This window comes from Balearica regulorum, chromosome 2 (assembly GCF_011004875.1).
Source record: "Balearica regulorum gibbericeps isolate bBalReg1 chromosome 2, bBalReg1.pri, whole genome shotgun sequence".
Taxonomy (NCBI): domain Eukaryota; kingdom Metazoa; phylum Chordata; class Aves; order Gruiformes; family Gruidae; genus Balearica; species Balearica regulorum.
The window spans coordinates 77007518-77151696 of NC_046185.1; the positions used below are offsets into that span (position 1 = coordinate 77007518).

General features: G+C 40.0%; 2 protein-coding genes across 2 annotated transcripts; one reads left to right on the plus strand and one right to left on the minus strand.

Moving 5' to 3' along the window:
• Nucleotides 1-229: 229 nt before the first annotated feature.
• On the plus strand, nucleotides 230-30876 carry ZPBP (zona pellucida binding protein). The gene is made up of 8 exons (XM_075747114.1): nucleotides 230-626; nucleotides 6094-6174; nucleotides 9284-9409; nucleotides 17872-18015; nucleotides 19814-20032; nucleotides 22550-22626; nucleotides 24314-24491; nucleotides 30742-30876. Exons 1-8 carry the CDS (start codon nucleotides 506-508, stop codon nucleotides 30831-30833), a joined length of 1038 nt encoding a protein of 345 aa, XP_075603229.1. The 5' UTR covers nucleotides 230-505; the 3' UTR covers nucleotides 30834-30876.
• An 8918-nt stretch (nucleotides 30877-39794) lies between these two features.
• VWC2 (von Willebrand factor C domain containing 2) lies at nucleotides 39795-100932 on the minus strand. Its single transcript, XM_075747115.1, has 4 exons — nucleotides 100747-100932; nucleotides 98848-99629; nucleotides 92045-92174; nucleotides 39795-40277 (listed from the first exon to the last, which is right to left on the minus strand). Exons 2-4 carry the CDS (start codon nucleotides 99559-99561, stop codon nucleotides 40126-40128), a joined length of 996 nt encoding a protein of 331 aa, XP_075603230.1. The 5' UTR covers nucleotides 99562-99629; nucleotides 100747-100932; the 3' UTR covers nucleotides 39795-40125.
• Between the last annotated feature and the right edge of the window lie 43247 nt (nucleotides 100933-144179).

The following is a 144179-nucleotide window of genomic DNA, read 5'->3' on the forward strand; positions in this document are numbered from 1 at the left end:
AAGAAACACCTGCAGTAAGCATGAAACCAGTGCACTGTACCTTTGGCCACCCCCAGGCGCAATCCGCAGCACCGCCGGCCTGGCTGTTTCAAAGGAGCTGCGGACGTGCCGGTGCGTTAATGGATTGGGATAAATTATGTATAACTCGGCAGCTGGACGGCTGAGGATGGAGCTGCCGCGGCGGCAGATGTTTCCCTGGGGTTTGAGGATGTGAAAGCCTCCCCCCCCCTCCCCTCCTTCGCCAGAGACGCAAGTGCAGAGCTTGGCACTGCGGCTGGGAAAACCCCGCCGCCGATTTCCCCGCGGCGGGTCACGGCAGGGAGGCCCGGAGGGCGGCGAAGCCACCTCCGCCCCCGCGGCTCGCCCTCACCGCGCCGCCCCGGCCCGGGCGCGCCCGGACTCGCCTCGCCTCGCCTGCCCCGCGCGCCTCACCAGGCGGCCGTTGGGGGCGGCTAACGGCTGCCGCGCGCCCCAGAGGTCGGAAGAGACGCTGGGGGCTTCGGCGATGTGGCGTGCGGCGCAGGGTGGGGCGTGGGGCTGCCGCCGGGCAACGGCCGCCGCCGGCCGCCTCCCAGCCCGCCTCCGCCTCCTCCTCCTGCTCGTCCTGCTGCAGGCATCACTCGCAGGTACCGTCCCGGGCGGTGGGCTGGCGCCGCCCGGCGGCAGTCGCTGGGATGCCGCTCGCCTCAGGCCGGCGACAGCCGGGGCATCGGGCAGGTGCCGGGACGGCGGGTCGAGGCACAGGATGCGCCTTCCTCGCAGGGCTTGGCGGCGGCGCCGACACCTCGCGGTGTCCCGTCCCTGCCCTGCCTGGAGCATTGGGCGTGAATTTTACAGTTTTCCGGAGTTCACTCCCTGCCTATGCTGTTGTCATAGAATCATAGAATCACAGAATCATTTAAGTTGGAAAAGACCTTTAAGATCATCAAGTCCAGCCATTAACCTAGCACTGCCAAGTCCACCACTAAACCATGTCCCTAAGCACCACATCTACGTGTCTTTTAAATACCTCCAGGGATGCTGATGCAACCACTTCCTTGGGCAGCCTGTTCCAGTGCTTGACAACCCTTTTGGTGAAGAAGTTTTTCCTAATATCCAACCTAAACCTGACCTGGTGCAACTTGAGGCCATTTCCATCCTATTGTTACTTGGGAGAGGAGACTGACACCCACCTGGCTACAGCCTCCTTTCAGGCAGTTGTAGACAGCAATAAGGTCTCCCCTCAGCCCCCTTCAGGTTAAACAACCCCAGTTCCCTCAGCTGCTCCTCACAAGGCTTGCTGTCATGCATTTATTTACACTGTTCTACAAAAGCAGATGTGTGTGGTGTTACCTATGTCACCCTCTTTACAGCCTGGTAGTTTTAAGTTTGTGTTGATACTGGGGTGGGGGGTGAGGGGGTGGGGATGTTCCTGAAATGACAGAGTCTGCTTCCTGGTGAGGTTTTGAAATTTGACTGCAGTAAATCACTTAGGCTTTCTGATAGTATTAAATTAGATTATTTAATATGTACATCACTGTGCATATGTGCCAGATCTTCTTATTCTGTGATCGACTTTCACCAAATCCTTTAGAGAGCCAAGATCTTTTCCAGGAGCAAGATCAGAGGTGAAGTTCAAAGTTCTTTTCTCTGGCAAAAAAAGGGAAAACCATGTGCAGTATTTCAATATATATTTATTGAAATGTCATAGTATTTCTTCTGTCTTTGGTTTTAGTAGGCATAATAGACATTGTCAACTCCAATTGTTTTGCACTGGGGTGTTATAGTCTGAGTTCAGACTGATGTAAAGAATATGAACCTTTTTCTTTAACGATTTTTCATTTTGGTTTTTGTTTACTAATGCTGACAGTTTTGGCTTATGTGTTTTTCCTTAAGTGAATAATTAAACTTTTTGAGGACAATATGGAGCATGTTTTTTAAAATGTCTTAATTAAATTTGACTTTTCTGAGCCATCTGAAGGAAGTTTCCATCTTGCTGAAAAGATACAACATTTTTAACTTTAGCTTGCTATATGATAACAAAAAAAAAATATCCTTTTTAACTCATGAAATGTGTTAGTGGCGTAATTGTCAGAAAGAAAATATGAAGGCCTACTTGAAAAACATAATATAGTTCATATCTTGCAGGCTTTTTGTCAAAAGGGTTAAACTTAATTGAGCAATTAGAAACTGAAGTTCAGTTTCTCCTATATGACTTTCACATGACTAGTAACAGAAATGGTAATATATCTGCACAGCACTTACCATCAATAGGCAGCTTAGAAATGTCAGCTGTAATTAAAATACTTGGATATAGAAAAACACTTGACTATTAGCATGCTTGAGCAAAAATAACTTATGTAAGTAGCGTTGCTATTTATATGCTCTTTTGGTGCAGAAACCTCTTCACAAAAATTCTCTCAGAACATAATTACTTTGAAAAAACTTTTAACAATTACCATAACTTAAATAAATTTTTTCCTATCACTTCAAAGAATTTTCATTCCTAAATAAATGAATTGAAATTATGTCAACTGAAGATTCTAGTAATACAGTATTTTATTAATTAATAAATTGATTGTTTAATTATTTAAGGCTCATTTTGAACTCTGTTTTCTGCCTCTGCAGTTTTCAGACCAAACTTAATTTTCTGATGAATTATTGTGAAGATGATTAATTTTGCAAATGTAGTGTTCATTCTAAGACTAGAAGATTCCAAATAAAATATTTTATGAAGTAATAGAATATACTTTATGTGAAACATTAAGCAGGTGAATGCATTCCCTTTCAACTCAGTGGGTGTAGGAATGAATGCTCATTCGGTCAGTTCTAACCTCCCTGGATTCCTCCGTTGGGCAGGAAATGGGCAGTGACGCCTCTTTCCCTGGCACCGTTCTAACTTCCTCTGATCAGAGAGGAGCAGCAGGGGTTGTCTGTCTGTGCACGTACAGTCCATCTGCTACTTCTAATCTCGAGTTGAGAGTCTTCCCCCTATAGGCAGAACCCCTCAGAAATACATCAGCTCCGTTTGTCTCAGTGTTTGGGTAGAATTTATACATCTGCCAAGTAGATTTTAAAAGCATCAAACAGGGTGTTAGCATTTTACACTTAAATTTAACTCTCTGCAGGATCTTCGGCCTGTTTCGGTGGCGTAAATGAGCAGTAAAACTTTTGAATTTAACTCCATCAGATTTTAAAGTCGCCTAATGAATCCCAAAGTAACACAGCCACTGTCTATGGCAAATGTACCCTTGAATTTCAGTCTTCAGAAATGGCTCTTTAGGCAGCTGGGAAGTTTGAATCACCCCAGACTTGGAGATGAATTACTTTAAACTTCCATGTGTCTGATAGTGATGTAAAACTATTTTTCTTCAACTCTGTTATTCTGCAAAAGGAACTGTCGCTCACAGTTATGTCACTTGTATTATGCCTCTAAGAAGTACAAGACAGTGAGGAATCAGACTATATATTTCTAGTGCATTGGCCTGCTTAAAAAACTTAATTGGAGGAATTAATTCAGAAATCTCACTTATTTTTCTCAAACATGAGTGAAACTTAGTTTTTCTCACTGCTTGTTAAGTGCAGGTTCAAATTGAAGGGATGGAATAATATATTTAATGACTTTAAAAATGCAGTTTAAGCACTTCCCTTTTCCTTTGCTGGTTTTGTTGCTTTTTCTATGCAACTTAATAATAGAGTGTGAGAATTGGAAGACCATTTTTGCTAGAAACTGCTGCAGGAAGTGCCATTTAAATGCCATGTGATTAGGAGAGCAAATGAATTCAAGTAGGAAACCTGAAAAAAGGCTGGAAAAAAAATTTAAAAACCAGTGTAGAAAGTGAAGGAAAGAGTGTATGAGAGTTGGGATTCATATGGGGACAGAAACATTTACTGACTGAAATGGCTGCTGTGCAAATGAAACATATACGCATGAAGGAACATTTAAGCTGACTTTCTCAAAATCTAGCATGCATTGTCATTGAAGATACCGAAAAAGTAATTCCAGTTGTTTTAGATTATCTACCTTCAGTAAGGAAGGTACTGCTTCCACTGTTTCTAGTTCTTTTTAAATAAACAGTTCAAGAGCTCCACCTTTGGGTTTAAATTATTATTGTAAAAAAATATTACTTTCCTTCTGCATTGATTAAGCAGTGCCTAAACATCCCATAAAGTTATGTGTATCTGCTCATACCTTGTCAGTTTGCAATGCTTAATTTTACTAGGCACATTTGTTCAGCTGCCTTCTCATAAACTTTGAATACCTCCTGTATAAGATTGTTGTTTCCAGTTTTTCTCTCATCAATTTGTTTTTAGTAGATTATGTGTTTCCTTTCCTATTATGATACATAAACCAACCTGACAGTTCATAAAATATTTATGTATCATGTGGACAGATAATAGTGGCAGAAGGAATATTAAAATGGGCTGTTTTTCAGGTAGGATTTATAATTTGCTATAAATTATTACGCTTTTATTAAAATCAAAGCGTATGCTGATTTTTGTCAATGGAGAATCTGATCATGTTCTTTTGGGAGCTGCATTTTAGTGAAAAATTAGTTTTATTTCTGCCAATGCAGCAGAATTCTAAATGACTTAACATAAGTATTCCAGTGAGAAAATTTGAATCCATTTTGTTTTTCACTAAAAACCCTTTCCAATCCTTCCAGGAGGTCTTTAGGGAAAATGAAGTTATTTGGAAAATTTTGCTCCTCAAAGTTGTGTAAGTGGTACACAGTGAAGAAATATTGCAAAGTAAATTAAACTGTTAATCACAGAAATCAATCATATATGAGACTACTCTTATGATTATTTTCTGGCAGGTTTGGGGTTTTTTTTTTTTCAAGCAAGGTTTTATTTCTTCCTACTTTTGAAGTATTTTTAATGACATATTCTGCTTACATTCTGAAATGGCAAGTACAGGCAGTTCTTTTAATTTACCTTTATTATCTTGTTCTGATAGCTGAAGAATCTGCCTTGCTTCTGTTTTCCATAACAATACTGTAGAGAAGTACAATTACCATTTGTATAATAGATGGGGTGAATTGACAATGTCCCACTATTGTTTAAATCAAGATAAATCAAAACAAAGCTAGGACTCAACTCCACTCTCATTGCCCCCAACAAATGGCTTAATCTATAACCAGTTTCCCAGAGTATTTATTGTTGGTTTTAGTTTTTGAATAGTGAACCTAAGTTAGCAACAAGCATTGATCTGGTGCCACGTAACTATTTAGCCCATCTTCATAAAATAATTGCTGCTGCTGCTATGTTCAGTATTTTATTGCTGTCTTTTGTATTTAAGGCTTTCTATTCCTTTGTTATTTACTTTCTTTCCCAGATTCCCTGAAAAAATTAGAAATCACAAGCATACCTTAACTCCCAGTAGCCCATGTTCTTTCTAAACAGGAGGTGGAGACAAAGAACACAAAATGCGGAGAGGTCTGCTGGCTTCAGTTCTGTATGTCTGGAAACTCTGTAGAAAGAAAATCAGAGCTGACTTGTGCTAGAATGCTCACCTGAAAGATACTTCAGTTTTCTTTCAGAAGCCTTGTATGTCTTGCAAAGATTGGCAAACTTTATGAATATGTTTTTAATTTCTATTTAAAATAGAAGAAATACAAATGAAAATAGCCATACAATACCTTCTATTTCAGTTCATGGGGAAATTAAGAAAATCACAGTCATGACAGAACCCAAGCTCATTACTTCAGTAATGGTCCGTATACACATTGATTGACATCCCAACTGAGGGTATTGTTACAATGCAGCTAAATTTTATCCTTATTTTGGACAGTGCCTATCTCCTTTATCCCTATTTTGGACACTCTTAATTTAAAATGGGACAGTTGTTTTGTAAAATGTGAATATATTTAAAACTGAATCTAAACTTAAGTGCTGTTTAGAATAAGGATGTTTTTTCTATATCAGACCTTTGTCAATGGCTTTTGTTGCCTTAATTAGAGACATGCATTGTATAAGTCCTTAGGCAAGTATTAACTTAATATCTGTGTATGAACAAGTCTTTAAAGTGCGTAGATTAACCTAAAGTATGCTGCTTGCTTTTTCAGATAAATTAAATATTTGTATTGATGTAATTGTTTTACTTTTTAACAGTTCAGACCTCAAAGAGATTTTTAAGAAGTGCAGGGCCAAGACACAATAGCTTAAAAATAGTGGGATCTGTCACATTTCCAGGTACATTTCTTTAAACATAATGTAACAAATTTTAGTGACAATATTGCTTTTACCAAGAAAAGGCCCTTCTTTATCATATCCCTTGTTGTTGAATTGTTTTCAATGGTTTTAAGTAGTTTAATTAATTACAATTCTGTACTGACTTCTGTATTCTTATTAGGCTATCCCACAGCATATTTCTGTCACTGGAATTTATTTTTCATAGGTTTTTTTATTCTTACTCATTTTTATGAAACCAAGATCTTTATTTTCTGTAATTGTTATAAAAATAACAGTATTCTATGTGCTCTTCTACCTGGTTGTATGACTTCTTGCACTGAAATGCTGCTTTCTTGCACTGTAGGTATTCCGACTTCATCTTGCCTGTTATGTACACAAAACCTGAGACTTGAAATTTATATTATATTCTACAACAAAAATTAAGAAGATATAAGAATTAATTGCTTTCTAAGTTAAATCCGTCTAACTCCAGAATATAATATCCCTTTGTCTTCTCATTAAATAAAACATTATTTGAAAAGCTGAAAATTAAATTAAAGACCAGGCTGTTCCTCATTGTCATATATTTACTTATGTTGCTTTTTCTCTCAATGCACATTGCTGGCTTGGTTTTGGTAATACTGTTCCCCATAGTTTTCTTCTTGTGTGTTTTCTAATTATAGCTTTACTAGTAGCATATCTAGAAGTGATACTTCTGTTGTTTAGAGGAATGCTAAAAGGTGACATTTTTTACTTTTTTGGATACAAATTCTTAGACATACTAATTTTTGTCCCAAGCTGAAACAATTCTGGTAAATAATTTGTTTTTAAAGGTTTCTCTTTGTAATTTAATACTATTTAGCATTAATGTTAAATAATGGCTCTGAGTGATCTAAATGTTCATCCTATTAGTGTACTTTTTCTCTCTTCTGATTCTGACTCATGTCTGTAAACATGGCCATAACTTGAATGGCACAGGGATGTTTGAAAGTTAGAAAGCAAGATTAAAATGTTCTGTCCCAGTTCTGTTTCTAAACAATTTAGTATTAATAAAGCATGTTTCCACCTTGTCTGGGACAGACCATTGTGAGTGTATTAGACTTGGCTCAAGTGGTCTTTTGAGATGCTGGGCAACATCTCTATTTTGAGAGTTTTTTTTTCACCAAGGTTTGGTTAAATACAATCCTACACTATTAAAATCCTGAACTTGTAAAATACCGGACATAAATGTTCTTTTTTTGGGTCACAAAGATAAATATTTTTATAATGGAGAGAACATGAACAAATAAGAAAAATAGCAAAGAACTTTAATTAGAAGAGTAAGACTTTATTTTGAAGGAAGAATAAGGTTATACCTGGTAGATATTTTTTTAGCTATTATTTTCTATCAGATGCCATTCTGTTATATTATTCCTATAATACAGGTTTACAAAACTGTCATGTAAATTTACAGTGGTGAGACAGAATTTACCATCGCGGCAGGTTATGATAATAATGACACCATAATTTTGTTACTTTTTATTATGGATATGTAGTTTTTTCTAATATTGCTACAAGACAGAACAAAGCGACCTTGAGGAAATAAAAAACCAAAATGTGAAGTGGGAGAGATATGCAATGTACACAATTTTGCCCCAATAAACTATTACTTAAGCCAATTGGTAAGTAAATTTTGAGGAAAAACTATTAAGGATTTGCAATGGAAAAAGACTAATCATATTGGCAGTTGCATTAACATGTAGAATTCATATTAATTTTCATGCTTTGAGGTTAAAAACTGAAACACCACCTGTAAATGACATTTGTTTCCATGATATACTATTTTACAATTGAAAATATATACTTTGCTGTTTTCTGCAATATAAGCTACTGTAAAAAATTGATTATTAGCTGGGATGGACATACCTTCTGATCTTAAGACTATCAAAATTCTGAAGTTATTCTTATGTATTAAGTGTTGTATCTAAGTCTTTATTCTGTTTAAACAACTTAATACTGTAATGTGAATTTAAGGGGCTTTTCATTTTTTTTAATGAAAGCGAACAATTATACTTGGAGAGGAGAGAAAATTGGGTGGCATTACTGCCAGTTGCCACAATGGAAAAGTGAAAACTTTTTCTGACCATTAATCCCTTCCTGCAACAAATACTTAAACTGTTTTCCACTTGCAGGGAATCTGAAATAGTCAATAGTAAGATAACATTGTGGTAATTTGCTTATTTGATTCAGCTTTAATTATTAGTCAGATTCTCGAAATCACAAATGTAGTAGCTATAATGTTTTATACTAATTGTAGCTTGTCAGTTGCATTAGGGTAGCCTGATACAGAGCATGGTATATTCAAGTTTAGACGTCACTAGAGCATAAATATCTAGCGTCACATGCTTCTGAAGAGGACAAATGCTTTGCAGAATGTCACTGGGAACAGAAATAAAACAAATTGTACACACTGAAATCTTGCATATTATGGAAGTTATTATGACTACACCAGTATTTTGAAATTGTAGTTTTTAGAAACAACTGAAGATCTAGAAGCACCTGTATGCTACAAATCGCATAGAAGACGTGCACAACTGCTTTACCATGAGTAAAGGCTAAGTAAATCCTTACCTTACCCAGTTTACTTCCTATCTCATTATATCTGAATTAAACAATAGGCAGCTCACCGTTTAGTGAGCTACAACACTAAACACTTTTTAAGCAAATTCATTGTGCACTGGTAAAAAGTGATTGCTAATAGGATGGAAACAGCAAGCTTCCGAGTCTGAGTATCCTGCAGCCTCACTCTCTCCATGCGTGTGTTGGACACCAACTGGGACAGAATGTTGCCCATGCTTGTGCAGATCTACTAAGTGACATACTCCATTCAGGAGGATGTTACAGTGCACTGTCCTTCTTGTTTACACAACCAGATAAGCCTAGAACTAGAAAGAATTTTCTTAATTTTGTTTTCCGGAGAAAACAACTCTGCTCTCTATTTTGTATTTCATTTTGATGGTAGAGATAACAGAACCAATCTCAAAATTAGAACTCAAGGTCATTGTTGAACCACTGTCTTGAAATTTATATAGCTCACTGCTGGGATACGATTGATATATACTTGATGCTAATGATAATTTTTCTTTTTCAGTTAAAGTTTATGTCAAGCTGAATCACAACAGTCCACGTATTTTATGTCTTACAAATCATCTGCGAAACTTAGAACTGATTGATCCAATATTCCAGTGGAATGGACCAGGTGGTGGTCTTTCTTCAAGTAAGGATTTGTTTTCTTACGTGTCCTCCCGCATTCTCTCCCCTTCCCCCCACTCCCCGCCCAAAGCAACAGGAGGGTTATAAAGGTGGGAATGTAAATGGAGAAGTAACCAAGGATACTTTGCGAGTGTTTGTATGTATATCATATACATTAACTTTCATTTTTCAGAAAGAAAAAGGTGAGATAACCAAACTAAAACACTTTTCAGATCTCTGTAAAGAATGGTGCCATCTCTAAAGAGTACTAGATGGAGCAAAGCATGCTGGATGCAACAGAGGGTGAGGATGACATTCTTTGCTGCACTGAGAGACAGCTGGGAGTCTTCTGGAAGGATAGAATAATAGGATGATGGGCAGTGTGATCTAGCCCAACTGCCTGCTCAATGACAGACTACCTTCAGATATGAAGTTGCTCAGGGCCTTGACCATTTGAGTTGGGGGAATCTCTGTCCTTGGAGTTCTTCTGTCTTTCCTGGGCAACCTGTTCCTCTTTTTTTCTTATTTTCAATCCTAATTTCCCTTATTATAACTTGTCATTGTTGCTGCTTGTCCTTTTGTGGTGCACTTCTGTTGTGGTTAAACTTGGCAGGCAGCTAAAACAACGGTACAGCTGTTTGCTCGCTTCCCCCACCCCCAGTGGAATGGTGGAGAGAACTGGAAAAAAAAGAAAGTGTGAAACTCGTGGGTTGAGATAAGAACAGTTGAATATGACAGAAAGTTAAGATGATGATGATGATGATGATGATGATGATGATAATAATAATAATAATAGTAAATAATATAAATAATCAGTGATGCACAGCACAATTGCTCACCACCCACAGACCACTGGTGCCCAGCTAGTTCCCAAGCCGTGATCTCAGCCCCCAGCCAGCTTCCCCCAAGTTATACAGTGAGCATGAAGTCCCATGGTATGGAATATCCCTTTGGCCAGTTTGGGTCAGCTGTCCTGGCCGTGTCCCCTCCCAGCTTCTTGTGCACCCCCAGCCTCCTCACTGGTGGGACAGAATGAGAAGCTGAAAAGTCCTTAACATGGTGTAAACATTGCCTAGCAACAACCAAAATAGCAGTGTGTTATCAATATTATTCTCATCCTAAATCCAAAACACAGCACTATACCTGCTACTAGGAAGAAAATAAACTCTATCCCAGCTGAAACCTCTTAAAAAGTATAGATTATCCTTCCCTGTATCTCTCCTTAGGTAATGAAGGACTGCAATTCCCTCCTTAGATTTCTTTAGGGTAAAAATCCCAGTTTCTTCTGCCTCTTGTCCTATGCTCCAACTCCCTAATCATCTCAGAAGCCTTCTTGCTGACATGCTTCTGTTTGTTAGTATCTGTCTTGTACTGAGGAGTCAAAACTGAACACAGTGTTCCAGAGTGCCCAAATGAGTGCCGAGTAGGGAGAGAATAATCACTTCTTTGACCTGCTGGATATACTGTTGTTAATGCAGCCCAGTACGCGGTTTGCCTTCACTGCTTCAAAAGTGTGTTTCAAATTCTTATTCAGTTTAAAATCCACCATGACTCACAGATACTTTTTTGCAAGGCTGCTCCAACGTCGTCTGGTCCCCATCCCCTGTCTGCATATGTTGCTGTTCTTATTCTGTCTCAGGTGTAGCACTTTGCATTTATCACTGTTGAACTTAATGACGTTTCTGGCAGACTGACTCTCTAGTCGTGCAAGGTCCCGCTGAATGGCAGCAATGTCCTGTAGTGTATCAGCTCCCCTGCCAATGTGATACCTTTTGCATACTGGACAAGAAGCTGCTCAGTCCTGTGGTGTAGGCCACTGGTAAAGATGTTAAGCAGTTCTGGTGCTTTTATCAGCCCTGAGGAAAGCTCTACATAACTGGCTGCTAGGTAGACCAATCTTCAAAATGGCAATACAGACAGTTTTTCATCCATCTTGTAGCCCACTCATCTAGTCCATATGTCCATAGTTGGGCTACAAGGATATGATGGAGGATCATACTGAAATCCTTGCTAAAGTCTTTCAGTGTATATGACATCTACTGCTTTCCCCTCATCCTCAGAAGCAGTCATTTAATTCCAGAAGACAGTCAGGCTGGTCAGCCATAATTTGCCAAAGTCAAATTGGTGCTGCCTGTTCTCAATCACTGTCTTGGCATTCATGCATCTGCAAATGACTTCCAGCAGTTCTACCATCTTTGCAGGGCCTGAGGTGAGGATGTCTGACCTGTTGTTCCCTGGGTCTTCTTCCTTGCCTATTTTTATGATGGATGTATTTTTTTGGTCTTTCTGGTCGTTGGGGAGCTCATCACCATCAAAACAGACATCAGTCATTAAATAGTCAGCTCTCTCAGCATCCTCAGATATATCTCATTCTGGTCTATAAACTTGTATATGTCCAGCTCACTTAAATAAGTGTCTAACACCCTGTAGCACCTCCTCTAAACTCTAGTAGACACTGGGGCAGAGCTGGAAAGCAGCCCTTGCTAGGAATGAGTGAAACAAAGGTGTCATTGCATACCTTGGTGTTTTCTATGTCATTTGTCGCTAGGTCATTCAACGCTATTCAACCTGGGGCCAACATTTTTATTGCTTTTCCTCAATTGCATGTGTTTCTGCTGGACTTTCACATCCCTTGCCAGTTTCAACTTCTGGTTAATCTGCTCATGGAGAATTTAAACATTTTTTTTCAAAAAGATGTCTCTAATGAAATAATTTTCTAATTTGAAATCATTACATAATCTGCTGGTAGGGCATGAAAACACCAAATCATTGTTTCTGCATAGAGTATGTTGGGCAACTTATGTTATTTGCTCTAAGGATTGCTTAGAGATCATGACTGGATCATCAGCAATATCTTTCCAAGTCTGAGCAGGGAATCTGAGTTCTGCCTTTTGTTTCCTTCTGTGTATGTCTTATTTACCCTTTAGTGTAATTTCATTTTTTAAAAGGACAATAGGCATTGTGATGAATTTATAAACCTGTGTAATCTCATATTTTAGTTTACAATTTTGGTTGTGAACCATTCATCCTTTTATAATGGCAGTGTTTCCAAACCCTATTTGCTTTCGTCTTAGTCTATACTGCTATCACAACTCTGTCCTTGGTCTTATATTTTCAAGTAACTTTTCCTATTACATGATCTGAAATACCATTTATACCATTGTGATTCTTCATTCTTAATCCTCTACATCCCAACCTTCATAGCAGAGCATTTCACATATGTATGACATCTAGCACTACACTGTGTTTTTGCTCTGGATCTCATAACAGACTTCACCCTCAGAAAGAATTTTTAGCGTTCTTTGCCTCAAGGTAGTATAGGTCATTTTGCTGATACTTAAGCCTGTGGGCTATGTAATTTTATGTGAAACTGTTAATCTCCCTTGGGATGGAGATAACATTCTGGATAGCTTGAGTGTCCTACATTGTAACTGATATATTTTGATGCCCAGTCTGTGATGCATGACAGACAGACACGGTATCAGGTATATTGTCATGTGTTTAAGTACTGAGCTTAATCTGATCAGACAGAAGACAACCTCCTCATTCACAATTAACCAACATTGCCTGTTTAACTCCTCTAGCTTCTGCTTACTCGAACTGCAGTTTCAACGGTGTAGAACAGAAATCCATGGAAACCTCAGACTTCTTCCAGTTAACAGGTTTAAATCTCTTTGAGTAGATTGCTTCATAATATCCCAAGTTGCTATGTCAGCCTTGAGCAAAAAAGCTATGGTGGCAGATGTTCTTGGCTCTGTGGCAGCTTCAGGTGTACTAGAATCAGCAGCAGGCAGGCAAAATAATTTCAAGTGAGAGAATAAAACTTGTGTTTTCCTGATATAACTTTCTACAGGGATGAGAGAGGTTTTAGAAAAATTATTTTTAAAAAGTGATAATGAGAGCACTTCAGCTTCAGTCACCACAGTTTTTGGTATATACCACAAAGATACTTCTTAGTGTCCTAGGGCTGTTGTAACATTCAGGGATTTGTTGGGTTTTGGGGTTTTTTTTGACTCAGAGAAAAGAAAGTATAAACAGATGAAAAGGTATTTAAAGTTTCTAGCTCATGAAATGTTTGCTGAGTAAAAGAATTTGATCATTCACCCTCCTTGTAGAACAGGTGTAATCCTCTCTAAGTGATAAAAATCTTCTGGGTTTTAGTGTGACTTGTTAGTCTTCTAATATCTATCACAGCGAATCTCCATAACAGTAGGAAATTCGGATTTGTAAACCTTGCTTGATACACTATTTCAAACTTTTTCAGTGTGGTTGTAGGAAAGAAAAGAATCCTTCCAGTGGAAGTGTAGAATTGTGAATTGAGTTTTAGGAAAGACCATCAAAATACTGCTTTTTGGAATGCTTCAAAATAAATACAATTATTTCAGCATAATATTTGTAGGAACAGAGCCTATCTTTCATTGTACTACCTGTCATAGTTAGAAAAAATCAGATTCTTTCAGGCACACCAGCCCTTGACACACACTCCAAGAAGGTGTTTTGTGCCCCAAAAGTCTGTCTAGCTATATACATCAAACATCATGACAGCAGTAAAAGCTCACAAAGAGCAGTAAACACTTTTCTTTCTGGAGCCATTAAAAAACAGTTCTGTTTTTGGAACAAGCAGCTTTGTTCACAGATAGTTCCTGTCTACTTATGTGCAGTTGAAAGAGTAATAAAAAATTAAGTACTGCACAAAATGTAATTTAAAATCATTACAACTTTAAAATTAGCAAGTCATTTTTCTTCACTTAGCATAGAGACTCTTTTGTGCTAAGATCTGGAAATTGTACTTTGAAGTTTTTAAACAGCTGTTGGGCTGCTTGAGAATAAGAGTTTTTCAAAATACACTTCAAGTGGAGGAAAAAACTTTAAAATAATTGATTCTAATGTTCTGGATCTTAAAGTTTTACTGCATAAAGCAGCATGTTTGATGGTATTCTGAACAGCTAAACAGAACAAAATAGAAAAAGCATTTTGATCTTTATTTCCGAATGCAGACATTGGAATAGGCCTGTTCTAGTTTGGTGAAAATGAACCTAGGAATTTGGATTTATACGAAGTCTACTGCTTTTCATACACGTTGCCACCTGATCCATGCACAGAAGGAATATTTGTGTTGGAAGATTGTGACTATCCTTTCACAGGAGTGAAAAAAGTGCCTACTATAGTTTTATAAAACAAAGCAACTGACAAATTAAATACTGCATTCAGCTGCTCAACTACAAGCTAAACCCGAGATATTCTAAACCCTATGATTGGTATATCAAATAGTTTTTCTGTGGAGAGGGAAGAGAATCAGAAGAAATGACTTATACATGTTTTCTGAGACACTGTCAGAGTCCTGTCTGGACTACAAGACTATGTTTCATTCCTAAGAAACTTTTCAGGTGAACTCAAGTTTATTGTATACCGTGTTAGCTTTTGTTTCTGTATATGTGTAATGCATCACTGAATTTACCTATTCAGACATCTTTAAATACTGCATATTTAAATTTGATCACGCTCAGTAGTTTAATCTGAATATTAGAACTTATGATTTGGATTGATAGCTATTTCTAAATATCTGAAAAATCTGTTTCTGAAAAGTCCATTGGCCTGATTCTGCTGTCATTTACTTTTCTTCTTAATATATAATTTCAGTATGAGATTGGAGGATGGGGAGTAACTGCTTTTGCACTGAAAGAACTGGAAGGAGAATCATTCTGTTGGTTTTAAGTTTAGTAAACAGAGAAACTAAAATATAGGAACACTTAGCTTTAAATATAATTATACAAGGGTATGGAAAGTTAAGAGATTTAGTCTCCATAATGTAATTCTCACAGGAGTAGCTCTGTTTTGCATCCTTCTACTTCCTGAGGATTCTGGAAAATGGTCTAGCTTCCTCTCTTAGCATGAATTTGAAAAGAACTTCTGTTCTGTTTTAAATCATGGCCGTTTTCACTGACTTCAGGGAACCTCTGAATTTGATCACATTACTTTTTTTGTTCATCATGCACGTGAAATTCCTCCTGTGTAATACAGACATATTAATTCATATAATGTAATTCACATCATAAAATGTGACGTGAAATCCTGCTCACTTGTCTTACTGAACCTGCTGCAGAGGAATAAAATGGAAAACATATTAGATTTAAGAAAACGGTGGATAGCTTAATCACTTAAAATTTCATTTTAAAGCTAGCAGTCTGTTTTGTGAACCCAACTTTGACTGAGTAGGCAGTATTCATGCAGATAATTCCATGGAGCAAGGCATTTTAAGTGTGATTTCTTTTATAACACTAGGAAAAAAACCCCAACCTAACAGCACGACATGCTCTTGATTTCATGATGCAAAAGAAGATTCTTTACACACAAACATACCATTAAAATAATGAATGGTTACTATGTAAACATTCTGATATTTTCTGGTATATGAAGCATTCATTATTCAAGGTAGGATAAACTTCTATAATAAACTCAGTGACTCAATACAGCAGAAGAACACTTTTCCATTTCAGCTGATGTACTTTCAAAGAATATTTGTGACCCGATCTCTCCATTGGATTTCCAAGCTTTGTCTTTTGCAGACTTCTTGTCATCTTTGCAGTTCAGTAATGCATTTTATAAGTATAGCAAAGCTGTCTGTGATATATCTTAAAGGTGCTCCAGCTATCAAGTCAACTAACAGTGGTGTTGCTTTTGGCCCACACAGGGCAGTTGCATATGCCAAAGATCAGAACTATAGTTCTTAAATCTATGCTGGTTTTCTGACAATATTAATCTGATAGCTATTCCAGCATATAGTAGTAAATGACATCCTAGTTTATAGATTTAGCATCCTGAGCAGTTCATCATCAGATTAGAAACCTCTTCATCATCCAAAAAATGAAAGACAGTGTGCCATTAATGTGAGAACCTAGGCTGATACAAAATCCCAAATCGTTCTTGTCAATCACTTTCAGTCTTTTTAAAGGTACTCTTTTTAACCAGCACTTGAATGTTTTCTTTTTTAAACACAGTGATGTATATGACAAAATTAAGTTAATTAAAAGATTAAATGGTTTCTTGAGAAACAAAGTTGTCCTACACCCTCTTGCCAAGTATGTGAAAAGATGCACTTCAATCAGACTATTTTGTTCCCAATACCTTTCTGAAAATCACATACCAGGAAAATCAGTGTGCATCTACAGTAACATGTTTGTTTGAATAGGACTGTGGCTTTGAAGTGAATTGCTTGACTGTACCCACTTACCACATTTTGTTTGAATCACAGTCTGGTCTTCAAGAGCACAAACTGGATTCCTTTTGGATGAAGATAATTGGAAAGATTTGCTTCAAGAAATAATGCGTACTCAATCTGCAAAACCAGATTAGAACTGGTCTGAAGTAAAAGCCCTAAGATGTGTGTAGTACAGATCTCATGTCCTTAGCATTGATTTTTTCAGTCTAAAAATATGCTACTTTTGCATGACACTAATTGTCTAAACTTCTATCATTTACATAAAAGGTCTAAATTATTTAGAGTGTTAAAAATATTTAATTTTTTTCATCTGAAAATGGAAACAAAAATCCATTCTCAAAATAATTTATCAGAATATTTTACCTTGAAGTCTATTATAATTGAGTTTAATCCAGTGGTTCCCAAGGTTTTCTTTGACAGCTGCCAGCAAGATGGGCTGCATATTACTATTTGAGAAACCCGTATCTATATTGTTACTGCCTGGGGACTTTTCAAGTCAGGAAAGGAATCATCAACTGTCATCATGTAACCCACAGGCAGACTACATGGGATAACTGTATGGCTCATTATCAGTGCCCAAAGCTGACCTTAAGCAGTGCTTTTCTTTCTCTTTAAAAGCCTAGTTAAAGAACCATGCTTATGTTTTGTCCTTTGAAGTAAGATCCTACTTCCTCCCTGCCTTGAACTAAGGAGTTGCGTTAAGACTTTACAATGCATAGCTTTCCACACAGAAGGATTATTTTGCAACCTTAAACATATATGATTCTCATTTTGGCAAGGCCTGTTATACAATACTTGCTTAACTTGAACTTCCTGTCTTGCCTACTTTGAAGTTTACTGCACGTTAAACGCCACCAGCAGGTAATTCATGAGGCAGTTCCTGAAGACTGAAAGCTTAGTAGTCAGTTTGTCTATATAGAGGTATAAAAAGAGATTATTTGCTCACTTGGTCTTTTTTTTTTCTGGGAGTTTTTTGCTCTTGGAGGTGGTTATTGGAGAGAAGAATAGATGTCTGAGTTCAAATAAACCAAGGTTTGTAGGACTGCTTTGTCAACCAATACTTAAAAACATGGCAGCAATAAGGCATATTTCTGTAATGCTGAACAGAGTGTCACCCAATCAGCTTCAGTTTCCGAGTCCTGTGCCTTCAGCTGAATCCATAATGTTATTATTTTGTTCATGGCTTAACAGAAAATAACCACTTGGACCCTTACTTTCTGTATTTTCTCATAATGACAACTAAATTTATTTCATTTTGTGTTTACTAGAAAATAGTAGTGTGCAAATATCACCAACAGGAACTTTAATATTGAGACACTTCAACCTGAGTGGAGTTTACACTTGTTCCATTGTTTATAAGCTAACAGCAATGCAACTTGATAAAAAACTCGTAATAAAATATCTTATTTATGGTAAGTTATCAATCCAGGTAAGTGTGTTCTTGCCTTGAAAAAGTTTTATTTTTTAAAATGCATGTTGCTATTTTTAAATAAGTAGGGTTATTTAGAATTTAATTTGCAGAGATAAAGACATTCTGTTTCTCTGGGAAATTGTTTTTAATATTAGTTACTACCAGGCAGTTCATTTAATGTCATTTACAGTGCCTTAAATGAAACTGAGTGACTGACTGAGAAACTTATGAATACAGTTCTTTTTAAAAAAGAAACATAAACCATAATGAAATATAACACATTGAATAGGTAGTAATCCTTAATAACATTAAAATAGTATAATTTTAAACTGAATTATTCTTTATGAGCTTAATTTTAGCACTGCTGCATGGATTTATTTCACACACGTTAATGCCTTCATTATTACCTGATTGTGTTTTTTAAGTATGTATCATTTAATGATGTAATATTTGTAGCTTATTCTTTTCTGTTCTGATTACATTGCCTTCTGTCAGCAGGTAACAGTCTTTGATAAAATGAAAGACTGTAAAGGCAAAGTCATTTATTCATTACTAGCTCACCTTTTCTTCTTTAAAGGATACTTTATTCTTGCGGAGATGTAGGCAAGAGCTCCTATTGCCTTCATCAGGAACTATGTTCTTGAATTTAAAATGACAACTGGTCATCATTTAAAAACATGGTAGAGCACAATAACCCAAATTAACCTCTGATTTAAATTAATTTTACTTTGACACAGTAGCATCCATACAGAATAACCATGACTTTTAGCATCTAGCTTGCTTGACAGAGCTGGAAATGAAAAAGTTTCTTTGGGACAGTTTTGATGGAAAAGGTTACAGCTTTCAGTAATACAGAGTTACATCCTTCAATAAGGATCCAATCTGAATGTTAGCATTAAAAAATCAAGTTTCATACATATATACAAAAAATCTGGAATATGCAGCAGCAAGGGAAAGAAAATGGGGGAGGCAAAAGCAAGGATCTAATGAGCTGTCTTAATTGAATACCATATTTTGGATGTTTGCTTTGTCTTTCAGCTGATTCACTTTCTATTCCTTTGTTCTTTCTTCCCTGCCCTCCCATTCTCCTTTCTGTGACCCACACCATGACCCCTGTTCTTCATTCTTTTACTCCTATTTTCTATTTAACATTGTGCTCTGTTGATCTTCTGGGTAAGTAGAGTGGTTATCATGAAATAACTAGAAACACACATTTTATGGTACATTGGTCTTATTTGTAAAAGATGCCCAAGTGTGCATTTAGCTTTGCAGTAAAGGTGAAATAGTTGATCCATCCATAAAAGTAAATTTCATACCTATATGGAAGCTTTTTCAGTTACTTCTGCTCACAGAGAAGGAACTCCTGTTCATCTTATTAGCTGCATCTTCTATTGATTTCTGGGGAAGATGATTCAGTTTTTAAGCCCTTTAAAATAATTTTGTGATAGTTGAATAAAAAAATATATAACATACTACTATAACTGGCCGTAATGTGTGAGATGAAATACGGTATTTTGTATGCCTAACCTTAGCTTTCATAATCCTGATCCCTTTACTGTAATCTCCTAATAGTTTAAAAATTTTAAAATTACAATAATAAAGAGTAAGATTTACCTATGGATATAAATAAGAATGGCTACTATACTATTTTATCATTAAAAATTTGCTGGGGATGCAAAATAGGTTTTGTTTGTAAATTAAGGATTTAAATTGGCATTTTTATTTTCAAATACAAGAATTACTTTTCCTCTTTTTACTTCATATATGTTCCTCATTATCTTCCACATTTTTTCCTGCAGCTTATTCTGATCCTAAAAATTACTATGAGTTCACAGCCCGGTATCACGCAGCCCCTTGCAACAGTTCTGATAATGTTTCTTTTGAGAAAGCTTTGCTTCAGATACTAAACAAACTTGTTGCTGAACATTCTTGTGAGGTTACATTAATTAAGTCAGAATGCCATCATGTAAAAATGCAGAGAGGAGGTTTACAGAATGAAATCTTCTTTACATTTTCAGGTAAAAATCTGCCTTGCTTTTAAAAAATGGTTAGAATGTATGGAACATATTTACTGCTTATATGCATATATTGTAAGGGTTTAATAATAAAGTTTCTTGATTGTAAAAATGCTTCCAAGTATTGCCTGTGAAATTCATGTCAATATGAAAAAGATATTTGATCTGCACAAAAGTGCATGTTTTACATTATTTCAGAAGAGCTTTAGAACTTTTTATAGCTGTGGATAGATCAATATGTTTTTAATTTTGTATCATAAAACGTTATCATGCCCCTTGTTGCACATTAACATAGGAAGGAAGGTGATAGAGTATATTCTGTAACTCCCCAGATTACCTTCATCTAGCCACCTACAACAGGTGTATAAACCACTCCATGGATGTACCGTGGTCTTTATAGACAGCTTCCAAATGACAGACCAACACTGGATGTCTAATTTTCAAGAACTAAAGTTGAATGAAATGAACCTCAGTACTTTACTTTCTTTAAGCAACAACAATAAAAGAGGGAGATTTCAAAATTTTCCATTTCTTTAAAACAAAAGGACCCTAAAGGAGACCTGGGTAACATGAGTTGCCAAAAATACTGAGTTGGCTTTATTTAAAGGAAATCGTTAGGTGCCTTTGGAAGATCTCACCAAATTATGGGATATTTAAGCATTCTTATTGAGTGTTATTATGTATTTTAATAATCATAAAACTGTATATCTGATATTTGATTGTGTTTATACATAAATGAGGTTATGCTTATACATAAATTAAGACCTCACAGTGTCTTAGTTACTTATCCTACTTTGCTGAAGTTTAGTTATTAAAAATATATTTTCACTTTAACATGAATTTGTTTTCATAAAATGTTTCCATTATCAGCTTTTCACTAAAGTCATTAACTATGAAGTCAGGAGTCTCAATGTCATGTTAATCCAAAGGAGGTATTTCTTTTTCTTGAGACTTGTTCTCAGAATATTCTTTCTGAACACTGAAACCATATGAAAAGAAAGTCTGCACTCCTTTATGCTGTGAGTAAGGTCTGAAGGAACCAGTAAAATAGTCCCAGTATATGTTCAGTTCACTTGAAGTACTTTCTGTTATTAAAAGAGATATCTAAAACCTGAAAAAAATGCTATTTGAAATTGTTTAGATGAATGTATGTAAGAACATCTGCAATACTTTCTTGAACTTACTGTTTCTTATTATTTCAGCTCTAAAAAGTCCATTGTTTTCATATATTGTATTAGATTAGTCATTATGTATCAAGACATGCAATTTGAAAAGATGCCTTTCTGAACTAAGTATAACAATTATGCTTCATTTTCCACTTTCCAATTTTAATTTTCTTGAAAAGTAAATATAATTGCTTATAAAACCAATGAAACTATTAGTCAGTTGTATTTCTCTGAAAATTGTACTTGTAGCGGATAGCACTGATGTATCTGAAGAGTCTCGTTATTGATAGTGTAGTCAGTTAAGGTTAATTCTAAGGTTATAGATACTAAATAAATGAGATTTAGCTCTTGTGCAGGCTTTATAGAATATTTGAACATTTGGAGGAGAGATTCTCCAGTTAGAGATTTAGGTAGATGTAAACTTTGATACAACCCAGTGGTAAACTACATGTTCTTAAGTAGCTTGAAGCCTTAGAAAGTACTTTTTGATTTCTAAGTAGCATTTGGTATTTCAGAATTACTTCCGTGGCAGAGCTAGGTAAAGCTTATAATATACAGAGTTTAATTCACATGTTAACAGATAATTTTATTCTTAATATGGCATCTTACTCTATTGTCAGTTCTGGAGAGCAGTCCAGCAGCTTAGTTAACTACTTCCCAGGCCTTCACCATAACATGTTAGTACTAGTCTGTTGATAAGGAATGTGGACCCATGCAAATGGATTACTAAAATGTAACTATGCTTTTTCTTCAGTCCGTACTTGAAGTCTTCCTTCGGTTCTATGTGTCATAGGCATTCCTATGAGCAAGTAAAGGCTTGAATGGGTGAGGCTCAGGAACTGATGTGTTGGTGCAGGGTGGGGGGAACAGGGAAATCTTTAAAAGCTCTAGATACTGCCCTGATTGATTGTTCTTGAGAGAAAACTTGAGTCCATTGCAGAAATAGTCAGGAGTTTGAACTGTCAGGGTTCCTGAGTGACTGTTTTAAAACCTGAGTCTTCATAAAACCAGGCAGTTAATTATAGAGGGAGTATCTTATTTCTTTTAAAAGGATTCACATATTTATAATTCTGATAAGAGTCCAGAATTATACATTTCCTTGCCCTTAGACTTTACAAATAAATGAAAGTTCCCATAAAATATTTAAGTATACTAAAAAATTAGACATAGATATGTAATATCTATAAGAGGACAAGCTCTGTGATTTCTTTAAAACATGGCAAGTCAGACATCTGAAATATGGTAAAAAGTCCTAAATACTTCCATCAGAACTGACTAGAATCTTAAACCAGTAAATAAAACAAAAGTTGATCTCATTGACTTTGTTCTATAAACAGATTGTGTTTTGTTACAGTTGCTTCCTTAGATAGAGAAAAACACAACAAACTATGTCAGCAAAGTGCTTGTGATGCATCTCATAGACTAAACAAGGTACAGTAGATGGAAGAATAAAAAGGCAACTAACAATAAGCTACTCTCACAATAAAGTATAATAACATAAAAAAGAAACATACTTTTTTTTTTGCAAATTAATAAATTGATATAAAAGTTTTAGTAGATATAAAATTTGTATCAGTTTAAATCGCTAATATTCTATTGCCATTGTGGATAAGGTAGATCACACTATCTGTCTATATTAAAGACAGTATATTAAGAGCATGAGAAGTGGTAAGACAATCGGGAAACTTTGAACATGTGCTAACTTATAAATATCAAACATGTCGTTTAGAGATGGGAGTGTCTTTCCATGAATTCAAAGTGATTTTATTATTGATCTGACAGAATTTTAGCTGTTTGAAGGCATTTGGCTGTTACAGTAGAGAACCAGAAAGCAGAGTCTTGCTTACTAGGTTAACTGTTAATTCAGAAATTCTTAAAGGGGAAAGGAGAAAGAGGAAGGGAAGTACAGGAGGAATACCGAGAAATAGCCAGGTATGCAAATCATGTGTTGAGATTCCAGTGGAGGGGTGAGGGAGTCTGAAATAACATCGTACTCATTAAGCAGCTTCCACCCTGTCCACTGAAAAAAACCCTAAATTTGTGGGGAAAGCTCATGATCAAAGTTCATCTTTTTCATACAGACAAGAGGATCAAATTAAGAGAGCATGAATAAATTTGGTTTTGCCAATTTGTGTGTGTACTGAACCTTGCAAACCTATTAAAGGGTTGAGGGTTTTTTTGCTTTTTCTTTTTAGCTTTCTATATATATAATTAATCCCTGTACACAAATGAAGCACTGCCTGGATATGAAGCATTTATACTTTTTTACTGTTAGGCTTTGTCAGATTGTTAGTAAGTCTAATTTTTGTTACATATTTTAGTCAGTTAGAAGTCACATTTTTTTATTTTAACTGCTATGACTTAAAATCTTTAATGTTCCAGTGGAGACTTTATAAAAAATGGTCCAAAATTCCAGAGAAAATAAAGGATTTTAAAAAATAAACATTGCCTTTGGCTAGGGAGATGGAGTAGATGAGATGGACTAGAGCTCCCTTGTATCCTGTCATTTCTGTGATTCTATACCGCTGGTTTTGCATTGATTGAAAGGAACTTTTTCCCTATGTAGGATTGTATTTGTGCAAATCTTTTTGAGTAAGGGAATTAGTCTTCTGTGATTATATTTGACTGATATAATATTAATATTAATATTAACAACAACAACAACAATACCATCCTTATTTAACTTGGCTTCAGGAGATCTTTGGTATTTTATTTTTATTGAACAGAAATAGCTAATAAAGGTGGAAAGTATGTCTGAACTATAAGTGGACCTAAATAACAGACCTATGTAGATGGGAAAGATGCAAGTCTATTGATGTTGGGCTACAGATGTGTAATGCAGACAAAATAGCCATGGATTAGCTTTTAAAGTTATATTTATATAATTCTGAACACTTTAAAAGACATTGCATTAAATGATCAAGGTTCATCTAAATTAGAACTAACATATCCAAGAATATCAGATTGCCTTGCTGTTTCCATTCAGCTGCAATCAAGATTTAGTGGTACATTCTTTAAATCTTAATCCTAGCTCATACTCACATTCTTTTGTCTTTTCTTATATTCTGACCTCTTTCCATCAAAGATTCTGAAAAAATATTATTTGTTTCTAATTTAGGCAAAACACCTTATAGAGAGATTTTTTAAGCAACAAGTGGAAGTTAGCAGGAAAAGTTCTGAACCGTTACCTGAAATATACTACATTGAAGGTACTCTGCAAATGGTATGGGTTGATCTCTGCTATCCAGGGTATGGAATGAATGCCCTAATACATCCAGACTGTCCAGAGTGTTGTGGTAAGTGACAAATTCATTTATCATACAAAGTATTATACTGTTACAATGTTTTCTGCTCTGATTGAACTCAGTATTTTGCTATTTAACTTTATAAAATTGTTATGCTATGCTGTTTTGGGCTGTGATCCTGTCAAACCTGTCATGGTAACCAGTACTAGATCAGGTTACTACTGGGGTATAACTTTTGTAAATTATTGATTTAGATTTTAAGCCCAACTCACAATTTCTATGGACTGATTTAAATTAAAATCAGTCAGATTAAGTTCAGGCCTCTAGATAGCAGTGAGTTTTTTTGGAATTAGCATAGAAAATCTGTAATCTGATAAGGTATGCTTCGAGTGCTGTTTTACAGTGAGACAAATAAGACAATTATTTTTGTTCTTAAATTTTTAAAAGGGGCATAATAATGCAATGCTTTCACCTAATTACAACCTTCAGTGATACATTCCAGATGTGAGTAAAGCAAGAATAATAGATAAAATAATTACTCTGTATAGCTTTGCAAAATAAAGTTAAATTTGTAAATATTTGTGTTCCATTTGGAAGAATAAGCAAAGGGGGGGGGAATGAATTCCGGTAATTTTATTTTTGTCATATTAAAATGAGTGATATTACCTTCCTTAAATGCTGAGGAGTGTTTCAGTGTTTTAAAGAGTGGCTTTGTCAGATTGCATTTCCCCCAAGAAAAGTTTATTCATATGATTCCCAAATATTGAGCCTGAAGTCTCAAGGGAACAATGGAAGACAAGACACACAGAGAATAAATCTGCAGTCAAGCTTTTGACAGAGATGATTCCCTGCAGACTTAGAAATGGTGAAAGAAAACACTGGATTACATATTGAACGACAGTTTACAGAATAGAATACACTTTGAAAAGAAATGATAAGAATATGGAAGAAAACAGAGATAACTCTAAAATTGCGGGACATGGAAAATGTTTCCATATGCGATCATTTTTTTCATTTTGTTGTCTTCATCAGAAGGAACTTAAATGTTTTGGTCCATGTCTTCCGGCAAAAAAATACAAATATCTGGAAAGGATATATATAAATATCAAATTTATTATATTTATTGTAATACAGAATATTGTTGCACATGATTTCAATGAAAGGTACATGAAAATCAAGTTTAGAAAAGCTTGTCTTTTTTAGGATTATTTGTTTTGTACAGACTGCAGTTTTGGTTTGGGCTTTCCCCCAGAATATCTTACTCCATTCCAAACTAATTTGTATTCCTTTTTTCTTCAAAACACAACTTTCATCTTAACTCTGGTGGCTGTTTAATGTAAGTAGTAAAAAATAATACTGTTTTCTTAGCTGCCATGCTTCTTTACCTCCTGCACTAGATAGTCAGAAACACTACATAGCCCTACATCAGTGTCAACCCAAGAAGCTGATCCCTGTTCAGCTGGGATTGTAACAGACAGCTCTTTGGCAGATACAGGGGAAAGCTTTCACATCTGAGGTACCCAAGAATCTGAAACAGTGAGCCCTGAAACTTGAATGATAAGTCCTGATAAGTTGATAAGTTATCAACTGCTTCCCCTAGTTGAGGATGACATTCTGTCAGCATGCTCAAACATACACTCTTTCCCTTAGTTGATCTCTTAGTAAAATCAGTAATTTCCTTTCCCAGAATCCAAAACACCGTATCATATGCAGTAAAACTGAAAGCGTCCTCTGCTTATCATTCTACCTCAAGGCAAGATATGAGCTTCAGTTATTCCTGACAGAATGTCAGGAATGTATCCTGCATAATCTTTAAAACCTCAGAAGACTACATAGACTCCCAAGGAAATATTACTCAGTACTGCACATCTTCACCATTGGAAAGCTTTTTTCTGAGATATTTATGTAATTTCCCTTGGTGTAGTTTATGCCTGTTTCTTCTTGTTCTGTCTCAGTAAATCTGGAAACAATTCTGTTAACTTTATCTTTGAAATAGCTTTTGTATATCCTAGAATACCCTGACTGTTTTCTTTTTCTGATATTATCTTCATTGAATTAAACCACCTCAAGTTCAGTCTTTTTGGTCGTGTTTGATAGACCTCTGCTCAGCCTGATTACTATCCACTATGGGTTCTCTACATTTGTTTTCAATGCCTCAAACCTCATGCAGTAGTTCTCGGGAGACCATGCTAACATGGGAGAATAGTTGTGATTTGCTAAAAGCCCTAGATGTATTACTTAAATAGAAAATAAAATATTTTCCCTATATCTTTTTTAGTGGGGGAGCTTTTTCTTAAACATTCACTTACACATAGAAACATGGTGATAAACATATTTCCATGGAAGTACAGCAAAGTTAAACTTCCTGGGTTATCCAATAGTTTCCTTTGTAGTTGCAGGAACCAGGCTCTGTAATCCAGTTAAAACAGTTTTAAGGTCCATTTGGGAGCACTATTTGGGAGTTTTGGTCTTGTTAGCTACTCTTGTTCTGTAGTTAGACGATCAAACTTTCAATCTAAACTAATTTATGAAAAGTTCATACTCATTTGCCCTGATGGGGAGAACGCCCTTTATCTTAAATAGATTTTTTTTGTCCCCTATTTTATAATTAGAACAAGTCAACTACTTTCTATCTGCTTTTGTAAGAGTTGCTTTTCTTTTGGTCCTAAGAACCTCTCTCTCAAAAGATATTACAGTACCATGCTTCCCCTTTTCACTGTAACTGATCGTGCTCACAGCCCACTTTAATCAAACAAATATACAGGCCTTTCTCATTCTTTTATTTCTTCCCGTCTGTTTAAATCTCGACCCTTATTCACAGCTTTACCCAGTTTTGTTGTCAGCATAGTTCATTGGGCCTTTTTCTGATAATCTTGTTAGTGGAAATATTTAGTAAAGTTTAAGAGCAAGCTCATCAGTAATCCCTTTAGCAATTTCTCTCCAACTATTATTTCCCTTTTAAGCATCATTCAGTACTCTTTTTAAAATTTCATTCTAATCATAATCTTCTGTAGTTTATTACATTTGTATGTGCTGCCATATCAGGTGCTTTCAAATTAATTACATGTTTATCTTCACTGTAAAGAAACATCACATTGTATTACTTTCCATTTACCTGCATGTGTTTCAGCGTTCATTCATAAAATCTTTACAGAGTATAGAAGTCTGATCAGCTGTTCTGTGATTTCTTGAATTCTTTGTTCCTTTTCTGAAAAATTTATAATATATTTCTTACCAGTCATAGCTTAGCACCAGTTGAGGGTATCACTGCAGATACATTGCAAACCTCAGCTTATCATCTGTGTTACCCTTTCATGGGTCAGTTCTATTTTGGAACATGGAAACAGATGTTACTCAGACTTTTTAATTTAGGTACATTAAACTTTGAAGAGTACAACTGTTTCTAGTCTCCCAGTCTTGATAAGGATACAACAGAATGGACAAGGTTATCGAGTAGGCCTAAGAACATGGAGAAATAAAAAAACCCCTATGCATATCCTCTGCAGGTTTCATAAACAAACCTCCTTTATTTTTACTTCTCATACAGCAAAATGGCTGGTTGTTCAGTTACACCTGTTCTCTTTCCTCTATTATTTTTAGAATATCTGGTTTCATGTAGTGTTCTAGTAGTTCTGGTTCCTCTATGCTGTTGTGCGGTGCAGTGTGAACAATGCATCATTTATTTCACACTGCCATCACACAATTTGTGCACTAAGCGTAACCCTTTCACTTACTGCATCATCTGCCAACCTAAATCTCCTGTATTAGAACTTGCATTCATTTTCTTCCCCATACTTCAGTCTCGTGTTCTTTTATATCATACTATAGCCTCATTTGTTCCCCCCCCTCTGCTTTTATATTGAAATGGCAATAAATATAGAGCTATTGTCTCACCTTCTATTCCCATTTTGTAGTCTAAGTCTCTTTCTGAGTTAGTCAATTAAATATGTTAACCTGATTAGTCACTGTGTGCTGTATCTATCTTTAGAGAAATCTTTTTTTGCAGAAAACACTGGTGGTAAAACATATCAAAATCTTATTCACCAGGTACCAGATAAGCCACAGGCAGAACCCTTTACTGAGTGATTTTGTAGAGGTAATGACTTAAAGACACAGAGTTACTGCTGATTAATAATTCCATTTAGTCTTCTGCCTCTGTAAAGCTGTCTTGAACAAACAGACTTGATGAATACAAACATCTTAGAAATTATTTCATATGATTTTTTATCTTAAATTTTAATATTTTTCTGCTTTTAAAACCCTGTGTTATGTTAAATAAAGCACATTATTCCAGGATAAGTTAATTAAATATTTTGCTAACAGCTACATGAGGTATGATCCACCACTAAATTTTACTTAACATAGGCAATTGAGTCACTTCCATGTCACCACAATTTCTAAATATAATTGCTTTATAAATCTATTTTATTTTTTTTTTTTTAAATCAGATGCAACTGTGAGATTAATACAGTACAAAGTGTCATATGTTTCTTAGGGCTTCTCTGGAGAGACAATTTGATATCATACCCTGTACTCGCTTTATAAAATATTTTTTGTCTTGTATTATTATTCTGCAGAGCTTGATTTCTGTGGTATTTTAATAGACTAGATACTGAGTAGTGAGTTCTATTTTTTTTTTCTTCAGTTCTTTCTCACAGTATGGTGATTATTTATATTACTGAAACATAGTAACTTAAAGTTCAAAAGGAAATACATTATTCAAGAGAATAATGGTAGTAAAAATCAGAAGAGAGTGCAAAATACTAGTTAGCTTACAGGATACAAGAACAAATTAAGACATCGTGTTCATTTCAGTTTGTGAGGTGTAAAGTGGCAAGTATATAAAATACACTGCAAAGTCAGAATATTTTGCTAAGATGTTTATACTTTCAAATTGAAGATATACCAATAGGAGTTTTTCATTAGCGAAAAGACTGAAACAAGTTAAGTTTACTGGTTAAAGAAACTTTCCAGCAGCTGGCTAAATAAGCTACAGGTCCCTACTTCAGATTCCTTACTCTTTTTCATGCTTTCTGCTAGATAGCAAACAGATGATGCTTCTGAGAAATAAACTTTTCATCCTATTATAAGAGAAGTCTACCTGAATATTGAAGTGTACTTTGCTCCAAAAAATAAACTGAAAATTCAGAAGAATTTGCTAGAAGTGTGCCTATAATCTTCAATAAAAAAGAGTAGATTTATTCCTCTGGTACACAATATGATTGATTTTCCAGATAGGAAGGTTGGAAAATGCCTTTAGTTACATGTATTTGTAAAGCTTGCTCTTTCCCATAAAGCCATCTTGATCTGACTATACTAATGTACAAAAAAGGCAAGGTTTTGACATCATCTGCAGAGGACTCTCTCTTTTACATTTCATAAGACCTCTAAAACCCTTCTCAGTCAATAGGAGTGGCAAAAAATGCTAGGCAAGCTCATAGCAGCCACTGGGGATCAAGTGAATCCCACCAGCCTCAACAAACGAAGATAAACCAAACCAAATCTGAAAATCCTGCTGAAGGTTTGTGCAGTAGTGATTAAGAAGTCATTATTAAGCCAGGCAAAACCCAATAACCAGGTAAACACCGACTCTGCAAAAGCAAGGAAGGTCTTAATTACCTTTGCATACTGAACATGAATGCTGTTAATTAAAGATCTATCCTAAAGAAAGGCTACTGTTGCCAAATTGAAGTATGATTCAGGATAGTCATAACCAAATAGCTCAAATTCTGCTTTTTTCTGCCAAGATTGTAATGCTGAGTTAGTCTTTTGTGATGAAGTCATTCTGCAGATGACTGCACAGCCTTCATCAAATGGCATAACATGATCCAGCAGGAAAAAAAATGTTTCATTCAGAACACTTGTTCTACATCATACACTGATTTTTCATTTGATGTATTATTTTTGCACTACTTCTTAATAATTATCAGAGCTTAGATTTCAGCTTTATTTTGTCTTATATTACTTATACAAGTAGCTATAGCAGTTTATTTAAAACATTATTGGATACAAGCCATATTAAAATGTAATTGATGAACATACCCCTGTAAGTAGATGGAGTGAAAAGTGATGAAGAGAAAAATAGGGTGTAATAAACAGATGACGTACAAGATATATACAATTTTTTCATCAACTAGCAGAATGCTAAAAAAAAATCTGATTTTCAAATATAGATTTGAAATATATCTATTTTTCAAATAGATGAAGATGCATTCTAAACATTTCAAATGTCAAATTTTTTTTATTAATATCACTTACTTTCTACATTTTTTCTTTTTTTTTTTTTTTTTTTTGTCCATAGTTGTATGCAGCCCAGGATCATACAATCCTAGTAATGGAATTCACTGCCTTCGATGTGACAGCAGTTTGTTATATGGAGCAACAAAGTGCTAACAGCTGAGGGATTTGCACTCTTGCAACAGCTCTTAAGATTTTTAATGTGGTAATATTAATAAATATTTTAAAAATGTGTACAATTTGTTTTGGTTACATCAATAAAATACACATGTTTTTAAGAAATAATGATTCATTAGCATATTGGCAAAATGTTTTAGGTCGTGCCACTTAGGACTACTTAATTTTTAAGGTTTGCTAGGTTAATACTACCAATAGAAACAACTAACTATTTAAATCACTAGAAGAAAATACAAAAGTAGAGGTATTTTGCATACTTAGTCCTGTGCTGATAGACCTCAGCCACTCTCGACCCAGACTGGTGTAAGAGTCTATACTGTACTTTTCATCTCCCAGTCCATTCAGCTGTTGGTTAAGAGCATTACAGTGAACAGCTCTCAGTGAACGTCAGGCACGGAAAGGTCATGAATGTTGCAATGTAGCCTCAAATGCAACTTTCTTTCAAGATGAATTATAATATCACTACTGACTGGTTGGTAACTTCTTCCCAAAGAATGTAAAATTCCACTTGAGTCAGTCATCTGTTCCACTTTTAAAACTACCATGTTGAGCATAACACTTTTGCTCTTACTCGAAGAAAAAAACCAGTAATATAAAATACCACGGTACTTTTTATGACGCTCATCTTCTTCACTTTTCTAAGACTGGAGAGAATTACTAAGTGGTCGGCCTAATGCATTCCTTGTCATTGTCATTCATTAACAGCCTTATTTAAGTTGGTATTCAGCAACAGAAGCCTGGGTTTGTATTTGCAGATCATAACACATGCAAATTGCAAAATTTTTAGTAACTATTACAGAGTTTATACTCTTTTGCCCCTTAGCTCTTTTTTCTATCTATCTAGTTCACATATAAAAATGAGCTATATGTGAAGGCCATTTTTAGCTCTTTGTTGTATCTGGAAAATGGGGTTTGCAGGTGTTTGGTTTTTTGAGCACAAATATGGACCACAGGTTTAAATGTGTATGTCTTCAGGTACTCTGAAAAAACACAACAAAAAGAAATACTGTGCTACATCTAAGCAGTAATTTTTCAATAAGGTGTATTATCTTGAGATACTATACTGTAAGAATCCCACTAATATACTGTTTATGTGACAGAGCCTGAAGCTCCAAATATATTATATTTTGATGTGAAGAACACAAAAAATGAAAACGGTACATTTGAAAGTAAGACTCTATGATTTGTCTTTCCAGTTTGAATGAACTACAGTAACTTCTATATAAAACATATGCAACTAAGGCTTTTGAAAAAAATGGAAAACAAACATCAATAGGATTCAACAGAGTGACAATATTTATTGCTCAAACAGTGGTATAAACTGCATAACTAGCAGAATATATAAAATAGCTCTTTTTATCAAATGCCATTTGAAAATAAATACCTGGGAAAGAGCATGTTAAAAAAAGTTTAGCAGTTAAGAAATTGAAGTCTATTTAACTGTAATCCACAGAATGACTAAAAGCTATCTATTCCTTATTTTTGGGTGGTAATTAGAAATGAACAGACCACTGGTTTGTCATTGCATTGTGCTGAAGCACTGCATGTCCATATGTTATCTCCATAATTTCCCACTCACAACAGTACTAAATTAGTTAGCATTAGTTTGAATTCTTAATGGCTAAAGAGACAGCATAGTATGCAGTATTGTCTTTGTAAAAATACAGACTTTTTGTTATAAAAACATCATACCAAATAATATCAGCACATGGAACTTCCTACAGTATGGATAGCAAATTAATTTGAGAATTACACTCTGAAATGATGCAGCTTTTTAAGGTAATAGCAATGTAGATTAAGCAGCATTTTGACATTTTTATATATTTACCCTCCTGTTCCATATCAGAAACAGAAAGCTCTCGTTGGCAGACCATTTAATCAAAGGCATTTATAGAATTGTATTGATACTTTGAGGAAGAATAATAAAGCTGATGTAGTTTTCATTGGGGTATTATACACACTAGAATATTGACTTTCTTCTCTATGCATACATTTATGGATTTTAGCAGAGTATAGAAACAATACTTTTTGGCCCTCCTGACGATAGATGAAATTCACTTTAATTCACAAAGTTTGCACACCCTTTAAGGCTTACTGGAAAAAGCAAAGTAAGTGGTTACAAAGGTTTGTCTTTAATTCTGCCTACTATGAACAAAAGCACTTTACATGAGTATTTGTGAATGTTCTCATTCACTGAACGCGGTCAAGTACAGATGCTTTATGATAGGTACAATCTGTGGAAGAAATCCTGATCTCAGTTAACAGTATTAACCTGGGCTTCTAAATGTCTCTTTGTTTATGCTGGCTTAGCCAAGGAAAGGATTCTCATTTGTCAATGCTGTATATATACAAATATACATCTCTCATTGATAAAATATTTTAGATTTACTCTCTTGCATGGTTGGAGCCAGAAGAAAGAAATTTGAGCATAAAACCATGGAAAAAAGTTTTATCTCTTTCCCCAAATAATTACATGTTAAACTTGCTTTCATTTCCTCATGCTACATCTGCTATGTGTTTGCTATTTTTCCACGTTGTGTGTGAACTGATGCTTGCGTTCCTATTTTCATCATTTTTCATAAATTCACCTCTTTGCCACAAGGTAAAATCTTTGCAGACAGAAACACTCAGCACACTCCACTTTGGCAGATGGTCCTGCAGGTTGTTCAAAATCTGCAGCAGTGCAGTTCCTGCTGGAACTGGAGTGCTTACTCGTTTGTGTGATATATTCTCTTTTTGCCAAAGAAACATGAAACAGGCTAACTTCTTGAGTTCTACTAAATTGACAAGACTACTGATAAATGTGAGTGGCAAACTCAGCATTTACAGTCGATAGATTATACATATTCAACAAGACTAACTTTCTATGCCATTATTATAGTCTGCCTATTCTTTTCAACGATGGCTTTAATTACGCTGTATATTTCTTAAAAGCAATGATCTTTTTAAAAGCAGGAAACTGTTAAGTGTTACAGAAATAGCATTACTGTTAGCCAATAGTCCCTAATGAACCTAACATGTGCTAATTATGTTTTCCTATTACTGATTAATTAATATTCCATATCAGTATTTCCACATAACCTCAAGAGGTAAACAATAAAAACTTTTGACTTCTCTGTAACTGATAATTGACATAAAAGTTTGGAGTTTTCCTGTATTTGTTTTAAAAGTGTATAAAATCAATGAGGCACATATATGAGCAATTGGAAAACAATACTAGGTTGTATTTATTTTTTCTCTGCTATGGGAGTTGTTTAATGTGACATTTCAAAAGACTGAAAATTTACATTTTCAGTGTGGTTCAGCATAAGTGTTTTTTAAGAGGAAAAAGGATTCTGGGAAGGAGTAGCTGTCTTCTCAAAACTGAACAAGCTATAAACTTTCTGAAGTAGTACTTACTTTTATCAAAAAATGATGAAAAATTTGAATTCTTGGAACGCCAGAAAAATAGTCTGTGATATTCAGTTCAATGCTATCTCCCCAGTTTGTGTTTTGTTTTTAATGCAGGTGTATTTTTGCAGACAGAAAACCCATGGTAACACAGGCTGTGAAGAAAATTCATTGCCTGATAAGGGGAATAAATGGAGCGTTTAGTTGGATTGCATTAGATTCTTAAATAATATGTGCCTTTCAAAGTCTCCTACATATTATGGAGCTATCATAGTTTAGATATTAAAGTTACCATCAAAAGTAATATCAAATACTTTACAATCATGACAGTATGGTTTATATTATAGAACAGAAGAGATTGTTTTCCGAAGTGAGGGAACCTTTCATCATATCTTCTTCTTTCTTATTTGTCGTAAAGACTTTAATTCAATGTCATTTAAACCTGGCTTTCAATTTTACACCTCTGGAGATCATCTACTCCAATACCGTGCTGAATGCAGGTTCAGCTACAGCAGGCTGCTCAGGGCTGTGTCCAGTCAGGCTTCTGGGCAACATCCTCCAGTATTCAGTCATCTTTAGTGTATGAGGGGGTTTTTTTTCATCTCCAACTAGAACTTCCTGCATTTCAATTTGTGCCCAAATAGATTTCTCATTTACTTTTCTTACGGTGTTCTTTCTTTGAAAATTTCCTGTTGTGGTTTTGCCCCAGATGGCAACTGAGCTCCACGTAGCTGCTTGCTCACTACCTCCCCGTGGGATGGGAGAATCAGAAGAGTGCAAGTGAGAAAACTCGTGGGTTGAGATAAAGACAGTTTAACAGGTAAAGCAAAAGCCGCGCACACAAGCAGAGCAAACCAAGGAATTCATTCACCACTTCCCATGGGCAGGCAGGTGTTCAGCCATCTCCAGGACAGCAGGGCTCCATCACGCATAACGGTGAGTTGGGAAGACAAACGCCATCACTCCAAACATCCCCCCCCCTTCCTTCTTTTCCCCAGCTAAATATGCTGAGCATGATGTCATATGGTATGGGATATCCTTTCGGTCAGGTGGGATCAGCTGTCCCAGCTGTGTCCCCTCCCAACTCCTTGTGCACCCCCAGCCTCCTCGCTGGTGGGGTGGGGTGAGGAGCAGCAAAGGCCTTGGCTCTGTGTGAGCACTGCTCAGCAGTAACAAAACATCCCTGTGTTATCATCAACACTGTTTTCAGCACAAATCCAAAACACAGCCCCATACCAGCTACTGTGAAGAAAATCAACTCTATCTATCTCAGCTGAAACCAGTACACTATCTATGAAATATCTGTGTGACATTGCAGTTACGGGGTGTTTTTGAACATTTCTATCATAACGCTCAGCTCCTCTGTCTCATATCTCATAGCTTTCTTCTTTTTCCCCTTTTCCCTTTTAAATTTCGCATAAGTATTTAAGCGAATACCAGCACTTCCATTTTTGTGGTTTAAATGAGTAGTATAAAGAATCCTATTGCACACTAACTATGCAATTTTATAATTACCTGAAACCATCTAGAATATCATCTCTTCAGGCACCTACTTACACAGGTTTGAAGACAAATTCATATATAGCGCACTGCTACAAAAATGGATGAGGCCAAACCAAGAATTAATTTGCCTTGATTTCAACTGGGAAATAAGCAGAAGCAAGTGAAGTAAGAGCAGAAATTTCATATTCATGCCAATACAGCTTCATAAGAACATCTGAGAAGAATATTCATTATCCAAGCAACAGACCTTCAAATACAAAATTATTCATGAGCCATCGGTGTGTCTGGAAATACAGCTTTTATAGACACCACCCACCTGCAAAGCTGAAGAACTCCTCATATGCAGGATGCATAACACTGTTCGCACTGCAGCAAAAACCAGCTGAGTACCTAGGCTCCAGTAGGGAAGCCAATATTGTCTGGAGTTTGGTTCACTGGAAATGATGCAGATGCCTTTTCTCTTATTTTTTTAAGGTTAAATACTAACAGGTACATTACATGAACAAATCATAACATTTAGTACACATGGCCACCACAGCAGTTCTGTTTTTTTGCTTAGAGCTTAAATTAAAGGTGAATGGTTTCCAACTGCATTCCATAATGGCTATTTTTTAACTTTAAATCTTTTAATTTCTACATTTTCATTTTCCGCTGCTATAAAGAGAAAGGAAGATTTCTGTTTTAAGCCTCTGCCATGATGCAGCAGGCAGCAAATCTTGGCTCCCCAGCTCCATTGGCGAAGGCCCACACGCTGCTTGGTGCCGTCACCTGTTGGGAGCTTGACTCTCAGGGTCTTTCGGTGTGTTTGCCTCTGTGCTGGGGTTGCTGATGGTATCACCATGCACTGGCTCTGCCTGGGATGAGGTTATTCTTTGCAGTAAGTGGTATGGTGCCGTGTTTTAGATTTGTGACCAAAACGATGCCGATAACACACCAGTATTTTGGCTATTGCCGAACAGTGTGTGCACAGCAATAAGGTCTTCTTGGCTTCTCAATCACCTCCAGCAAGTAGGCTGGAGGTGCGGAAGAGCTTGGGAAGGGACACAACCAGGCAGGTGACCCGAACCAACCAAAGAGATATTGCATGCCATATGACATCCTGTTCAGCACTAATATGGAGAGGAGCAAGGTTTAGGTAAGGTTTGCTTATCTTTTGCTTGGGAACTGGCTCTCCACCAGTCTGCCCATGGGAGGTGGTGAGTAATTGCCATTGCATCACTCCTTTAGTTTTTTTTTTCTACCACTTCTCTGCCTACTAAAATATTTTTATCTCAATGGGTGAGTTTTCTTGCTTTTACTCCTCCTTTCTTTTCCCCTGTCCCACTGGGAGTGGGCAGTAGCGGAGTAAGTGGCTGCGTGGTGCTTAGCTACCTCCCAGGGGTAACCCTCAGCATGCTGCGTGCCAGCTGTGGTTCTGCAATTGGGCAAGGCTGGCAAGATCTGCCCAAGAAGAGTCACTCGGCCCATTTCCCTTGCTCAGGAGGGATACCCAAAGAGCGCTCGTGTGGTAATACTACAGGCCAAAGTTGGTCAGTGATCTCAAAAAAACACCCCCAAAAAACCTCAAAAGACTTGAAGTTTATTTCTCAAAAAGAAAGATAATTATATCTCAACATCTAATCTCTTTAAGAAACTACCCACAGAGCTGGATGTCAAGATGAATTTGCCCAGGAAATTCCATATGAAATGGGAAGGGACCATCTTATTACTACAGTAAAGATGACATTAATATGCTGGTACCAGGATTGAAAGACGGAAAAATATTTTGGTAAAAATGTGCAATAGAAAATATTTATAAAAGCTACACTAGAAACACACACTAAGATATCCTTTAACTTTGCATTCACTACTTCAATAAAGACATAATTTCCCCAAACAACAGAAATTCAACCCCTGGGAAACAGAACAAGGCTTAACAAGAACCTCCAGTGAAGGAGAAGCTAAGGATGACTAGTCCGAGGTGCGATTTCCAAAAACTTAAACATTATGGCCACACATTGAAAGACACAAATTCTGAGTCTCTCCTAATTGCACTGAAAACATGTGTGTCTCTTAAAGACACTGAGAAGCCGATTTGGAAAGGCAATCCCATGCTGAGTTGCAAGTCCACCTTCTCTCCTCTTACGTCGCACAGCCACTTCCGACACGGGTACTTCCACTGGTCTAAAGGAGATAGCCATGGAAGAGCACTGGCGCTCACGGCGCTTTCTCAGAGCTTGATTTAGGTAAGCAGAAGCCTACGTAGCTGTGAGGCACGGTTCCTACTGATTTAGGAGCTAGCTTTCTGTCATGATTACTGAATCTTGTGAAATGGACAGGTGTACTTAAAATAAAAGTGTTTTTTAGCCAAATCATACCTCCTTTACTCTCAAGTAAGCAGCATCTCACTGTGTTAATAAGAGGTATGCAATGAATGAGGTACTCTTTTTATAAAATGGCAAAATCAAGTATTTATGTTTGTATCTGGAAACTTACAGTCTAGGTACAAATGAGACATGATACACTTCTTCCCCTCTTCCAAGCAAAAAAATAATCTGTATTCAGTGTCACTCTCCACTGCCACCAGCATACTAGTGACAACCCAGGTATAATATTTCCTTTATCCTTGCTAGGAATTCCAGCTACTGGAGAAGGACATTGCCAGTACAATGTTTACATCCATTTCAGGGAAAGTTATAATTTACTTGATTTTTGTGCGATATAAAACTATTCAAATCCAATAATCTGTCTTCCCCTCTCCCATTCTTCTTGTGAGTAGACCAATACCATGCATGACCGCCACAGGACTGTCTGTGCAAGAGACAGTTCCTTGATTTCTGATTCTGTCACTCCTCTTCCTCTCCCTTACCACCACTGGGGGAAGTAATGCCCAGCAACAGACAGGCACATACTCAAAATACAGACGGGAGGTGATAACGGGGAACCGCAAAAGTCCCATGGTCTTCAGAAGTACCAGAAAATCGTACTTTGTATGGATGCAAACCTGGTAACCAGGTTACACCACGGGAGTAAGTAGCAAAGGGTAGGTGGGAATTTAAGCAATAGCCTTCTGCTTTTAGATATTGATTCATTAAGTCTTCCCTCTAGCAAAAGCTTAAAGGTAAGTCCATGTTTAAGTGTTTTCTTGAGCCGTTGCCTTAACAGGTATTCAAAGCAGATGTAGTGTAGGAGTTGGTGATAAACCAAACTAAGACCAAGACGAATCTAAGCAAAGGCTGTTGATGGCTGAAGCAGGGAGATGTGATTCACCTCACCTGTAGTCAGGGTCAGCTTCTGTGCTAGAAACCCTTTGATGGATTCAAAGAGCTGGCTCAAAACCTTTCTCCTTAACACACCGTGTCACAGACCCCGTACAGACTACCAGAAAGAACCAGAAAGTTGAACCAGCACCAGTGAGGTGACAAGAGCAGGGTCTAGGGGATAGTGCAGCTACTAACCAGCTCTCCTGTCCATGGATTTGCAACATGGAGCCACGTCAGTGGAGGCTTGTTTGGGTGCCCCCACCATTCCAAGCTGCGCTTCTTCACATCCACTATATGTTACATTAATGATGCCGTGTGGTTACTTACCATCATTTCCACCAGCTGGGCGATGTGATATTGTTTCTGTCACAGAAGACTTTGTCCTGCTGCGATGTGTTATGTCTGCGCTGAATATTAGGAATTGATTTTGTCTGATCAAATTTTTATAAAGACAGCTATGACAGATCAGTTTCGTATTACCCACTGCTCCAAGTTATCTCAGCTGCGGACCAGTAGATATGCACTAGCGGAATTAAGAGAAGGAGGTGACGCACTTCTACACTACAGCAATATTCATAACTAAGCAGATGTTCTCTGAAAGCATATTCCACTCCACTCTTTTCAAAAGCGAGAACGTCAAAGTTTTGTCATATGCCAGCTCTTTCCTGGCTCACTAAACTGAAGCAAAAAACCCTCCAAAAAACCAAACCAAAAAACTCCCAAGAGAACCCTCATATTATGAAACTAGAACAGAAATGTAATGTTTTAGCCATGGTGCACAACGGGACAGGCAACAATACAATACTTTAATCTGTATTGTCTATATAAAACATTTATTTTTAAGCTCTATAATGGCATTATAGAAATACATAGAATATTTTATAGAGTGTATTTTAGTGTACTCACTGTGAAAATAACACATTTATTAAGACAGGTATTCTTATGTCCAAACGTTTTAAATATATGCACTTCTTTGCCTTGCAGTATTATGTTACTTTGAAAAACAAAATATCAATAATTTATTCTTTGCTCCTCACCAGAATCTTCTCCTTCAGATTTCCCTGGGTCATCTAGGGTGCTCACTGCTGTGAGATATTTTATAAAAACCACAAAAAGTACTTAGATTTGTAGATTTCCTATATTTGTTTGCATTCATGTCTAGTGCACATAGCTTGCCGTTCAATTCTCCAAGTGCCTTCTTCGTAAGTACAGTGACATATAGTGCATTCATCAGTTTTCACCTCCCGGCCTGCTGGAATGACAATCGTTTCTGCGAAGCAGTTTGGGCCTAAAAAAAAAAAGAGAGAGTTGATTATTATTACCCATAGCACACTGTAATCCAGCACAGCTCAGTTGTGGTCTCGAGGATGGGAACCCTAGCACAAAGTGAGTAACGCTGGGCACATTAAACAAGCGTGAACATCACGCACAAGGCATAAAAGCAGCAAAGAGAGCAAGGACCCTGCCCTCCGATGCGGCTGTTTTCAGGATGTTTTTGGTATGGGCTGTCCTGGCCCCCACAACAAATCCCTCCTGCGAAACATGCAACCGTGACGGAGACCTGGGCACAAACTGACGACGCAGATGAATACAGATTTAAGCTAGAGGAAAAGCCAGCTACTGACAATGCAACAGTGCAACTCTAAGCTACTAGAGAGCTGATTATAAATGTCATTACTTTTTCTTCACTGGAAACATACATCGTATTTTGTGCGGTAATCAAAGTACCAGATTAGTTTATTTTCCATTTCACGCGAAAATAGTCCTTTTCCAGTAGAACGGAATAGCTCCAGCCTCTTCTGAATGAAGACATTTTTTGTGTATAAAATGAAATATTCCATCTTATGTAAGTCAGCAAGTCTACAAACACCCCTTTTCATAGCACACCGAAACAGCTTCATTTCCAAGGACGAGGCGGGAGAACGACCCACCAGCACAATGTTCACAAGACAAATCTGGTCCTTTCAAAAGGTGACATCCTCGCATCTCTCTGCCGCAGAAGGCTGCGAGTGCCTACAGTTCTGTTGAAAAACAAGTCTATTTCTGCCTTGAAAATCCACATGCGCTTGTAAAGTGGCATTAAACCCTACCAGTCATCTCCTGCCTGTACACTGTCATGTCCCCAGAGGAACCCGTCCCTCCCACTCACTCAGGACACACAAGAGCAGCTCAGGCAGAGCCTGCCCACTCAACAGCTCTTTGGTACCACCATCCAGCAGGGCAGGATGTGTGGTAGGGGCCGGCATATATTGATCTGATACAGCTGAAACTCTTGAAAGAATAAGGCGCAAAATGCTTATCAACTGCCAACCTGTTTGCCACGCAAGTAAATAAGTCACAGATGAGGTTCGGTCTTCCATTGCCAGGGGTCTACTGTAAGACCTAAAGCAAACAGTACGGCTTCTTCTTATAAGGTGATGTATTTTTTCTAAGTGCTTCCTGTGAAAACCAACGGTGGTGCATGCTGTACATTTTAAAACACGCACCAAATAGTTCACCAAATCAGTTTTAATAGTTATCTCTTTGGATCAGGTCATGTTTTTGTGTACTGACACTGCAGCCTGAGAATTAGTTGCCAAATTGACAACAACAAAGGCCTTTCCTCAATGAAGAGGAAAGAAGAGACCTGCAAGACTTAAAGAAATTTGCTTCACCAAATTGTACCCATTAATCCACTGAATATTTAAGCCAGTATTTTGTTTTAGGACTGACTGCTGATAAAGACCTTCTTCCCTAGTTTTGGGTGGCTTCTGGCCCATTCAAGGCTTTTGATGCAGAGTGGATAGCAAAATAAAGCATATCTCATGTAAAATTACCTGCTGTACTAACTTAATGTTACTGTGGTACATTTGTGTTCACAGCCCCCTCAGTCTGTCCGTGCAAAGTACCACTGGGTTGGACACCGCAGGAAGGAGGACTTTGGGGTGGAAGACAGGCTCCTGGGTCCCACCGCACACTGGGAGGAGCCCCAGCTTTTGACTGAGATAAACCAGCACTATTGACTATGCTGTTCTCGGTGGAACTGTAAAAGATTTCAACTCTAATCTATACAATTCTGTTTCAGTTAAATACAGATTCTTCTTGCACCTAATAAACTTTCATCCCAAGATGGGTTCACCTGCACATTAGGTAAAGATACCCGAGTGTTTTGCAGGCTGGCCTGTAATAGGCCCATGAATTACAAAGTTGTATGATATAAAGAGTTAAAATACTAAAAGCGGAATCTACTTTCCATAGAGACTTTGTATGAATTCTACAAGGCCATTTGAAATTTAAACACTGTGTAAAAAGCACAAGAGAAACAAGAGTGATGTCAGTCCCCTGTGCAGGATTTATTTCATTCTGGGAAAGTAAATGTTACAGGCTATACTTTGTTATCAAAACCAACCAGGGAATGAAGTAAAAACAGTGCAACACACGTAATATAATTCACTAGGATTCAGAATGTAAATGCCTCCATTCACAATTAGCAGCACCTTAATGCCATGAGTGACGAGTCCTTCTTACATCAGAAAGTTATGAAATGTAAAGATACAACAAGTTAGCCTGAAACTGTTAAATTATTTAATATGGGGGGAAAGTCATTGCTTTGGTAAATCTACAGAAGAGCAATAAACATCTACTTGAGAAAGGGACCCTACAAAAACAAATGACAGCAACAAAGTATGTTATAGAGCAAGCTAGACTTTTTTTTAGTATCACGCAACTTTTCTATAGAAAATTGCCTGTTCTCTGGTTCTGCATTTGCACCCGTCATTACTGTAACTGCAAATCCTATATAGTACTTGGACTGGCAATAGTCAACTGGCGTCCTTGCCTCATCTTTTTCTTTGCAATATCGCGTGCACACAATATTGTGGTTAATGTTACAGAAAAGGTCATCGATGAAAAGGCTGAACTGATTATATTACTGCAACACCATGCACATAAATGTCAGTACAATATAGTGTCCAAATACGGGAAAATAATTCTACAGCTCTCCTTTTATCATCTCTCCAAATCCTCAGACTTATTCTAGTGAAAAAAACCTGAGCTTCACCCAAGCCTCATTCAATTTTGAAGCTGTATGAGCTAGGTCTGGCTCTTGGTGTCCTGCGGCTCCCTCCACACCAAGCAGGCGATGCTCATCCCTTTCCTTTTCCTCTGAGGTGCAGTCAGAGAAACCAGACGTACACCTGAGTCCCTGGCAGCCCTTCCCCGGCCCCTGCCAGTCGGATGGACGGAGCTGACGAACCAGCTAACGATCAGATTCTCCGTCTGCCTGAAAGGACAGTGGGGAAACTGAGGAATCGAAGATTTTAAGCAGACAGTGGGGCAAGGAGGTACAGTGGGCACCCAAAGGTTGGTGTTAGACTCAAGAGTGCCATTCTCGCTCTCCCTTAGCGGAGGGAGGCAGAAGCGCACGTCTCCTCCACATTCAGAGTGGATATGCTGCCCTGAAGGCATGGCATTTGCTGAAACTACTGCTTTACTTAAAACTGGACAGTTTATACTGATTTAGCAAGAGTTGCACCTTCCCATCACAAAGGGCGAGATGTTTTGTGAGTTTAAAAAAAAAAAGTTTGCAAAATTACCTGGCTTAGCACATGAAAAGCATTTCCAAGTAAATGGGGGCTGTTCCAACTCCAAAGCGGCAGTGGGCTTTCTGAGTAGATGTTGCTGTTGCAGAAGCAGCGAATCTCTTCTCCTTGGTCTATAAAGCAAGCTGCCTGCTTTCTGAGCTCCTGCTTGGGAGTACCACTACTCTGCCTGACTTTCGCACCTCGTACTCGCTCAGTGCAGAAGTGGCTTGTTTGAGCTTGTTTGAACTATAGCATAAACCTCCTGGGCCCCATCCCCAACTGTATACACTTCTATAGCCCTAAGGAAGTCAGCGGTGCTGCGCATCTTCACAGTAGATGAAGATCTTGCCATATCACTCTTAAATCTGGCAGAAAATTCAATATGACATATTGTACCAATTCCGAGCGCAGCTTGAAATCTACCACGACATCATTTGTTTTCCTAAAGTATACACTGGCACTGTCAGACTCCGTTTGAGCCATACCATGCTGGTATCAGCAGAGATTTCTTTCCTAGGGCTAAGGCACAGTTGCTGCCATCTCAGCGATGTCTTGAAGCAGCAAGTTCAGTGCAAATCCTCAGTTCTCACACTGAGCACCAGATTGGCATGAGGCTTGCGGCTTCCCTGAGCCTGAAACGGTGAATCCTAGCTTCCAAAAGTGATGTTTATACTGGAATCTAAACAACTGGGAAGGCATATTTAGTGGTTAATTCATTGAGAGTTTATAACAGGTGTCTCACGTCTTAAATGCTTAAAAACTAAAAAAGTTTAAGAATATTTTTGGGGTAAATGGGGTATTGTAATTTTTTTCAAAGTCCTTACGCTGGTCCTGTGAAAAGCTTCTGATGACTTATATGTTATGCTTTGGTGTTGACAAGTGCAACAATCTAATTAAAATGCAAATTTTGTTATCTCGGAAGAAACCAGCCGATACCAATTATCAGCAGAGAATGCCCAAGCCACTCACCTACGGAAGCAATAGCACCTGTAACCTTGACAACCTCGCAAGAGGCTCTCTGAAGCTTCTCCTCCTCTCCTTCCACAAAACCACAGCTGTACGCCACAGAGCTGTGCCTATTTCCTCTGCAGCCTGCCCCTGTTTTTGCATGGGCACGTGCTTCCATCAGTTAAAAAATCTAAGATACAGCAATTTGGTAAATCGTGTTTTAATCAACTGTTTTCATCATCTGTTAAACCGAGTTCTGGACAAAGAAATCTGTTCAACTGCAAGTTAATGTGTTTGCCTGGAGAATAAGTCACGGCAAATTTTTGCCAATTAGAATGACAGCAACAACCTCTGTAATAAAACACTTTGATGTAAGACTGCTTTGGGGTCTGGTTTATACTAAACTCCTTAACAGCTGCCCTTTTAATAGCTCCTTGCAGCAGTCAAACAGGTGACTTGCGAGGTACCTGACAGCAGACCTATCTACCCTGACAGTTCTATGGCATTCACCACTGTGGTATTAGAGCACATTGTAAATGATGTAACCTCAACATTTAGCTTAGTCCCTAGTTTTCTTTTTAATTTACTTCCCCCCCCCCCCCCCCCAAATTTCATGGAGAGATTTCCAGTGGTTACAACGTGAAAAGACAGGTTCTACACTTTGTTCTGGAAGTCTTGAGAACCATGACATTATACGAGAAATAGCCGTGCTGGGTGAGATCAGAGATCCACCTGCACCTGCAGCAACCAAAAGGAGATGCATGGGGACGTATGTGGGGACAGAGCAAGCCCCCCCCGCCAGCTTCCAGCATCTTCTGAATCACAGACTTTGTAAATGGCTCCTGTGTGGTGAGTTAATGGAGTTAATGGATGGAGTTAATGTATTTCTTTATGATTAACCTCTCCAACATCCCGTTGAACCCACACAAACAGCGCTTGGTGGCAAGGACGTCCACTCTTGCGCACAGAGTAGAAGAGTTTTCTGTTGTTGTCTGATGGTTTCCATCCGCTACCTAAACTTGATATCGCCAAATCCTCACGGTGGAAGATGCAGTAACAACCACCCCCCCTTTGCCATGTCACTCATGAGCTTATAGACCTGTGTGGTGCTTCCCTTCCTCCCATCACCTCACCTGCAGCCTGAGGAGGCCGGTTCTGCATCCCCACCATCCCTGCTGACCTCCCCAGACCTCTCCCTGTTCTGCTACCTCCTGTTTGGTCTGTGAGGACCAGACCTGTGCACCACCTGCAAGTTGTAGAAACACCATGGACTTGTACAGTTGCACACTGATATTCCCTGTTTTGTTTCCCATTTCCCTCCTACTTCCTGACATTTGCCTTTCTGTTGTGACCACTGATGAAAAAGTTGAGCTGACATTTTCATGACACTATGAATTTTATACCAGATAGATAGAAATCTTATAGAAACAAATGTTTCATTACACTCAAGTCAAATCTGCTGACGCCTTTCTGCATTACAGAAAAGTTTCACTTTCCAGCAATGCTACTTGACAGTCTCCCATGTACAGCAAGAGTGTTCCTGTTGTTCAGTAATTTCAGGAACATGCCAGTGAAAGTGAATCCTTCCCTCCCACCTTTCAGATCTTTATTCTTTCTGATGTTTCGAGACTTCCTCCAGGATCTATTGCAGATGCCAGAGAGACTAATGAAACACCAAGCTGGACGAAGAGATGCAGACAAGCTCCCTGCCTGCATTTCAAGCTGTCTGCTCCTGCGGATGACCTGGGATGCCACAGCATAAAACCAAGGACTCTTCCGCGCCCCAGCTGGAAGTTACACCGAGGAGCTAGGACAGCCAAGAACCGAACCATGGACAATGAGTGGCTGTGCCTACCTCCCAGTGCTCTGGGACACAAAGTCCCTTATGCACCTGCTGAGATACTTGAGATGGGTTTCGAAATGTGCTAATGCAGCATGGCGAGACAAAATAAGGCTGCTCTGCCACGTAGCACCGCAGCAGCAAGATTTCTGAGATGCAGGCATTACCTCCCTCATCCCTCTCAAATCTAATCACTTCCTCCAGAGATGGTATCGGTACCTACTTTGTGCCCTTCCAATCTCTAATCTCTTCTAAAGGGTCTGTATCTCCCTGACTTGATTTTGTTTCCCTCTCATGTGGATATATATATAATACGTCTATCTCCCACGAAACCTCAGCTCGGAAGATAAAGCACAAAAAGCAGCTGGCAAAAGTAGTCTGTGACTAGGATTACAGCAGACTCTCATTCTCTCAGAAAACTAAGTTCATCACCCCTGCTGGTGTCACGATTCTGACTGTTCCCAATCCAGCACAACCTTTTACTCGCCTCAGTACCTTTGGACGCTACTGAACCAAGCCCAAAAGAGAGTTTTCAATTACAGAAGAAGGATTCAGGTAGACTAAATTTTAAGAGCAATTTGGGACCCTGAAGAACCATATACTATTTCTGCACTTTATCAATGCCTTAAGATTCTGGCAGCCAGAGAACCATGGCAAATATCCTAACAGACTTCCAGCAAATGTGTATATATATGACAGGGAGAAGAAAAATAAGGTATTCATCCAATTTGTGATCTTACCTAGCTGCTACGGGAAGCAACAAAAAAGCAGTGTGTGCAATGTGCTACCTTTCATGAAAGCAGTGTTTTGTTCAAGCTAGATAGAGCCTTGGTGCTTCTAAGAATAATAAAACCCCTCCCTCTGTTATAGGGTCATGTTTTGTTAGATGCACAGGGAATGGACAGATTGGAAGAAAATCTGCCAAGGGAAAAAACAATTAAAAATAACATTTTGCTACCTAATTTAGAAGGATGGGTATAGCATCATCTGTTGTGAGTGGACAGACAGAAGAAAGCTCAATGAAGTCCTGTAACTAAATGGGGTGACCATGTCCTCAGCGGCACTGCTGTGACAAAGTGAGTATCAAAGCTCTGGCACTTGCTGTGCCTAAGCGTGCCTGCGTTTTTGCACATCTGTGTGTGCGCGTGCTTTAATGCGGAAGATAAAACAAGCTATAATCTTACTTACAGTTGGGTTTTAATATTCTGCCTATGAGACTCACAAGCCCTGTTTCTGATTAAATTCTGTTGGTTTATTTTTTCATTTATCATGTGTGACAGCACTATTAACATTTTGTTCCAGCCTCAGTCCTAGAAATTGGAGGAGCATCCAAAAACCCCACAGAACACAAAACAAAGCCACCATGGCCACTGGACCAATCGTTTCTGCCACTGCTTCTTCCCAACTCTGATTCCCCATCGCCTTGCACTTTGTGGTGGCGTTAGCATCCCTGGAATGACAACGCCAAATGCTACTGAAGCCAGGGCTGCACAGTTACTTTTGCACAGATAAAAATTGCTTTCAGGAAGGGAACAGTCCATAATCCTGCCATCACCGCTGTCCCCTTGGGTTTTCATGTGTATTCAGCGAGCAGAATTTCAGATATCTGCTTTTTGCATGCCGAACAAAACCAAGCAAAGGAACATTGAACACTACACAATCCAATACTGCATGAGCCAAACAGGCAGCCTCGGAGCATAAAAGGGCCCAATTAAATAGGAGGCTTGAGTGCCATAAAAATAAATTACATCAAACAACTTCCTTTATCAGACAAAATATAGCAAGACTTGAATACACTACTTAAAATGATTTTCAAAAGTCCTACGACTTATAAAGGGATATTGTGTTCCACCCAGAAATGGCGCCAATTAGACATGAGCTGAACATTGTGTGTATCTTACAGAAAATTATATAAACACTTAGAAGCCAGCAAGCCGTGCATCAATTTTGCGCTCAGCTTTCTTGCAGCTCAGTCACCACCCAGACGATTAGGAAATTAGAGACACTGGGTTTGAACGCATCGGGAAAACTCAGTCAAGATGCCTCAGACAACAAAAGCCCTCGGGGGCCGGCGCTGCTCACCTGCGGCCCAGCTCACGGCCGGCCCTGCCTGCCCACACCAGGTTCTCACCGACATGACGCTCGCAGAAAGCACCGGCCAGGCCAGATGGTGAACCAGCCTGGGCTAAAGCTGACACGGAGGAGAGGAGGGTGGTTTCAGTCCAGGCCATGCCCTGCAGCGCAGCACCCTGCAGAGATGGTTGTGATGGAGCGGAGCCCGGCAGCTGCGTGGAAGCGGGGGTATGCAGCGAAAGCATCGGCTGCTTTTTTGGAAACTATTTCTGAAGCCCAGAGAGGGTGGTCACGTCTAAGAAAACAAACTAATAAATAGCTAAATTTCCCCTTGGTTACAGGAGCTGCAGAGGCATTGCCAGGCACCATGGGGACAGATGGACTGACAAAGGTGGCGGGACGTTGTGTGGGCTGCAGTGGGGTGAGCTGCTGCCTGCCCCAGCGCTCGTAGCATGGAAGCTTAAAAGCTCTGCCGCTGAGGTTAACCGGGCTAATCCTTCCCTTTCTTAAGCTGTTTATTCATCCCAGTGACCCTGCTGGGATCGGTGGGGTTACTGGGGGCCTGGTGAAAGACCTGCTTAGCGTTAAGTTGTCTTCTTCGCACCGGGAAACACCAGCTTACTCTTCAGGCTTAGTGAGCCACATGAAATGCCTTTGTTGAAAGATCCTCAACAAGTTATCCTAAAAACTATTATGCGACTTTAAATAGACTGCACTTCCAAAAGCATGCGCTACGGGCCAGTAATTTAATGCCTCAGAGACCTGCTGCAAACACTGAAACTAAAAGCACATTTTAATTAGCCAACACATCGCAGCACTGGTGGAATGTAGTGTCTATCAGGCAGGTTAGTTACGTCGCTGAGAAGTGCACAGTAACTCAGGCAGTAATGCACAGGATTGTATGTGGCCTGAAACACACGCTAAATGCAGGATGCTAATGAAGAAAGAGATTTTGAGAATTATTATGGAAAAATCCCTAAAGGCTTCAACTAAATTGAAAGCTGAAGTGGTACTGAAGTACAGTATAATGCCGCTTTGGCAATGAAGTGGAGTCTAAATCAGTATATTTTTCCAGTCACTATAAAACACAGAGTAGCGAGAATACGGTACGCAAGGATGGCCAGTGGCTACTTACTGCTACAAGGAATTAATCAAACCGACAAAACATTATCGGTGAAGCATCAGCTGTTTTTTCACCCCATTTTAGAATAATACACTGAATGCAGTTAAATTAGCAGTTACCTTTCTTATCGAGAACGATTTATATCAAAATACTGAATGTAGGGTCATTCAATTCCAGAAAGACTGTCACAGCAGACAGTGACAACTCTCCCAATTAAACAGTCCCCTTGCAAAATTAGGTGTTTTGTAAGGGCTGGGTTTGGCTTTTTTGTTGTTATTTTGGCTTTTGTGATCATAACTGATGCTTCGGATTTTTTGGTTTTAGTTATGGCCTTAGGGACTTGCCTACACAGAGAGATTTCCAGCCCCTCATCCAAATTCACTAGAGTTGGTTTGCTCTGGTTAAAGTTGTACAGACATAGCTAACATGTTTCCCTCTGGGTAATCTGCTGCTCAGGTGATACACACACTAACCTAGAAAAAGGCATTTCCACTGAAGGAGCAGCGGTTTGGGGTCTCAGACACCCGTGTAACCCTCTCATACAGACAAGCGGTGAGCAATGTTGTCAGTCGCAGAAAAAAGGAACAGAAGTTGAGATGCTTAAAGGGAATAAAGTTCATGCAGTAACAGAAATACGTGGTCCGTCACATCTGAACTGCTCACCATCATACCCAGAGACTTTGGTCCTGTGGCAGTTTCCGGGCTGCATCTGCGACGTTGTGCTCATTTCATCCATTTCTTTCAGTTACATGACAAAAGGTAAGAACCCAGCTGACACCGAGCCCAGCGCAACTGCTATTTAAAATATAAAAAACCAGTTCCACGAAGGACTTTCTTTAACATATACTGAAGACTGACTACCTTTTCTCCCTCTTCTACCTTTCTTACTTAGAATGTTTCTAAAAATTTGCATCCTAAAAATAGACAAATAGTAGCTTTTATTACAGGGAGAGAAGCGTCAGGGATCTATGCTGAAAACTCAATTATCGGCATGTCATGTATCACTTTAAAATATAACAAATTCTATCAACATCCTTTGCCATGCATTGTTAGCTTCACTGAGTGAAAAAAAAAGCTAAAAAACAGATGTAGTGTATGGGAATGACAACAGAAACTGAAGAACCTGTTCACTCACCAGTCCTAATGAATTATTACTATCTTTAGGTGTGAAAATTTACAAAATGTACAGTTGTAATTGCTGGTTGTTTTAACATGGCACTAATATTATGTGAATATACCTGTAAAGAAGTGAGATGTTAAGTTTTCCTAAGAAAAAATTCTTTATCAACTTTAAGATGCTTCTAAGTTACTCTGCAACTGAGAAAAAAACCATAGTATCTTTATGAGCGAATGAGAGGTTATGCTTTGCCCTCCATGCTGCTAAATCAATAATTCTACCTTTTCTTCCCCTTTAATGATTTTTCCTTGGTGGTTATGAAGCACAGGACTGAGATAGCTTGCTTTGGAAACACTGCATTTTGTACCCGTTCAGGAAGCTGAAGAGAAAATACCAGAAAAATGCTGCTGTGAGAGCACACCCTTCCTGCCCCTGGTACCCTGAGCAGCTCTGCACCCGCGGCCGGCCAGGATGCGACCCGGGGAATGTCTGGCGTCGGTCCCTACTCCAGCACAGTCCTCCCAGACAGCCACAGCCCTGGGAATAAGTCACTCAGCACCCAACTTTGCCACCTAAAACCGAGGGACCCGATCCAAGCCAGGCGTCTGCGGCCCCCGTGTACGGAGGGAAAGGAAGAGGCAGCTCCAGGGGCAAAGTCATTGCACCTCCTTCAGACGGGTGCTGCCACAGGGTTCGCGAGCCTGGTCTGCAGAGTGGCTCCTTCACCAGCACGCAGATGCCCTCCTCGCGTTCCAGCCCAATTTCTGACGTAGGTTCGTACCACTTCTTTACCTTATCGAGGCACAGAATAAAGACTGAGATGCTAAAATAGCATAGCAAGCTGGACATCATAGAAATACTCAGGACCGGAAGGGGTGCACCAAATAATAATTATTCTGTTGATCAGAAACTGTCGACTAGTCAGAGCTGCAAATTTAAGATCCCCTTCCTGAGAAGACCTCAGGTACTCAACTGAGGACCATGTCTAAAGACAGCTGTTTAGAAATGTAACCAGGTACTAAGCAAATCTGAATATATGAAGTTGCAACATGGAAATCCATCACTATCAGAAGTTAATTCCCTCTCATTTCTGTTTGCATCGCCCTTACACAACTCGTGAATCAACAACCAGCTAACAGAGATGCTTTGGAGTAGGAAGAGTAGGAAACCAGTAGAAGGAAGGGTGATCCGTTGCAAAGGCAAAACGTTAGGATGCCACTGGTGTTGGAAGAAACTGAACTAGTGACACTGCAAGCAGGAAGGAAAAAGGCATGAAAGCAGGCAGGGTGACTGGCAAAATGATTTTAAGGCATCATCTCTTTGTGGAGATGGAAAGACAGGTGATTTGAAGTGAGAGACATGAATTACAAAAGATACTGGAACCGGTTTTGTTAAATGCAAAGATTGTGTCTGAGTTCCGCAAATCCTTTCATGTCAGAGAAGTGCAGCAGCACAGAAATTGTGTGTCACTCACAGGGGCAGACATAAAAGGATATGCGCTACCCAAAAGAAATCTTCCACATAATACTGCTCAGCTTCCTAATTTCTGGTGTCTGAATTCAGCACTTATTTTCCCACGTGCTGCAAAGTTAAGACCACCATTTAATATTGCAATGCTCTTTTCCTGTCATGGCATTAGTGCACACTCTTTCCATTACACAGGCATGTGAAATTGGAAAGAGCACAGCGAAGGAGCCAACCGCCCTAGAGCAGCCAGATTGGTATGTACATTAATGCATTTCAGCTGGGTCAGGGTCTAGTGAAGGAAACGTAAGGTGACGATGTTTCCTTCGACACTGCCACTGCACCTTTTGAGGGATATCAATGGATCTGGTTTGCGTATTTATCCATGAACTGTAACATCAGAGGGCAGGGTGCTTTGGCTAGGAAGAGGCAAAAGTTTGTCCCAGTTAGCAGGATACAGACACACCTTCAAAATAAATCGGGGCTCATTTAGAGCCCGCTGGTTTTAGTCAGCGCAAGCTCACAATCTAAGCAGCTGAAATTCACATAATGGAATTGCAATGACATCTGCTCCTCTAAGAAGGAGGAGACGAGATATTCTCAGTCAGCAGCTGAACTACGTAAATGTCCTACCACTAAGCCAAAAGCGCGCGAGGATGCAGGTGCTGCCAACATTACTGAAGCTACGGCGCACAGGAGTAGCCATCAAGCTCCAGCAAAGTTGCTCTGGGAAAAGTAAGAAATCATATCAGGCCTTTTATTGAAGTAACAGTCCAGAAAACTCTGTCCTGGCAAAACTAAATTGGCTTCCAGGGAACAGCCCCCAAGACGGCCAAGCTGGTGTTGGAAGACTGAGCTGCTTCCTAGATCTCATTTCTCTTATTTTTCCCAACACATCAGACCTCTGGAGCAGTTACTGAGGCATGAAGGCTAGTCTTTGTATTTACAGTAATAGAATTATTGTAAACCTATTCTTAAGTATTTCCACATATTATACGTTTCTTGTAAAATTATCTCCAAAGGCAAGTATTATGGAAATAAAAATTCTGGGCGAAAAACAGCTGGTGCTTTTATGTTTATCTGAAAGCTATGTTTGTTTTCTCCTAGGCAAAACCAGAGCCTTAGGAAATTGTAAATGATTCCCAAGACACTTTGAACTGATTTTCATAAAACTCAGATTAGTGCACTGGAAAAAGAGTAGTAAATAAAATGAAAGCAGCAAAACTAAAAATCGCATTTTACTTTTCTAATGAAGTTATTACTCCAAAATGTCCTACGAACAACAGTTAGGCACTTGATTTATAAAGACAAAGTTAGCTATTCCATTTGTCTTTGCGTTATTCTTCTACTCTGCAGTAATAAAAATCATCACTGCTCACCTGCCGCATACACAGCATCAGCATAAGGAAGACCTGGGAAGCTGGTGTGCAATAGAAGTTATTAGTTTACAGAAACCCCCTAGAAGACAAAACTAAATTAAAAGGAGGAGCTCTTAATTACAGAGTGGATCAAAGTGTTGTAAAATACGTGGGATTCAGATATCTAGAAAGGGATTGTTTACCAGAGAAGAACTGATGTCCTAGGGAAGGGTGATATCAGCTGAATAGGAAGAAACCATCAGCTCCTCTGACTCGTTCCCTTTTGCAAGGTGTGGGTTATTCCTCAGGGACTTAACTTGCAAATATACCCTTTGCACTTGATATCAGAAGTTTAAGTAGCACAACATGTACTTGTAAAGTCTACAACCATTAATGGATTTGTAATTTCTTTTCTCATTCTTTATTCCAAGTATGTGTGTAATTTATGCACGTGCCATTGAAATCCGTGTACTAATGTGCATAACAAAATGAGTTCTGTACAGAATCTTTGCAGAACGAAAGCTCTGGATGCGTTTTAAAGAGAGGATGGAGAAGGGTCAGGAGAGGAGGTGTTTTAAGGGGTCTCATTTCCACTAGAAAACGCACGAAGACTGGAGGACAGAAGATCCAGTCCACAAAGAGCAAACAGCTTAAGAGTCATACGATATCCATACTGATTTCCTTCCCTTTTTATTTGTACCTTTTCTTGCTTATTGCATCGTAAACTCTTCAGGGCTGAGGCTGTGTCTTGCAAATTCTTTTTTTGCATAGGAACTTGCAAGTTAGAGCTCCGATCCTAATTTGGAAATTAATTACAACAATTACGATCAACATTTTTCTTTCTATAGGACCATTTGGGGCTTTGCCTGACAGTCCAAATACTAAGTGTTAGTTATGTACTATTTACATTACTAAATTATGAAGTAACAAATCTCATTGAACAGTGAGGAAAAGTTAAAATATAAATGAATTCTCTCACAGGTGTGTTAGAGATGAAGGAAACAAAGAATGGCCCCAGTCAGAAGAGCTTCCAAGGCACTAACACACCCACCCATGCTAACATTCAAAAATTAACAAGGTGGTTCTGCAGTGATTGCGTTGCATACGTATCTGTACCCATCAAACACTAAAAAGCCACTCGTTGTAGTGCTGCGGGAGCTGGCAGATATTTCAGCCTCTCCACAGACTCTGTGATTCTGTAAACCTTCCTCAAATGTCCCCTCCTCTGTGTTTTTTCCACCCTCTCCTCATCAGCCGGCCCCATCCCCTCCAGCGTGTTAGCTGTGCGTCTCTGCACCTTCGCTGTGTCTGCTACAGCCTTCCCCGGGTGCAGAGAGCAGGACCGCACACAGTGCTCGCATGTGGGTGCATCGGTGGGGAAAAATGGCACCCTCTATCTAATGCTCATTATCCTTCTTGATTATGGATGGTATTTCCGAGTATGGGCAATACTCCATTGGCTTTGCTGCCTGCCACCGCACATAAAGCTGGTGATTTCAGAGACCTCTCAGTGACCTCTCCTGAGCCGCAACCACTGCTCCCCAGTATAGCACAGAGGCACTGCCTAGATTATTTACCCTGTGGGCATCACCGTACACTGAACCTTGCCTGTCACCTTTTTGCCTGCTCCATTTTGTGAGCTGCTTTCGGAGATCTTTGCCACTATCCAAAAGAGCTTCGTACGGTCCAGAACCATGGAAATCAACTGCACATTCCCTGTTACCGGTTCACTGATAAGACGTCGATTTCCCCAGGCATCAACACAAGAACGCCTTGGCCACCGTGCTCCTTGCGTTTTGCTTTATTGGACTTTCCATGAATGTACCTAACCTTTTTCAAATCCACTCAGACTCTTGACAGCCAGGGGAAACCATGGCAATAGCTTCCAGCATCGCACTTTGCTATGTACGAAAAAGCACCTGCACCCCTTTGCTTGCTTTGAGCCCTCACCTAATAATTTCATTGAGCTAGACTAGGTCTTTTAATATGAAAGACAGCAGAGGATGAACAGCTGAAGTTCTTGATAATAAGGATTTTCTCCTTTACGATGCCTTCCAGCCAAGGATTTCAAACCATATCTTGGGACTTAAATGCTGTAAGATTAGCCAGAGGTCTATGAATTTGTATTTTGAAGATCTGTTCACTTTCTCAAGCACAAGAATAGCAATGATTTTTAACACATTTTTCCCCCTTATATTTTGGAAAAGGGAAAATCACCTGAATCCTTTAGATGATAGTGACAGTTTTTCTTAAAATTGCAGTACAGAGACACGAACCAATTTCTAAAAACCATTAAATATATTCTTGCTATCTAAGGGCGTGTGGAAATAATGTTTCAGGTATTATTATTTTACAGGCTAACAAGGGATAATTTTATTTCTAAATTGTAATTACAAAAAACCCCAGGATAATTTTTAAGGGAAGACTTGACCATGCTGCTGTGAATAAGACCACCGAAATGCTTTAAAATAGACTAAAGAACTTTGGAATGGAAAGTTTTATATAGAATTTGTATCATTCTGGGCAAATTACATCAAGGAATAAAAGGAGTCTCTTCCCTCAAGCATGAGTGTCAGTTGATTTCTACTGTATTAGGAACACTGCTCCAGGTAAAAACATACCAGCAGCAGGGCAAAATAATCCAGTTGCAAAGATAAGATTCTCTGAGGGAATCATATGCAAACAGAAGCAACGACTCTTCAAAATGCCTTCAATAAAAAATACAGTTAAAAGCATCTTCAATTTTGGCTACTGCTGCAAACACCAGAACTGTCAAAGGATACTGGGACTAAGTCAAAATACCCTAATCATGGTTAAATTATCAGATTGATAAATTTAAATTTCAGATTTTAAGCCGTCTTGGCATGTTGTGGCATTTTTCCCTGGGCACAAAGTATTAGTAAATAAAACAACTCTACACCTGTAATTACGAGAGTCATATTTTAGCTAATTATGGCATATTTATTCATATTAAATAAAACTGGTGACAAGTAATGATTGAATGCAGATACTGACAAGTCAGAAAGGGCCAAACTCTTAAAATAGGATAAAATGTCAGATAAAACAGAAGGCAGCAAGAAAAACTTTGCTTTTTATCCCTTTGGCACTTCCTCTCCTTTGCCTTCACTTCTTTTCAAAGTGGAGCTTTTAAAAGCTGCACTCAGTCACTTATTTTTCCCAATAACTAATCTATCACAAGTTCTCCCTGCACAGGACATTGCCTTTAAAAGACCATTTCTAACACAGGTTTCTGGTTAAAAGCCAGATTCCACTTCCAGACTGTTAAAAAGTGAGAAAAAGCATCTAAAAGAGAGGGCTAGCCTGCCTAGCCATATTTGACTACATTTGATTCCCATCATAGACAGACTTCGTATGGCTTGGTTTCTTATTTGTTTGCCTTCTATTAAAAGAAAGATTTTAAGAAAAACTTCCACCCCCGCCACATTTATTTTTTCCCCTTAAGATGCTCCTCTGCCCTGTGTTCAGTTTTCAAATGTGAGCATTGTGAAAAAATGGCAGGGAGATTGTGCAAGGCATTCAACCATATAGACTTGGGAGAACAGAACACCTTGGCCACATGGCAAGAGAGGAGGAATGGGGATGGTCAAAGAAATTGTGGAAAAACAAGAGAGTGAGGAAACTAAACAAACACGCAAGCAAGGTTCCCACACAGAAATGTGCATGTCTGCACGTTCAGAAAACCAGGCCCAAGGCGTTCGAAAGATTTCAGAAGAGCTCATGAAATATAAATCACACTTAAGAGCACCTTTTCCTCCTCCAGCTAGCAGGGCATGAGCACCTCACATCTAAACAGGTTTTCTCAAATCTACTTCGTTGCCAAGCCTGTCTGCATTGTGGTCCCCAGTGGTGCCCTGGGCACATTACTTTTCTTACTACCCAAGTCCCCCACCTTCCACATATGCCCAAGAAGCGGCATCTTATGTGCAATTTTCCTACCTCTTAATACCTGTGTTTTGAAAAATAAAATTACTATAAACAAAGAGCTCCAAGTTCCTGTTCCATTTATTTTTCGGTCTTCACCTCTAGTCTTTCCGTCTCTTTCTACTCCAGTCAGATTTACCGTATTTTCTTTCTCGCCCTTAACCCCTCCTGATTTCTGAGACAGCCGCAGGACCCCGTCCGTGGTGCAGTAACACTTCGTGCTGCCTGCTCAGGTACAGACAGCAAACCTGACCAGAAATGTGCACCGCATCGCTTCCTCGCAGACCGGCACCGCCAGTACGCCAAGTGTCACACCAATTTTAGGAATACCACATCCTGGAGAGGGATTTGCTTTCTCATCGTGGATGCTGCATTTTATTAGAGGAATGCATATGGCATGAATTCACCTGCACATCTCCTGAACTCCAGCAGAACAGTGATATAAAAGCTAGTCCCAAAATCTTGGCTGTCCCTAACATACTCAGGTAGGTTCAAGGCAGACTCAAAAATATACTGCCACTTTAGTGCTTTCCAACAGCAACATGTAAGTGTGCATCTCAGAGAGAGGATTTTTTTTAGGTCTTTTTTCCTCCAGCACAAACCGAAGAGTCATATTAACACTCTAATGTAAATCTAGGAAACAATATAGTATGTATTGTCTGTTGTTTTTTCAGGAAAGCTTTGGGTTCTTGAAATTTCCATGTTTCTAATTTTGGCTAGACATTGGCTGCATTTGATAGCACTGGGGTAATACAGAATTTGTTCATAATTTTTTTTATCATTAACATTTTCTTTTAAAGGCATATCCAATATATAGCATGTTGAATACCTAAAAAAAAGTTTATTTTTTTCTTCGTTCCCATCCAATATGCTGTGTCATTTCACAATTGTGGGTGTCTCCTGCGCTTTGACTTTCTTCCCTATGGTTATTACAGTTTTTGAGAGTGAGCTACTAATTTAGGCACTAAATGTCTGTTGACCATCCACATTTTTGCTCATGTTTTTGCTGTCTTTGGATAGACTTTTCTAAGTGATCCAAAGCCTAAAGATTCCCCACAGGTTTGTTAAAACTGCACATGCAACTTCCAAACCAAAATATTTATGTCATGTTGCTGAAAATTGCTGAATTCATGCACCTGTGCACACACCCGTATAAACTGAAATATTAACTCCAAAGAAGTTTAGCCAACTGAGGAGGATTGAAATCTGCTCTTCCAGAAAGAATGATGGCAAGGAAAACACAGTGAATAATTACAGGCATTTGGGAATTGCTAATGTATTATATTAGTATATTATAAATATATTTATTTGGACATTCCCTAATTCATGCTTGTAGAGTAATGGTATTTGCACAAATCATAGACCAAGCAGATGATAAAGCATCTTTTAGAGCAGTTTTGCATTAATTGCAGCCTGTGAAGTTTTAAGGAGGAGACAAACAGATACCTGTAATCTTTTAATAGAAATGCTTCAAGTTTCTTTTGGCATCGACTTAACACACATAAGAAAGGAGACTGTAAGATCTGTCAGAGCACAAAGAACACTGCCGGATGAACTCGAGTAAGAACCAAGTTTACCCATCTAAATTTTTTTGGGAACCATCCTCCTGTCTGAAGGATCTCTCCTAAATGGAGCTGCAGGACACAGCTGGGGCTCGCTCCTTCCTTCCAGTATAACCAGCGGATGGGAAAGTTAATTCTCCTGATAATGGAATTAACTCCCTTTGCCTATATCCCAAACTGCCACATACTGCAAAGGTATTACAGAACTGTTGCAGAACTGTCTAAATGTGTGATAAGGATTGCTCCCTGGTGCAGAAAAACTTCAGAACATAGTTAGTAGCAAGTTCTTAGGGCTGGGAAGAGCCTGGCGTGGATACTTTCCTGATTTGGTTTGCAAACGCTTTATTGATGAGCTGTTGAAGGATTTGGAAAGTTCTTTAATCAAAAAAAGATGCTGTTTCAGGCTACTTCCCTTTCAAGGATTTAAAGGAGGAAGGTTTGTGTAGCCAAACTTTTGCTTTTACTGTAAAAAGCAATGAATGATGTGCAAGAGAAGAACTAGGTATGCGAACAGAATGGATTCATTTCCCTCCCCATGGGCTTTTATGGCCCACAGGTTGGGCCAGGGACATCAGTTTTATGCCTCAAGCCTGCAAAACGGGAAGGACTGCTGTGGGTTGGACGGGGGGGCAGACTCAGCCCGAGAGGTGAACCAGGCGCACACAGGAACGGGGGGCTCTGCAGCCTCCCGCAGCAAGCAGCAAAGAGGACTGCCGATGCTTTTTGTTGAGGGGGTCGATAACTTTTAGCAGGAACCAGAAGAAGTCTGCTTTGGTTTCTGAAAGTGAGGCAGTGGCATCAGGACTGATATTTTTTGATACGGGCTTGAAATGAGACTTCACTATCAGGTCCTTCTGGGAGTAAACAGTCAATATCAACTATTTATGCAAAGTTGCAGCCCAGAGAAGCAGTCATCTCACCATTTCTTCTCAAAAATCTGAACTCTGTAGGGGTTTTTATTAAATCTATGAAGTACTCCACCACAAGTTTATATCCGAGAGGGGAAGCAGATTCACAAAAGGGCAAAAAACAAGTGAAAAAGTGAAAATTTTGCTTATCATGGAATCTAAACCAATTTCACCCAAGCATTAATTCTTTAAGAAAAGGTTCATCTTTCATTTGCAATAAAACACTTTCATTGCCAGAATAATACTTCCATTTTCTCCTTGCCAAAACCAAACAAAATGTATGAACAAAGCCACAGGTTACCCTGTATTTCAAGCCCCCAGAAGCCAATGATGTGAGCCACAAAATGGGGTTGGTTACACATCCAAAGCCATGGACTATCCTAGGCTCTACAGGAAGATATTTGACACAAGGAAGCCTACAGCTGCTACGAAAACACACAAAACTTTCTCAACCCGTAACATACTTAAACCACCATAAAGCTGTTACCATATGTCAGTCTATATACAGTATTCTTGTTGCAATGTCACTAGCAGATCTTTATAACATTAAACAACTTCAGAATGTAACTGTGAGTACAAGACCAGAAAGGGTATTTTAAAACATCACCTTCACACATGATCTGATATGCTAAGAAATTTTCTACTGGGGATGATTAAAAATATGTTGAAAATTATTCTGTTTCTACATGGAATATGAGAGAAAAAATATTTCACGTCTGTCTCCTTCTAAGCAGCCCTCCTTTCAAAAATATTTTTTTAAAAACTTAAAGAGAATTTAAGCTTTTTTTGCGTTTGAACATGAAGGCACTTCTGCCTCCCCCTACTTCTTTTACTTCTTTTTCACTTCTTCCTCTTTGCTTTCATTGACCAAGGGAGGTTAACTGTGGGAAGGGAAAAAAAGAAGTAGGAAGTAGTTTTAGTAGCAAAACTTTTAAATCTCAAAAAATAAAAAACCACATTTGCAATAAAACAGGTATTATATGAGAAAGATTTGAAAAAAAACCCCACCAAAAAACCCCAAATGAAACCAACCAACTGTGGATATCTGTTTCTTTCCTACTTAATATTGATAAATTTACAAAGCATCTTCCATGGACCTAACAGTCCAGTTAGTTACTTACATGTGAGCCTATAAGTATAAGCCTATGAAGATTATCTCATCGGATACTGAAATACAGGTGCCTCTAGGGTACAGCAAAGCAGATACAATGACATCAGCAAAACTATACCAATACTTCAGAAACAAAAACCACTCAGGATAGAATTTGGCCAACAAATGGGGACAGATACAGCAGTTGTTACGGTGCTCGCATACCTTCCCAAAGAAAGGGCCCATGGCCATCCAATTGTTTCCTAAATCCCCCTTTTGCGAGCTTGTTCAATGGGAGTGATCCCACTGCAGAACCAGCACCTCTCTGCACCACCTCCGCTCACGCTGCGTGCCTCTCAGCTGAGTCGGCACTGCAGCTTCTGCTGCCACGCAAGACCTGAAGTTCTTACGTGGAATGGCTTTATGCTGTAAAATGACAAAGGGCCGTGAAAAAGGTCACTTTGACAGGAGTTACAGTGATTTCATGTATGTTTAACCACAAGGGGCTGACAGATTGGAAAACCATCATGTCATGCCAAGTGTGAATTCCCTGGTGCTGTAAACTTCCAGAGATCCCTCAAAGGGCACGTTATTTTCCGTGTAGGGTTTTTCTTAGCTGCTTTAACGTTATGAAGGATGAAACCTTTTCCTCTGGGAGCCATTTCGGGTAGCTGTAGCTTACAGCACTGCTGCGCAGCATGCTGTGTCCCAAGGACCCTGTTCCCTAGTCACCCAAAACAGCCTTACACACATGGACCCCATCACCATGCATAGGGGCACCTGTCCCCCCCACGAACCCCAGACACTGGGCTTCTCCTGACAAGACCATGTGGCGCAAGCAGCCTGTCCTCCTGCTGACCATGGCACAACACGGCCAGTGCTGATGATTCAGAAGACCAAATGAGATGCCAGACTTAGGGTGCATCTACACGTTCAGTCAAATAGGACACAGGACAAATGGAGGGAAGGTTTTGGGTTTTTTTTTAATGAGGGTGTGAAGAAGAGGAGAACAGGGCACTCTAAATAACCTGGCTTCCCAAACTCACACCATCAAAGCTTTTACACTTCAATATTATGTTATATATGGCTACGATAATTCAAAACCTGATCCACTGCAAATAGGAACATATAATGCTGCTTGATATAATACTTATATATGTATTTGAAACTTGCATTTGCAAAGAACGTATCAAGTCAATAAAATTCTACCTAGGCTTTGCATTGGTGAGAATATACTGGAGTCACATTCAAATGTGCCACTCAGAAGAGAGATCACCTCCCCCCCAACTTCTGTTCAATAAATAGATTAGTCTTAGATAATACACATAACTCGTATCGTTGTTTCTGTGTTAAAGTGGCACGCACACAGACACACACGCTCAAATTATTATGAAATTTAAAATTACCTATCTGTGCAATACAAAATGAAGCACCTACACACATATATATGGACAGAGGACCGGCATGGAATGCAACTGAAAAGCAAGAATGGTTGCTTAACTATAAATTATATAGAATAGTAACATTTAATGCTCTATCAGAGACCCTAATCATGACACGATGTACGTCTGTATAAAAAATCTTGTTCTGCCACAATTCACTGCCAAGCAAGAAAAAACAGATGAGGGGAGAGAAAGAGATTTCCATTCCCATCATTTTAAAACCAAGGAAGTTCTAAAATCTCTTTTTTCAAGGTCACAAGAAAACTCTGTGGCAAAGCAGAGGTTTGCATGAACATGTTTAGTAGTCTTCACAGCATGTGAAAAATGATCCAGATCCATGGCTGTTATACACCAGATTATCTCCATTGACTTTCAAGTATGAGCTTGAATGACTTGCATTAATAGAGCCCTGCTGAGAATGCAGACCAATACTATTTTGCTGCATAGTTGTTAACTATATGATTTTGAATGAGGGCAAGAATTGAAGTATTTTCTTTTTGAAGGCAAGCTTAAAATTCCAGCATATGACCAGCACCTTTGCAAATGGAAAAGAAGTAAAGCTAACTGTGTCCAGCCTGAGGGAGATAATAAACCTGCTGGGTGCAATGATGCCTAACGGGTACAGGGGGTGCGTGTTTCTGAACAGTCGCAGACACACAGCCTGGCACAGCGGGAAACGTCCGATGCAGAGATACTCGTTTTGCATTATGAGATAATTTCGGGAGCAGGCTTTGAAATGGATCAGGGTGAGACACACAGTGGCCATGTCTGTGTTTAAAAACATTTCTGGAACATCTTCCAGAACGTGAGTCCGCACCAGAGCCAGCCGCAAGCCCTGCAGGGACCCACGTGCGCCGAGGACGTCCTCCAGTCCTTCCCAGGGACCAGCGCCCCTGGAAGGGAAGAGCCAGGCTGGGGCTCACGGTGGGCACCTTGCAAGGCACGGCTGGAGGAATGAGAACTGAAAAATGGGAACGTGCAGGGGCCCCAGAGAGCTCCCCAGGGCAAAGGGGTAGCTGGTAACACAGAGGCCTCACACAGACCGGCTTCTGCATGTCTCTCATCTTTCTGCACAGCCCAGCAGAACAGCACAGGACAGACGCTGGGTACCAGGAGCCTACGAAGCTGTCCTAGTCTCAGGGCGAAGCCTGCAGAAATGAGAGCCACTCGCGGGCCCCTCAGCTCTGCCCACAGCAGCCGCAGACAGGATTCGCAAAGTATTCTTCTAGCATCAGCAGCTGACAAATGTTATCATGTATGTATCTATCTGGGATGTTTGTCTCACTAGTACCTATATGTTTAAAGACAGCAAACCTCTGAGGCCCTGGTTTTATTATTAGAATGATTTTCTGCAAAAATACATACTTTTCTTTTTTTAAAAAAAAAGAACCTCCCTAAAAAAATCACTCCCCTCTCCCCATCAAAGCTTTACACTGCCTGCAGAAATTAAATTAATTAGCACTAGCTTCTACAAAGACAGACAGGAGTTTAGGGGAAAAGCAGTAATCACTCAGGCCCTCATCTCTGGACATGCTGGACCAGACTTGTCTTTGTTTCTCGGTGACTGCTCTCTCGGCAGGTGATGCAAATAGGCACAGATGCCAAATCGTTCTAGCAGCTGACTATAAACAAAAAAAAAATCTTCAGAAAATACGGTTGTTTGAAGGATTTAAAGAGAAAGATGCTTTGAAGGATTAGAAGACAAACAGTAGCAAGTCTGAAATACTGTCACATCCCGTAAGTTGCATGAGTCCAGGTATGGGCAGGGGACTTTTAAACTTGAGGGAAGTTTTACCCAGCTAGAGGTGTAATTAAACATGGCTGGAGAGCGCACTTCAAAAGCACCTCAAGGACTCCTCTTGGCTGTACGAGTTTTTGTCCATCTTGCTCAAAATGTGGAACTTGTCCAATAACTTTCAGGAAAACACAACCGGCGATCAGTCTACTCCTCACACCCAGCTGGTGCTCGTGGGTCTCCTCAATGTGCCGGCTTCTAACTTGCCGAACTGCCGCTGTGTGCTGCATCGTGCTCTCACAACAGAAATACACGCAGTGAAGTCCCTTGCAGTGGGGAAAAAAAACCCTGTACTGAAAGCCAACAACCCTCAGCCTCACGCTCTTCTACTGATACCTAGCTACTTGGTCCTGCTACCACTGCACAGGCTGATGAGAAACCAGAGAAAGGAAGAATCTACCTGTGTCTAGGTCAAAAGACTCTTTATTGAAGACATTTTCAGAGAGCAACAGATTCTTGTAACAAAAGCATACAAAAGATATCCGATGTGAGAACATAGTCCATCAGCTAGAAATCCCATTCTGTCATTTTCAGGAGAATAGATCACTCTGCATGGATGTCTTATTTTTGCAAAATCCGACAGTACTGGTCTGTTCGTTATGGGGCAATTCTGAATTCATTACCAGGAGCAAATTCCAAAATGAGTTAAAAAAAGACAGCAATAAAAGACAAGTTTTGGTTTCAAACCACCAAAACCATTGGGAGCTATGACCAACCCACAGTTACAGTGGCAACAGTATTTAAAACATAGTAACAGGAGAATAGAAATCAACCACAAACCATTCCTGCAATATGATGACAACCCTCCTTTCTCTCCCTCTGATTAGCACTAACTCTGTGTAATAGCCACAGGCTTATTCCATGTCCCCACCTCTTGGTCATGGAGGAGAGAGGAATTGTTGCAATTTGAGCTGTAAAATCCAAATGATGCAATTTTCAGTTGCACAGCAGAATTTTCTTTCTATACAAGATTGACTTGCCACAAGGGTACCTTTTCAAGATGGTCACCAAGATGAAAGTTGAATGCCATAGTTCCAATTTTGTCAATTTTGTTTGTACTTCAGTTACTACCAGTCCACAGGGTGCTGGAAAGTTTTTGTGCCATTTGAAAAAAAAAAAAAAAAAAAAGACTTGCTTGAAATGCATCACATATTTGTTCAGCAGCTACATTCTCAACATTACAAGACAGTACAAGGCAAACTACAGAAGATGCAAGTTTTAGCTGGTGTCACCACAGGACATATCTTCATGAAATATTCTTCTCTAAGCTGCTCAGATCTGCATGCAAAGTGCAATTCCAGCTCCTGGCAAAATCTTGAATTAAGGTGAAATACTAGTGAATAAGTATACTGGATTTGCCTTGGGAATTTAGACAGCTTTGCCACAGTTTTTTGGCTAAAGCACTCGTCAAAGATTGCTGAGGGACATGTTATAACTGAAAAATCCCAAAGGATGGATGCAAGCTGGGCAGATACTTAGTATCCAAAAAGATCACTCAGATATTGAGGCCTTTTTCTTGCAGTTCTTAAGCACTTTGGAAAAAATCCAAAAAATGCTGCTCGAACAGGTCCTGTTCCGTCTGTCGAGGCATCAGTTACCTCGGTTAACTCCACCAGATGTTGCTGGTGATACACTGACTACACAGAGCAGAAAAGCAAACATTCAATAACTTCACTAAGAATCACCTTGAAAGCCATTTTCCTTCACTTCAGTGCTCTTATCAGATGTCCCAATAGAAAACACATTTTCAGAGCTCTGCGGAAAGAGCTCTGCAAAGATCTCAAGAAATTAATTCAGACCTGTTTATAATACTCAGAAAAAGTTGAGTCAGAAAGTCTCTGACACACGGTAGATGGGACTTTACAAAAAACAAAATGGGCAATTTTATTTAGCAGAACAGTACAGCACAAGCCGTACTGAAAACCTTCCAAGGCCATCTATCTAAATTATTGATAAATTGAATATGATCCAAAGAATTGATGGTGCTAACAAAACATCTATACAGTTTCTGGAATGTGTCCAATCATCAGCTCAACATGAAAGTGCAAAAAATCTTTGAACTTACATCATTCTTTATGTTAAAAAGAGATTTCCTGAAATGTTCTAGCATAAAGAACAGGATGGTGCAGAAACATTCATTTGGAGCAAACAGCTGCAGGTTACAACAACAGAGGGAAAAACCTATCAGCTCATCAACATTTACTGAAGACTCACGAACCTGTGGGTCAATGAAAGCTAGCCCAACCTGTCTCACAACAGAGAGGTGCTGCAGAACAAGTGTCTCCATGTCTTTGGTGAGATCTTCTCCCAGCTAACCAAAGATCTCTGCAAGAAAACCCCACTTCTCAAATCACCTCTACACCACAAACTTTGCTTGTGCCTCACCCTACATACCAAGTTAGTCCCAATACTAGTGCTACATGCACACACACATGGCATTCTGCTTGGGCTCTGCAATGATGGAACATGTCTAGTATACCAGAAATTTTGAACATGCAACACAAATTAACCAAAAGTTAATCATGTTGTTAATATATGGGCTCAAAATCTGCAAAGCACTGACAGATCAAAATGCCTTTTTGGTGTGATAATCAATTAGTGCACTTGCAAAGAAAACTGGGAAATCTAAACATTTGGACAAATGCTTGTTGGTGAATATACTCCTTTTCATGTGTATGAATGCACACTGTTCTCCTGTGATCAATTAACACTGCTACAAACTCTCCCTTGCCAAAACAAAATCTGATTCACTCTCCACTCATCCCGCATACAGGAGAAAGAAAGTATCAGCTGGAGACAGCTCCTGAACGCAAGCTGCTCCTGCCAGCACCAACAAGTTATGGATTGATAGCTAATACTAAAAGGAAGACTGGAAATTCAGTGGATCTCAAAATAGCCCAGACCTTTCAAAAGCAGTTTGCACCCTTTATTGCCAAATCACTCACATAATTATTTAGTTCCCCTCTGGTATTTCAAAGTTGTCATCCATGGATATTTATATTAATATTTTCTTTTTTTTTTTAAATTTAAATGAAAACGTGTCTAGCATGTATATTGGTGGGTGCCATAATTAAAAATGTATTCATCACTCCTAGGCTAGGAGGTCATCACTGAGGCCAAACCAGAACCTACAAACAGGTACAAGCCAAAAATCAACCCAAAGGTTTGTCACCTCAGGCTGTAACAACAGTTGAAATTTCTGATTACAACCCAATGACTAAAACAGAGTGGTGGATGATACCTATCTGTTTACAAGCACGGTCTGAAATATATTTATCATGTATTATGGCAGCCTTTCAGTGGCATTTTATGCTCAGGAAAGGTGGGAGATAGAGCAATTAAAGCAACTACAGAGTATGTACCAGCGGACACTACTAATGGGACTAAGGTGCGATCCTGCCATTAGCTTGTTATAAGTAGATGATTTTATACACAACTTATACCCTATCCTTGTCACTGAGATACTGAGATTACACCAAAACTCACTGCAGGAGAAAAGTTTTAAAAATTAAGAATATGCGTATGCACACATATATGTGTGTGTGTACACATGCACGCGTAACTTTATGTTGTATTATATAGTACATTATTATATAATGTACATATAATTATTATAAATTACACTATATGTCTACATTGCAGAAAATGTAAAGAGAAATATTCTTAATATTCTAAATCAGAGATAAAATATATGTATACAGTTAAAATATTAAAATATATTTGGAAATAGAAAACTGAAAATAACCTCTTTTACATCCTTCCAAGATCTGGGTTTGGCATACTACGCTTCTTTAGAAGCAACTGAAATTTTTTCTAACACTAAAGCAGTGTGGAAGTTGCAGGGATATACACGCACTTGAGCTGCCCACTAACCAGCCTGAGGAGAGGAACACCAAACTCTGTGGGCAGGGCGTCCATGCCACCAGCCCTGCATGGTTCACTTTAAAGCCATTATTGCAATAGAGTTCAGCCATGTCAGTGTTCACCTGTCCACGGTGCAAGCTGAATACTTGGTCCTGGTAGTAGACAGCCTTGGTTCATCTGGCATCAAAACTCAGAGCAAAGCAAAGCAGAAAAAGACTTGACAAGTCCTTGTTCTGCAAAATGAAATTTAAAGTTATAGGATTCATCATGACTCGTTGGGGTTTTTTGATATTTTTTTTTTTTTTTGAAAACACTATGCTATCCAGAAAACACCAAACAAGAGCTCAGCCTCCCTTGCAAAATAAAATAAACGAGCACACAAGTGCAGACTTCTTTTTCTAGGTAGGTAGCACAGCCCTCTCTCACTCACCCCGTGTCGGGGACCTCCGTTTCGACAGCATTGTACTGGAGCAAAACCAGGTGCACACGAGAGAACAACAGGAGGACAACTTAGATGAATCTGTTCTTAGTTCTTTAGCTTCTGCTCTTGAACCTTTGCCTAAAAGAGAAACTGCAGCTGTTTTAAGGAGCAGCAAGCCCACCTGGTTCAAGGCAGTATGGTACAGGTTTGACTGAGGGTCAGGACTTTCTGGGGCCGTCAGGCAGCTAGGAGCAGCAGTGGACTCTGAACCCTGCAATGAATAGAGCTGCTTGCTCCTCAAAACTGAAAGAACAGACATACTACTTCAGAGTATTATTACTCTTGTGCTTGTGGGCAATTATTAGAGAGGAGATGATGATATCTGTAATATCACCTGCCCAGAATCATCCCCAAAAGACTATTAGCAGAGTCTGTGGTCATCTTACACTAATTACAAAACATACATTTTAATTCCCTCATCCCTTTCTAAGGAAGTAATCAGAAATTCTAATAATAAAATTAAAGAGAATATATAATAGTGCAATTGTGACAGCATCCCATACAGGAAAACAACAGTTCGTGGTTCCTTGCCTCTGAAAGACTGAAAACTATTCATTGGCATTTAAATCACCTTAACCACAACAGTCACACAGGATTTGAACGTAATAATGCCATTCAAAGAAAACTGCAAGGAAAGAAATAATTACTCATGAGCTTCAACCTTTAATTAATGCTTCCTGTTGTAACAAGAATAAAATATGATTAAAGTGTGCCTGGCCGATGAAATTTCATACGGCATGCTTATTTCTTACAGTAGCTTTCACAAGTTGTAAAACTGAAATCATTAATTTAAATGCTTAAAATATCGACATGATATATTTACTACCAAGTCTTAAAAATAATTGGGTCATTATCATTAAAGCTCCTTAACCGACTCCAACTTGAAAGTGCTTGCAATGGTGAAGATGTGATGTATAAAATGAACGTGGTTTTAATCCCATTTTTAATGCTGTGATCTAAACAACCAAGACATCAAAGACTGCACACTTTCTAACAAAGGATTCTTCAGTTTAATGACATCTAGTTTTCCATTGCACTTTCCCCTTTGTCCCACGCTCTTCAGTCTCCCTGTTTATTTTAAATGATGTTAAACCTGCAGCAAAGACAGACGTGCAATCCTAAACCTAGGGCTGGGGGCACGATTCCTGCAGAAGCAGTCCCCCATCCAGAGCAGCCAGCACCATCCCGCTCAGAGGGTACTTTATTTCCTTTTCAAATAATTGTTAGTTTCAAAGCAGAGGCAAATAAGTCAACATATCCTCTAATTATCAGTAATCCAAAGATGACCTCCAGAGAAAACGAACAACTCTGGTGCGCCAACTCTCTGCTGCCGGTTTTATTCTGATTTCCACCGGAGCTTAACAAAGTTGTCACCGACCGGTCTGATGACACACCTGACTACCACACTGACGCATACTGATCTATAGCCTTTAAACCGCAAGCCGGTTTATAGATGATTTGCTTCTACCCCTCACTGTGTGACGGCAGTTTCCCAGTGCCGCACCACTCCTCGGTAGACACTGTCGGCCGGCTCGGCTCCCCCCGGGCACTGCAGCGGCTCACGCCTACAGCTCCAGCCATATGTGCACACACACTCTGCAGCCCCGTTAAGACTTCTCTCAGGCGTTGGTTTCTCCATTGCCAGTTGTTTCATGCTACACGAGCTGCTGGGACTAAGGTTCACCCTGTTTTTGCTAGGTGGGACACCTGGAAGCCAGAAGAGGAGGTAGCAGCAATCCATGTGTGAAGAGCTGAAGGAAAGGGAGTTCCTGGGCCCAAAACCCACCGCATTGTCATGAGTGAACAGGAGCTTGAAAAGTCCAGAAACCTGCAGGCTGAAGATAGGAAATGGAGAGGCCTGAACATCTTGGAGAAGACCAAGCAGCACCGCAGGGAACCTGAAGCCTTGCTCGAAGGAAGGGTGCAGGGACCTCTCCTCAGTTAAACCTTTCCAAGCCACCCATGTCACCTCAGCTCGGGAGACACAGAAAGACGCTGCTATCTCCCATGGTGCGACACATTCCAAGTCAGCTGTTGACATGCAGGACAACAGCTCGGTAGAGAGTTAAACTCACAGGTGGCAGAGGTGAAAAAGAGACCTTCCAAATAGTTCAATACCTTGGACACCTTCAGCACTCACAGGTACAGAGTTACAGAGCACCTGCACACGCAAAAGATGGTGTGTGCGCAAACTCAGGGTCACTCTCCTCCTTCTCCCATTCTCCTTACGCTTGCACAATTACTTGTTTAAGGTATGAGTTATTCAGAGTAGGGGCTGGCTGCTTTCTCACCGCGCAGCTGTCTTTCCATTACCAACAAACACAAAATAAACCAACTATTTTCTGTAAAGTGAGTGTAATATATACAGTAATGTGGGTAATTCCTTTTTTTTTTTTTCCTATGGTGAAATCCAACTGTTGATATTCACCATGGGTAGCAACAGAGGACCTTGTCCCAGATCAGGATGCTGCTGCAGTGCCTGTGTTTTCTTGGTGTTTTCTCCTTTGGGTTTTGCTTTTTTGTTTGTCTATCCTAATTTCAATCTGTTAGGACTGCATGACCACAAACCACGCAACACAGCCAAATCAGTCCTGGTAACTCAAAGCCCTATCATTTTATCTACATGTCTACATACAGGACAAAGAACTCCTTCCTTGCAGTTATGCTAAATAAAATCTGTCAGACTGTTACAATGGCAACCTGAATTCTGCCGTACTGCACAACTGCGCACAGCAAAAGCCCACAGGAAACATTTATAAGCGTACACACAGCTCAACACCCCCACTGTCTATTTTGAAAACACTATAAATAGGCAATGACCCAAATCTAACTTGGCTACAGTCCAAACCACTGGTGAGTCAGAAGGTTAGCAATTAAAATTATACTAAATAAGAAAACAACCTAAGAGACACTTCATTTGGATGTAAATCCTTATCTAAGAATACCTCTTATACTTTATTTTTTTTTCCAAATAAAACAGGCAGCAAGGCAATATTGATGGCACTAATACATGCCTGAGTACACATACTGTTAATAAACAGATTGGACAAAGAAGTGGAAAGTTCTTAATTTACTTAAGCATTTACACCTTCTTTGTGGCTTAATGAAAGCAATTACAAAAACTGAAGTCAGGGTCAAATAAGCAAGCTTATTAAACTGGAATAAGCACATTAATGAATAATAATTACTTTTAAAGGTGTCCTGAAGGTTCCTTGCCTCGTTCACTGTCCAAGCTTCCAGATTAATGATTGACACTATTTTCTATTTTTTCAGTACTTTCAAACTTCATGTTGGTGCAGGATTACTAATATACTTTACTGAGTTGTCCAATTCATAAATAATAATAATGATCAGATTTTTTTCCCTCCATACTTGATACACACTTTTCAGTGCTAGCCAAATGCCCCATGTTTTGCGGCTATCGAAGGTGGTGTGTCAGGGTGAGAAAACAACTGGGTGTACAGGATAGGCAACTGATAGTTTAGGAATGGACAGTTTGGGGACTATGGCACTGAGAATTGCATTTCTGAAAATAACAGTGTACTTCTTATGACATGCATTTAGACTGTAAACTTGTTAAAGCAGGGATTTACTTTTTATTCTTCATTCACATAATACTTACTACCTAATCTAGTCCTAGCTCCTGGATTTGGGGTCTTTAGTGCTGTTGCCAAGATAAACAAGACCTAGCGACGGCTGCCCCAAGACTGGAAGTCTCTCTAAGCAAGAGACTTTTCTGACCATGTGGTTTGAGGAAGGAGGCATTAAGAAGTCATGATACATCTCTTGATCTGGCCAAGAAAGCTATGCTACAAATCTTTTTTGAGTTACTTATGCAAGCAAATATGAAACCACGCAAAGGCAGCTGGGAGGGAGTCATTTTATCCAAGCAATGAATACATTACCACTGCGAAAAACTTCACGTGAGCTACAGGTGTCACCAGACAGATCAGAAATGCTTGTTTCAGCACTTCCCATTTGAAACAGATGCAATTGCCTTAAAATGAAAGAGGAAGAAAAAAGCAAATAATTCCCCAAATCTCGATTTTTTTTTTCCCCCCAAAGCTTTGACGGTGACAAACAGAACTGGGCATCATGGTCTTCCCTCAAACAACAGAGCGTAGGGACGTCATGGACTCATACTGGATGAGACACCCTTGGGTCCCCATTCCCTGAGGTTCTCACGCTCGGGATGCTTGCCCTAAACACTGAAAATCTGGAAGTCCATGCAGTATATCACACAGAATTTGCATATGATGTTGAACTTAGAGGATACTTTACATGTAGAGCTGCATCTTGCAGCTTCTCCTCCTTCCTCCACTCTCCTCAAAAAAACTCCAACAATTTCCCTGTGATTTTTGTGCTTGCGGAAGACAAAATGGTATCTTTACAACCTGCAGGACTGAAACCTTTTGCCAACAACGAAAAACATCATGTCTGTTTACCTAGGAAAAACAACTCAGAAGTGAAATCATTCACTCTTTCCTTAAGTTCCTCTGCTGCTCACAATTAGTTCCAAGGTCATGAAAAATCTATTACGACTAAAGGCAGTAACTAATCAAAAAAAAACCAAACCAAAAAACCCCCTATGAATTTTCAGCTAATAGTTCTATTTCTTGAATAGCCCAGTGCCTCTACTGACTACAGACTCTACCACCAACTTCCCTTTTTTTTTTAATAAACATTTAGCTGTGCCAAGCCCCCCCTTTGTTTCATACATTTTAGATAAAATTCTCCTGCCAAAGCAACAGAACCATGCTGCGATGAAAGTCACTGTCAGACACATATAAAATCTCAATAAGCTCATCCATAAAATGGCTGCTTAGCTCCTATCCTAGGAGGAAAGTTTTAAGACGCTGATGGATGACTTTGTTGAGGATGATTAAAACAATGAAATAAATCAGGTGCTCGCAGGAGTGCAAGGTGGATTCGGGGAAGAGACACATGCACGCACCACGCAGTTTGCTCCTCTCTGCCTTGGAGGGTTATAGCCGGCCAAGCAGATGCAGGTCTGCGCAGAATATACGGCCACCACGGCTCTGCTTTCCATGCCTCGCACTCCCTCACTCTTTACTTGCCAACATTTGGACTTCACCCTGTGACCAGGTATATCCTTCTCCCCCAAACACAGGTAACAAGAACATACATCAGACTGCAGGTAAGAACACCTCTTGCCTACCTCACTATGGGTACACAACATTTGTCTTCAGCGTGCCATAGTCTAATTCTCCCTCTCCTATCTTCCTTGACTCCTTCTCCACCCTTTCTTCCTCTTCATTCTGTTCTCTCATTTTTCCTCATTCCCATACTGTCCATCTCCTTTACTTAAATCACTTAAGCACTATTTGAACTAAGGTGTTGGCAGAATTAAAGATCAGCTTAGATGATCACGAAATATCTGCAATTATAATTGCTTGAAGCAATTATAATTGCTTAACGGACTGGTGTACCAAATCAAATTTATCAGGAAAGGAAACAATGCTACTTTGTTCCATGTAGCCAAGGTATCCCAGAATTTTTCTGAGTTATCTTCCAAACAAAGGAATGATAAACTTTGTGCTGAAACATTTCAAATTTCAATGATTATACTAGAAAAAGCACCCACATTTTCATTGCAGCACCACAAGAGATGGATTTACTCTCTCTACAAGTCTGTATGTTTACAAACACAGACATAACAATGGCTAGCACACTGTGTTTTACTCATTTATGAAATTCCTCTAGACAGAGGTGGGGAAAAGGAAAAAAAAAAAAGCAAGCTTTACCTTTTGAGTGTTCTCTCCCTTATTACAGTTTTTCAAGACCTCTATATATCAGTTCCTGGGATACAATAATCTTTTGTTTTATCATTCCAGTGCATATAATTTTTATTCCAGTTTGGCATGGCTTTGCTCTGTGTCTCCTCTAATAGGTATAGTTCATGCTAGTGGGAAGATGGCCAGTGACAGAATTCAAGCTGCAAACCTGATAGCTACAGACCTATTTCAATCCCATCAGCAGTCTCAAAGCTCACAGAGAAAATACATAGACTGCACACCTGTTTCTGGTTAAACAAAGAAAATTGGATTTTTATCAGTTTGACTGTCACCTTTTACATAGCACTGTTTTGTCAAGAGCCACTAATGAAAGAGCTTAGCAGCAGATAAAGGATATAGAGCTTTGACTGAATTCACAGATTTATCTGAAACATTTTCCAGCAACAATTATATTACATTCTTTTCATACTGACACAGGAATACAAAGCATGGATAGAGATGTCTTAAAATATATATCTATATTATTGTATATGACTGAGCAGCTTCATTAATAATGATGTCTCTGAAGATTTCGGGTTTGCACACAGTCTTGGTGAAAGTTTAAATACACTGGCTGTCTGTAATCCATATTAATTTTGACTGGCATTTTGAATGGATGCCCTAGGAAAGAATGGAGATTTTTAGCAGTTTGTACGCTAATATATAACCCAAGACTTAACATGTTCATTTCCTTTTTTGTCCATGTCTTGTGTGTGCATGATCACGGATATGGTACTTGCTCCACCAGCGTTCTTCTCCAACACTACTTCTACGTATTACAGATGGACAGTGCAGCTGAACTGCGTTGGAGATGGTTGGGCTGGCTACATACTGTGCTCGTGGAGGTCTGTATACAGACTTAAAATAGACAATGCTAGCTGCATGATGCTGCAGCTTGAAGACCTGGTGGTCTTTCTGAAAAGTCCACCTAACATTTCAGTGGTACCAGAAGAATGAAAGAAACTTCTGAAAAATTGAAAGGAAATTCTGAATCAACACATAGCTTTTAACTGTCCTCTGAGACCATTAAAAGAATGAGTCAAAAAAACGGGATGAACACAAGAGTCCCAATAGCAGAGCAGTAGAAGCAGCTGTCCCCATAAAGCTGGAGATGCAAACCCAAGTCCTCTCCCAGAGCCGCATCTAAGGCTACCCTGGGCAATGCAGCTGCCAGCAGATACCTTTCTGTTCAGCTGAGTTAGAGCTGAATAAACAATGTGCTAAGCACATCATTTCTTTGTGCACATGAACTGCAGGAAACTTGAGTGCCTCAAGCGCACTAACCAGATGGGATAATTAGGCTCAGACAGATCACTGACCTTCCTAACAAAAATACCCCAGAAATGGAGGTTGACTGAGTAAAACTGTGTCATGTTATCAAACTCCCAAATAATCTATGGAAACCCATCTATACTGACTCAGCCAGCAGCTTGGTATTCCTGTGGGTGTATCTCATGAGGGCTGAACTCATTGTGTTTTAGGTATTCTTAAGTATTTCTTGAATTTTCTTTATGGAAAACAGGCACTGAGAGTTCACTGCTGGGAACTACTGAGCTGTCTTTCTATGCAAATGATGAAAGCACATATATATGCATTTATGCTAAGCTATTCCCTCTTTAATTATCACTGAGGCTGGTTTGTCACACTAAAACAATTTTGGGGAAGTTAAGGCTTTGATACAGCACAAAATGCAAATGGCATTTCACCTTCCATAAATGGGAGGCATGACACCCATTTGAATAACACTATTTTATCTGGAATTATAAAGGTAAATATAATCAAATAATCTTATGTTTGAAAATAAGTTCATTATTTTAGAGTTACAAAGGCCACATGAGACACCATGCTGTCCCCAAAATCAGGGAGGTTTCTTTCCTTTCCCCATCATGTCTGTTTTTACTTCCTCGATGTGTACCACAATGTTCAAACCCATGTTGATGAATAATCACATTCACACGAGGCTACTCTGTTATTTTCCAGGCATTGTCATGTCACATAATTTTTTCCCATGCCAATATGCCCTAAACCAGAAAGGATTAGACACAGTGCCAATTATTGGTAAGCACAATCTGCTATGAACAAAGCACACACCACAACCCCAAAGACAAGCAACTCTGGAAGTTCACAGGCAGAAGATAACAGCAACTCCTCAAGAGTCCCATCACTCCCATGGAGATTAGGGCTGGCTCAGTGAGCCACAGTGACTGGCAGCATTTTTTTCCTGTATCCCTGTGGCCTGGCATTCTCAGGCAGCCAAAAAATTTAGTTGATCCAGAAGCTTTCTATGAGCACAGCCTACAAACACATTACATACCCCAATACAGACATGCAGCTCCACTTGGCCATGCACTGGATGCTCTTGCGTGAATGGATCCATCTTGCTGTTTGAGACTTACATCTATATATACTGCTCTCACAAGGAAAAACTAGGCATCAAAAGCTAGTCTTTATTTTAACAAAATACACATATTCCAAAAATCAAAATAACTAAATACTCAAATTCAACTTGCAGCAAGGTCTGCCTTTTACATGCAGTTCTTCTTTGGCTGGGACATTCAAAGGGGATTGAAGGGACCTACGTCAAAGTCTGAGGCAGGGCTTTGGTGAGGAAGTTTTATGTCTCCAACTCCACACAAGATGCACTCACGCACGTGGACACTACCTCCTATATATCCAGCCACCAGTCTGCAAAAAACAGTGAATCGCAACAGAATTGTAACAGTAAGCGCATATCTAACTTCTGCTCCCAACCCTAGCTGAAAATTATTTTAACAGCTATTTAATTGGAACTCTGCTAATGAACTAACCCACAATTTTAAAAAGGAACACAGATATCTCCTTATATAGCAGGCAAGTAAGCAGAGAGGGGAAAACAAAAGAGAATAGATTAAATCAAATCATCTTGTCATTTATCTGGAGGTAAATCAGCAGTTACTCCATTAAAACAAGAGAGGTTACAAGAATGTATGAAATGACTCAGCCAACTATTTAAGGTCAGTATTTTACTCATTTCATGCAAGTCCCAACTGTGCCACAACCACCCGCAGCCTGAATTTAGACAATCCACTACACGGAAAGAGATTTGACCTTAAAATTAACACTGACCTCTAGTGACAATAGGTGGGAATGTACCTTTTTATGGAGCTGCCCAGTTGGGAATGCATCTTCGGGCCACTCCAATTATGGAGCTTGCTCTTGTGTCTCTAATCTATAGCCACCCCCACCGCAAGGAGCATGCAGGCAAGGAGGGACCTCCAACTGCTGTCTATCAGTTACAGTCACGGGTGAATTATGGGTGATACACTATGGTCTGTAAAATTTTATGATTAAATCCAAACCTGTTTTCACTTATTAAAGAGAGGAAAAGGCAACAAAAAGGAAATACAAACACTAGATTTCAAGCCTCATAACAAGCCTGTAACAAATGTACTACAGCATAAGCACAACTAATGACATGACAACTGCCCACAGCTTCAGGCAGTCAACCCAAATGTCATCTTTCACCTCAGGGACTGTAATATCAAGGCAAGCTCTTCTCCTCTAATGCTCTGTAGCAAAAGTAGCCTTGCAGCTCTTGGTAGAGTACTCCTGCAGCTTTCTCTGCAAAATGAGGATGCTATGGTCTGGGTGCCCACAAGAGCAGGTATTTCACCCATGCATCCATTTCAATATAGTACAGATGGAATGATGAGCATGTTACAGCAAGCTGTCAACCACCTTGTCTCAAGAGAGTGGTGAGGAAGCTACAGCTGCTACTCCAGTACACAGCCCACCTGTCTTTGCATGTAGAATCACAGAACAATTTGGGTTGGAAGGGACCTTTAAAGGTCATCTAGTCCAACCCCCCTGCAAAAAGCAGGGACACCTTCAACTAGATAACGTTGCTCAGAGCCCCATCCAACCTGATCTTGAGCACTTCCAATGATAGGGCCTCCACAACCCCTCTGGGCAACCTGTTCCAGTGTTTCATCACCCTCATTGTAAAAAAAAGTCTTCCTTATATCTAGTTTAAATCCACCCTTTTTTAGTTTAAAACCATTACCCCTTGTCCTATCACTACAGGTCCTACTAAAAAGTTTGTCCCCAGTCTCTGGGAGGTGAAGTAAGAGGGTGATGGCCATGGCCTACTGCAGGGAAGTATTTTGAGATAGAGTTTCAAAAGTGGGAAGTGCTTTCACTAGGCATGGTATCTAACAGCCCCTGTAGCATATGTATATATACATATGTGTATACACCCACACACACATAAAGAACATGCTTAGTCAGGAGGGTAGAAATCTGCCAGCAGGACCTCAAAGGGTCAAAACCACCTTTGGAGCCCATCCCAGCCTGGGGTAAATACGAGTGGGTTTTATGTCATCTGAATCTATAAAGTTCCCTTTTGCATTGTCCAGATGATGTAATCCGTGTATTTCATTTACACTAATATGACAGGGGAGATTTTCACTTTCTGTCAACTATTCGTTCCAAATATTTGTCTCTGGTAGCAGTTCTCCAAACCAGAGCCCAGAAGACTTCTCCTGCTCTCCCCAAAACTTGCTTCAAGGACTGTAAAGGTTTCCAGACTGCTCCTCCACCTAGCTGATACCACAGGGATTTTCATGGAAGCATCTTCTGGTGCACAGCCATGTAGCCAGGTGACCGCACAGACAGCAGCACAGCCAGGGGGAGAGCACCAGGGCCCTGAGGGAGCATGAACCACAACAGACCTCAGAGCCAAAGCCAGATCAGTCACACCTAGGCACAAATACAAAGCCATGTATTTCAAGATAATTGACTTGACTCTCCAGTCATTTTAACTGGAAAGAATCAGCTGTCAGAATAATGTTAACTAAGACAACTGAAGATTAAAGACTTGACTGATGTGAAATTAAGAAGTCCTCTCATACTGACAAAGAAATCACTTGCTCGTAATGAAAACTGCGCAGTGGATAAAACTTCTCTGCTGAATGAGCTGCCAGCAAGAAAAATCAAGGAAGTGGTTATTTTTCAGCACCACAGGCATATAAATGGTGCACTCGACAAACGCCTGCTTGCCAGCAAGCCACGCAGCCTTTGGCAGCACACCTGGACCTCGCTTTCCCCAACGCTTGGACCTGACGATTCTCTTCCATGTTTTAGCAGCTTACCTAATCACGGCAAAACATGACAGCCAGGGGAGAAGGAAAACATACCTTATTTAAACAGACTGAAATCAAAACCCAACCTGCAGATTTAATGTTTAGGCTACAAACTAGGAAACGAGACCTCCTTGTGTATTCCAGCTGCATGTATGAGCGCTTAGGGATGTACATGTATAATTAGATTTAAATATCTTTGGAAAAAGAGATATATACGCTAAATAATGGATGCAGAATTGCCTCTAAGTTGTCATTATCACTACCTGGCTTGGACCTCAGCATCAGTATGAACTGGTCTTAAAAACAATCATTTGCTCATGTTAGCAGCTGCCAAACCTCCTCTGATCCGTTCATTAGCAATATATCAGGTTAGCAAGCTGCCATGGCAGAAATATAATTAGCTCTCCATTGTGGGGTGGCACATTCTCTATCGCATTGACATAACAAATAACTCCATAAACTGCTATAATTTATTTGCTTCTGAGCCTTTTTTTTTCTTAATTAGCCCTTCAGTAGATTGTATTAACCGCACATGAACTATAACTACAGAGAGTCCTTTGACCAGTATCAGAAGCCTTAGACAGTATGAATAGCTATTACACAAGCAATTTATGGGTGACCTACCTTTAGGTCATTTAAATAAAGCTTGATAGAATAGCTGAAAGCAGACCATGTCAAAAGGCATCCTCATTAGGTCTCTCCTCCATCATCTGAACATACTGAATAACATCCTATTGTGTCCCAGCACATAACACAACGATTGTGCAATCATTGTGTGGGAAAAGGATTGCTGCTGTTTTAAAGATCTCTTAATTAGGTCTGTCTTCTTGCCTTAACAAGAAGGTACACTTACTTCCACGATGGGTTTGGCTGGGCTGAAGTCAAGATATAGCCTAACTATTTTTCTGCAAAGTGCTTTAAAAAGAGGCAGTTCAAAAAGGAAATTCTAAGATGTGGACAGTAGGAAACAATAATGTTCCATTTCTGCTTATGAAAATGAACTCCTATAAGCAGGTTTCTGCTATGCTTTACAGCATGTTACCCCAAGCAGTTTCACTGTGGCTAGGTTAAGGTATTTTAGTCCTTCTGTCAAAGATACAATCATTATTTTAATCCTACGAAACTGTGATGTCAGCACTATCTTCTACAGTGTGTTCAGGGGTTAATTCCATGGTGCATTAAAGACCTTATTAGGTACAATACCTTTTTATTTTCTTGCTTCTCCCTTGACTTTGTATTGTGAGCACAGGGAAGATTACATTGGTAATCTCCCCCAGTACCACACTTTATCATGTGATTTTTAATTCATGTCCTATCACTACTACAGACCTCGTCTATTCTCACAAGGGAATATTCAGCTTTCTTGCTGCTCTTTGTACTTTTGCAACCTTTTCTTGCTGAGTGCGCAGCAAACATGGAAGATTACACAAATCAGGTGGGAGGAACCAGTCTTTATATAATAGCATACTTCTAATAAATGCAAGCCTTTCTTAATGAAGCCTGACAGGTGTTTACATACAACATTTCACATTGATATTTAACTAAAACCACTTGGCAGAAATCTTAGCAAGAGGTCATCAAAATATCCAAGCAATTTCTTTCACTACCTGACATACGGTTTTGATGAATTTCATTTACCATTGTGCTGTCTTGTTACTTGGCTTCATAAGACATCATTAGCAGTCACTACTCCTTCTTTCTCTTTTGTCTTTAATAGGAGACACTAACTGCATATCTCAAAATTGCCCAGCTTAACCAGTGATTTCCCTTTTGAAATCAAAATGTTTGAGAGGGCTTGAGATCATACTATCAGAAAGAAATAGGAACTATTTTAGAGCATAAGAAGTAATACCTTTACTTTATTCTGGGAAAAGCAATTAACACCACACTCTCGTGGAGCTACCTTTGAGAAAGGAGATACCACTGCAAGCAAGCATTTCAAACACAAGAGGCCCAAAAGCAATTGCTTGGATATAGATCTTTATTCAATGCTATTCACCAAATAGTATTTTGAGTCCTGTTACAACGCACTGTTTGTTCTTTTCTTTTTGCCACTGCTCCATCTGATCAATTCCATTGGAAAAGAAAAAAAAAAATTCTGTCGCATGTTGGGTGAGCATGCAGTGAAGATACATTTATCTTTTCCACAGGTGATAAGCAGTGTGTGACTTGCTGCTTGCAAGCACTTCGAAGAAAGGTGGTCAGTAACCAGCATGCAATAGCAATGTGTTGCAATGCAAGAAGAAATGATGCAGGAGAAAAACACTCATCATCTACAAGACTGTAAGGGAAGTAGGATTTATGTGTGCAACTTTTTAATAGGCCCCCCACCCAAGGGCCACTGGCATAAAACCAAGCAAACAGAGCTGAAGACTCAGCAAAAGAACAGGGCTGATGTTTTTCAGTAGGAAGTCACTCCTCTAATGAAAATTTAACTAGCACGAGTGCTGGCAACCAAAAAACCCCCCCCCAAACCCAACCAAACCCACACATTAGAGGATTTTTCTAAATGAAAATAGCAATCAAATTTTTTGGTTGCCTATCAGCTTTGGAATGCTAATCATTATGGTAACGGTGCTGGTGAAGGTAAGGAATTACTCAAAAACTACTTTTTTTTTTTTTTTTTTTAATCACTGCTGCACAGCTGAACATGCTCAAGGAAGCAAAACTGCATGGATAATTACCCCCATGGAAGCAATCCAAAGGTTCATGAAGTAAAAGCTGCTTCCAACTTAAAGATCAAGGTTTTAAATTAGGAAAGCACTTGAATCTCCAGCTGATAAAGATGTTTGACCTGCTGGGCAAAAGTAATCGTCAGGGACTTAATTCAGGACTCTCACAGCACACAGCGTAGGGGAGTTCCCCAGTGCAGTAGTTTGAAACAGGAAGACGCTATTTAGAGCAACAAGAAAAACGAGCACTGCAATTTTACAATTATTAATAAAAAATACCAGAGGCTTTTAGCCTCTCCCCTGAGAACCCACTGTTCCTCTTCCTTCAGAACCCTTTCCCAAACACAGGCAGAGGCTTACAAGTCAGCCCCTGGTCAAACTCATGCCAGGAAAGGAAACAGGTTTTCCCGTTCTTCATCAGATCTGTACTTCATTTACAAATACAGTTCAAACAGGACGGGAAGAAAACTTCTAAGATTGCTGTGATGCTCATGTAAGACCTAAGACATGTCCCGCAGAATGAGGAGTTACAAGGAGTTAAGGCAGACCTCGCGTTAGCAATCCTGCACTGCGTGGAAAGGCAATCGAGGTTGCAAAGCACAAACCATAGAAGAGCAAAGTGTTAAGAAATGAAGTTTAATGAAATGAGCGAATTCCCTGCTTCCATCAATCAGTAAGTCGCCTGGATCAATTCACATCTTCCTTAATGCCTAAACCTTAACTTCCTCTGAAAAATAAGCAGAGAAAATTACACTGCACTTAGAAGTAAAAGGAGATTTTGAATATATCATCTATCATCAGAGGGATGCACTGCCAATACACTAACATACCACAACACTTAAATATAAGCCTCCATCTCCCCTCAAAGCCAAGTAAACTCTTGGATGCCTCATTTAACATAATGAAATAGCAATGAAAAAACTCAAAAGAATGTAAAGCAAAACATACAAGGTGTATATCTTTCTTCATTGCTCCTTTTAATCACACTGCAAAATACTGATCAACCATGCAGTCCTATCACTGTACTACTGCAGCACCTAGCTAGTACATAGTTTCTATTTACATCCAGGATTATCAGCAAAGAATACGACTGAGAGCTCACGCAGACAGTGACAGTGGCTCAGCTAACACTGGGTAATGCATTAACCTATGGTAACTCAATATGGAGCAAGACAGGGTTTCAGAATCTAAGAGCTCATAATTTAATCAAATAGTATAATATTCTACTGATAGGGAATATTATTCCAAGGATATAGCATACAGTGAGATGCAAACAAGTATTGAAGACCTCAGAATCATACACGCTCCCCAATTCTTTGCCACAATTTCAATTAGTGACATATACAAAATGAAAAAAGACATACCATAGCAGAATGGGGGAGCAAAATTAACACTGGAAATACTTTTTCCACTGAACAGCATAAAGAACAAGACTGGACGTAGGAAAAACTTCAACTCCCTTAATGTAGTTTTCTGAACTTTCTTTTAACAGCAAAGAACAAATGCTGGGGGCAGCGTGTGGAGGAGGAAGGGGGCACAATGTGAGCTCCAGGATTTTATGGTTTTTAACATCTTACCTATCTCCATACATATGTGTAAATAAAACTGCAATATAAACTCAGAAAATTCTCATATGAAGAACTTAAAAAACAAAACAAATAAACAAAACCCCAAAGTAACTGATGACTTCACTTTGAGAAGCATGGGTTAGCTGTTTCACTAGAAAACAAGCAAATCCCCAAACGCATCTCTATGTAAAAGAGAAGCTGTCAGGGAAGACAAATCAAGCAACAGCACACTGTTTAATCCAAGACCCTGGTGCATATTAGCACGAAGGCACTTTCCTGTCTGAAACAGAACCAGCACCCAGGACTACACAGGATGGCAGATACGTGAAACTGCCATGGTGAGCAGCATAAGGTACATCAGACCTCTCCTTTTTTAAAATACATGAAAGTTGCCAGAAAAGTTATTCTTCTCCCCCCATCCACTTCAAACATTTCAGTGTTTCTTTTTTTTTTCCTATCAGCACAGAGAGCATTTTCATCTTTCTGCTCCTGGAACTGAAGCAAAACCTCTTTCAAGAACCCAGGAGCCACGACACACTGAAGCTCTGACTCCACCACGAAGAGCTGGCAGATTCCCACACTCACCTGGGATTGTCACCACTAAACAACTGTTTGGGGCACATCATCACTGACTTTTGCTTCAACCCACAGTAAAGTGACACCCCCTCCAAGCAGTTGCCATGAAAGTGACTGATAAAGCAGAATTTAGCCCTGATATATGAGTTAAGCTTGCAGTATAAGGTACGAGGATTAAAACTGACTCCTGAAGAAACGCTTCTCAAGCTCACTCTAGCAGCCTGTAATGAGAAAACATTGCAAAGTGAGTTCTGGAAAGCTTATAGGATACACTGCTTTTATATTTTAACAAGCTTTTCTACATCCTCCTACTTAAGTGTAAAGTACTACTTTAAATACCAAATACTAGTACAACTTCTTATTGTCCTCGTGTGTCTGAGCAAAGTGACAGATGCTATACACTCAGGGACACTTACTGCTGCCTTTTGACAGCAGAACTCCCAACTGAAAGCATTCTGGCTTCGTGGTGAAAAAAAAATAAAATATATATATATATATACACACAGTATGTATCTACAGTAAATACATATACACTATATGAATAGATTTGTCCTAGTAACTGATTTAGGCTCAGTGTAACTGGACACTTTTTCCACGTCTTCAGACAAATCCTTCTCATCCTCTGGCAGCTTTCTATCATTAGGGGAAAAAAACCCCAAAAATATACCCTGGAAGTCAACGTAACTTGAACACTAAATACCCTTAGAGGAAATAACAACACCTACCATCACTTAGCCAGATCAACATGAAAATACCAAGTCAATACTGGATCCCACATGCGCGCGCATGCACACACATGTATGTGAGTCGGAAACGACAAGCCCTACGGGGTTTGCTCAGCCCAGTTTGCATTGGTGCATCCATGCACACTTGAGCAGGTTCTGATCTACATGGAAAAAATGGTACAAGGAGAAAATTCTGTGATTTCTGCACAGGAAGCACACGTAGCTTGTGTAGCCACCAACTCTCCCAGAGTAGAGATAGAAAATGAGAGATGTGAGCCAAGAGATGTAATGGGGTTAAAGGAATTCCTCGAATTAAGATGACACAGACTGAACTTCCTCTCAACTTCATCAACAGCAGAAACTAACAACAAAAACTACTGCATCTAGTTTACTGACTTCACCTACCAGACTTGGAAGGCACTTTAAATGCCCAGTGCAGCCAAAAAGAAGCAAGTCTGACATTTCTTTGTTTTCAATAAATAGCTGCCAAAATATCTGCTACCGTTTTTCAACCTACCTGCATATTCACTAGGCAATTTTAATCATATACAGCTGTTCATGCAACTTTAATGGTGTTTTCCCCCCTGAAACATTAATTCCCCTTGAAACATTAATATTTCCTGGTTAACAGTCCCATATTCTAAATTACTTTGTGAAATACAGCCTGTTAAAGTGGGAAGTTTGTGCAGAAGGTTTTGCTAAGCGACTCATGGACACAGAAACATGGAACAAATGCTACCCTGCACACACAGGCATTCATACCCATGCCTGAACTAAACACATCAGAAGGGAACAAATTACATTGGCGCATGCTGTATGGGTGGAACTGGGATTAGTTTAAATTATTTCTTGTTCATAGGTTATTATTTTTTAATGTAAATTCCTTTTTTTATCAATCAAATACTGTTTCAATCTTATAAACTAGACTTTACAATCATTTTATGATTCCTATGTTTTACATTTAGAAGAGACCACCACGATCACCTGACGTGATCCCTTCCCTAGTGTAGATTGAAGAACCACTCTCAGGCTTAAAAACTTCTGGGTCTGCTTTGCTATATATAAATTAGCTGCCAAAACATGACTGAAAAAGGTATTTAAAATGAAAATAGAAACAAGAGAGGACAATCAAAAGCACTGTTTATTTAAATTTCACAGCAACTAAATTCCTTATGTTTGAAATAGTCTTGCCTTGACCTCTACCTAGGACAGCATTATGATACTTTCTTCGCTGCTGAAATTGAGGCATATACAGTCAAAGGAATATCGTATTTTATTTAAACACACTGCAGAAGGACATTAAATTTTACAGTTCAGATTCTCCATGGTGCTTGAGCAAAGCTGGGGCTGCAGGGAAGAGCCCGCTGCCAAAGTGCAGCTTCCCTTTATCTGCCAAGATTAAACATCCTCAGCTTTGTTATGGCCAGACAGGTCCCCCAGCCCAACAAACCCTCTCTCCATCTCATTTGAGAGGGACGACAACTCACAGGGGCTACGGTACTGCCTCGACCAGCACCATTTTTTAATAGATTTAAGTCCCACAGTGAGACAAAGTCCCAACTGTCCTGGTTTCAGATGAGATGATAGAGTTAATTTTCTTCATAGTAGCTAGTATGGGGCTGTGTTTTGGATTTGTGCTGAAAACAGCATTGATAATATAGAGATGTTTTCGTTACATAGAGGTGGTTTTGTTATTGCCAAGCAGTGCTTACACAGAGCCAAGGCCTTCTCTGCTTCTCACACCACCCCACCAGCCGGATGGCTGGGGGTGCACAAGGAGCTGGGAGAGGACACAGCTGGGACAGCTGATCCCAACTGACCAAAGGGATATTCCATACCATATGACATCATGATCAGTATATAAGGAGCTTGGGGAAGAGGAAGGAAGGAGGGTGGCGGCGTTCGGAGTGATGGCGTTTGTCTTCCTAAGTCACCGTTAACGCGTGATGGAGCCCTGCTGTCCTGGAGATGGCTGAACACCTGCCTGCCCATGGGAAGTGGTGAATGAATTCTGCTTGTGTGTACAGCTTTTGCTTTACCTATTAAACTGTTTTTGTCTCAACCACAAGTTTTCTCACTTTCACTCTTTCGATTCTCTCCCCCATCCTGCCGGGGTGGGGTGGGGGTTGCATGGGCCTTAGCTGCTGGCTGGGGTTAAAAAACGACAGTCCTGTATGGCACCCTAACGTGGGGCACCAAAAGGACTGTTGTGGTTTAACCCAGCAGGCAGCTGAAACAACCACACAGCTGTTTGCTCACTCCCCCCTCCCAGTGGGATAGGAGAATTGAAAATGGAAAAGGAAAAAAAAACTTTGTGGGTTGAGATAAAGACAATTTAGTAAGACAAAACAACAAATCAAAAAAAGGAAAATAATAATACACAAAACAAGTGATGAACATCACAATTTCTCACCACCCGAAGTCAATGGTCAACAAGACTCCGAGCTGCCCTGCCTCCTGGCCCATCCATCAGTTATATACAGAACATGACGTTGTATGGTATGGAAAATGCTTTGGCCAGTTTGGGTCAGCTGTCCTGGCTGTGTCCTCTCCCAGATGCTTGTGCACCCCCAGCCTTCTTGTTGGCAGGGCAGTATGAGAAGCTGAAAAGTCCCTGACTGCTTGGCAACAATTAATAACATCAGTGTGTGATCAACATTATTCTCATCCTAAATCCAAAACACAGCACTATTATCAGCTGCTAGAAAGAAAATTAACTCTACCCCTGCTGAAACCAGAACATGTACCAACAGTCGCAGAAGGGGGTGGCAGCTCTGCCAGCCTTTAGCAGGTTTTTGCCCCCCTTGAGAGCTCCTTCGCACAGATGGAGGTCACCACCTGCCATTCAGAGGCACTCTCAAGTCACCTCATGCCTAAACATTGTAATTGTAGTAAAGGTACTAAAACGAGGTTCAGTGAGTCAACCTCACAGTACAGGTATACAAAACCATGACCACTTGCCCTCTCTGGCCACATCACGTTAGACCTGCACCATTTCAATCACATGATGCATATTCAACCATAACTACGAACCTAAATATGAAATGAGGTCCTGACTGATCCCACCTAAGGCACCCGGAGTGACTACATCCAGAGTAAAGTCTTCTTACTGCACGGCCAGTGAGAACAGATGAGACATCTCCTGTGGGCGTTACAGCCCTGAGAACACACATGACACCCTGGGCGTCAGCGCTTGCATTTTTGACTGTGCAGCTACGAGCCTTTGCTGACAGAAGTTCAGCTCTCCCTGCTGCAGACACAAAAACAACGCTGATGCACAGACAGATAAATGCTAGGAAGGCACCAGGATCAGCTTCATCTTATTTGGGGCAATCTTTCAGTCATATAATGAAATAAAAATCTCTTGGGGACCTTAGAACAAAATGTTTTTTGGTCTAGCAACCACGCCTCCCCCCCCAGGCTCCATGTGGGCTGCAGGTTTAATCTCATCCTCCTGCAAAGACACCAGCAGGAGCAGGGCCACCCTTCGCTCCATCGACTGCTCCGTGGCTGCACGCTTCAGGCAAAGCGGCATTCAGCTCGGTACGCCTATTAGGGCTCTAATACTGGAAATAGAAGTGGAACAGACAAGCAAGGTAATTTAATCTAGCAAGATAATTCACTTTCAGTATCACCCCCCATCCCCTCCCACTGACCGAAATGAATTAGTGACAAGTGCCCAGCTTTTTCCTAATGGAAAGGGAATTGTATGCCTATTATCTCTACTTTTTATTCCATACGAACTCTAGAAATCTCTGTACCTGATTCTAAGTTTATTGATATTGCTGTGAACAGAGACGGCTTCCACAGAAGTAACTACATTGCTAGTACTATAAAGCAGGATGGAAATCTGAATTGGGCATTTGTTACTTAGTGCAGCTCTCTGAAGTCAGATTTAACTTTCTGGATCTTTTTTCTTGTTGTTGCTGCTGCTGTTGGTTACCAAAAGCGTGAAGCTCAAGAAGAAGAAAGCCTCTCCTCCATTCTCCTCTGTCCCCACCCTGCTTCCTCGCAGGGCATGTATGCAAGGTAAACACAAAACAGCTCCCTTAGCTGTAGTGATTTGAGACATAAAAAGCAGGAAAATTCCCCTCACCCCAAGATTTTCTCACTGAGGTGTCACCTTTTATCCCTTCTATAGACTACTTTTCAGACCGGCTACTTCTTTAAAGCACTCCCTGTCCTCGCCCACAAAGAAGAACATGACATCTTCAGCTATGGAAGTATCTAGGCTCCTTCTTGAAAGTCAGGATGTGATATAGAAGATGATTAAATGCTACACATAAGACTGTTCTTTGCTCTGGAAGTTTTCCATTCACTACTTCTTACATTCAAAGTAAGTCTGTACCTGTACACGCGCGCAGTTGTGTAAGCCCGATGGGCAGTAACCTATCCATCCCTCATCTGAAGGGTTGCCAGCACTTCTGTGGAATCAGGCTGGGGAAGTCAACTACGCCCGCTCCTTCCCACAAGGGATAAGGCACAGTGTCTCACACCTGCCAAGAGACTGAATTAATTCACTTCTAATAACGGCAGGCTTTCGCTAGATCTCCTCCACAATTCTTAATCAGGCTCCAGCGATGGATGTAGTTGCTTTGCTCTGACTCTGTTGGTTCACCGCCAGCAATCCACAGGACAGGCAAGTTGGGAAAGTCTTCTAAGTTATGAAGTGCCAGGAAAGGGATGAGTTGGATTTTGCGCATTTTCAACACATCAGTGTTAGTAAATGTAGAGAACCCAAACTTCACTTCTCACCCCTTCTTGCTCTACCAAGGGCGGGATGCACAGCACGGACAGCAGTCACCCCACTTGGAGGCTTTCCACGGCTCCACCTTTCCCACCACTCAGGTTATGCGGCTAGGCTCCCTGTGCATCACCCAAGCTCTTTTGGGTCACTAACACAATGTCGTTGATGTCATAGCTGCAACAATCAACCCTGAAGCACAACATGATGATTGTTTCCCCAACTCACGTTCACAGCGTGTTTGTTCCAGTAGGCTTGAAAATGAGGGGATGAGGCAGGCTAGGTTTTCCTGCTCAGTAGGTTTTTGCTCCAATCTAATTAAAAACATTCAGCAATTGACTGAAGTTCCTTGCAAACTGCATGTCCCACGATTTAAAACAAGCTCTGAAAGCAAACAGCCTGTTATTTTTTTTTAATGCACTCCCCAGATGGAGACAATTCCTCAGAAATTTCTTTGTGATACTGTACCGAAGCTGCTGAACCAGAAAAGTCGAGCTTCTTCTGAACTATCTTGTTTTTGTTGTTACTGTTAATGGCTTTTTTCCTCATCTAAAAACTAACAAGGAAAGCCACTCTTGGTTCTCTGACATGCAGAGAAGTGACAGTACAGCTCACTGGAAACAGTCAGCTCTGGTCACCTTGGTCTGAAACTGGGTCAGAGATGCCAGTTTGTGGGTATACCAAGGAATATGCAATTAGTATCGGGGATTCAGACGCTGAGGAACAAGACCACCCTTTTCTTGCAGGCAGAACTTGAGTAATTCAGCTTCAGCACTCAGAGAGGGCAGGCTCCTCACAACTAAGGCGCGTTATGTATGACTTTTTTTAAACAGACCCCATTTCTGGGAAACACGTGGGGGGATCTATGCAAACAGCCAAGCCAAGCTCCGCACTGTCATACCACCTTAATCCAAAGGCAAGCCACTGCTGGGAGATGGCCACCGCATGCTTGTGGGAGAACGTGCACGAATGCAAAGTCGATCCAGCTCCAAACACCGTTAACACCGCTGGAGAAATTCAGTGGGAAAGATTACATAGACTTCACACATGATGCTTGTAACTCCATCCCTGACACTGAAAGTAGACCTTTTGCCTGCCAAGAGTCACCTAACCGGGGCAAGTGCTGCAGAGCATGGTGCACACAAAAAGGCTGTGAGCATGTCAGTAGGCTCTTGCCATCGAACAAGTGCTAAAGGATCCTCTGGAGCAGCTAGCTATCATACCACTAGCTCCCAAATTCAGCCTTTTTCAGTAACTGCCCCTAACTGCCTCAGAAAATGCCTGTCCTCATCTCCATAAGCAGAGTGCCCTTAAGCTGTACAGCCGAGAACAAATTCCTTCAGGGTTGTAACAACCAATTAAGGGATGTGAAGCAATTACTTTTATACCCATACAAATGAAACTCCTCCAATGCAATTAACTATCCCTTATCATCAACTGTTGAATTTCTGGAAAGCATGTGCTGTACACTCTCTCCTCCCCTAGCTTTTCCACAATTTTAATCAGTTTGTTTTAGCTAATGTAATGGAACCCACCTATTCTAGAGAAATAATATATGGCTGCAAACTATCTGAATATTTTTAAATGTCTTTTTTAATTTTAAATATAATTTCATTTGAGATTTTGCAGCTTTCATTTCTATTAATAAATTATCATTTCTTCTTTATAAGTGATGAGCTAGTGTGTCATGTAATTTTTTCCTCTAAATAGACCAAGACTTTGATCTAATGCAAGTTCTTGCTGGGAGTAGAGAGACTTTCTGTCTAATTTAGTTACGAAAAATATTCAATTAAACTTGGGATTTTAATTCATTTAGTTATGAAAATTAAATGAGCTCAATAAGGTACATTTGATTTGCCTTAGGAAAGAAAAAAAAAAAAGAATCTTTGAAAGCGGAACAAATAAGAAGGGAGAACAAAAGTAACTTTTACAGCTCACGTTGAAAGGTGGGTAACATGAAGAGCCCGAGTTCTGTTTTGTGTGCCTATGTAAAACATAGCCACAATGAGATCATGCACAATCTATATTCAGAAGGCAGATGAATATCTGGTAGTAACACCCTAATTGTCTCCTGAGTAACAAAAATCCCTGCAGGTCATAATCAAGTCCATCCCAGTCGAGGGCAGAACTGGCTCCTCACCCTGTGAAGACGCCACCCACAGAAAGCTCTTCTCCATCTCCGTTTGGGGAAAACGGAAAATACTGGAATTATTTTTCAGAAGCAAAACAGAGCAACGTGGATCTCTCCAACAGAAGCCCCCTTCTAGTTTTGCAGCTGCCACTTACCATTTTTGCAGATGGGACAGCACTGGTCAGGCTCATACACTGGATCCACGCACTCCGTCTGGGGACAAGCTGAGACAGTGCACAGCACTTCACCATTGGCTTCGCAGCGACACTTCTCACATGGAGAAACCTGGAACACAAACCCAGTCATCTTTTCACTTTCACTTAATGCCCTCCTAAAGAGTGCAATGCCTACTTCCCATTTGCGTTGTTATTTCCTTCACCTCTTTCTCCTCCCCCCTTTAAAAAAATACTTTTTTTTTTGTGGCCTGAATAAAGCAGAGAGTGAAACTGTGCTCCTGCAAAATTACAGAACCGCAGCAGAAAAAACCCCACGGGTTCTGTTCTGAACCCGTGCCCCAAGTGGGAAAGTCAAAGGGATCTTGGGAACAAGAACACTTTAGACTTTTAACACAAACAAAGCAAAAATTTCCCTACCACATTTCTAATGAACTTCCAGCAAATTAAGTTCATAATTTAGATTAAACCTGGTTTAATTCTATTAGAGGTTCAAAAAGAAATTTAGCAAAAAATACTGTATTTAAAGAAGAAAAATTTTGCTAAATGAAATGTGAAAATTCTTTTAATGGAAATCCTTACTGCAATTTTTCCAGCTTTGGAAGCTTTTTGGTAGCAGGAAGTTGCATTTTATTGAAATAAAAAATGAAACATCCTTTGAACTCAAGTATTTCCCACAGGTTAATTGTATTTGGACCATTCTTGTAATACTTGTCACTTTCTGAAAAGAAATTGCAGTTCAAAGAAAGGGGTGAAGCAAAATACAGGTCATTCTTTTTACCTGCTGAAATGTTACTGGTTTTGAAGAACTCCACAGAATACGAGTACCATGAGATAATTACTTGAATGACCTACTTCAATGAAATTAATTCCAAACAAAACAGCATCAAGGCCCTACTTAGGAAAAAATGGACTTTCAAACGTCTGCATTTGCCACATGTACAATTCCAGCTGTCCTCTTCAGTGCTCCTGATCAGGCGCCGCACGCTGCATCGCTGATGTCCTCGTACCACACAAGGAGCTGGAGGTAGAGGGAAGCAAGGGTGCTAAAGAGCACTAAGTGGTATACTGTAAATCTCACAGCTGTACTCCAAAAAACACACTGGCATCCATGCTCAGAGCACAGGATTAAAATGCAGTTGAATGTTATTACCAATGATCCTCTATATCCACAATCTGTGCAGATTCTAGGTTTAGTTAAGGATGAGGTAATTTTTTTTATAGACCCTTTTTAATTCCTGATTCCACTTGATGCCAAACAACCACCTGTTGCATTTATCCAATAAAACCTCAAATCTAAACCAAATTATTCTTTGTGAAGAATCCTCTGGATGTCTAACTTGTAGATCATCTGGTTTCTTATCCCTATTTCTTATGCAGCCCATCACATTTTTCCTCCAATCCATTCTCTGCTTGCTTGCCTCTTTCACATCCTTCTCACTTCCAAAGTTCAAACATGTCGATGCTTGCACAGCATCATCTCCAACTAAATGCTCATCCATGCTTTGCCACTTCTCTTCCCACCCGCCAGGGCTGTTATTTGCTTATGCCCTCACATACCTTTTCACGCCGTCCACTCTGCTTAGAAAGACTAAATAGGGTGTCTTGCTGTGTTGCTTGCTGCTTTTATTACTCTTATTTATTTCAGGCTTCCTTTGCCAGCTACTCACTGCCAGTTTTCTCTTTGCTTTACACTCCACCCATGATAACACCACACCATACATTTATAAAATGCTCCAGGGAGGCTGACAGCCCAGTACTGTAGATTTTTATTGCAGGCTTTGGGACAAAAACTTTGTCCTGTAATTGTTTATAAACTGCCATGTTGACTTGCAGAGCTGGAGCATCATCAGATGAGGATGTTTCTGATCCAGCACTCAAAGTCAAGAGGCACAGGTATTACAGGTAATCACTTGAACTGCATGTAAAATTTTGAGTGTTGGCAAACCTAAGCTCTTATCTCTCTGCAAGTCAATAGTAAGAATCCTTCCCTCTGGAGTTATATCCAGAAACAATGCTTGCTAAGTTACGAAAACTTGCTTTTTGGGGAGGATTGATTTTTTTTTCCCCCAATTAATCCCACTTGATGAATGCTACTAGAACTCCATTCCAAGGATCAGGCTCAACAAGGCAAACCTATAGCTTTCAATTCGTTTCAACATTTTTTGCCATCACTTGAAAAAATGCAAATTTGCCAATGATCACAGTTCAACGAGACCAGTAACTACAACAGATATTCCCTCTCCCAGGATTCCACTTAGTAGCTGTGCCAGCCACTATTAGAAGTGATGTAAAAACTAGAGTATCTGATGACAATCAGGAAACAAGACAGCACACAGATGTTATTCCTAAAATCTCTCATCTGTAAAATTTAAACATATTCTAATTAAGTAGGTTGTTTACTAGAATTCAAAATTTGACAGCAGCCTAAAATTCCCAGAACAAGAAACCATTTAATGAAGCATTGAAAATACCACTGAATGAGAAACAAAACTGATCTAATCTTTATCTAATAATGATGATTCAGAATAATGCGTTTCCATCCTATACAGCACATACACTTGAAGACTACATCTTTCATGAATAGATTACACTGTTAATATGATACTGCAGTCACAAATACTCTTCCCGTGTAACAGATCATGAGATTCCAGGGGAATGACTACAGTACACCTTTAAGAAGTACTGTCATCTCTACAACCCATCAATATGAGTAACGGTAGCAGGGTTAAGGAAGGTCTCCATGTGCTTATTTCTACAAAGCTCTTTTCAGGCATGTAAGTGAACCACAGTGGCTGCTAAAATGGTATTAATGTCAATCTTTATCTGTTCATCTTTGGACTAAACAGTAGTGTATTGCTTTTTATGTATCATCAGAATGTAGCAGGAACTGTAGAAAACCTCCACTTCTTTCCACATCTTAATGGCAGCTTAGTACTTGAAGACATAAGCATCACCAGAGAGAGAGAGAGAATAAGAGTGTGTATAAATAACAACAGCTAAATAAATCAGAATGAAAAGACGCATTTGGTCCTGCATTTCCTTTCCTCTGCTCCTGCAATGTAAGCTCATTCCCTGCAGCTCAGTTCCTAGTGGCAGCCAATGCAATGAGCATCCCACTTGTTCATCTGGGAAACGACCAGCCCAGCAGCACTCACGCTTAGCACATCTGACATAACCAGGCTGGACTGGAAATAATAAGAACTATCAACGTGTCTCTGAAGACTAATGATACCACATCTCTGTGGTCTACAGATGAAGCTATTAACTCTACAGCAGCAGTAGTTCTGCCTATGCAAAAACTGTGGGAAGACAATCAGAGGCACAGAAGTCTTAAGTATTCACCAGGCAACCGTAAAACCTGTAGAAAATAGAGTACAGATGGCAAAATAATTTCTTTAGAATTGTTTAAAGGTAAGTTTATGAGCAGATGTATAAATGGAGTTGCGGATGTTGTAAAAAAGCAAACACACTGTTGTGTAAACAGGTAGATTTCCCACTAGTGGGGCATGAAGAAAACTGTAGCAGGTTTATCCAGCAACTTAGTGTAAATTGTCATAATTAAGAAGTGACGAATCATTTGCATTCATTGAAGTTCTGGTCCAAAGTAATTTGAGCTTTCTCTTCCCCCTTTCCACACGCCAAACTTTAATTAAAAAAACAAAACAAAAACAAAGCAACAAAAAATCTGAATTAAAATATATATAATCTACATTTGGTTTCTTGAGCCTTGAAAACATCTAAGTTTTAAAAAAGGTCAATTATAATCCCAAACTGATTTGCTATTGTGCTGGCATTTTTATTAATATTTCCTTGCCACTTGCACAACTCAGGAGAACGTGAATGGGGTTAGGCTGACCAGAATAAACATATCAACCTTGATTTTACTTCTCTATGCCTTCAAAATACCACAGATGCTTCAAAATCCATTTGGGCTTGTTGACTTCCAGATTTCCAAGTTATTCACAAATAAATACAAATTTTGGTAGCAGAGAAATTCTAAACAATACACACAAAGCAACAACTTTAAAAAAAAACGTAGATGTTTCCCAAACCATATTATACTTCTGAAGAGAATTTATGGTCCTTGTAAGGCTATTACTTTGTAAGTCAGCCTGCATTTTCAAATCCTACTGTAAGACTGAAAAACATCTAGTGGAGCACGTGCTCAGCAATCCCCAGCTCCAGTACAGAATTTTATTCTTGTTGCATTTCACCAAATAGGGCTTCTGCTCCCAGTTCCACTCATATGGATGCTGTGATCCCTCTGCCATCCTGCCTCACGATACCCACAGCAGAGTAGAGTAATGCCGATGGAAACAGCCTTCTGAGATCTCATCCTTCCCCCACAACTGGTACTGTGGTTTGTGTTGACATCCATGTCATTTTTGAAAACAGAAAAACACGTGCATGCACACACACACAAGCAAAGCCTGCAGGAAGGACTGTGAATGAAAGAAGAAATGCATCAGACCTCCCTGGAACACTCAGCTATTGAGTTAGCACTGGCTCTGGTTAGAACAATTTTTTGCCATGCCAAGCCATATATAAATTTTGTGTAAGTAAGCTCCCAAACCTGTATGCATATTTACACATCTATATATAAATATTTGTGCAGATAATGTCACTTAAAAGTTAGGAGGTCACCTTTTTCTTCTTTCAGTGATCTCTGATACCCTTTGCCACAAATAGTAGGTGCAGACGCAGAGAAAAATCAAGTTGCTATCCATTTATAACTCCTTCCCTGACCTTAATCAAGAGACAGCAAATTAATAACTTCTGTAAGGCCATCAACTTTAAACTTGTAAAATGACCTTTGAAATCATGTGCAATTACGTGCATTTGCTATTGTTTCCAGAGAGCAGCAGCAATCTGACTACATCTGTACCTTACCTCATCAGACATCTCCACCGATTGCAGTGGCACAGGCAAACAGCTGCATTTACAGTTTTGTGCTCACAGTATTCGAACCAACGTTGAAGCTCAACTGAAAACCAAAGTCTTCACACATCAAAATAAACAGGCTGCAGTTCCACTGCTTAACTGCGTTGGTAACTTTCCTTGTGCATCCCAAGCAGGCATCCCTTCTCACTCATGTTTCCAAAGCTGGGTAACACAAAGCAGGAAGGGAACTGATGTTTCATTACAGGAAGGTATCAGCACAAGGGCTAAAGGCTGAGTGGGGCTAAAAAGAAAGCTGAAAGCCAAAGTCTTTTCAGCACATTTCTGTAAATGTCACTGTCCAGCATTCCCTTTTTACCAAGGCTGCCAGCGATGTTCCAATGTAACAGGGAGCCCTACAGTTTTATCTGCTCACTACACGCTTAATACAATAAGGTATTCTAGGCTTGCTTTACAGGCATTAATATGACACCACTATATAAAGACAAAAAAATGCAACTCGTTAGAAGAGCATGGGGGAAGCCTTTAAAACCCTGACAGGGAGACCTACAGAGAACATGTGCAAAAGTATCACTGTTTTGGCCACCCCTGAGAATTAACTTCTCCAGAAAAGGAAGGATCTCACAATCCCTCTCCAAAAAGGTCATACCAACTAGCTGTTAAAAGTACCTTCTCCCTTTTAAAGTAGAAAACTGTCACCTCAAAGCTGAATGCAATCCTTGAGGGTGACATAGAAAAAGGGAGGATGATATGATGCTTTCTGTCATGCTTTGAAAAATCACTGATGATCTACACATTACTGCCTGAAGAGAATAAAGGGAAACACTGATTTATTCTGGAAAGAGTAATTCTGCTTCTTCGCTTATTTGTTTATTTTTCAAGAAGTTGAAGAATGTGGAAAGACATTATGAATTGAAGTTAAGTTTCCAAGAACACACAAACACCACAGAGAGCAGAGGTGGCAACTTATTGATAGCTTTCACAAATACATTTTCTTTTTCTTCAACCTGCCAGAACCTTGAACTGGATTTTGTACTCCCCTCAGCATATTCAGCTCAAAAATCTCTGGTGTGTTCAGAAATGGGTTTTGAACCAGCCTGTACCTAACAGTCATTCGCAAGCAAATTCTCAGACCCTGCTCACAGATCTCAGCCACAATAAAATACTAAAGAGAAAAAGGCAAGGTAAGCAACCAGGGAATTGGCCCTAACTCCAAAAACTTTTCAGTGCACTGTAATAAGTTGCATTTTCAATGATAACCTTGCACAGTGGTGCTAAAAAGGCCCTATTCGAAAAGGATTTCCCTAAACATAAAGCTTTTCAAGTCCATTGTTTAGGTATCACTGTAATTCATACCGCAAATCATGCTCCTATTAAAAAGAAGGCCCGCAGTCATTCTCAGAAAGCAAGCGTTGCACAACCTTGGCAGCACAGTTTAAATGGTTAAAAAGGAAAAGAGAAGTGACTGGAGAAAGGCATCATCACAGACTGATTACCAGGAATAGAAGTCAGCCCACAAAACCCTGCTCGATCCCTGCAAGGTAGAAGTTTCACAGTTAACAGTTAAATAAGAAAACAAATGTAATGCTGGAAATTCTCATAAAATCCACATCACCACCAAATACCATCCTTTCAAGGAGCATTTTTTACTGTAAATACCAAAAGAATTGATAAAGATCAGCCCCCTCATTTAAAAATGTTACAGTGTCATAAAGCAAGAAAGGTCATGTTTAAGGGGAATGTTTTACAGCACTGCAGAAGTCGTATCAATACAGAAATGAAAAGGGAGACCCAAAACACCCTCTGAGAAAGCACCCGAAGAACATAACGCCCCTTTAAATGACAGAAGGGCCCACAAAATGACTTTTGGCTTCAGCCCTTACCATGAACTCCTCCAAGGTCTGGTAGGTTTTCCCCCGAAACTCGCAGTAGTTCTTCCTCTCCTTGCACTGCGGGCAGCACTGCGTGGTGTCCACATGGACGCACCGAGGGTGGAGCCTGGGGCACTCGGGCTGAATGCACAGCGGGCCCTCTTCAGTGCAGAGGCAGGGGCAAGCAGAGGGGCCCGGCGCAAACTTCTCCCCGATGGCATAGACGAAGCCGCTCTCGTCCACGCAGCCTTTCCCACGGTAGTCCGGATAGGCGTACTCCTCCGGAGGCTCGGGAGTGACGCTCACAACAGCTTCTGGGAGAGATGAATCTTCAGCCACCTGAGGTTCCTCGGGAGCGGCGTCCCTTTGCTCTTGCACTTGAATGCTCCCGGATTTACTGCTTGTTCCCTGGCTGTTCCAAGCCTGCTTTTGCTTAGTCCAAGACTCCTTGCTCGAGTAGTTCCTGCTTCCTTTGCTCTTCCAGTCCCTGCTGCCCTCCTCCCTCCCGCTCCTGCCGATCTCATTCATTTTCCCCGGGCCTGTCTGGCTGTCCCTTGTTGATGTGTGATCCCTCTTTTCCTGGCTCGCCTTTATCTCCTGTTTGTCTTGAGCCTTGGCCAGTTTTTGTACAGGTATGGTGGAGCTACAGAGGGCAACCATGAGGCAGCAGGTTACGAGAAGAGAACTAGAGAGAGCTCCAATTGCCATTGCAGTAGAGCTGGGCATCACCTACTGCATCCCACAGGGGACACTGCATTCACATCGGAGGGAAGTGCTTCACAGATCCACAGTCCCTAGGACGAGAAGGATTAGGAATACTTCAGCTTCTACACTTCTCCCTCCCCCCCCCACCCCCAGCCCCCCGATGCAACATCTCAAACAATATGCAACCTGTCTTGGTAGTTTATGCAAAAGGCAAACAACAGCCTGGTGCTGCATCCCTCCTCCTCCTCCCCCACTCTGCCAAGTCTTATAAACAGCAGGGCTCTGGACACGGACCGGGCGTCTTCGGCTCCGTGAGAGCACCACGCAGAACTCTGGGGAGTTAGGATTTGCAAAGGCAGGTGCATGCAAAAAAGCAAAACACTTGGGGACTATTTTTCCTTTCAAATGACAACACGTGAAAAGGACAGACACTGATTTAAATGGAGCTCCCCAAAACACAGCAGAGTCCGGAACAGAAATCAGACAATTGAGTCCTATTTGCTGACTGCATGCATGATGATTTCCATTAACCTCTTATTCAGTCTGAAGTGTGTTGCTGTGTTTGGGTTTTTTTCTTAAATACCTACCAGTGAGCACATTTCTTGTAAAGACAACTAAACCCAAGCATATTAAAGCGAGCAGAGCCAAACTGCCTCTCTTCCGAACTACCTAAACAAGCACAGACCACCTCTTTCTCCCCGTGTTTTAAAGGCAAAGCACAGTCGTTAAAGAGTTTCCACAGCAGAGTGGCATTTAACCCACATCTTCCAGGAGTTCAGCAGCACTCCCAGCACCTGTCCTTAAAACACTGCACATTAAATAGGAAAAAAAACCAAAATACGTACACTACTCCGACCACGATAAGGAAAGGCGCTCCAGCCTCCCGCCACGGCACCACCTCCGAGGTACCGCTCCTCAAAGCCATTTAAAAGCCTCCCTCTCTGCCCGCCCGCACCCCCCCGCTCCCCGGCCCCGGCCCTTACCGGCGGCCCGGCGGGGGCGGCAGCACCGCGGGGCAGCGCGCTCCGCCCGCCACGCGCTGCCCGGCCACCGCGGAGGAGGCAGGGCGCCGCGCCGCCTGCCCAAACTTTCCGGCGGGCCGGGCAGCGCCGCCCGACCCCCTCCCGGTGGGGCGGGGGGGAGCCGGGACCAGCCCCTTCCCCAGCCCCGCAGCCTTCCCTGTGGCCCGGCCCGGCGCCTCCCTACCTGCGCCGCAGCCGCGCTCAGCCCCCCCGGCGGCTCGGAGCGGCGAGCGTCCCTCCCCGCCTGGCTCCCATGGCGGGGCCGCGGGCGGCCGGCCGGCCGGCGTCGGCTTGTCGCTGCCCGCCCGCCGCCGCCTCCGCGGACCTGCACAGCCTGCAGCGCAGCGCGGCGGCCAGCCGATCCGGCCCCGCCGCCCCAGGGGCGGGCTCCGCCGCGGCCCCCGTTTCTCTCACATGGCGGCCGTGCGCTCCCGTCCCCGGGGGGCGGGGGGGCGGCACCGGGGCAGGACGGAGCGCTCCCTCCGCCGCCGGGCCGGGCGCAGGGCGCGGCGCGGGGAGGGGACTCGCCGCTCGCCGGGGGGGCGGCAGCGCCTACCGCGGCCGCACAGCGGCCCTGCGCGCCCCTCCCCGCCGGCGGTGATGGTGTGGGGGGGTGTGCGTGTGCGTGGGGGGCCAAAGCCACGCGTCCCGCAGAGCCCCACGGCGGGCTCGCTCCGGGCCCCTCGGCGGCGCCGGGAGGGGGGAGGAGGGGGGGAGCCTCCCGCGGCGGGAGGGCGAGCGGCTGTCGGGAGGGAAAGCGGTGCAGCGCGGGCTCGTTTGGGGTCAGCCCCGCGCACCGACGGCTGAAACTTTTGCCGGTGTAAGGGCGTCGGTTTGGGACGTGAGCTTCGTACCCGCGCGAAGACTGCGGCTCGATGCGGCGGGGATGGGCGCTCTCCCCCCGCGTTGTGTAAGGCGCGAACCCGCCGCCCTCCTCTGGAGAGGAGCCCCGGTGCCCGGCTGGCGGGGTCCCGCACACCCGCGGGGCTCAGCTGCGAACCCGCGGTACTGCCGAGCCCCGGGCGCGGGCGGAGGCCGTTAAGCAGCGTTTAATCGGGGCAGCGCAGGCTGTGCCCGGCTCTGTCCACACTGCAGCATCAGATGACTCTGCTTTAACTCTCGCTTGCCAGCCTTTTCCAGCCATGAAGTGGTATTTGATTTACTAGTTGAAATATCTGCTTGTGGTTTTGAATAGCCGATGGACACTTTCATGTTTAAATATGATTGCATTTTTCTCCTTTGTACTTTTTGATACAGAAAATGGGCAGAGCGGTCTATTATGATGGCTGAAACCCAGATAGCCAGACTATTGGGACAGAAATGCAAAAGAAAAACTAGAGAGTGATCTGTAAGTGTGGTGCTTTTGTTCTGGAGCTGAGCAAGGGCTTGGAACCCAAAAGGTTATTTATTTACGTATGTATTTATTTTTAAGCCACATTAGATGACATACTGGTATAATCTTCTATGAGTTTTGCTTTACAGATGTTCCAGAGCAGTCCGAGCTGCACTAACCCTTCTGGCGCAGTAGCTCTTTAGCAGCCTACTGTGCCCTACCCGTGGCTAGGGCTGGATTTCCCAAAGTACTTGGCACCGTAACTGAAATTTTTAGGCTAGGTAAAATTTTCAGGGTTTTTTTTTTTGTGGGTTTTTTTTCATTAAAATGGTAGCTCTGCAATATCGATGCTCAGGAGAGCAATGAAAATCTGCCGGATGCTAATGTTTCACTGTTAAGTACTTTCATGAGCGTCTGTTATTTGTGTGAAAACCCAGACACTTAAACTCCTCCACAGGAGGATGCAGGTGCTAAACTCTTTTGGCTGCTGCGTTCTCACTATAAACATCTATGAGTCCTGTCTAGTTTACAAAATTATTTCTATTGACACCATCTTGTATCTCTCAGTCAGATATTCACCAGCTAAATAATGGTTTAATCTTCTGAAACTTTAAAATACGTGACTAATGTTTTGAAGGACATGAAGAAGTCAAATGTTTCCATAGGTTGCACTAGTAAAGTGAAATTCCAGATTGCTATGGGGTTTCTAGACTAAGTCTTACAGAGTTAAGCTAGACTTTCCTTGCTACCTGACTAATAATGATTAAGAAGTTTTTCCCTTCAGATTATCATATCATTACCTCTGAATAAAGAATGGAATCTTTACCTTTTCTAAACCCAGTAATTTTATGCCTTATATAACTTAAACTCTGCCATGGGGCGAGCAACCAGTACACCTCCTGGCTAATTCTAGAAGAACAGCTGGAAGGACCATCATTACTTTGCATTTACAAGCATGTAAGCCTTGCTGCCAAGCAGCAGCTAGTTGTGGGTAGAGCGAGACAGAAGGAAATAGGGGACTTGGGAAGGTGATGCTACTTCTTTGATAAAGAGGAGAGAGACGCCAATTTATGGTTCTGACATTTTCACATGTTCCCAGGTGAAATTTTGGTACAAAATCTGAGATCTTCAGCATCCAGGACTCTCTTTGTATGAGCTCTGCCTCTCCCAGATTTAATTACATGGCACACAGATCAGCTGGGGCTGAAGGTTCAAGATACTGCTGTGTAACAAGAAAGGCAAAGCCTCAGAGCACTTTCATAGCAACAAACTGCAACTCAGCCTTCTTGGCAAGGTAAATACCCTCGTTTCTTTTTCGAAAAGATTTCTCATTGGACTTCAGCCTCTGTTTATTCAGATTCATAGATATGTTAAGTAATGAACGGTACCTGACATTAGGACCCTTGCAGAACTGAGACCTAACCTCTTCGTTAGTGTCTTAGTATCAAATTGCAATAGTCCAAATGGTCAAACAGCAGATATGTAAGAAATGTTTGGTGTTTTTTTCAGTGTGAATTCTGAACTATAAGAAGAGAAAACTACAAGAATGTATTATTTCAAGAGCGCTTTTAACAATTTCTTTAATGTGAGTTTTATACTCCTGCTATAACATAGAAAGCCCTGGAGACTGAAGCCATTCTGTTTATTCACAGCACAGATAAGGCGTTAAGAAACACAGGTCCAGGTTTCCACACTCTGCTCTCCCCTGAGGCAACAGTAGCAAGGACAACTGTGTCTCTGGATGAGAATCAAATTCTGCATCGCATTCAAGATGCTTTCTCTTCTGCTGAGTCTTGCCTGTGTGACGAGAACTTTGCATTAGCTAAATCAGAGCTGTCATGCACAAAATGGTCTACACTGGTTTTAGCTTAATTTTACTAGGAATTGGCTTAATTTTGCTAGGAAGTGGTTGAATGTAAACCAAAAAGGAGCTCAGTAGCTGAAATAAAAATGGTGGTTGCAAGGAATGACTTAAGATGGCATGATGACCATCTCCATTAGACCACGCTCAAGACAGTGAGAATGAACAGCCGTGCTGAAGGTAGCTGACTATTAGTCAGAAAAAACTTAATTAAACATCTGCTCTATGAGATTAGGGGGACTGAAATTTTGAAAAATGTTTTTTGAGAGTAGCCTTGCTGTGAATGATGAGATGTATCTTTGACCAAGTTAAAATCAGTTATCTGCCTGGTTAATAACGATATAAACCCAAAACCTCACAGCTATACAGACACTTCACCTGGACATCTAAGAGCACTGAAGACAACCACTTGTAGCCTGGTATGTGGATGAAGTGAGGATATGCGCATACCCGAGCGTAGGTGTGCAGCCTCCACACACTGGGGGATCACCTAACACACACATCCCTTCACATGCTCTCATGCAGGGAGCGTGCCCCATCTTTCCTATTTTAATAAGAGATGTATCTCCTAGTGTCCCCTGTCTTCAGTGAGAAGACAGGGAGAGAAAAGAGGAGGAAGCTCTATGAAAGCCTGAGGAGCCAGGCAGGACAGGGCAGGTGGGGGGCAGAAGAGGACCCCCAGTGCAACTGGGGAGCTGGGTGATGTTTAGAAAACCCCACACGATAGCGAGATGGGCTTTGGGTGTCAGGGTGTCTGCTGAGCCCTGGGTGAGGACAGGGCACGCTCGGGGGAACAGTGCAGCAGCAGGTGTGCACCGCGTGTGCCCAGCTCAGCTCAGCAGCTCTGAAACTACAAGAAGTTGAAAGGGAAAAAAATGTCCCCAAAACGTGACTCCTCTAGGAAAACGGATGGTTGTGCCTTTTTATTTTGCTTCGTTTCATTATTCCGCCTGAAAGGAAGAGACTTGTTATATGAAAGGTTTGGGGTTTTTTTATTGTGGTGCTAAAGTGGCAGTTGTTCAGGCAGGTTCACATCACAACCTTCGAAAGGTAGCAATTTGTGCAATAGTATTAGTCCAGCCGTATAAAATAAGGCCTTCAAATAGCAGTCAGTCTGAAGACGGAGAGACAAAACAAAGGTACATGTTACTCTGACAAATCATGTGTATTTGAAAAGCTGGATTATAAATAAGCAGTTTAAACAACTCTAAAAAAAAACCCCAAAACAACAAACAGAAAAACCCCCAAGCTTCCATACCTTTTTTTTAACTAGGTTAGCTTTCATCTTTTCATCTTTATTTCTTCTATTTTCTTTATGCCACTTGTCAAAGGAGACTGAATGTGTACTGCTCCAGTTCTTTCTTTTTTCACTAGTCTGATGTCTCTTTAGTTGACTGATAAGTAGTTATTGAAGTATTACACAAGCTGTAGTTACAGTTGTGTCTTCATTAATTGCTTTTAAATTATTCAGTTTATCACAGATAATGATATGTTACAACATTATTTTTTTCTGCTTTACGTGTGTGAAAACAAAACTTTAAAACCCTTCTGTCACTTAGAGTTTAGGTTCTTCAGTGCAAGGATGCTCTCTCCACTTCTGTAAATCACAAAATGCATGCTGGCAAATAAATAATGATTTTTTATTTAAAATTTTGCTTATTACTTGTAATACAAACCCAAAATCTCTGTAGACCAGTGGGAGATTTAAACTTTAGAAGTCATAAATTTGTGAAACATCTTTTAAAGGAGATTTTTGCTGCTACTGGTTGATGTTCTAAGAACTCCCCCTTTAACTTATAATTTCTCTCATTATTCATTGAAATGTGAATATAATGGAAATAAAATACTTTTTTTTTTTTATTTTAAAAAACCTTAATTAAAAGTATTCATAACAAGGCTTGTTCCAAAATGTGGGAAAATGTTTTGTTTAAACCAACTCAGAAAAGCTCTCTTTCTTTGGTGAGATGAATTTCTCTGCCCTGTAAGCTCTGAGGAGACTCCAATCCATGTATTCCACCTCTGTAACAATTCCTTTCTAGGTCTGTGAAAGAGAGAGGGAAATACATGCTGCCTTTTTGTATATGACATGTCTACAATTCTACTCCTTTAAATCACTTTTCTATTCTTACATGCCTGTTGCATCTCTAATGGAGGGTTTGCCAATATAAACTTCAGAAAAGTGTTATTACCATCCTAACCACAATAGTTAAATAATATTAAAAATTGCGTAGTGAAGCCTTTGGAGAGCGAGGAGGATTCGATTCAGGATCTGTGCGTATGGGCTCATTCTGAGGAAAAAATAATTGTCTATTCAAAGCACAGCATTTTGTGCTTGTAATTAGAGGACACGAGAGTGATTATAAATGGATTTTGATGCACCTATTTTCACCACAATGTCAGTAGCCTGGGGAAATTGGACGTTAATCATGGCTCACAATGTTATTTGATATTTGTGCCTTTTTTGTTGAGAAAAGGCAACAAAATGGTTTTGCACGTACATATGGATGTCCACAAAATAACAAGAAACATTTATATACACAATCTTTCCTGCAAATATAGTCTTAATACTATACCTCATTCTTCCCTTTTGCAAAGCCAAAGGATGTGTGCACTACTAACATTTTTAGTTTTTTACATTGTCATTGTGTTGGAAAACTGAACAAAGTATTTCATAAGCTTGTGTTTAGCTCTGTTCAGAAAGCATCTGAAATACAGATCAGTATTAACCTTTCCCTTTATTATTTATAATTATATTATTGTTTAATTTATAATATTTAAGTTTCTCTAGATATATTTGTGTTTACAGTAAACTTCTTCAATAAAGACAACATCAACTATCACAAAGTTTATGGAAAAAATATATATTTCTGTATTGTTCCTCATTTAATAGATCTCATCCTTTCACTGCTCTTTAATATTACTGGAGGAAAAACAAACAAACCCCCAAAACCCCAGCTTTGTTCTCCAATTCTCACAAGATTTCTTGACTTTTATTGTATCAAACATTGAATTGAACTTAATGAATAAATGGAATTGAACAAGAAAATGGCTTTAAACTGAAAGAAGGTAGATTTAGATTCGATATTAGGCAGAAATTCTTTCCTGTGAGGGTGGTGAGGCACTGGAACAGGTTGCCCAGAGAAGTTGTGGATGCCCCATCCCTGGAAGTGTTCAAGGCCAGGTTGGATGGGGCTTTGGGCAACCTGGTCTAGTGGAGGGTGTCCCTGGCTGTGGCAGGGGGGTTGGAACTAGATGGTCTTTGAGGTGCCTTCCAACCCAAACTATTCTGTGATTCTATGATTCTACAAGAAGATAAGAAAAAATAAATGCTGTTATTGTCAAAACTGATTTAGCACTGTAACTCACACCAATATTTAGTTCCATTTTCTAATTTTATTTAAAACTTCCAAAACAGGAATTGTACTGTTGAGTATTTGTTTTTCTTTACATTACTTGAAAAACAACATAGATTGTTTTCTGAACAATGTGTGTGTATGTGTATATATATATATGAAATAAAAATGTTTTAAAAGACATTATTATACTCATCTTGACTTTATTGGTGTAATAACATTTATTGAATGGTTGGTAATTATGATCTCTTGTCTCCCACAAAGACAAGCCCTTAAAAATAATTTTAAAAATGTCTTCTACAGTTTGTGCATCATCACACACATAAAATGTTTTATGTCACAACTGAACCATTTTTTCCCCATTTTTCCATTTTTGTTGGAGAAGTTGATGAAATGTATGTTGAAATTAAGTTTGCCAAGTGAAGAATTTTAAAGTTAGGTAATTCACAGTATGTGTGCGAAAGCATTCTTCCCATCTTTTATGGAATTAGAGTATAACCACCAGACATGTGATTCTGCAATATAATTGTTTGCAGACTCAGAGAACCATCATGCCTCTTAGGGGGTATCCTCCAAAACTTACTGAGCATAAACCCCTAGATATGAAGCCTTCAGTGACAGTCTTTCCAGAACGCATCTTCAATCTTTTCCTGTTCTTTGCCCTCCTTCTCTCTCATTGTTACTATCCAGTTTGTAAAAATTGAAGCTTTTGCAAAGACACTTCATGCATAATGCATACACATCTTATACTGCTGCTCCCCTTACTTTTTGAATCTGCTGGCTAAGTTCAACCAAACTTGACAAAGGAATTGAATTCTTAAAGCTTCACAGAAAGAGGTGGATTGGTAGAGAAGAGCAACCTTACACTGTTGCACTGAAGATGTGCTGTGACCTCATCCCTTGTTACACAAGTGAGTCCTCGTGAGACACTGCCCATATAAATGCCCAGGCTATGCTAGACATGTAGGGCTTACATCTTCCCGGATGCTGGAGTTAACTGGTTGAAAGACAATCTGTATGAAAATTCTGCTAATTCTGGTGTTCAAATCCTTTTGCTTTCCTGTCATTACCCTTCCCTGCATTACTGTAGAAGTCCCTGTGTCCCTTAGCAAGTGCCTCTGATACAGTACCAGGTAAGCAATGGATTATTTTGTTACTCTTTTTAAATTAAAGGCCCAGTGAGGCCTTTAAATTAATTCATATACATTTGATAATGTCATCATTTTAAAAACTGGGCAAATAATGATTTGTAACATATTGAAAGTTACATGAATTGCAGATTCCCAAGTGTTCTGTCTTTAGATCTAATTACTGGAGATGATTACATTCAGGACCTTTGCAATCGCAGAGCCTGGCGATACAGATTTCTCTCTAATGAGAAAAGTTACATGGCTCAGAAATCATGATTTAGGCTATAAGCTGTCAGAGCAGAGAAAAAAAAAAGAGTAAACAATCTTCGGGCTAGAACTAGAGTTGGGAAATAGAAAAAAAAAAAAAAATCTTTCTGTGTTTGCACACAGGACCTAGACACCCCAGATGCAGCTGGGTCGCCCATATGTAGGCACTGCACAGATGTTTAACGAATTGTCTGGTAACCCTGAAACTGACCAGGAAAGAAGGGACAGGAGAGCAGCAGGTCAGTAACTGAGCTGAGAAGTTAATGTAGAGCTCCTGGTTCTCTCTCGTCTTCCCTTTTCAATGCTACATTTATCAGTGCACATTGACTTTATTCCCTAGTAAGATACTTAGCGCATAGCTGAATAGCTGGTATACTACATCCTTTAAATGTGAACGAAAATTTGGGTGCTCATTCGTGCAAAATCTTGGTGCCTTGTTTGGTTGTTACCATCAGGCCTTGACATACTGATGTGCTTAGGACCACTGTAGCAAGCAGGGTGCTCAAGTACCATAGCACGAGGTCTAACATGAGAGAAATAGAGGTGTTCTGTAATTGTGATAGTGAATGCGAGTTGGTTATGCTCGTTGGGTTTACTCTTTGTTGGAAGAAGATAACAGGGAACAACATAATATCCCTGTTGACCCACAGAGTACTGCTTAAGAGTTATTACAGGCAGGGCATGGTAAATAATTGACTTTTCAGATTAGGTGCTAACAAGATCAATGAAGAAGGTGACAGCTTAGATGCTCACAAAACCTCCCCTGTGACACTAGTGACCAGTAGCTCAGGGACCGAACACCATGCAGATCTACAAGTTCCCTCCCTCCCCTGCCTGAGGACATTTAACCCCCTAGTCCTACCTTCCATTAAAACACCCTAACCACCAGGCTACTGGTGATTAAATTCTCGCTTGATACTGTTGAAACAGTACAGCTACACATGAAACTTTGTTGGAGAAGAGGCCAGGACTCAAGTCACCACCACTGTCAAGGCAGGAAGAAGTAAGCAAACCTCATCTACTGCTGGTCTACTGCTCAGCTCAGAGCTTAGAAACAGATTGGATTCGAGCTGTGTTTTCTTCTAATATTTGTGTGAAGTCTAACACTGACCAGAAAATATTCCATAAACATGACCCAAATAAATTTTCATGTGAATAGGGCCTTGTGCACTATGGTGTCAGCCCCTACTTCTGCAAACCCTATTTAATTTGGTTTTAGAACAGAAGTCATAGACCAAGAACTGTTAAAAACTCTGGCTAAAAAAATAAAGTTTCATGTTGCTGTAGGGGTAAAATGGTTTTTGGAGACATATAAGGATATTAAACCCAATCAGCCATAAACTGGTTTGCCTGAACCACCCAGCCCTAACTTGGTAATCCTCACAGGGTGTTAAACTCTTGCCTTCAAAGGTTTTCAAAATAGGTCCTTCCTTCCCCCATTATTAAAATTAATGAGGCTTTAACACAATTACTGACTCCTAAAGCAGATTCAGGCTGCTGAGCCAGTGTGGTAATTTCACACAGAGCTATACCTCAGCTTCTGCCTAAGAACAGCAGCAGCAGGAGAAAAGAAGAAAAGGAAGATCAATGCATCTGGTACCTTCAAGACGCAGGAAGCCTTTCCACAGTCCTAGCTAGTCAAGCAAGTAACTGCAATAATAGGGAGCCAGTTTGTCAAAGGATCTCAGCCTACGGGGCACTGAACTGCTCTGAAAAACGTGGCAATCAGTATCACAGAGGAAACAAATGAGTGCCCAGGAATTCTGAAAAGTTAGCCCTTAGCTTGCCCTAAAAGTACTGTCCAGTACTTTACTTGGTTCCTAATCACAGTTCATCCCCCATCACTATTTTCTCAAAAAAAGCTATCAGCTGAGAAAGCAATCTAGGTGTTGACATTGAAATGAGCTTTGTTGCACTAGCTGTTTGATTTCTGAAACTTAGGCAATTACAGTTCTTTTTTCCTCATGTCATTTTTTGTCTTCCTTTTATTACAAGGTTCCGCTTAAATTTCTTTTTCCTGACAGATTCAAGAACAGGTGTTTTTTTGCACATTTGCAATTTTCATGGACTATTGGGATGAATTATAGAACTTTTATTCAAGAAATTAAGTTTTGTTTTACACCAGTAACTTCTACATAAAGATCATTCAAAGAACTGGGAACCGAAGTTATTCCCTAGTGCTAAAGATATCATACCATTCATTCTTTTATGTCTGATATTCTGTTGGAGTTCCATTTTCTTCCTGTATCTGTTGGAAATCAATCACTTCCAATTGTGGTTTGTGTTTTTGTTTTTAATTAAGGAGACTAACAATTGATATGAGTTACAGCCACAATAGTAGATGCCCTTGCCACTACTCCATCAAACACTGGCTGGGGCCTTTGGAGAAATCCTTACATAGCAGCTTGCAACCACCCTAAGCAGTCACATTTCTCTCTGTAAATTAAATTTCTTTAAAAAGTCTCATTTTATCCTGAGGCTGAATTTCTGTTCCAGTAAATTCTGATCTACAGAGACATCTACTTCCCATTGAAGTTGATCATAGCTGCAGGTGACCGGTGCCTCTATAGCTCAGACCCCTAGGCTGGATTTCTCCCACAGTACGAGTATGTTATTAATACGAGCTAGCTATCTTTGGCTAAAAGCCTAGTGAAAAACACTTTTGTGCTTTTCACAGAAGTGAGATGGTTGATTATGGTGCAGATTCCCAACTCTCCTTGTCAAAGTTTTTTGCCTGGAGTTTATTTTAAAATACTTTTTTTTTCTTTTGTAGTGAAGCCTTAAGTAAGGAGTAAATATGTAAGAACAGGCTCTCAGAACTTTTCTACTTTTTCAATTAAACAGAACTGAATGAGATAAAGGAAAAAAAAACACAAAGTCCTTCCTTCTCCAATGCTTTTTTCTCAGTTGGGATTAATTTTTCTTTAGAAAAATAGAGGTTATAATTGCTCTTGGAAAAAGAAAATATCAAGCACACCTGAGGTTTTAAGCAAACAGTTCCTGCTGTTAAACAAATCCATGGTGAATTTTAGATGGAAGAAAAATCCCTGAAGCAGAGGCAAAAATCCAGTAGTAGTTCACTGGGTCTGTATCTAGGCTCTTGCTTTGGTACTAATGGGATTTCTTTGATAGGTTGACTCAGGCTTTTGATAGAAGCAAGATTTAATGAGAATATGTTCACAGCTTCCTCTGCTGCTTTAGTTCATATGTTTGGTTTCCAGGTTTGGTGTTATATGTTGCTTTTTAGTCTGCATTGCACAGATCACAACTGTAATTTAATTTCTGTGCTCTTTTGTGTTGCAGTGCTCAGATTACACAAGAAAGAGCTACTCTGTTTTGATGTGTACCTGACAGAGATTAATTTGCCAGGAAGTCAGGTTCAAATTAAAGAATAACATTTTGCCCTTATTCTTAGCAACTCAAGATTGCCAAACACACCACAGGTTAAAAGAAGCTGTGTGGATAGATCTGTTACTCTTTTTACTTGCCAGTTGGCAGCCGGACAATCAAGGCCTCTTGAACTGTTGGAAATATTTTATTATTTGGTTGTTGAGTTATGGAAAATGGGTCCCACAATTCTTTTTCATCTTAAACAGAGGTTTCAGTAGGTGATTCAGGAAGAAACCTGCTTTAGATGATCCACTAAGTTCTGGTCTAGAGGAGAGAAATGTAGTGTTGTGGTGGTGTGAGGAGCCCTCAGTCCCCAGGGTTAATTGATACAGTTGCTGAAAAGGGCTGTCAAAGCCAAACAGTCAATTATATCAAGGCTGTAAGAGCTTGATGACAAGCCTCAGGTCAAATCTCTCAGCGCAGATATATGCAATATTTTGTCAGCTGCATCGATGCTGCATTGGGGAGAGAAAGAAGTAGTAACACAGGCAAAGTTGGACCGCTTTGTTCAACTTGCTGGGACATCACAACTTGGATTTTTCATACTCAGAATGGAACTAGCATAAAGAAATAATTAATTATTTTAGCTCTAGTCATCTAAGAAGAATTTGGAAAATAGGCCTGAAAATGTCATCCTAGAATTGCATACTTTAAACATTAAAACCAAACCACAAAACCCTCACAAAAAGCAAAACAAAAACTCCTCTTCCTTCCTCCAATCTTCACCACCCCCACCCCCCCAGTAAAATCCCACTGGAATGAAATATAAAAGATATCTGAACTCTGCCTGGAGAATTGCTCTGGCAATGCAGCAAGCGGCGTGCCTGGGAGAAAGGCAGGGAAGCGAGAAGGCAGATGGCCAGCGGGCAGGTTTTGCAGGGATGGTTGGGCTGGAACTTCAGCATCATCACACTGTGTTTGCAAAAGCCTTTGATTTTTGACAGGTATGTAAATTCATAGAAAAGTATGGTTAGAAAGTTTACTGAACTAGTCCAATCTTCTGGCTTACTGTCTCTATTTAGAGTTTTGTTTGAGATCATCACACCATGAAAGGTAGAATATGAAAGGATGTGTTCAGCAGGGAGAATGCATCTGAGAGAGACTTCTGCAGTGTTTCTGGATCACTGACGTATAATAAGTGATTTTCGATTCTTTTTAAGAAGTAGAAAGTTGGATTGTGATCAAATTAAATAATTCATATTAAATTTTATTCGGTGGTGAATGGCTGAATGACATCCCAGAATACCTAATTTTTATTCCCAAAAGCCACAGTTACTTCAGTAACACTCTCAGTGCTGCATCTTTATATTGTCCAGCCCCGCATCTATGATTTATAGACCTCAACATCTTTCTCCAAATCAAGGATTATTTACATAAATGTGGAGAGGAGAAAGAAATACACACATCAAAGATCACCCAATGGGTCTGACTCACTAGCACTTTGTAAGGGCAGTAAAGCATAAACGTGAAGATTTCCTGCATCCTCTGCAATTGCCCCAACACTGAGTAACTGCCACCCAAATACCTCCTGATGAAAATCTCAGCGAGGCAGCTACACTTTCATGGCTGCATTCAGCCTGACTCAGTCAATCATCAGGACCATTTGACAGAAACTTCTCCTTACGTCTCCTTCCAGCAGAGTGCAGGACTCTATTGTAAGGCTTTCGCTTGCGGGGGAAAAAAATCACTTCTGTTTCTTGCTTTCACCTCTAGCTCAAGATAGATCTACTAGACCTTTTCTCCTCCACTGTTCTTCTTTGAGTGTCTGGGCTTTGCTACAATATTGTTTTTATTCAGCTGCTTCAACAGATTTACTCCCGTGTGTATGTAAAATAAAGGAAGAATAGAACGAATCTTCCTATCTTCCCTCTTTTATGCCATACACGCTTCTCCTCCACCATATCCAAAATGTAGGTACAACCCAAGAGTGCATGTATGTGTCAGTGCGTGTATGTTCTTGGTACCGACCATAACAAGATGACCCAGCATATTCTATTCCTTCATTCCTCTCACTGGAGAATAAAATATTTTAGTTTTGCAAGGGAAATAGAAACCTAGACTTCTCTTTGAAACAAACTACATGAGGAGCTCTTGGAGGAAACAAGGCTATAACAAAGAAGCTAAATGAATTTTTCGTATTTGTTCACTGTGAGAGAATCTTTCTTTACAGGGGTGCATCAAAGGTTGTATCTCAAACTGAAGGTTTCAAAACAAAGTTAATATTAAGAACAGCAACCATTTCTCAGGATTCAGCCAGGAGTTCTAGCCTAATACTGAACTGTAACAGCAACATGCAATTTCTCATATCAGCCTTGGTATCGGAAGAATGTAATGTGAACTTCTTTAAGGGTTTCATGGGGTTCCAGAAATAGCAGAAAAGCCTGACATAATGTGAAAATCTGTAGAAGAAAATCTGACTTATGTACTGCCTAGAACAATAGTGAAGAATAAAAGTAGTAGGCATATAAGCAAAATAGTATTCTATGGTGAGTCAAGCAGGACATTTATGCCTCACAAATCTGTTGGCATTCTTTGAGGAAACCAAGAAGGGTGTAGATGAATGTGATCCAGCTGATAACATTAATCTGAAGGGGAGAAAGTTTTTAAAAGTCTTTCCCAGAAGACTTTAATTAAGATGGGTGAAAAGGAAGGCATTCTCATGAACTAATAATGGACTAAAGCATAGGAAACAAGGGCAGGAATAAAGTATTAGTTTTCACCATGGAAGCAAATAGGCATCTGTGCTGCGGCCTATTCAATCATCTACTGTATTCATAAATGGTCTAGAAAAGGGATTGGGTAGGAAGAAAGTAGTCTGAGGGGTAAAAACAGAAGCTGACTGAGAGCCATTGCAGAGGATGTCTTACACTGAAAAAAAATCAGCAATAAAAAATAAAATGGCAGATGAAATTTTGCATCAGTAAAGCAAAGTAAGTAAAGCATGAGTGGGGAAAAAAAAAAAAAAAAAAAGAATTCCAGCTAGTCCATACTGAGGAACTGTAAAGTAGCTACTACCACTCTGGAAAGATATTTTGGAGTTATAAAAGATAGCTCTAAGAAAATAACAGCTTGATGTTAATCAAAAAGGGACTAGGATCTTAGGCATTATTTTGGAAGGTATGGAGAAGTGCCATACATGCAGTTTTGATTCTCATCATCTCCTAACGAATGCAGTTAGCTGAGGAAAGGAACAGAAAAATGTGACAAGCATGAATAAAGAACTCAACCAACAAGGAAAGACTGCGTATACCAAGACTCCTCAACCAATAAAAGAGATGACTCCATGAAAACGTGATAGCCAGGAGTGACATGAAGAAGGTGAATAAAGAATCATGATTCACCCTTTTTCATAATATCAGAATTAGGAGAAAGCAAAGGAAGACATATTTTGACCATACCTTCCATATTGAACTGTGAAATCGATTGCTAGAAGATCTTGTGGATGGAAACATGTTTAGGAAACAAACTCACTTAGATACAGATACGCAGCTCTGCAGTGCGCCAGCTCTAGTCTCCCTTTGTCGTTTATGACTGACCCCTTTCAGAGGGAAAATACCCAACCTTGGAGTTTTGTTCTAGCACACAACAACTGGTTTTGTGTCCTTTACTGCACTAGCAAGGAGTCATGTATCCTTCGTCTCTTCTATGACGCCAGCAAAGTGCTACTTCAGGAATTATTCTGCATGTTATGACTTTCTTTCTCAACAGTGCCTAGTTCCTCTGAAGTTAATCTGATGTTCAGAGCAGTGAGAGGCTTTCAGTTTCAATGCAACTTCTGGCACAATGCAGGAATTCACCTCCAATTTTCTACAAGATACTGCCTTGTTATATCCCACATTTTATGATTTTTGGTTTGTCTCAGAAATGTTTACAGTGTTGGGCCACATAGCAATGTTTATTATTGCAATTTTTCTAACCACTTTTGAAAATCAGTTTAGTTCTTATGGCCAATTTTGGCCTATCTAAATTTGGAGACAGACTATGATAGATTGCCAAGAAGAAGAATGATATACCTTTTAGGACTGTTTCTCCTAAATGCAGGAAAGAAAAAAAGAACAAGGTGGAATAGAGCAAAAAGATACAGATAAAACAGGAAAGAATCAGGAGACTTTGACCATACAGAATCATTATGTGTTAAAATTCCATAACTAAATGTAATCGATATATATTAAATGTGTTACATAAGGTATAATTGACCACCCAATCAGGATGGTGGTAAAGACTGCATAATTAATTATTAATAAATAATAATTATTAATAAATTATTACATATACCATAAGTATAGAAAATTCAGTAATAGAAGAAGTCACTTATCCCCAGTGGTAAGCATTTGGATAAATGTCACAAGAAGTGATGCAGAGACTAAATTTTTAGATATTATAATGGATTTGCGTATTATGTTAGACTATTTCTTGGAACAATAAGAATTTTCAAAAGGCAAATTTAATCCCAGGCGACACAGAATTTGTTAAATGTGTATCTGACAATCCACTCTGTCACAGTAGTTAGAAAGCCAAAATAGTCACTACGTAACATATAGGTTCAAAAAAGAGAATTACATAAAAATCTATGAAAAAGGACTGAAAGAAGTATTGGAAAGGGTAAGCTGCTTTCAGATATTGGAAGACTGCTCAGAGACACTGTGCTGGTGGCCTAGACTAAACCAAGATTGCCTATCAAGAAGAAATTACTAGAACAACAAGAAAAAGATGGTGTAGTTTAAACAGCAAAGTAGGGTAGTTTAACACAATTAGTAGACTACTTCCAAGTTTGAAATTGTGTTCAAATGAAGGAAATATGAAACTGGTAGTATAAATGTAGAACTTCAACAAAATATAAAATATATTGAATACAATACAGAATGTATTACAGGGATATAGTAACACAGTATATTTGTATTATATACATACACAGAGATGTTATAAAATATAAAAATACAAAACCAGCAAGTTAAATGTAAACCCAGAACATGACAGACCAAAAAAAATGTATTTTTGAGGAACGTGTGGTAAAACAATTCAAATCTGTTAAGAACTTTTTCCAAAACATTAGAAATTAGAAAATTAGTAAAATGCCAAATAGAAAATGAGAATAGGACTAGTCAGGGGGAATAAGACTATAGGTAAAAAAATCAAAGTGATCTTATTTTATTGCCATGAAACAGACAACCTTAGGTAGATTTTTGTGCCAGAGTCCTTCTTTACAGGATGCTAGCTTATGAAACTATGGCCAGAACTGAAGTATCAGGAAAAAAGCCTTTATGACAAATAAATAAAATTCTTAATAAAACATCAGAACAGAGTTCTAAGATTTCTAGTGGAATTCCAGGAATTCTAAAGGAATTTATAACAGTTAAGTACTGTTGCAGTATACCACTTATATTGGCCTCGCTGCCAGAGAAATAGAAGATATCTTTATAATGCCAGTTACATAATTTTTAAAAGGCATCCAAAAGTACTTATGAATCAGCAAGTTTGATTTGTCTGACATACAAATTATGTGAGGCCATAATACATACATGAATGTATAGACAGATGGCAAATATGTTATAATGAGGAATAAATCATGCCTAGCAAATTTCTTAAAATTCTCCAAAACAAAGTCCATGGAAATATGGCAAAGAATGATCCAGTTAGTGAAGTGGATTAAATTGCAGTTTTCTGTAAAACTTTAGACAAAGTAAGTCCTTCACCAAAAGGTGCTAAAAAATTAAACTAGTGTGATACAGGAGAAAGATCTGCTCACGTACAGAAAACTATCTAAAAGGCAGGAAACAACACAGACAGACAGGAGTGGCAGCATCCCCTGGGGCCAACTCCAGAAAAAAAAGGTGTGTCAAAGTTTCATATAGTGTGACAATCAACATTAAAACAAAGGGCAAACAGATGATGGGCTCAACATCAGGTATATTATCACTTAGGAAAGACTCCTGAGGCACTGTTGGTAGGTATTTTAAATCTACTGTACAAAAGTCAGTGGCAGTGAAAAGGAAAAAAGAAATAGTAGGAACTATTAGGAAGAAACAGAAAAGAAATAGGAGACCATCATTATGACACTGCATAAAATTCATATCCCAAATATTATGTATGGTAGCAAAGGAAGGGACCTATGAAGATAAACAGAAGAGCAAAATGACATTTATAGGTATCAAATTATTTATATTTTAGAGAAAATAAATATAAAAGATGACAACAGTTTAACAAAGAAATTACTTTTGGGTACAGGGAGCAAGGGGAAATGGAAATCTGTTGGATAACAATAAAACTATATGAAGAAGGATTTAAGGGAACAGTTTTTCAGCATTTGTCATGCTATAGGAACTAGGGGTACCCAATGATAAACAAACTAGTTTAAAGCAAACCAAACTCACTGATTTTTAATATAAAACATACTTAAGTGGTGGGATTTGTTCTGACAGAATAAATAGAATGGTCCAGATGCAACCTCTGGTTCAGGAGGTCTCTAAACTGCAGACTGCCAGGAGCAAGAGTCAACACCATGAAAACTTTATTCCATTTTTGGCCTTTTTTTACATTTTTTTCTCTAGCCATCTGCTATAGGCTACTGTAAGAGACAGAAAAACAAGTCTAGAAATGGACCTCTGGCAGTTTTCTTATGTAAACCTGCCTTGTGTTTTTTGGGATTACACGTAGCCTCTCATTTGCTGTACATGTTTGGTTTTTAATTTTATTTGTTAGCAACTTTTCTGTAATTTTCACAGATTCACTGCAACTGGATGCCAGTTTAATTAAAAAAACCCATAACGACCAGCCTCTACTTGATATTATTTCCTTCTCACAACTTCGTACTTTTGGATTTTACTCAGGTTTTTATTACAGAATGATAGCTCTAGACCATTGTTCTCTAAAAGGTCACCAGCAACTTATATTAAATAGTTTTAATTCCCTCTAACTATTCCCCATTGTCCAACACATTTTCTGAGATCCTAGAAAATACCATTTCTTTCCTTATTGATTTTTTCTTTACTATAAAACAAAGCATTGATTTTCTTCCTTCTGTCTTGTGTTTCTAATGGTACTTAAATTAATATGGTTCATTTGTATGCCACCTTACCAGGACTAATGCATCCTTCTTGTCAGACCAGCATCGGCAATAACAGAATGTAGGACCCTCCACTTAATCAGAAACCTGATAAATGGTGTGCCAGTTGACAAGAGCAATGGTTGGATTCAGTCTTCCTCTATGTCCTTGGGCAAGTCTCTTAATCTAACCCACTCTTCAATTCTGTGTGCACAGAATAGGGAAGCTGTTTATCTATCCCATACATGTTTGAGGATGATAAAGACCTATTAGTGAACGTTACTCTTGCAGAGGCACAACACAGGATCCCATTATTTGGATTCGGAAGAATGAACATATCGCAGTTTCACTGGCACAACCCCTCTTGCCGCTCCAGTAATCAATATATTCTTGAAGCTGTAATAATCATCCTCTCCTGCTGAAAAGTCTTCTACTTTACAGGTGCTATTCAGCATCACTGAATAAAATTTGTTTTTACAGAATAGGCAGGATTCTTAAACTCTCTTGAAAAGAATTTTTTACTACTTATTTTGCTTCCCATGAGTTTCTTTCAGGTTCTTTGCTCTGTAATAGCTGCTAAATAGGCCAACATTATGCATTGCAGAATTATTAGATATACTCATGTTGTGCCTGCTTGCCTAACATTTCTGTGACTCCCCAATACAAAGTAATGCTTAGCTAGCATTTATTCATTTGGTCTGTTTCCTTTACCTCTTGGTGTGTCATGCGGGTTTTGAAGTTTTTTTGTTTGCTTTGTTGTTTTGGTTGAGTTTAATTTCAGTATTTTTTAATTCCTTAATGTCAGTTGATGCAGATGCATCAAGATGCAAAACAGGCCAAAAGAACACAAATGTGAAGGGGTTTTGAAACAGTTATAAAGACTACCCATTGCTCAGAGATTTTGCAATAAAGTAAGGACCTTTTATATCTCAGGACAGGGTTCCACAAACTACCAACTCAGAACTGAGTGCTGGAAGAAGTGTTCCTAACAATCAAAGTGCTGTTTCTGTCACTATGATCCCTGCCAAAAGAAAACATCTGCAGAGCTGGATTTAACTCCAGCCAGTACTTAGATCTTGAAAGATGACCTGCTGCTATAGGATCATTCAGTCCAACTCAAACCCACATGGTAAGGGCATGAAGAAATAGAATCCATTGACCATGGCATTAGAGAACATTCCTTTAAAAAGACTGGTTTCCTCACTGGAGGAAGACAGGTGTAGAACTACAGAGTCTTGTAATAACAGCACTTGGAAATACATCAGCAAACAAGACCTCTATCAAGCACCACTGGCCCGAAACGGTTCCTGAACAAAATTCCAAGACCAGATTTTACAGACCAGGCTCCAATAAAATTGTTTGTTCTTAAAGTTAAATGTTTCTAAAGCTGCATTTTCCTTATGCTTATGTTGTACAATACTGCTATGGCTGATGTTTATAAGCTTAGGGGTGGGAAAAAACTGCCATTCCTATGGACAAGATATGAAGAGAATAAAATTATCTAAGTGATAGAAGAAAACTTGTTAATGTTTTTCTTTCATTAAATTCTGTATCAATTCAGGAAGGAAAATATTTAAGTGAGATTGAATAAAATGAAGAAAACCAAATTTAGAAGAAATCCATGTTAGAAATCAACTAATCCATTCATGCAAAGTTGCAATACAACACATGTTGTACATCCAGGTAGTAGCTCATTTGTACTCTTCAAAGACAATTTTGCCAGTAAAGTTGAGCATTCAGAAGAAATGAGCACCACACAATAGAAAAATACAGTGTAAGTAAGTGAATCATTCACACTTGTCAGAATTTGCTGATTCTGTGGAATGTCTTCTGAGCCCTAAATGTGTTCTTAAAAAACTGAAAAGAAGTCTTAAATACTGGACTCAAGTTGACAGTCAGCACATTATCTATTTTTTATTTTTCTTGAGCAATAAAACAAAGCTTAGAGCTCACTAGTTTCAAGTACTTATTAAATGGCTAATAAAAAAAGGCAGGCCTAAAAGTGAAAGAATCTCCAAATACATAGGCTACAGCTTAAAAAAATGGAGCTGCCTCTCTTTCCTGCGCACTACAGCATTGACAGTCTAAGTCACATCAGAGCCTTTAGCAGCTATGGCAATTGCACACAGAGACAATTAACTTACAGGCAAGTGTTCCACAGAGAGCTGGGATCTTCAGGGGTACCTGCCATGCACAAGGGAGTGGGCAGCAAGTAAGGAAATTCTTCTCAGGATGAGAGCATGTGAATTGTGTAAAGCTGATACTGAATTGTGAAACTTTTACACACCTCCTAATTTTCTGAAACCCAGGAAACCTCCCTATTGATAAAATGTTGTGAGACAGGTTGGTGATTCCCCTTGTGGGCATTAAAATCCCATGGTGTATAAACCACCATTCACATAAACTATCGCTGACATTAACTGGCATCCTTAATTATAGTGCTAGTAAAGACAGTGCGGATTCAACTGGCACCAAGAGCTGAACAACCTTCTCATTTTGCGTGTCACCTTCATCCAGCCAGAAGTACAGGGGTGAGCAGTGTAGTGGCATGTTGATCTGTTATGCAGATTAAAAGGATTTTTCCCTATTAGCCTGAAATGTTGCACCAAGACTAAATCCCTATCAATATTTAATTAAAGGCAAGCCATATATGACAGCTTTGTTAATAGGCCATGAAACACCTCTTACAAGTGACTCTGGCTGCTGTGCATGAGCCTTAGGTTTTCAAATGTTGGTAGCTGCACAGAAAGCAGCTGTGTTGATGGAAATCTCTCAGCTAAAAAGCCAGTGAAACTGTTTGAAAATATACCACCTTGTGCCTGCAATGAACGAAAAAGTAATATAGGATACTACAGAAACTTCAACTGCAGCAGCAAATAACCCACATCTCAGGATAGCAGTGTATAGCCTTGATAGATAGTTGAGGGGGGAATATTAACATGACAGAGGAAAAAATGCAGATGAGTAAAGAACGTGATGTTCCACATGTCAGCAAGCTTACCTAAGGAAGTCTCAGTCCTGGGAGTGGAGACAGTTCAGGCTAAACGATCTCTGATCTCTCCCAAGCAAAAAGAGTTTTTCCCCTTTATACTATGGGTAAACAACACACAATCACAACTTCGGTCTGGTTAAAGTTGAAAGCAGTCAATTCGTTTAAAATGAATGAAGTCCACTAGGAACAAACTTCACAAGCTAAAGTGAGAGAATGATGTAGCGCAGCGAAAGGATCTGATTAAAGTGGTAGAGCTTTGTGATAAAAGTGAGGAAGCCAGCAGCTGGGAAGCCAGTCTGTGAAAAAGGGAAGAATCAACACCTTTTCATCTGGAGAAAAAAAAAAAAAAAAAAAAAAAAAAAAAAAGAAGTTACATAACACACTGCAGCAGGTTTGATTTTTTTTCTCTTCCTGGCCAGAAAATCCCTACGGGGAGAGAGTGGGGGGACAGAAATCATAGCGAGCTTCATCCTGCTGTCCACAGGTAGGCAGAACAACAGGGCTCTGAAATTGAGATCAGGTCATTAAAATAGCACATAAATACTTTTCCGTTTCAGTCTACCCTGGAGCCCGCGTTAACAGTTAGCTCTGGGAATGTTTGAACTCCAGTCATCTCCCTGGAGTTGTCCCGTGTAATACAGACTCGCCATAAAACTCTATATAATCTTTGATACCCATCTGTGAGGTCCTACACTTCTCATTTCCATGTTTAAACTTGCATGAACTACTCAAAGGGCAACTTCATGGCTGCTTTCTGCTGTGCATGGTCAGAGGAGTTCCCCTGTTGCTATTGCCAGGGACTTTTGAACGTCTTCATACCTTTTCTTCGCTTTGATTTTCCATAAAGGGGCCAGAGCAAAGCCGCAGATTAGCATGGGAGCTCTAACGGAACGGCGTCTCCTTGAATTAGGTAGAGTGCATGTATTTGCATTAATGTTCAGTATAAAAGGCACACGTCTTGCTATGTGAATGTGTTTGTGAAATCAAATAACTTCCATCTGACTGACAAACTCTATCCCAAAGAAAGTGCTCTAAATAATCCATTACATAAAAGGAAACAAAAATGCAGCATATAAAAAGCAATGTATTTAAAGCTTGTTCATTTAAGAGACATTGGAACAAGAGCAGAAATCTAATACTCTAGTTTCACATCCAGTCAAAGGCATTTGTGCTTTAATGGCAGTAAACAATTTCAGAGTACTTTTGAAATGTCATTGATCTTGGTTTGTAGTCCTCAGAACTACAGCTGCCTTTTACGGCCTAGCTGGTGCTGTGAACTTGACTGTATTCGCTCACGGTTTCGTTTCAAGTGTCCACCCTTTAAGTTCACTGGATAGAAGTTGTGGAGATACCATGCATGGAGCAACAAGCTATAGCCATTCATTTAACTGGCAAGGCTCAAAGCAGTCTAGGGAAGTACTAACTAATTCCCTCCAATACTGGAACCACAAATTCGCATAATAGTGGGATTTATCAGTTATTGAGCTTTAATTTAATGACAATGGATTTTACAATACAGTGCTTCCTGTTTCTGATAGCCTTAGAAATTCCTGGGGAACTGCTTGTTTTCTTGGTATTTGTGATATGAGTTCTCAGTCAGGAAGTTCAGAAGAGAAGCAGAAATTAAACAATTACCAAAGTTAACCTAAGTTGACCAGAATTTGATTCTTTCTTATTATTTGCAGACTTTCACTCTCCTGATACAGCATGTGACAGCGGAGCTACTGATATTTAGTGGATGGCCTGATCTGTACTTACCACAGCAAACCGCAGAGCTCCCTTTCACTTCTACAGTGCACAGAGACACTAAATTATCCTCTTTACTTAGTAAAATTTCCAGCTATCAAGCTGAAAATCCCTAGAGTTTCAGTTGTTTATCTCTACTTTCTCCATTCGCAGGTCTGAAAATATCAGTCTCAGCCACTGGTGGGCGAGAGTTGGATGAGAAAGTATTTCCTTATGTTAAAAAAATAAATTGTGGCCTTTTTTTGAGAAGCTTCACAGACAGATTGTGGATTGAAGCCCAACACTCATAAACATGAACACTTGCTTTTCTGCTGAAGACCAGTTTTTTGACTCGAGAATTAAGAGATTGTGAGAATTGCTCGCTAACGATGAACAACAGTTCAAGACAACCCCTCCTGCAGCACATTTTGAAAGCATGCGGCTATAACTTCCAAAAAGAAGATGACACTGTTTTAGTACCCAAATCCTAGTACTGTCTTCCCGAATGTAATATCCATCTCCTTCGGCGTTCTTTGAAGGTATCCTTCCTGTGCTAGACACGTATATGTGAGTGACTTGCCTGTGTTTTGTGCTGCTCCTCTCCTCATTACAGCTGACACAGCCCAAGATGAAGAGCTGGATTTTCCGAAGCCATATGTTCATTTCCTGAAAACTCAGTGAAATGGGAGGACTCGAGGATTGTGTGTGTGAACCAAAACAACGTTGTTCTCCTCCCCGTGCCCAAACAAAACCCCAAACAGCCCAGCACTTCAGGCCATAAGCAGCATATGAGTTGGCATCAGAGTCTTGCTTGGCAAGATTTCTATGGATGCTACTTAAAATGAAACTGGAAAAAAACAAATAAAGCACAGCCTCAGCAGGCAAAGTCTTACACACAGCCTGGCTGAACAATCTGCTGAAGAAGAATATATACCCTGAAGAAATTCTTATACATGTATTCACTTTCAGTATTTTTCAGTTCATCTTCCTCTCTGAAATAGAAATTAACCCTGTGTAATCTCGTTCTCATCAGAAAAGTTAATCTAGATTTACTTTTATATAAAAAACCGCCAAATTTGCCACACAAAACCTGCAGAAAGAGAGTAAAGGAGGCCTTGATTTGTGGGAAACACCAATCTCCTCATGTCTAGCCAAAAGTTTGTTAAACTGAAACACTGGTGACTCATTTTCTTTGACAGCAGGGCTCTGAAGTCACTGAGGGAGAAGCTGTTTTGCCCTCTTTTTGCTCTGCTGGACAGCGAGCAGAGAGGAAGCTGTACTTCCCTCACCAGAACTGCTCCATGGTGTAGCTCACGCGGGTTTTGGTACAAAGTGCATCTCCCTCTTCCCGCGCTTGCAGGGAAGCCCGGCTGCAATGTGTGGCAGAGGCACAAATCTCTCCTCTGCTACCGTTATGGCTAGGTTATCAAATTTGCTCTTTCAGGAATCCCAGTTTGTTGTTATATTTTTATTCTCTCTATGGTAGGCTACAAACTCAAGCAGGCTGGCCAGCGCCTGTGCAGCAGCCCCCGAGGAGCTGAAAGGTACCAAAAATTTCCTCACGTGTCTTGGGGATGGGGGCTAGAGGAGCAGAGAAAAGCACTGCTTAGCTCCTGACTCCCAGTGCAGCAACGAGCACGCATAATGAAACCTGAAGTCATCATTTACAGCACACAGGAAAAATCCCTGTATTCAGTTTTTGTAAACAAACTCACCTTTTCCTTCCCATAAATGTAAACTTGATTAAATCTATGTGGTTTTTTTAGTCTAGAGAGAGGCCCTGCCCTTTAGGAAATGCAGCTCATTTGCCCAGGGTAAATTAGTTACACGATAATTTGCATTCTCCAAATGCCGAAATGCTTTGGCCCCCACTTCCTCTTAATTTGAATATTCTCTCAGGTTTGGAAGACCAAATGCTGTATTTTGCTCCTGTTTGTGCTTTCAAATTTAATATACTCTTGCTATTTGAACTGAAAACACTGTTATTCCTGAATTTCCATATTAAAAATCTGCACGTATAACAGTTATATACATATGTAGATAAATATTATGCATACATGCATTAGATACATATATATCCCATTTTTAAGATTAATTGTTAAAGATCTTTTTATTTCTTCAGCTGTACAGAATGTTCTGTCTCTAATGAGTGCATTTGTGTGAAAGAAAAAATTTTGAATAATACAAATGAATAAATATGTTCCAATTCCAAACCAACACGAGACTGTGAACACTATTTTATTCAATACTGGCCAGGCTGTAGCACTACTTATGTATGTAGATGGGCATCTGGGTAATCTGTTTTAGAAAACATTGACTGTGGTCGTACCAATACCCCAACAATTACTACCAGAACGGTGAGATAAATAACATTTTAGGTGAAGGAAGTAAGCGCACTACAGTGATGTTTATCCCCTGGTACAGTGTACTGAAGCAAATCTCTTTCAGGACTTCCTGCTCATGATTTCACCAAAATCCAAAAGTTTTTCAGACTTTCCCGGAGCCAACAGAGCTACTCTGGTTCTTCAGCATGTGCTCTTAGACTTTGCTAGAAATGAGAAATGAAACATTTCTGTCTTGGCAGCTGTGAGCTCAGAGTACACAAATATTTCCCCACTCTGTTCAGCAGCATTCGACGCATGAGACGTCATGTCTTATACCTCAAGGTATACAGGGTTCATTTAACCGTCCCTGCCTTACATCTCCCCTTCCCTGCCATGGGTTCTCACAGCTGCTCTTGTGGTCCCCAAGCAATAAAGAAGTTACAGCTCTGCATCCAAGGGAAGTTTCTCCTCATGGGACTTCCCACCCAGGAAGCACAGCTAGCTATTATTTTTAGCAATGGCTTCACAGCAGACATCCCACACCGCAGCATGCCACGCTGCAAAGGTGTGTACCATGGGGCTGAGGGCTTAGGAAGGCCTAAGGTGAGACTTGAAAATGCTGATCATTTAGCCAGTCCCGGCTGGTGACATCAGGGCAGCGATTGCTGGATCAAGGGTTGCAAGCATTCAAAAAATGGAGAGGAAGGGGCCATTTATAGAGGTTTGGTATATAATTGTCTCTGGGGTGATCTGCAGTCAGGAACGCATAATCATCAGTTATATTGTTCTTATTTCTTCCTTTTGTAATGGCAATCTTATGAACAAATGGTTGATTCTGAGTGGCAATCGTGTGTAATAGAAAGATACTGGTATTCACTGAGGCCACCGATCTGCTAGCTCACCTGTAGAAAACTGGTGAAAGTTCGTCATATGTTATATGTCATTACCTATGGCAGTAGTCAGTAGTCATTAGATAGCCTCTAATGACTAATGACAGAAAGAATACTAAGAGGAGACAAACATAGGATAATTCAAACACAATAAACTATTAATTTTCAAGGTCTGTGGTGGTATCAAGACCTTTAAGTGAAGGAGAAAAAATAAGTCTAATTAGTGATTCCAATATGTATTACTTTATTTATATCAGACATTAGTTTATAGTCTGAGGAGCTTTATATATACACACTGAAAGAGAAACACACCCCTATGGACCAAAACAAAGAGGCGATGAGATGCTGCAGGATGCATGAGGCTGGCAGGGCTGGAGAACTCTGATCTTTATGCTCAAGCCTCAGCTGTTGGGATTTCCAGCTCAGATGTTCTGAGCTACGTGAGCTCTTGCTTCATCATCCCATGGCTGTACGTCCTTCTTCACTGACGTCCACCTTGTCCCATCCCCTCTCTTGTCATTCCTCCTGACCTGGAAGTGAGCTTCACTGTGCTGCACCAACACCATAGCATGGATCAACCCTTTCACTTGGGCCTAGCCTGCAAGGAACGAGGGAAGGAAAGAGATTTATTCAACCCATCCTGATGATGCTGCGAAGCAGGGAAGTAAGCCAAGGTTTAAAGCAACAGCTGTCATGGCCGACCTGCCAGCCCAGAGCATCCATCTGTGACTGACCAGCTGCCACGTAGCCTGAGAACATGAACACAAAACCATGCTTCCCTACTTCCTGCTACATTGTCTCATTCTCTTTTGTGTGTTTTGTCAAGTACAAGAAAATTACCTCCATTCTCACAGCAATCTACTTGAAAAGTCAACAACACAACTTTCTTTCCAGCTTTATTTGACAGGCTAGGAGACTATCTGGCAGCCTCTTTGGGCCAAAGGGGCTTGCGTAGGCTTCAGTATTTTGTCTTGCATAACCCCTCAGCCCCGGTTTTAGAATTCATTGCAATTTGATTTTGACTTTGTCTTTCTTGTGTGTTGTACTTTAAATCTTTCCAAAATGGGATGAGTGTTTTCTAGCACCTTCTGATGGAAAAAGTAAATTGAAAAATTTATACTCAAAGGCTGAGCTATGTTGATTAATATTGGAGAAAACAGGATTTCACAGTGACAATAGAATTTAGCTCTCTGCATCTTGTTATTTCTTTGAAATTAATTTCTGATTAGTTTCTAGAGTATCCAGGAATAATCTATTATGGAAGGTGAAGCCTGAACTTGCAGAAATACAGTAACTAGTTGTATGAAAAATAAAACACAGCGCTTAACAGAAGCAATTTTAGTGGCAATTAACTCCTTCTTCCCCCTTTGCAGTTTGGCTTTCAGTAAGTAAATGCCTCTTTGCCGTATCATTTCTCTCTTACCTTGCCCGATGAAGTCTGCAGACATGTCTCCATCAACAGGTAATTGCTGCATAGCTACTCAGAAAAGGAGAGTTGTTCTGCAAAGTTTACTGTGTTAGTATAAAGGAGTTGCAAAAACATAGTATGACCAATCTGCGGGTAGGAAGGGTATAAACTCAAGCACAGAAAGAGAGGTCCACGGGGGGTTACTGATAAAAGGCAGAGCAGACACCTTTGGACTGATTTCTTCCCTCTAAGCATCTAAGCAGTGCATCCCACTGGCCTCTATCAGTTCTCCAGGACCACAGTAATCCGTTCTCCAAATCTCAGGTGCCTTCAGGCAAAACTGTCTCCAGCGCCTTGGGAAAAGGCTAGTCGTGCTCTCATGATTTCAACCTTCTTTAGCAGCTGAGTAGGGAAGACTGTCCCTGAATGTTGGGACTGAAAGACAGTGCTATTGCATGTTATCACAGAGAGGCACCAGCTTCATGTCGTTTCTTCCCTAGAGACCGAAGACCGAGGCTGGAGTGCAGGAGGTGCTGCTGGCAGACGCTTTCCTGCCAAAAATGGGATCCCTTTTTTTGTGCATCCTGCATAGTCACTTCCCCTATCCAACTGTCACGGGAGGAATTCTGGATAGAAACATCAGGCAAATGAAGGTTTTTAGGTTTTTTTTAAGCTCAGCACTTCCCTTTCTAGTAGCAGAGAAAAAGGTGATTTCCTTCTTTTTGGAGAGTCAGTTTATCTGGAGTTTTAGGTGAATAGTTCAAGTAATTAAAGCAGCTCTGTGGTTGTTCTTCCCTTGTTGACTAACATCACATAGCAACAAACCCGGCTCGGAGGGATTGGCTCAAGCTCAATAGCACATCACTTTATTTCACAGCTTTTCTTTCCTTTTTTTTTTCTTTATTTTTAAGAAAAGATAGTACATATAGTGTGGGAAGGACTGATATCAGTCTAAGCTACAGGGATTAATACATCTACACTACTGAAACAAATCACGACAACTTTTTTTTTCTTTTTTGCTGACAGGTGAATATTTGGTGCTTGTGTGCTCCTCTGGAGAATGCTTTCTTCTGGAAAATACGCTATGCCATTGAAAGAAAATGGAAGGGATTTTCCAGACACCCTGCTCCTCTCCAGACAGTGCCAACCCCTCTCCTGCTGTCAGTCCCCAGGGGGGGGCATGTCCACAAGGCAGTGCCATGGCACACAGGGAGGGTGGCAGCTGCACAAAGCCAGATGCTGGCGGACAGGAGCATCATCCCCGACCTGCAGAGTTGCTGCCCTATACAGTCACATCCTCATTTGTCCTCTTCCGAGCTTCCTGTCAATCAAATGGCATGAGATGTTGAAGAAGTTGAAGGACTGCAGTGTTATTAACATGAAAAAAACCCCACAGCAATTCAGAATAATTCTTCTTGCATATGGGAATGTTTTATGGCTAGCAGAGACCAGAGACCAGATTCCCTAGAAATGCAAACTTCTGTAGCACCACTGGCATAGCCTTTATGCTTTGTGATCATGGTTAGATGGAATTAGAGATCCAGACACTCAGGATCCATTTCTGAAACTTTTATTTGGCTCTAATATCATCACAGACTTTGCTTTTTCTAATATTTTCATACTGCCTATAGCAAATTGATAAAATAGCCATAATATGACAACATTTAAGTATATGCCTATACCACATTTGCCAGATAGGAGACCAAACCCACTCTAATGTGGTTTTAAGGTCAAGGGTTCCATTAGAGTAGAGGTTGCTTGGTGCCCCATTGGGGCATCTCCCATACTGACATCTACAACATCTCTACTGACAGGAGCTCACCTGGAGATTTTGGTCCAGGCAGATTTGGCTAATCCTGCCTATTATTCATCATAGAAGGACTAATTAATTATTTGTTGGTCTTTTTTACAACCAGTACAAAAGTTACAGTATATTACTCATATTATTAATTAAATTATTGATGGAAGACTTTGGGTGAATAAGGTATTAATTACTCGCGTTACATCTCTTTTCCTGATTCTTGCAAATAAGCTATTTCTAGAGCAGCATGGTGACTTGGAAAAATCCTGCTTCTGGTATGTCTTAATTTTTATTCTTTCATAATCTTGTGCTTTCTCCTCTGATAAACCTTACCCAAGACAGTTTGCACACTGTACTACAGATATATTTCCTTCCTAGCCAGGCTATTTTTCAAACTTTAATGTTTATGTATTTGGAGAGAGAAGATAGTGAATTAAAATAGAAAATAAAAATAAAATGAACAATTTTGATAAAGCCTTAATAGAAAGCTGAGAGAATGCAAAACAAATGAGAGCCATTAGAAATGAGTTATTAGCCTAGCAACTGAAAAGCCAGTCAGCTAGGATGTGGGGCACATGATTTCACATACATTCTCATTTCTTTTTCCCAGTGACTGTTCATGTTAAAGCAGTAATAGAAATGGCACTAGGGCTTAATTAATAAGACATTTTAGAGGGTGAGAGCTCACATTCAACTCCCCATGTTTAAAGTATATATTGCTTTTTCTTTTTGTTCCATACCTTGGATTAAAACAAATTCTTCAACAATAAAATTTCCTATAAATTGGAATTGTTATTGTTAATTAAATGGAAATATTGAAATAAGTAGCCTACAGCTCTATCTTTTCTAAATTCTGTGTGTGGGCATTTGCATACATTATTGTACATATTTTTAACATTTATGACAATATTTTGGCCCAATATCAATGATAGTTCCATCTATGTAGAAGGGCCATAACCAATTTGTTCACTTTGGTAGTTTTGATAGAAACTTAATAATTTTAAAGGTCAGTGAAAATTGGAGATGAAAGACACTATATATCCAAACATATTATATTTAAAATAATTGCATTGTAAGCATTTGTTGAAAATCTGAGAATTCAGCATATCATCAGGGTAGAATATGTGAGGAAAAAATACAGCCATAATCATCTAGATAATAAAATAAATGTGTTCTGACAAGAGGAATACCCCATGGCATTATATTTGTTAGAAATACCAGCTAAAGGATGTCCCAGCTAAAGCCATTTACATATATTCTGAATACAAGTGATCCAAATGTTGTAAAGTGGTAACAGAAATATGCCTGGAAGTATACTTATCATTTTTTACAGGATTTAATCAAGGTATAAGCATTTAACAGAGAAGTTTTCTTCATAAATATACTGCATAATACTCACCTACAAATATTATTATATTTATTCAAATATTATGTCCTACATATATTATCTTCAAGGCCTTCAGTTATTCCAAAACATACTGGTTTTCTCTGTGGGAATGCACTAACAGGCTTTTCTTCTTCTTGCCTGAGAGTCATGATCATAGCATTGGTAATTTCAGGAAACTGTGAATGCACTTTATGCAGTAAAATTAGATGTGTATTTATGTAAGTCTCTTGCATGTACAAAAAATGGAAATATATATTTTGCCACAAACTTCACTGGAAATTACTAACTATCTGAGGACACTGTCAAACTGAACTTACATGCATTTTCTATCACTGCTTTTGATAGAAGCGCAGGCCTGCACTCTTTTGCCAACAATTTCTAAAAGCATATGACTTATAGAATTAGTTCGTAGCTGTAGAGGCACATGAACCTTACTTAAGATACGGATGTGTATCAAAATGAGATGAACATGTTCCAGCACATATAATGTTTATTATGCAGCTGTATGCCAAACACTTTAATTGATCTGTTCACAAAAACATTTATAGAGTTTGTGAGACTGAGCTGGGACACTGCTGTCTGGCTCAAGTGCAAGGCTTCTTTTAAATTTTATTTAATGCAGAGGCATTCCTCTGTAGCTTCATGAATAGCCCCTATCAAACATATTCCTTCCCTCTTTTGTTAATTATTACATAGTTTCGAGGATGTCTTCTGTGCCTGAAGTTTTCGCTTTACGGTTCATGGCTCACACATTCCCTCGTGCTAGGATTACGCTGTTTCACTATGCAGCCATGATATGCAGAACTATTAATAGCTCACTCCCTCGTGCTGCACTTACTGGGCGACTTGTGAACAGCCAGAAGAACCGCAGCGATGTAGCACCACGCGTCCTTCTGCTATGGCCTTTAACCATTTCTCTGCTACTCAACATATGTGACTACACAGCGCAAAGCACGTTTGCTGTGCTCTTCCACCTATCTGTTGGGGCCTCACGAGAAGAGGCACACTACTCTAAAGACCACCTGCGGGAATTCAAAGCTCTGGTCCCACCTTTAGTCTCTGGACCTAGGTGCATCAAACTGCTTCATTTATGAAAGAATGATTTACTTTTTCTTGCCTGCAACCAGGGCTGTTTCCAGGCACAATCAAAACTGGCAGCAAGCTCTCAGGAGTAGCTAAATGTCCAGGACCTTGTTCTTACCATTGCTCATGCACCCTGCAAAGCCAGAGCCACTGCTGCTTTCTCAGGGAAGGGACAGAAGCCGAGCTGGGGAGTAAGACGGCAAGCTCCCGCCAGTGCTTCCCAGCAGAGATCGCAACCTGTCTCCCGCCTTCATGTCGACAGGAGTGGCAGCAGCCTCAGCTGCTCAGAAGTTCCCCAAAACCTGACTGTCCAGTGCAGTTTCAGCCAGCTGCCGTAGGACCGCCCCCCCCCCCCCAACTTGGTCATCTCGCCCAACCCATTCTCCTCCTCAGGTGATGGCTGCATCCGTCCTGCAACAAAAATCCTGTGTTGCCTACCCAACTGAAAACACCCGAGCCTGCTCTGCTGCAGATTCAGCTCTCTCTGGGTCTTCCCTTTCTGTTGCACCAGCATTGGCTTTGCAGACCAATCTACACATGTAGCAAAACTTGCTGAAATCTACTTTTTTCAGCCAGCTTGTACAAGGAATTAGGATGTAATTAACCTCTAGTTAATGATCTACAGGGAGTACCAGAGTCCAGTTAACTATCCCTAACAGGCATTCTTCTCAAGACCGTTTTGCATTGAAGCTGAAATTCAACATCAGGTCATTTTATAGGAGCACAGATGATTTTTGAAGATGGGTACTGAGGGGTGCCCTTTTGCTCACTCTCACTAGGAGAGAGAACTCCCAGCTGCAATCTTCTTGCAGCACATGCAGCTGGATAACGGATAAATGGATTCAACAACCTGCTTCATACAGTGGGGAAATGATATGGGAAAAGGCCCTAAAGGATGTCTAAACCTGGAGGTGAGACAGCAGGAGTAGAATGTGCAGATCGCCCTTCCTTGATGGGATATAACTGGCCTAAATTGGAGAGTTTTCTCATAATTGTGAGCTAACATTATTGAAAGATTACGAGGAATATCTTTGTGAGACTATTTCCACAAGTACCTGAAGAACAAAGCCCTCTTTAAAAAAGAAGAAAAAATAAATCCATGATGGCATAGAGGCTGAAAAAAGAGAGCTGTAGAGAGAAGAATTTTCCTTCATCCCTTTTAAGTCTTTCCCATACTTATATATCCTCTCTGATTCCCTCCTTTTTCATACATCCTCCTCATCCATTTTACGATTCATTTTTTTAATTTTTGGTGTGCAGAGTGGTAGGGAGCTTTCTGAAACTAGGAAAACACTTAGCTGAGAAATCCCAGGGAACAATACAGCAGAGCCTCCCCTTTCTAGAAAAGTCTGCCTTGCTTTGAAGAAGCCAGGTGTGCGCAACAGCCTCATTGACAGTTTTTATTTGTTTTTTCTTCACAGACAAGCCAGGCAGGTTCCACTTTGCATAGCTGGCTTTGAAGCTGCAGCTTTTCGTGCCTCCTCTGCCGAGGGATGCAGTGAGGACACCTGCACAGTGGCTTCTGATGAGAAAGGAGGAAATGTGAGCATTTGCAGTAGCTGTCATGGTCAGGGTAAGAACTTGGCAGATAGAGTCCTCCTCCTGTTTCAATCCAAAGCGCCAGCTCCCACACACATCGAGACCTGAAACTCAAGTTTTTCTCCTTTCCCAAGCAAACCACAGCATGCAGCCTGCTGTTGCTTTAATAGGAATAATAGTGCCAGCAAAGAGAGCTTACAATTCATCATAGAATCATAGAATCACAGAATGGTTAGGGTTGGAAGGGACCTCAAAGATCATCCAGTTCCAACCCCCCTGCCATGGGCAGGGACACCCTCCACTAGACCAGGTTGCCCAAAGCCTCATCCAACCTGGCCTTGAACACTTCCAGGGATGGGGCCTCCACAACCTCTCTGGGCAACCTGTTCCAGTGCCTCACCACCCTCACAGTAAAAAATTTCTTTCTAACATCTAGTCTAAATCGACCCTCCTTCAGCTTAAACCCATTACCCCTTGTCCTGTCACTACAGTCCCTCATAAACAGTCCCTCACCTTCTTTCCTGTAGGCCCCTTCAGGTACTGGAAAGCTGCAATTAGATCTCCCCAGAGCCTCCTTTTCTCCAGGCTGAACAATCCCAACTCTCTCAGCCTGTCCTCATAGGAGAGGTGCTCCAGCCCTCTGATCAGCTTCATGGCCCTCCTCTGGACTTGCTATCCTTCGATGAATTCAAAGTCCTATGCCATCCAAGACATGGGCAGAATTTGTTAATGTGAGGTCTCAATGCAGGCAGTAAATGATTCCTTGCTTTTGACTCACAAATGTGAGAAATGAGGCAGCGGTGATTCTAACAAAACCAGACACTTTTTATAATTATTTTGAAGGAATATCTCTCTCTCCTTCCCCTCCTCCTCATGTTAAGATCTTACTGCAGTTCATTTACAATGTTCAGTGTATAATAAATGTGATTAGCTTCAGAAAAAGAGCTGAGGCTGCTCACTGAAAGAAGAATATTCTGCATTTTGGGGTGAGAAAAGGAGCTTGTGTGCAGGACTGGGGTGGAAGATTTGGGGGAGTTTTCAAGACTGTTAATATTTTTTTCCTGTTGTTATTCAAAGCTTTTCTATTCACAGGGGAAATATTCAATTAGGAAACCCCTATGGAGCAGAGGGGGAACCCAGCAGGCGAGGAGTCAAAATCTCTGCAATCAGCACTGATAAAGGGCTGTTATTTTGACAAATGGGATAAAAATAAAAAGCATAAAAGGCTGCAGCAGGAGGCCTGAAATGGACGTTGAGCACTCTCCTTCCTCAGCGAGGATGTGTTTGCCATGGTAAGTCATGCATGATTGTTGGAGGCGATATTCTGTGATTTGTCACTGCTTTTTATCTTATTAGCAGTTACTGTAGTTTGAAATGTGTTAAGCAGAGCAATGCTCTGTGTGTGAAATGCTTTCAAGGGTTTGAGTGCAGCATTTTGATTCATTTCACAGGCCTACTGCGTTCAAAGAATGGTTTGGACGGTGGTGACAAACGGCTCTGTCTTTTGGGATTCAATGTTTGTTCAACTCTGTAGAAGAGCATCTAAACCAGGTACAGAAGTTGTAGGCTCAGTTCAGCACATGTTAACCCATGCTTTGTGAGCCTCATCTTTATTTAAATAGTCAGATGCATCAGGGGGCTACAGGGCATCATACCTGGCATTTGACTCTCTACCCTCTACCATATTTCAGAGTTTGTAGGTTGGCCAACAGGTTGCCCAAAGCTATTTTCTATGTCCCTGTTGAAGCATGGTGACTGGAGAAGGAAATCACTGAAATGTTAGGAGGCCACACTCAGCAAGATCATCACTTTGCAGCATCGGCTCTGCAACATGCAAACCTAGCACCATCTGCCACAGAAAAGAAATTGCACATGCCCTAGGAGTTTTTATAAGCCAACCCAAACTAACACTGCATAAGCACAAAGAACAATGGAGAAAAGCCAAGAGGGTGGATGTAACGAGTTACATCTGAGACACTTGCAGCTATTAACATGCTGAAATAAATCGGATTAATTTCTCAGCCAGAAGTTCTGAAAAGCTGAGTCTGGATAATTAAATAAAACGCAGATCCATCTTTATCCAACTTTTCTAGGAAGGCCATATACTTCTAATGTTTAGGACATCATAGTATCCTATAGCTACATTTCTTGCTTCCCTTGGCTTGAGCTGTGATGTCTGATAAACCTGTTCAGCTCTCAATGTTGAGGTTTTTTTATCTGTAAAGCAGGATTAAAATACTTGCTACCATCCCCTGAAGCACACGATGGATGTATACATCTCAGGATAGAGACAATGATGAATTGTCTTTGTGAGCCAATTTAGATCTGAAACAGCTTCACGTGGACTTACCATGCGCAGTAACATCAGAGTAATATCCCCTACAATCAAAGACTGTCCTAATCTGCAGAATCTAATTGTTTGGAAAACAATGGATTTTTCCAGTCAATGCAAATACCTTTCAAAACTACCAACATCATACATTTTAATCCTAAAGAAGTATGTAACGTGTTGATACTAGTCTACTTAGTGCACTGTGATACAATATTCATTACAAAGTGATCAAAACCAATCATACAGGTATAATCTACCAAAGAGACAAAAGCACTGAAAAACAGTAAGAGTTTAGCAGCTCTGCTATATATGGAGTCTGATGCTGACAAAAGCCAGCTAATTATTGCAGTTATGCCTCAATAATTTATAAAGCCAGCCATTTCCCCAAAAGATCTATAGATCTCTTTTGACTCCTCAAGGGGAAGAATAAATGTATCAGAAATTAAGTGCCTAGATTCTCCTCAGAGGGGTTCAAATGCATGGTTAATGCAGTCCTCCAGTCCTTTGAGACAGATTAACTGAAAATTTACATGGCTGTTTGAAAGAGCATCCTGAATTTTGGAGTTTGTCTCTGAGTTCGGAAAGGCTGACCGTGGAAAACGGAGAATCTTATGTGTCCCAAAATATTTTTCCCCAATCCACTTATAGCCCATAGAGAATAACAACAACAATAACAACAATAGCAATAACAATAATAGCAGCAACAATAATAAGAGCAACAATAATAAGAGAAACAATAATAAGAGAAACAATAATAAGGGAAATAATAATAAGGAAAATAATAAGGATAATAATAATAATAATCTGATCATCTACTACTACTACTACTACTACCCTATTGTACAAATATGGCCTGAAATTTTCAGAGCTACTTAGTGTTTAAATATCTAGATATCAAATCTGAACCTTTTAGAAATTCCTAGTCACTTGTTCCTGGAAATTGCCATCCTTACCTGGTATCTCCAATTGGTCAAATAAGATTACTAGTTGTTTTTTTTGGCCATAGTCTGAATGTTTGTTTGCCTCAAAATAAAAATCCATTTATGTCAGGGGTGTTAAATACTTATGGAAATTCAGCAATAAAGTCTGGTTTTAATTTCTCTCTCCTTGTTTTAAATGGTTACTGTTTTTCTGCGTCCTCCTTCCAAATTAACTTGTTGATTGCTTGTATTCTTAGTCTTGTAATTTTTTAAATTTTACAGTATTTGTTTATACTATATATTCTGTTGGAGCAGGGCAAGAACAGTTGAAAAAATAATCAACAAGGGTGAACACAAATCCATTGACGGCACAGGAAAGAACTAAAGGAAATCACAAGCTAATTTGAAAGCTAATACAAAGATAAGCCAGCCTACAAAATCTCTAGGTTTTAATATGGTTGCACAATTTCATTTCATACTAATCAGTCATCTTTGCTATCTTAGAAAGCAGGCAAGAGAGTTCACTGAGCAGTTACCAGTTCCTCTCTCTGCCTCAGCTTTTAGGAAGATACTAAATCAATTGAAATCTTGCACCAGCAAAACGTGTGTGCAGACATTTAGGTGAATGCAGTTTGGGACATTAATTTTTTTTTTTTTTTTTTTTTTTAAAAAAAAACCCAAGAGACAAAGGCATTAAGTTTCAACAGTGGTTTTAAAAGAGTTGCTTCTAGGCTCTACCTGGTGCCAGGCTGGGCTTTTTGTCCCTGGTGCCTCTCGCGCGCAGTCGGCTGGTAGCCGTGCGTGCACGCAGCGCTCCAAAGAATCAGCAGCAGGGATGCCAAGCGCCAGCGGTCACATCGTTTGCCGTGTGCAGTGAGGACCCCTTTGCAGCGCTGCGGTTTCTCCTGGGGCTCCCCCCACCCCAATCGCTGCAATCCCAATGTGATAAGGAAAGGCCTCTCTGGCCAGTTTACACTCCTCTTCACCCGAGAGGCATCGTTACAGCCTTCTCACCGCTGGAAAGGGATTTATTAGCTTTGGATGAAGAAACTTTCTTCAAAGCCAAGGCTGAGGTTTTCACTGAGTTCATTGACAAAATTCCACCACTTTGGGCCCAGATAATTGTAGAGCATCATTTAAAGACCAATTTCAAATCTGCCTTTTCCAGCTAAATGCTTCCTTAGGAGATGGGCATCTTTTAAATCTCTAACGGAAGCCTCCTCTTCCTTTCCCGCAGAGGGGAGTAAGAGATAAATTTCCTCTTCCACTTGTCACAGCTAAGGAGTTACAAGAAAGGATACATTTTTAGCCTCTATTCTAAGAATACTATATTCGCATCATAGCAAATAAGAATTTAATCGTAAGTCTTTTTTTCATGCAAAATCTGAGAATATGTACATGATGATGGGTATGTTGCTCAAAGAATCAAAGTGGCAAAAAATTGTGATGATTGCTAAACTAATAAAATATGTGTGATGGGTGCCAGAATTGATGGTAGCAAACAAAATATAGATAGGAAGCCAGACAGGCTGAAAATTCGAAATTGTTAGCAAATGCAGCAATACTTCCTATTAGTAACAAAACTCACTAGGAGAAGGACTTCAGGTTATGGAAAGCACTCTCAGGTGAAATGAACATTCACAGATCTCCCTTTTTTGAACTCTGCTACAGCTCTCCTTTGATAATTTATTCCCACCCAGTCTCCAGCACATTGTGCCCAGTCATCCATACAAACATAAAGCAAACAAAACCCTATAATAAATTAATCAAGCCATTTCTCCTGTCTCCAAGGAAGAAGAAAGGGGAGTAGTTGTTATCTCTATTTCAAACACTTGGGTGACAGCTACATAAGTATTTTAAGGTAAAGTGAAGTGCAGCTTCATTAAAGGAATGAAAGTCTACTGAGTGCAAGGGTGCAGTCCAAAACTTTGACTGTACACTAAGCAGAGTTTTCTTCAAAGTTTGCTATAAGGAACTTTTGCTGCAGCTAGCACAGGCATGCTTATATACTGCTTCTCCTTTGTTCAGTCACATTTAACTGTCTCCTTTCTACCAAGCAGCATTGATAGCACTGATGTTCCACCAGTGAAAGAAGGTAAGTTGCCGGTCCCTAAGGATGCCATACCATCCCATACCCTGAAAACCAGCCTAGCAAAACAGAAAATGCAATCAGCACAAGCACAAAATAAGCTGACTTACATTTTTTGTCATTATCACACTGCAAAAAACAGTGAGAAAGACAATTATAAAAGACCCCAAATAATATTTGCCCCAAACATTCAGCTGAGCAAATTTTTCAATGCTACCCTAATGAGAGGACAATTATAGTCAGGGTTGTGCATTCACCTGGTTCTCAGGCATGCAAAAGTTGTCTGTTTTATGGCTGCAGCCTGCTTAGCCCCTGCAGAGGGAGCAGGAACACCTCATTATCAGAGATGGGAGATTTGCAAGAGGGAATCTTGGATGAGATGTACCTAATTAGACAAGTCTCTTCTCTCCCTCCATCATCAGAAAGTGAGAATGAACCCAAGGATTTCTACCGCAGGCAATATCTTCTGAATGAAAAGCACCTAAACGTGTATTTTATTGTAGTATTTTCTTTAGGAAATTCATGTGAAAGCCACTGCTGGCAGCCAGTCCTGCCCGTGCAGCAATTGCATAATCAAGGCCAGAAGCCCTAGGGGCCTGACAGTCAGTGACTTTCACAAAATCCTGCTGTTTCAATGCAATTTAGAGAGGATTTCTGTAACTTTTGCTTTGATTACTTTCCTAAGGAAAATCCCCTATCGTTTTTCCATTGTTCCTGATCTTGCTGTTTATTTTTTTTTCCACTGAATATGGTTTAGAAAGTAGACATTCATTTTAAATAATTCAATTGATCCTACTGCTGTGCAGTTTGCCTTAAACTCCGTGTTTCTATGCCCAGAGCTATGCTCAGGGCAAGAGAAAACTTCTAATTAGTTGGACAGTTTTGCACTTTAATTATAGAAGATCTTTGGCTAGAATGACATTTTCAAGCAATGAGGAGAGGCTTATTAAAGAAAGATAACAAAAAACCCCACAAAAGCCAACAGGCTGAAATCTTCATGTATTCCTTGTTCTGATATAATGCAACCCATTATGATAGTGTAGAAGCAGGTTTAAAGCCTGGGGGGTGGGACGGACAACAGTGTGAGAAGCACAGCTACTGTCATTACTGATATTTCTAATCTCCAAGCTCAATGTTTATCCTAAGAACTGTTCTTAGTTTGTTTAATGTCCTTGCAGGTTTGGCCAATTCCTTAAAAAATAGCATACTAGACATCTGTGGAAACAGGATGGTGACTAACATATTTTACATGTCAGCCCGTCTCTGTTGTTCCTCATGCAAGGGTGCTTGAATTTCCCAGGAAGATTCTCTGCTGATTTACACTCTCCAACTAATTTACTAGCTTTTGGGCATCCTTCCCTTCTTCCTTCTGCCCCCTCTCTTTAATTTAACTCCCAGTGGCCTGCCATTGTCCATTCTGCTCCACCTGCCTTTTCAGTGCCCTGCCTACTGTCACTTCCTTTGCATCGAGTCCGTTCCAGGGTCTTTGCTCTTCCTCACAGTTTGTTTCAGAGGACAACAGCACTGTGCTCTGGAAAATGGGTCGTTCCTTTTTGAACACAGATGTAGCAAGCGCTCCCAACCACAGCTTGGCACTTACAGCATCACAGTCAGCTTCCTACCTCTTAAACTGAAGATAGCACTGGAGAGGGAATCTTGTCGTATGAAACAATGAATTATCTCATCATCTTCAGAATGAGTCAGCTCTACTGGAAATGCTTGGTCTGGATTACAGCTTGCAGCGGTAACTCCCCATGGATTCATTGTGCGTTGCTGGGAATGTGGCAGCAGCTCCTGGCTCTCGGGAAGGTTTTTCAAGCAGGAGCAGCATCATGCAAAGACACGCAGGTGTGATGTGGAAGCTTCCTACCTGCAGCAGCTTTGGCAGCAACCCTGACACCACTTTTCATGCCACTGTAAGCACTGGTTATTAGAAAAGGAGCACGGTGCATGGAGCGCATATCTCTGAAAAGATGATACAAGAGCAAAAATACCTGATCTGAAAGAATCGTCGAGCTCAGTCACCACAGAAATACAGACATATTCTGCCACAAAATGTGTTCACATATGGAAAAAATTTTTCCACTTCCTGAATTAAGTAGAATGCAATTGAATACTGCTAGATTCTATCAGTTTGGGGAAACCATTAGGACTGAAGCTTCTAATAACCAAGAGGAGAAATTTAGTGATTTGGACTAAATATCACTGGAATGAAAAGAAATCATTAAAATAGAAAATACTTCAGGTTCACCAACTGCATATGTTTTGCACAGTGAAGCAGGGTCTTAATTTTAACTCCAGAAATTGTTTCAGAGTAGTATTAAAACATTCTGTAGTGTTCAAATATGCAGTAAGAAAAATATTAGAAAATCAAATGCAGAAGGGTAGACAATCAATAAAAGGGCCAAATTCTGATAGATAATGAACATTTTTTTCCCTAGTGAATTAAATGAGGGCTTGAAGTGTCCACACCACACAGAACCTGACATACAAGAGTAACTGAATTTCTGTTTAGGTCATGAGGATAGAGCACGTCAGATTGCTCAATCACTACCATGCCATGACAGCAAAACTGATGCAAATGAAAAAGTACAACACAAGACAGACACTGCTACAAATGTTAAGTGTTTAACATTCTCCAAGTACATACACACACCGAACTGAAGGCTGCATTACAACACATAGTCACAACTCTGAAGAAAGTGTTAAAGTGGCCACACAGTCCTGGAGTTACTACGTCCATGAGTTCAATATTTTCTTACTATCTACCATTTTGTACAGATTCATGAGAACCAGATCTGTAAGTGGGTCCAGAGGCTCGTTGCATTCAGTCTAGCTGCTCTGAACATCGTGCTGTTGCACCCACTGCCGACACAAGCCTGGGAGGCATGTGCCCACCTGCAGGCTCTGGCCAGAATGACGATAATTACATCTGCTGCCTAGGAGATGCGCTCACCCTGTGCTGCTCCTTGGGGTTTTGCTTACAATCTCATTTTGGCCGATATTTCTTAAATTATACTCTCCATCTCTAAATCAAAGACTGTCATCAGTGCAGAGAGAGTGTCTGTAACTTCCTTCCCCCAAGATGTATCCTTTTCTCATCTAGAATCTTTTCCTCCCAGACCTTGCACACTTATCCTCCTAATCACTTGTTGACTTTGTCATCTATACCCAGGGACTGTGCTGATCCCCAAATACATCACTTTGCTAACATTAAGTGTGGCTGGAATTTTGCCCAACTACATGTCATGAATCCTTTACTGCTGTTTTTGCCACAGTGTATGCTACAAGCTGATTATATTAAACATAGGCAAGCACTGAGCGAGTAGAGTAGAGGCAGCAGTTCTCTAGAGGCTGCCTTCAGAGCCTTCAGCTGAGCATTAAATTCCAAGATTAAATAATAATTGACTCAAAATAATTCATGTAATAAAACTGTGCTGCAAATGGTACTGTTTCATATCTGCATCAGCATCCTGTAACAGATCGGGCATTCTTCTAGCACAGTGATGGATACACAGTCCCCAGACCAAAGCACCTATGTTTTCTTGTGGTTTAAAGCTTAAATTTTAAAGGAAAAGTTTTTCAAAGTTTCTTCTGCATTATTAATAAATTAACATGGAAATAATTAAATTTAACTGGAACTGAGCAAAGCTGATATCATACATAAAACTATAAATGTGACCAAACGGATTGTCTTCCTACCTCCAACTTAGCTCAAGAACACTGGGTGTTCTTATCCTTAAGAGTAGGTCATATCTTTCCATGGGTTTTTCAATTGAGGTTTTGTTGTTTTTAAATCTAAGGGATTCTTCTTAGCAGAGACTAAGAAAAGGAATAGGGAATGAGATAAAATGAGGTGAGGTAATCCCTGAGATTCCGGATTAAAGAGTCTTGATAACTATTGCTCGTCTCTCTCCTCTCCCTCATCACTGGGTGGAGAAAAGATAGTAAGAGACATGTGCAAGAGAGGAAGGGAAGGGAGAGAATAGCCTCTTTGTTCCTAGGGCCAAATCAGTACTTGCTGGTACAGCTCCTTAGGGATTAAAACTAGATCAACTTCTCTGCTGCTTATTTTAGAGTCAGCTTTTGCCAAACTGCAGTGCTGTTTTTCTGTGTTGCTATTCTCCATAATATCCTCACATTTCTCTTCCTTGGAGAGCTGCTTTTGGAAAATCATGACTCGACAAAAATGCTTTAGAAAATTAAAAACTAAAGACCTTTTGACTAAGCATATTCCAGTTAGCACATTTTAAAATGTTCAGGGAAAGATTACCTCAGACTTGGAATCAGAGAATCACAGAGGCTGGAAGGGGCTGCTGGGGATTATCCAGTCCAACCTCCTGCTCAAAGCACATCCCGTTATGGCACGTTGCTCAAAGCTATGTCCAGCTGGGTTTGAGTACCTGCAAGGATGGAGATTCCATGGCCTGTCTCTGAGCAACCTATACCAGTCCTTGACCACCTTCATGGTAAGTATATTTCTCCTCCTTACACAGAGTCAGAATTTCCCGCATTCCAGCTGGTGCTCCTTTCCCTGTGCACCTCTGAGAAGAGTCTAGCTCTACCTTTCTTACACCCTCCCAGCAGGTAGCTGCAGACAGCAATAAAATCTCCCCAAAGCCTTTTCTTCACCAGGCTGAACAAGCCCAGCCCCCTCGCTGTCTCCTTGTACACCCTGGGCTCCAGCACCCTCCTCATGCCTGGGGCCCTCCGCTGGTCTCGCTTCAGGCACTTACTGGGAAACCCAGAAT

Bases quoted from the DNA above. Each gene is read 5' to 3' on its own strand.
- ZPBP (XM_075747114.1), top strand. From the start codon at position 506: ATGTGGCGTGCGGCGCAGGGTGGGGCGTGGGGCTGCCGCCGGGCAACG. The intron at 6,175-9,283 runs GTACATTTCTTT...TTTCTTTTTCAG, and splicing joins GGGATCTGTCACATTTCCAG to TTAAAGTTTATGTCAAGCTG. The intron at 20,033-22,549 runs GTAAAAATCTGC...GTTTTGTTACAG, and splicing joins AATCTTCTTTACATTTTCAG to TTGCTTCCTTAGATAGAGAA.
- VWC2 (XM_075747115.1), bottom strand. From the start codon at position 99,561: ATGCCCAGCTCTACTGCAATGGCAATTGGAGCTCTCTCTAGTTCTCTT. The intron at 92,175-98,847 runs GTAAGGGCTGAA...TTTGTGTTCCAG, and splicing joins AGACCTTGGAGGAGTTCATG to GTTTCTCCATGTGAGAAGTG. The intron at 40,278-92,044 runs GTAAGTGGCAGC...TTTTTTTTTTAG, and splicing joins CTGTCCCATCTGCAAAAATG to GCCCAAACTGCTTCGCAGAA.